The sequence below is a fragment of the Ovis aries genome, chromosome 22, assembly GCF_016772045.2.
Source record: "Ovis aries strain OAR_USU_Benz2616 breed Rambouillet chromosome 22, ARS-UI_Ramb_v3.0, whole genome shotgun sequence".
NCBI classification, from domain to species: Eukaryota; Metazoa; Chordata; class Mammalia; order Artiodactyla; family Bovidae; genus Ovis; species Ovis aries.
The window spans coordinates 40,308,892-40,453,070 of record NC_056075.1 but is presented as its reverse complement, the minus strand read 5'-3'; the positions used below and the strand labels follow the sequence as shown (position 1 = coordinate 40,453,070).

At 42.8% G+C, this 144,179-nt stretch overlaps 1 protein-coding gene, 1 long non-coding RNA gene and 1 other non-coding gene across 11 annotated transcripts; 2 read left to right on the top strand and 1 right to left on the bottom strand.

Annotated features, from left to right (window-relative positions):
• The first annotated feature begins 8,702 nt into the window (after nt 1–8,702).
• Nucleotides 8,703–12,686, top strand: LOC132658421 (uncharacterized). The gene is made up of 2 exons (XR_009598053.1): nt 8,703–11,225; nt 12,251–12,686. It is a non-coding gene; the product is annotated as an uncharacterized LOC132658421 (long non-coding RNA).
• Nucleotides 12,687–30,430: 17,744 nt separating this feature from the next.
• WDR11 (WD repeat domain 11) lies at nt 30,431–85,787 on the bottom strand. 9 transcript variants are annotated; one of them, XM_012103030.5, is made up of 29 exons: nt 85,644–85,787; nt 84,534–84,645; nt 78,783–78,936; nt 77,666–77,839; nt 75,098–75,284; nt 72,331–72,496; nt 71,814–71,928; nt 69,211–69,406; nt 68,816–68,919; nt 65,400–65,576; nt 62,376–62,460; nt 55,744–55,850; nt 53,724–53,799; nt 50,803–50,911; nt 48,662–48,786; nt 47,802–47,949; nt 43,463–43,569; nt 42,930–43,044; nt 42,388–42,559; nt 39,969–40,077; nt 38,619–38,681; nt 37,411–37,476; nt 36,481–36,658; nt 35,771–35,866; nt 34,997–35,162; nt 34,153–34,250; nt 33,560–33,705; nt 32,694–32,817; nt 30,431–32,353 (listed from the first exon to the last, which is right to left on the bottom strand). In XM_012103030.5, the coding sequence occupies exons 1-29, from the start codon at nt 85,727–85,729 to the stop codon at nt 32,141–32,143; spliced, it is 3,774 nt and encodes a 1,257-aa protein (XP_011958420.1). In that variant the 5' UTR covers nt 85,730–85,787; the 3' UTR covers nt 30,431–32,140. The 9 variants fall into 9 exon arrangements, with proteins under 9 accessions (XP_011958420.1, XP_004020287.1, XP_011958421.1 ...); XM_004020238.5 differs by having other exon boundaries at nt 30,431–31,367; nt 32,738–32,817; XM_012103031.5 differs by having other exon boundaries at nt 68,816–68,916.
• LOC114110373 (small nucleolar RNA SNORD5) lies at nt 45,790–45,860 on the top strand. Its single transcript, XR_003586648.1, has one exon. It is a non-coding gene; the product is annotated as a small nucleolar RNA SNORD5 (small nucleolar RNA).
• Nucleotides 85,788–144,179: the final 58,392 nt, after the last annotated feature.

Here is a 144,179-nt window from a genome sequence, read left to right as displayed (position 1 = left end):
TGAAGAATTCCATGGACCATGGAGCCTGGCGGGGTTACAGTCCATGGGGTCGGAAAGAGTCAGACATGACCGAGAGACATTTTCACATTCAAGAGTGATTACTCAAGCAGAGCCTGGGAACTAAAAGAGGACATTTGGTGGCCAGAGGAGAAATAAGCCAGTTTTCCCACTGGTGTCTGCCTCACAGACCATGAATACATCTGGGCCAGGACCTGGAGCCCCATCTATTCCTCCAACTTCTCTGATCCCCTCCTAAAAGGATGAGGGGAAATAGATACACAGATTTGTAGGCTTTGAAAAGAGATAAACTTAGGAGTATATATCTAGAGAAATATACATTTTTATTTACACCCCATGTCCTCCAGTCTAAACACATTAGATTTTATTTCAGTTCAGTTCAGTCACTCAGTTGTATCCAACTCTTTGCGACCCCATGGACTGCAGCACGCCAGGCTTCCCTGTCCATCACCAGCTCCCAGAGTTTACTCAAACTCATGTCCTTTGAGTCAGCGATGTCATCCAACCATCTAAATCTCTGTTATCCCCTTCTCCTCTCACCTTCAATCTTTCCCAGCATCAGGGTCTTTTCAAATGAGTCACTTCTTTGACATGAACAGTATGAAAAGATTGTATTTAAGAGGTTTCAAAAAGAAAGAGTTAGCTTCTCTTTTTTTTTGCAGTTAGCCAATTCCAAGGAGCGCTTAAGGACCTTGTGGAACCAGAAGCTGTCTCAGTTTTGCTCTGAAATGTAAATCAATCACTCAGGTATTTACTTTGTCCCTCTCATTTGCCTGGTGCAATGCTAAATACTTTGATGAAAAGAAAAGTACAGTGTGCTATATGGCAATGAGACTGGTTTTGTGTAAAACATGCCATTTTTGTAATATTTAACCTTAAAGAATGTGTCCTTTGAAGTAGTCCCTTTAAAAGGCTACTTAGCAGTAGAAGAGAAGCAACGCCCGGTGAATCCGTATCTAGAAAAATGTGCTGTAGCTGCTGAAGCCAAACTCCAGAATGCATTTTAAAACTTTGTGGCAGATTATATTTTCCAAAACCAGTATCTCTAATGATATTACTCATTCTATATATTTTTGAGAAACCTGACACCCACTCATTAAGACGTGGGCTCTAATTCCCCTCCCCTTGAAGCTAAGTGAGCTTCTGACTCACTTGTAACCAACAGAATGGGCGGAAGTGATGCTGTCTGACGTCAGGGTGAGGTCATAAAAAGCAGTTCAGCTCTGCCTTATGAGCCGAACACTCTCCCCGGAGCCGTGACCCACCCTGTAAACACTCTGATGGCTCCGAAGCCTCGATGCTCTGAAGAGGCCCGAACTCCCCTACATGGAGGCACCGCATGACTGTGAGGAGCGGGAGATTTCCAGCCAGCCACCAGCTGCTCTCTCCTCGCCCAGCTCCAGCCATCATCCAACTGCAAAATGCACAAGAGATCCAAAAACATCCAAACGAGTCCTTCATTTCCTGTCCCACAGAAACTGTGAGATAATAAAATCCTTGCTGTATTAAGCACAGCCAGTGATGTGTTGGTAGATTTTTTAAAAGATAATTCTAGGCTCTCCAAAAAAAAAAAAAAAATCCAGATTTGTGCTTACTGTCTCCATGGTGTAAATCCTCCCACAATAGCCAACCTTCAGCTGCCACTGTGGTGACTGTCAAGCTGGGAGGAGATGCCCGCAGCAGGCTCAGCCAACCGCATGAGCTGGCTCCAGTGTATCGAGCTGTATCCAGCGCCAAAGACAGACCCTCTGCAGGCCCAAATGGAGCCCCTGGACGTGTTTTAAAGTTCCTTTCCCAGTTTATGTGATTGAGCCCAGAGCCATGTGGTACTCGAATGTGTGATGCTCAACTGTGTTAAGGGGTTAAGGGGTCACATAAGGACCCCTCATTTGACAGCATCTTGTCCTGATACTGAAAAATGTAGTGGAGGAAAGGGTAGATATTTTAAGGGGTGGGCAAGTGAAGCCATAGCTCTTTGGGGTTCTGAAGACTCTGCTTCCACAACCAGGCTGGGAAAACCTGTCCCGAGGGACTGGACAAGTGCAGAACAAACTTGTACACGAGAAGCTTTGGGAGTGCGGGGCCTGCTTCCTGAGATGTGGCCACATTTCTAGGGAGACAATGTGTTTCCCTAGAGACACCACTCCCACCATCACCGAGGAAAAAATCTATCCCTGCTCATCACCATCCAAGTCTACTCGAGGGGTTTAGAACTAGAAAGTCATGCCATTTCAAGAACTTTTTTTTAATCATAAATTAATATACTCTACTCTGGGGGGGGCGGGGAACAAACCACACACACACACACACACACACACACACACACACGAAAGGAGAAAATAAGTCACACCCAAACCCACTATCCCAACAGAAGACTTTGAGGTTTTGTTTTTAGTCTTTTATATAAATAGTATACACAGGTTCTATCCAAAGTTGTTCTCTTAGAGTTACACCATGGTCATTTCTTAAAAAATAATGATTATAGGGACTTACCTGGCAGTCCAGTGGCTAAGACTCCAGGCTTCCACTGTAGGGAGTGCAGGTTTGACCCCTCATCAGGGAAGGAACACCCCACTTGTGGTGCAGTGTGGCCAAAATATAATAAAAATTATTACTAATTAATGTACCAACAGATCTTATGCCTGGTGAGATGCTGTAAAAAAAGATTCACTTTGAAAAAAAATGATGATAATGGCTATATAATATTCCATCATTTGGACGCTAACAATTCTAATTAACAGTAGAGGCCACCTCCCAAAACTTTTAAGCCTCTCCAAAAATAGAAAACCTTGTGATTAAGTCTTTGTGTTTTTATCTGACTATAGAGCATTTGTAGCAACAGGAAAATGTAATGAAAGAATATGACCACTTTTAAGACTCTTGATTAACGTTATTGTTTTAAGAAAGTTTCTATCAGTGTGAACACCCGTGAGGAATGTGAAAGAGAGTCTGTCCTACAGTAAATTAATGCACAAGATGAATTTTCATTACTGGTTTGATTTACATTTTTGATTAACGTATTTGAGTGTTTTACACATTTGTTAAACATTTATATTCCTATACTTTACTTGTGTTCTTGGTCCATTTTAATATAGTTACCTTAGCACTTTTCTCATTGTTTTGCAATAGCCTTTCACATAAAAATAAGATTCTTTGCAATACTCATCACAAACACCTTTCCAGGGTTACAGATGTCTAGAAGTTTTAAGGTTTCTGTGGTCAAACACAATAATCTTTTCCTTTTTAACCTATGTCTTAAGCTTTTATATCTATAAAATTCTCCTCTCAAGATCTGAAATTTCCCCATGTCTTCTATTTTTATGTTATTTTTGCATATAACTGCTAAGTGCATGTGGAATTTATTTTGCTATATGGGGAGAGCTAGGGATTATGTCTAATATTTTCCACATGGTTGGTCCTAACATCATTTGTTGACTAATCTCCCTTTCCTCACGGATCTTTACCACGTACTAATTTTTTATCTCTACTAGGGTCTGTCCTTGAGACATTCTGTTATACCCATCCATCTGTTGATGGTTTGATTTGACTATTGAAGTTTTACAATATCTTTGTGTTTCTTCTTTTCCCTCAATGGTATAATATTTTTAATAGACTTCATTCTCAAAATAATCTGGGCTGGATCAAGCTACCAAAATTTGTTGAGAAGGAGCGATCCAGGCTACTGCAAGTCTTGTCTAAATATAACCCTTGTTGATCTAAGTAGCCATTGTCTTCTTGTGATAATAATCAACTTTACAGCTTTCACCCAAGAACCTACTCTTTTGAATTTTTTCCCCCTGCTCATCCCAGTGTTTTGTTTTGGAATTGAAAAGCAAACAAGGGCAGAAAGAAGACAGAGCTTGGGCCTTGCTGGGCCACCGTGATAGAAAACTAATATATGTGGTCACTTTTTTTTTTTTTTGAGTGTCATGTGCCTATTGTTGCTAGAAAGCAACAGCTTCCATTTAGCTATGTTTTCATTGAGACTTAGCAGAGAGACACCCACAAAAGAAACTAGTAGCTGCTCATTAGAGAATACTCAGCTAGAGGGAGGGGCTCTATTTGTAATGCATGTGTGCTAAGCCATTTCAGTCATTTCCGACTCTTTGTGACCCCATGAAACTGTAGCCTGCCAGGTTCCTCTGTCCATAGGATTCTCCTTGGACATAAGAACATTGGAGTGGGTTGCCATTTCCTTCTCCAGGGGATCTTTCCTCCCCAGGGATTGAACCCATGTCTCACGCCTCCTGCATTAGTAGGCGGGTTCTTTTCCACTAGCGCCACCTGGGAAGCCCCTCTGCTTGTAACCTCACTAAATTATCCTGCGGGTGTTGCTGCTCCTGTCTGGTATGCCGTCACACCATCTATAAAATGAGTCTTCCAGACTGGACAGGCTCCAGCTCTAACACAGTGCCACTGGCTCTAACCAGCAGTGCCCAAATCTTACCATGAAATCCTCCAACTACCTTTATTTTCTGGAAACCAGCACAGGTCTGAACTTTTCAATAGCTCAAAGTGTAGCCATCTTCCTGTTTTTCCTGAGCCTTCTTGCTTTGTGAATGATCCTTTCAACATCCCAGGAATAAAGCTGTCCCCAAAGCATGAAGCAGATAAAAAGCAACAGCAGTACAAAAGAAGAAGAAATTTGTGGGCTTTTTCCCCTCCCTCTCATTAGTTTAACTTCTGACCGATTTAAACATTTGTTACACTTTTCCTGGAAACTTAAAAGTTGAATTTGGAATCCAGTCATGGAGAGAAAATTCTGCTGAGTATATAATGCAAAAATATGGTTGCTAATGAGTGGCACTGATTTAACAGGAAATACGGGAGAAAAATACAAATTTTGGAAGAAAATAAGGAGTTTCACAATGTTTCCATTTGCTCCATATCCAGCTTCATTGCTTCAGGGGGTAGTTTGGACATTTTTCTCCTGAAAGCGCAGTAAATATTCCTGTAGACTCTCTATTTTTTGACCTGGAAGAAATGGCTAGAGATGACAAATTTTCTAGAACAACTCTGGGAAATTTGTGTTGATGGTACCTCTGATTTTAAAATCTTAATTCTTTCTTTCAGTAAAAACACATCGAATCTTGCAACAAGGCAGAACAGAGCAAATTCCTGCTTCTTTAATTAAAAAAAAATCTTTTAAGCCTTGGTGATTGCTTTGTTTGCATGTAAATCTGGGGGGGGGGGGTGGTGGGGACAGGGGGCAATGTTTTAGATGCCTTTTAAGATAGTTTAGGGAGATAGCACAAAGCAGCCACCTCCCTCCCCATTAGAAATTCTGATTTTACACCATTAATTGGCATTTTCAAAACAACCCGCACCCAATTTGAAGTCTACAAATAAAATCCAAGCCCAGATGCTGTGTTCACACTTGCATGCATTTAACACTTCATAAGCAGTTCATTAAACTGATAACACTTTAAACGGTAACACTGCCTCTTTCAGACTCCCTCAGCCTGTAATTGTCCTGAGGCTCCGAATGAACCCTTCTCAGGCTGGAAACCGCAGGAATTTACATTCTTGACGTGTGTCTCTTAATTATGGACACCAGAGTCCCTGAGTCACAGAAGGCCAGGCTCGGGCCTGCACGCCCCAGTGACCATGCACATAGGGACAGGCCCCAGGGGCTGTCGCCAGGGCGGCGCAGGGACCTATCCCAACAGAGGGAAAACCAAGTCTCATAACTTTCCTGAAACTCCTCGGCTGGGTTTCAGCCAAGCCCCTTGCTTCTCCTAAACACCTTCCTTCTGACCTGAAGCCGGTTTCCCAGGCGTCAATCTTCCTGATCCAAAAGGATATGGGATGCGCCTTCACCACCTTCCTTCTAAGAGTCCTAACCCCACCGCCCAAGTTCTCTCCAGAACATCAGAGACTCCCACACTCCCTGCAAACACGCCCAGGATGTGGGGTGACTGTGGCTAGAGAGGCGACAGAATGTCTTGGTCTGCAGTACACCTCCTAGAACAGTGGAAAGGTTAATGGTCGTTGGCTATTCAGATTGTGCCCCCGGCATGTGAGCTCTGTATGCCTCTCATTCAAACTCACACCAAGCCAGAGTGGACACTGGCCCTCTTCCGTGGACGGCGACCCGAGGCCAGACTGGCCCGAGACAAGGGATGACCATGGTTGGTGAGTCTTCCGTGCGCTTGAGCGCAGGGGGCTGTGCTGGGTCTTTTCCTCCACCATCTCCTTCAATCCTACCAACCCATAGGGACTAATATTATCCCCACTTTGAAAAACAGAAAAGGGAGGTGGAAAGTCAGGGACAGTATTTGGAACTCAAGTCCTTTGGGCACTCCTAACAAGGCAATTGTGGAGAAGGAAATGGCAATCCACTCCAGTATTCTTGCCTGGAGAATTCCATGGACAGAGGAGCCTGGCAGGCTTCAGTCCATAGGGTCACAAGAGTCCCACACGACTTAGCGACTAAACCAGCACCACCACCACCAATAAGGCAATTGACTTCCAGGCCATGGCCCCTCGGTGGACACCGGGTGTGTACAGCGAATTAGAGGTTCTCAATGTCTGGCACCGGGGGTTTCACTTCCAGGGCGGCGAGAATCCTGTACCTCTTGCCTCTCCCCCACTCCCGCCCCCCTGCCCAGCTTGAGGCCGGGACCCCGGAGTTCCCACGCCTACCACCTGCCCTGGAGATAATTTCCAGTCCCCTGGAAATGATCGGTAACTGATGGGCAACTGATGGGTAACTGATTAACCTGAGTGGGGCTTCTAAGACGCTGGTAGCGACCCGCGAGCCCCCTTCCCAGGCCCGGAGCCCCGCGGTCTGTGGGAGCCAGGAGAGGAACCTCGATTTCCCTGCGCGGAGCCCGCCGTGAGCGCGTGCGCGTGGTTGGAGGAGCGGCAGCTCCGAGGCCGGGCCCACAGCGCCATCGTGTGGTCTGAGACGGCAGCACGGCTGGGGCCGTCGGCTCCCACCTTCTCCAGGACCGGAGTGGGTTAGGCGATCCCTGCGGATGGGGAAAGACCGCCGCGTCCTAGCGGAACATCACCTGGGCTCCAGCTCTGGGCGTGGGCGGACTGCGTGGCTGCAGCATCAAAGGGAATCGCCCGGTGGAGTCCTGCTGGGTGAGAACTCTTTGGTCAGACCTGGACTCTCGGTGGAGAACAAGCAAGCCACCCAGCCACTCCCCGTGGGGCACCAGGTTTGTTACAGAGAAAGGTGCACTGGTGACAAAGGCTGCTGGGAGCCTTCTGCCCCTTCGAGGATGCACCAGACTCTGGGCAGGAAGCCGGGCAAGGTTACATTAAGGCTTCTGCTAACATTCATCCATTTGTTGTATGGTTCATCCAGTAAATCCGTTCACAAAAATGTCATGAATTCCTACTATTGCCACCGGGACTCTATGTGGCTCTTGATACAGAAAAGACTAAAAGCGATAGCTTAGAGCGGAGTGGGTGCCTTCGCTGGTCACATGAAGCCCCTGGGATCCTTTTAATTGTGGAATGTGATAATATATGTGTTAATATATGATGTCACAAGAACTACAGATCTTTATGTTAACTACCAGTTTTTCAAAATAGCAATGAGCACAAATGGTATTTCAAGATAACTGCCAATTGCAAGGTGATATGAAAAGAGCTGAGATTTCTTGGTTAGGGAGCCACAGTCACTGCTAATACACTGTGACATAATGCACATAATTCATAATTGAAAAAAATGTTACATTTCTGTTCGAGCTTACTCAGACAAGTAATGTAAATGCTTCCCTAGGCAAGTTCAAGAACCTTCTGGATTCTATCCACAGAACACTTGGTTAAGAAGCCTGGTAGGTGAGCAGACAATAAGTAAGTAAACAGGGTGAGTATCGATGGTGCTGAAGGCCCTGAAGGAAATCAACAGGGTGATTTTGACAATAAAAACAGAAAAGAGAGCCTGACTCCAGTGGGATGTCACAAAAAGACTGGAAGACATGTGATGTTATAAAGCCTCCTACAGAGGCAAGAAATGGCCACCAGGGGCCCCATGTGGCCTAAACCCTGCACAGTGAAAAATCTGACTCTCCAGTGGAAGACCTGTTTTTACTTTCTGACCACTGTGCTCCCCCAGTTCCTAAAACCCAGACTCATTTACATCCTGTGGCTTAGTGGTAAAGAATCCGCCTGCCAATGCAGGAGACTCGAGTTCAATCCCTGGGTCAGGAAGATCCTCTGGAGGAGGAAATGACAACCCACTTCAGTATTCTTGCCTGGAGAATCCCCATGGACAGGGCAGCTTGGTGGGCTACAGTCCATGGGGTCCCAAAAGAGTTGGACACGACTCAGAGACTCAACAACAACTAGGCCCTAAAGGCATTTGATTTTGCAGCTTTACTTGTTTGCGGCGAACCAGTCAAACAGCAGCGATCTGCCCTGCAAAATTGAACCCCTCAGAGTTTAAAGAAAAAGCTCAGGATCTCTGAATAGTTCTAATTGGGAACCAGCCTCCTTAAGGCTTGGAGAACCCCTGAATCTTTGAGGTCTCTACCATTTCATTCAAACTGATGCCCCAGGGTCCCCTCCCCTCAAGCTAGTGGATGTGGGACCCCTGGGTTCTCATCCGAGGATTCCCAGTCCAGAAGCAGCATGTGGGCAGTGGGGGGCAGCATTTGGGGCGAGGGGAGAGTTGGTGAGCTCAGGGTGGGTTGGAAGCAGCCTCTGTGGCTGGGTAGCAACCACTGCAGCAGGTTTGTGGGGGTGATGTCAGGGTTGGCAGCGGTGAAGAACAACTTTGTTGACAAGAAGATTAATTAGACAAACATAGTGCCCATCAGCTATTACCGCCCCTCCTCGGGGTCAGCTCTACTCAAGCCTTTGCAAGAGACTTATTTTGTTCATCTTTTAAAATGAAAGCCTAATCTCCTCACAAGGCAGCCTGAAAACAATTCATGGTGTGCCAGAGAGCAAGTACCTACAAGCAAGGACTGGAGAGCAAGGGTTCCTGCAAACTGCCAGGCCTCAGGCTGGCCCCGCCTGGGAGCGACCCGGCCTCTTCCTTCTGCCTGTACAGACCCGGCCCCAGGAAGCATGTTGAGCCCTGAATCCCTCCTCACAAGGGAGGACTCCCCGCTGGTGAGCTCTCTTGATCTCGCTTCCTCTCTCCCTTTCATGGGAGAGAGTCCCTGGAGTGGGGCTGGCAGCCAGCCACACCAGGTCTGCAGAGCTTGGGGCCTTCCGCCACCTACACCTTCCCTCTTTTCAAACGCCCTCTTTCTCCCAACAGGAGCCTACCCCATTGTCCTATTATTGGAAGAGACAATGAATCAGTAAGTCGTCATGGCCTCATTCATCATCCGATAACTGTTCCTTGAGCCTCTTAAGTGCTAGCAACACCAGGGAGGAAGGGGCGATTGTGATATGTCCCCTTGCTTTGGGGGCAGAGGCTTATATTCTGGAACAAGAGACACAGCAGTGAGTAATATAAACGCACACAGGTACCTGTGGTAAAGGGCCAGATGGAGCAAAGTGAGGGGATGTGGTGGAGAGGGCCTGGAGGTGGCAGTCATTTTGGCAAGGGTGTCCCAAGGAGCTGAAATTGCAGGTGAGATCTGAGGAGGGAGGGAAGATGTGGGGGAGAGGTGGCATTCTCTCAGCTACAGGGGACAAGAGTCCGGTGGTGCCAAGGGAAGGGACTCTCTGTAAATACCTATTGACTGAATGAATTAAAAAATGTTTCTGAGTTAACATTTTAATGTGAATTAAAACCTTCTGGGGACTTGCAGCCCCGTCAGTCCTGTCAGGTCTCCCTGAGGTTCTGGAAAGCCCTCACCGTCAGGCTGTGCAGGGCTGGGCTTAATCGCTCAGTAATGTCTGACCCTCTGTGACCCCATGGACTGTAGCCTGCCAGGCTCCTCTGTCCATGGGGATTCTCCAGGCAAGAATCCTGGGGTGGGCTGCCATGCCCTCCTCCAGGGGATCTTCCTGACCCAGAGATCGAACCAGGGTCTCCTGAGCTGCAGGCGGATTCCTTACCAGCTGAGCCACCATGGAAGCCCCCAGAGTCAGGCTATGGACACCCAAAGCTCATGGACTTCAACAAGCCAGTCCTGGCAGCTTGTCAGAGCCCAGGCGGGCCTAGGGGGAGGCCCAGGCCCCAGGCTGTGCGTGGTGGGGACGGCTGAGCGCATGGAGGCTCCAAGGCCCAGAGGTCTCCTTGGTGAGGCAGATGAGTTGGCCTTCTCTTTCCCGGGCCTCTGAAAGCCTCCTAGGGCTGGGCACGGCTGATGGCACTTGATGGCTTTGTCAACCATTTTCTTATTAGACTCCCCAAAGCTCCACGGGTCCCCCAGCAGCCTCCTGAAGCCATATCTACTTCCTTTTGGACAAAACTGAGAATCCTGCCTGCAGGAATCAGCTGAAGGCCTACATTCTGCTTTGATAGCAGATGGGAGCCTGGGACTGATGGGCGTCTGCACCCAGGGCGATCCTGGGAGCCCAGAGGTGCGTCCCGCCCTTTGAGGAGCAAAGCACAGCGGTCATTGCACAGTCCTCCGTCTTCCACGGAAGGAGGAGCCGGTTTGCGGCCTTGAGGCTGTCCTGTTGGAGACCCAAGTAGGAAGGGGCATCTGCGCTGCCTCCTGGGGCCACGCCCCTCTGTGGGCGGAATCTCCGACCTGGGAGCGGGGCCTGCGTCCTGTCCTGTTAAGGTCACCCTGAGTCCGTGGAGCCCTGAATTGGCCCCAGGTCTGTGTGCCTGATCCCCCCATCTGTTTTCCTCTGGGTGACACAGCAGCTGGATGTGTGTGTGTGTGTGTGTGTCGGGGCAAGGGGGCAGACAGAACTTGGACACGTGAGGCTGATGGGCACACACTCATGTGCCCTCGCACACATGCACAAGACCCCTTCAGTGGGCCCACAAAGAGCTGGGGGTGGACCTCCAAGGCGTGGGCTACAGCCTGGCTCCCCGCACCACTGTGTCCTGACAGCCCACTCCTGTGCTTCGTAAATTCAAACCTGGCGGAAGATGTTTATCAAGGTAGAAAAATAACACATGTTATCTCACAACTTACTATCTTGATTAGGAATGGCAATCGACACATGGCAGGGGGCCTCCACATTTACTCTTCTCCTGGCCTCCAAAATGTCAGGAAGTCTTGGAGGAATTTACCAGAACCAAGGAATCCTCCTCCTGGGGACAGACAGCTGAGTCTGTGCCCCTTTTCTTGCATCTTCCCTGAATGAGCCTCTGCACCCTGATCCTCCAGGTGAGGGCCAGCCTGGGTTTAGCATGAGGTCCCAGGGCCGCCCCCAGATCTGATGAACAGGGCCTCGGGGGAGGGTCTTGGGAAGCTGTGTCTTTCGCCCCCGTTCCCCTTCCTCCATCAAGTGGCTCAGAAGTGTGAGCCCTTCGTGGGGAAGGGGACAGGAGTTCTCTGTTTAAAGCCCAGCAGGGGGCTTGCCTGCTGTCTCTGAATAGATGTTTGGGGGCCCTGGGGTCAGATCCTTGTAGGGAACCCCCTTTTCCAGCTGCACATGGAGGGGGCTCCAGACTCATGGGGCCTGACTTAAGAAACCACTCATGTCTGTCGTACACCCCGTCTGGAGGCCCGCAGAGCCCCACCTGGCCTGATTCTCCTTCAGGAGGGTGTGCAAAAGTTAGAACAGGAGGCAGTGAATGGCCTGTGTATTATTCTGACCTGCCACCGACGTGTGACCGTGGGCTTTTTTTCCCCCTCTGCAGGCCTCAGTTTCCCAGGGCTATATAAAGGTGATTTCCGAAAAAAAAAAAAACCTTCCACAAAAGGAATCAATTCACCTCTCCTAGTCACAAGAGAGGGCAAATGGATTAGAAAGTTTTTTGTCGTTTGGTCTAGTGGTTTTTGGAGCACTGAGTTGCCAGAGGAAATGAAGCCACTTAGTCTTGTCAGACTCTTTGCGACCCATTGGACTGTAACCTATCGGGCTCCTCTACCCATAGGATTTTCCAGGCAAGAGTACTGGAGTGGGTTGCCATTTCCTTCTCCAGGGGATCTTCCCAACCCAGGGATCAAACCTGTGTCTCCCATGTTGCGGGCAGATGCTTTATTGTCTGAGCCACCAGGGAACAGATGTTCAAACAGAAGACTCAGTGCCCACACACTGTTCAATGGGCTCATCCAGCTGCCCCACTCTTCTCGGTTTCCTGGTCTCTGCTGCCCTCTGCTGCCCAGAGCAGGCTGGGCCATGCCGATGCAGTCAGCAGGCGTGGATCCCAGGAGCCCTTTCTAAAGACTTCTCTTTTCACTTGCAGGAGACCTGAGGCTCAGAATGGACAGCGTCTTCCTTTAGGCCACACACCAGCTCAGCAGGGCAGAGGGTCCTCTGCCCCATGGCCCCTTCTGGAGCCTGGACCAGCCTCCAGAAGGGCAGCTTCTCAGGCCTCATTCCAGACCTGACTGAAACAGGTGGCTGCCGCTCAGCTTTCAGCATCTTTATAAACCCTCCACGTGATTCTCATGCATACTCCAGATGAGAACCTTTGCTATGGCTCTGGACCTGGAATTTCAGAGGAGGAATAGACTTTTAAAACAAAAATCATATTGTGCATCAGAGGAGCCTGGCGGGCTACAGTCCTTGGGGTAGCAAAGAGTCAGACACAATTGAGTGACTAAGCACACACACACACACACACACACACACACACACACACACACATCTTTAAAATTAAAATGATACATGAAAATGCAGAAGTTCAACTGCTTGGTTTTTATTTCATCCTTAAGTTCAGTGCTGTGAGAATGTGGATTCTCGTAGCACACAGGTGGGTTTCGTTCAGGCTTTTGCTGAGACTCCTTGGGGACACATAGAAAGTTTTCTCTGATCTGGGTGATGCGTGTGTCCCTCCAGTGAGTGACAGAGAGCTTCTGCTATCGAGCAGGATTTCTGAAGTCTGGAGGGAAGCATGTGATGATCGGCAGCATCAGGGGAAAGTCTTTGGACTTGCCAAGACAGTCCCGATTTGAATTCATTCGTCTATATATTCACCCCTTCACTTACACAACAACTGTTTATCAAGTGCCAGCTATGAATTCTGCAGACTGTGCTGGTTGTTCAGCCTTTGGTCTCTACCCTTACTGATACAGTCCAGTGGGAAAGACAGACGGGAGGCCAAAAATTACACAGAAAAATGAATTCCACTGAAATTAATTAGTCATAATGATAACGAGCTTCCTGAAGAGGACCTTCTGGGTGTCCTGATAGTCAGGAGGGCACAGCCTGGGGAGAGGATTATAAAACAGGGTGACGATATGTCTTATGAAGAAGGTGGTCCTGAGGGCTATGGGAGGGGAAGGGATGCCCTCTTCCTATGGGAGCTGCAAGGGGAACCCAGAGAAAAGACCTCACGGAGGTTGAGGGTTGGTGGGCTGAGTCTTTTTACTATGAGAATTTAAACTTGACTTTTATTATGAGACAACATTTTATTCTTAAAAATGTTTTTAAAATAGATAATACAGTAAATGTCTTAAACCACAGACAATCCCACTATGTAGACATGACCACTGACAAGAGTTTGCTCTAGAGACTTCTGAATATTTTATGTCAATCTGTGTGATACTGGGTTATACTATGTGAAAGTGTTAGTCACTCAGCCATGTCTGATTCTTTTGTGACCCCATGGGCTGTAGCCCACAAACTCCTCTGTCCGTGGGATTCTCCGGGCAAGAATACTGGAGTGGATTGTCATTTCCTTCTCCAGGGGGGGGTCTTCCTGACCCAGGGATCAAACCCTGGTTTCTTGCGTTGCAGGCAGATTCCTTATTGTCTGAGCCACCACTAGCCACCATACCATGTATTGTCTGGTGAGTTGCTTTTTAAATGAACAGTGTACATGGGCATTCTTTGTTCCTGCCTGCTCTTCATGTGTGAATACCTCTCTGCTAGTAGCTGGCTGTTTCAAGTACATCCAATGCTGCTTTCATTTTAATACCTGTCCAGTTGTCCTCCCTACCCTAAGTGTACCCTGAACACGTCAGGCCACTGGGAGGCGATTTTTCTTATGAAAAATGCGGTAGCTTTGGGACTTTCCTAGTGACCCAGTGGTTAAGATTCTGTGCTCCCAATGCAGGGGATCAGAGTCTGTTCCCTGGTCAGAGTAACTAGATCCTGCATGCTGCAACTAAGACCAGGCACAGCCGAAAAAAAAAAAAAAAAGGCAAAAACCTCAAAAATAAACATGTGGTAACTTTAAGATAGCAGTGGCGGTGTTCTGGGGCTTACTGTGGAAAAAATCGTTACACACTCACAGAGATAATAATCCCCCAAGGGCCAGAAGAGCATAAAATCGGACCAGAAGCTCCAAGCAAGAGGTGGAGGGGTTCCTCCCAGGCGCAGACTAGGAGGGAGGAGAAGGGAGACAGCGGCGTGGGTTTGGGGTGTTGGGGGTCACACTGGGAAAGGCAGAGCCCGCTTGGGAGCAGAGAGATCGGGGCTGAGGCGCTCACTGCCCACTTGCTTTTCTGGGTGGACACTGAAGGGACCAACATTGTAACAAGGATCAAAGTCTCCTCCCCACAGACTGCCAATCCACAGTGGAGCCGTGTGCCCTCACGGTGCCCTGGACCAGACGTGGCCCCGGGACTCAGCGCCTGAGAGTGAGAGCCTTCCGCAAGGTTCTGGTGACAAGAGGCAGGAGCCGGGGTGGAGGGCGGGGAGAGCTCCCAGCACGCGGGTCTGCTCGGGGCAGCGTGGGGGTGCTCATGCAGAGGGCAGGGTGAGAACTCAGGCACACAGAGAGACTAGGAGCAGGAGAAAGCTCAGAGACGGATGTATGCACGTGAGCTGTGTTCACAGCAACTGGCTGCTCAGAGCATTCTGTATCAGTGTCAGAATGATGACTGCGCTTAAACTGGGAAAAACCAGATCACATGGCAAAGCGCTCCAGCCAGCCAGCCAACGATGGAGGAAGCCCCTACCTGGGTCTTCACCCATCTCTGAAGGGTCCAGAGACTCAGCCAAGGGGAAGAGGTGGACACACCCCTGTGCTGAGAAGACAGTCCTCTGTAAGCCATCGGGGTCTTTTATGAAGGGGGTAGTCTGGCAGGCATTTCAACTCTTAGTTGCCTTCACTGTGATGGGAGGAGAACAGAGGCAAAAGCAAATAAACTCAATCCTGGCTGCATACTAAAGTCACTTGCGGGCAGTATGCAAACCTCAGATGTTCAGACCCCAACTCTTGAGACTCCAACTGAACGAGGCTGAGTGGTTATATGATTTTTTAAAAAGAAGTTTATACACACATATCTGATAGCCAGGAGTGAGGCAGAGGAGCCTGGAACGCTACTCTCAGAGCCCAAGTGTATCAGGGAGAGGCCTCGGTAGTTCAGAGAGACCAGGGTACACCAAACAGCTGCATATCTTTCAGCATTTTTTTTTTTTTTTTTGCCTTTTAACATAGTAAAGCTAAGAGATGAAGTGTGGTGCTGATTGTTTCTTATTTTTATGATTATGGAGTCACAAACTGTCGGCACAAAAGCTGATTTTGGCCCAGAGATGTATTTTGTTTGGCATGCACTGGATTTTTTTTTAAAAACTCAAGCCAACTTTAAAAATCTGGATATTTCATAGAGTTATTTGGACTTGCAGCTTCTTTTGAAAGATCAAAAGGTCTGACACTTGGTGCCCCAATGGCACTGTCTCTGTGCCAACAGATAGCAGGTACTGAGTAGTGGCTACTGCTTACTTCCCTGAGCCTGTTGCCCTGGGACCCTCTAATACAGGCTGGGCTTCGGCACTGCGGTTAGACTGCAGTAAGACTGCCAGTCTTACTGGCACTTATGGTTGACATTCTGATTTGTTCTGGAGCATGTGGATCCCAGAAAAATATTTGGTGCATCGGAACCTAATCTGTACTAAAATCAAGCAACAAAAATCGAGTTGCTCACAGTTCTTTGTGCAACACCGGAAGTGTATACACTTCGTTTTGCCCCAGGAACCAGCCAAACAACACTAGCCAACTAGTCACAATTACAGCAACACTGTAATTCACTGTGAAAAATTAAAACACTGTTTTCATTTTTAAAATATCATAACCACAAACATATCTAGAAAAAAAAAAAAGCTGCTGACTTTGATGTTGTTGGTCATTTCCAGTTCCCTGTTGTACCCTGTGTCTGCTCCTCTGCTCACTAATGCAAGCTAAGTGTTATCAAAGCCAACGGGAGATTCGACAGTGATGTGCTTTCTCTGGCTGCCTTTGGGGGAGGTTGCCTTATGTGGCATTTACACTGCGCAGTGAAGCCCGGAGACCATGCAGGTGAGGCACCAGGGCTGCTCAATCTCATCGTTTTCTTCAAGCAGCCAAAATGTTTTTTTTCTGGGTTTATACCTGGAAGGACTGATGTTAAAGCTGAAACTCCAATACTTTGGCCACCCGGTGCGAAGAGCTGACTCATTTGAAAATACCTTGATGCTGAGAAAGATTGAAGGCAAGAGAAGGGGACGCCAGAGGATGAGATGGTTGCATGGCATCACTGACTCAACGGACATGAGTTTGAGTAAACTCTGGGAGTTGGTGATGGACAGGGAGGCCTGGTGTGCTGCAGTCCATGGGGTTGCAAAGAGTCTGAGCGACTGAACTGAACTGATACCTGGTGACAGAGAGGCTGAGAACCAAAGTGAAGCTTTCAGCAGACGAAAGGGGATTGAGGGACCCTGAGAGGCTTGGGAACCTGATATAATGTGTGGGGCTCAGAGGTGGGGCACCTGATCTGGGTGGTGGGGGAATGGGAGGCGTGAGGTGGGAGAGGTTGCTCAGCCTTGAGGATGTGAGGATGGGTAGATGTTCTCCAGGCAGATGAGGCAGGAAAGGTGTCCCAGAGAGCAAGGACCAAGCTGTGACTATGTCACGTGATCAGGAATCACAAGTGTCTTGGGTTGGTCGCGTTGTAAGGTGCAGAGAACAGACGCTGAGTGAGAGACGTGGCCTGACCCTGGATGATGGAGGGTATTTCATGTCATTTAACCTGAGCCTAGGGGGTTCAGTGACATAGTTACACTGATTTATGGGGAAGACTGGAGGAGCAGTGGCTTCCTAAACTTGGAAGAGAGAGCTCTGGTAGCAGAGAAGGAAGGGAGGGACATCTTCATTGTTGAAATTCAACAAAGCACAACTGTCTAAAAGCAAGCAGAATGTAGAGAGAACCTGTGATCAAGCAGGTTTGGGAACTCTGAATACTGTGTCCTTTGCTTGAAGGGACTCAAAGTCCCAAGAAGTTCTGCAGTACGGTAATCTGCTTAACTATGTTTATTTTGGCAGTTCCCAAACTTATTTGACTATGATGTTTAAAACATATTTATTAATATTTTTGCAGGACATTACAGTTCTAAGGAACACGTACTGGGATAAATTGGCAAAATGGATTTTCAGTTCCAGAAGCCTGGAAAGCTAAAACCACAGAGAATCCTGGACTCTAGAATCTTCCCCGAGCCAGAATCATGGGTCTGGATGGCTTTGACTACCCAGGGCTTCCCTGAGCTGTGGGTGCTGGAACTGTTGCTGTCCATGGTTTTCCCTGATCCACAGTGGGCCTTGGAGAGAAACGCCAGCAAAGCATCACGAGGGCTTCTGGAAAGATGGAAACGGAAGGCTGGGAGTCTGGTTATGTCAACCTGGTTGACAGTGAAATTTCTAGTCCAGAAGAAAACTGAAAACCATTTCTCTGTTTCTGGAACCGTGGGCTCTTCCCTGACAAAGCAGATTCAGTAAAACAAACATAGGCAGAAAGCCTCCTCCAGCTTGGCCAGGAGACGAGGACGGGGAAACGGAGGCAGAATTCTTAACTGTTCCGGGTGATGAAGGGGAGCATTGGCCCTACAGCTTGAGGCCGCTGAGGAATTCCTGGTCCTCCTTTTTGCTCAGAGGAGGAGGTGTCTTATTTGGCCAGGATTGCCATTAAAAAAAAAAAAAATAAAGCACAAACTTAGTGGCTTGAAACAAGAGAAATTTGTTCTCCCAGGGTTCTGGAAGCCAGATGTCTGTAATCAAAGTTGGTAGGGCCATGCTTTCTCTGCAGGTTCCAGGGAAGAATCCTTCTTGCCACCTCCCGGCTTCTGTCCTTCCAGTGAGCCTCAGCGCCCGTGGCTGGCAGCTACATCACTCCGATCTCCATCTGTCTTCACAAAACCTTCATCCCTGTGTGTCCTCTCCTCCTCCTATAAAGACACCATCATTGTCTGATGATGTCATCTCAAGGTCTAATCACTTCTGCAAAGACCCTATTTTCAAATAAAGTCACATTCTGAGGTTCCAAGTGGAACGTCAGAATTTAATGGGAGGGGGATACCATTCAAGCCCCTACAGGGAGCCAGCAATTACCCAGCAGTCTCCAGCAGGCCTCCCCCTTGGCAGAGGCTAACATATGTGTCTGTGGTGCCCTCTCTTTCTATTTTGATTTGGACTCGATCATGGCCTGAAGGTCTGGGCGCTCGGAGGCAGGACTGCAGCCCTGAAATTGACCAAGCCTCTCTGTTACTCTGTGAAAAGGCAGAGCCCCCACCTCTCAGACACAGCAATACCATTCACATCCCCACCAGCCGGCTGAGCACGAATGACTGAAATCTCATGGGGAGTCAAGTTTGGCTCAAAAACTTGAGTGGGCAGGAACTTAGGGTAGTGATGGAGCTTAGAGGTTTTCCTTTGTCTTTTTGCTTTTTTATCCTGCCATCGTGTTCTTAAAGTTGTGAGCTGGCTCTGTTTCTAGAAGTGGTTGGAAACTCCATAATCACCTTGGGGATGGACTTTCTTTATTGCTGGACAAAGTGGCTCCAAGTGTCCTGGGGAGCCCTTTGGGGTATACTGTTCCTTCCCCAGGCCCTGAACTTGGAAGCTCAGGGGGAGAATTTAGGAGAGGCTTTGAAGCAGATTGGGGGAGAAGTTAGGAGAGGTTCCCCGCCATTGATAGCTACAAATGCACATAGGGTCCCAAGAGATGGGGAGGCTCATGTCCAATTCTGCAACCCCATGGACTGTAGCACGCCAGGCTTCCCTGCCCTTCACTATCTCCTGAAGTCTGCTCAAGTTCATGTCCTTTGAATCAGTAATGCTATATAACCATCTCATCCTCTGTCTCCCCCTTCTTATCCTGCCCTCAGTCTTTCCCAGCATTAGGGTCTTTTCCAATGAGTCGGCACTTTGCATCAGGTGGCCAATGTATGGGATCTTTAGCTTCAGCATCAGTCCTTGCTATGGATATTCAGAGTTGATTTCCTTTAGGACTGACTGTGGCTCAGACGGTAAAGTGTCCGTCTACAATGTGGGAGACCCGGGTTCGATCCCTGGGTCAGGAAGATCCCATGGAGAAGGAAATGGCAATCCATTCCAGTACTATTGCCTGGAAAATCCCATGGACAGAAGAGCTTGGTAGTCTATAGTCCATGGGGTCGCAAAGAGTCGGGCACTACTGATCGACTTCGCTAGTGGAGGGTCCTAGACTGCAAGGAGATCAAACCAGTCAACAGCCCTAGCGGGGGAAGTATAAGTCACCATCTCCATTTGGCAGGGGATTAGACTGAGGCTCAGAGAGACGTAGCTTGCGGCCCGTTGGCACACAGCTACGATGGAGCTGGGATTCTGACTAGCCTGTTTGATTCAGAGTTCAGGTTCTCACCTGCTACACTGCACTGCTGCTGCCACGAGGGGCCTCTGGAGTCATCCCGCTGCCACCTAATGCCCATTCTATTGGCAGAACTTATAATTAATCAGGGGACAGCCTGGGAGGCAGTGAGCACCCGTCCCTGGGGGCCTGTGAGCAGAGGCAGGATGGCCACTTGGAAGAGACCACGGCAAGGCTGGCTTCCCACCCCCGGGGAGCCTGGGAAACGAAGCGGAAAGCAAGCTGCGGTGGCATGAATTATTCAGAAACTCCAAGGGCTAAGCAATCTCATTAAGTGTGTTCTGTTCTCAGGGTTTGTTCTTTGGTTTGTTTTTTATTTGAAGTGTTTTTGTTTTCTTTCCTTCTCATGAAACTTCTGGACCTGGAGGAAATTGTTTGATGATCTCAATCCTCGCTTTGTGTGTTTAAAAGAGTTAGTCTCTCTCTGGGAAAAAGACATTAAATCCTTTTGCTTCAACTGAGGGCAAATCAGTTCAAGGGGAGCCCTGAGGCTTGTTCTGGGAAGGCTCCATCTGTGTGGCTCAAGGGCCAGCTTCCTGCAAGTCCTTGGGTCACCCTTGGTCCCTTCGCATTGAAAGTCCCAGAAATCCTGCTGAGAGTGTGGAGTCATTGCTCTGACCCCTGAGAATGACATCCCATAGCCTGTAGGTCTCCATGTATCTCAGGTGACCAAGTCCACACCAGTCCCTAGCACAGATTCCACGTGATGCTTGGAGACAGCAGAGGAGAAAGAGAGGACGAGCAAAGAGGGGAGACAGGCATTCCTGGTTAAGTGTGTTTAGCTATTGTTGGTTGAAACACAGTTATGCAGGATTCTTTACTACAGGACTTCTCAGAGCCTTTAGCTGTCTGTGTGCGTTGTGACAAGGAGACTTTAGACTATCTTGTTTTCCTGAATTATTTAATTCCTGCCTCCTTTTTAATAGACTTTATATTTGGTGCCCCCATCCCCTGCTGAGTTTTTTCCTGAAGGATGAATCATGGGACTATCTCTTGCACGTATTCCTTGGCATTGCCTTTTGGAGGAAATAACCTTAGACTGTCATCTCTGAATTAGGAGCTTTGCTCTCCACAAATGTTTTTCTCCACAAATATTTATGGAGTCCCTACGGTGAGCCAGCAAGGACGCCATTTGCTCTGGGAACATCTCAGGGGAGGATTCATCTCTCCTGTGGTTTTCTGAGTTCGGTTCAGAACTCAAGGCTAAGGCTTCTCATGGGCCTCTTTGCTCAAGGAGGGGGCATGGCACCCCTTCCCTCCTTCCACAGGGGCAAAATGTGGAGCTCCGGGCTAGACCCAGGGAAGGAGGGCCCTTTAAAGGTCCCCTCCCTCCTTTTTGGCCTCCTCCTTCTGTCTTCCCTCTCTTCCCCGACTCCACTTCATTCTCAAGCGTCCAGGCCTCCAACACCTCCCCAGGGCTGGGAAGCTTTTTCAGGGCTCAATGCCGTGGGGCGCTCCAAGCCAGACGGGGTGATGAGACTTGGCTCTGGCTGTGGAGGTGGCCCCGGCAGGCACCACCCCAGTGAAGCGGGGAGAGGGCTGCAGGGCTGCGGGGAGCGGAGACCCCCAAGGGCAGAACTGGGTCTGAAGGCAGGGGCTGTGTGGCTCTCACTGCAGACCAGTGCGTGTTATGGGGGAACGCTGACTCCCTGCCGGTTGTGCAGGGAGTGGAATGAGCATGTTGGTTCTCTCCCAGCTCCTTCCTGATGATTCGTGAGGCCACTGAGAACCTGAGATTCCTCAGGCTACACAGGCAGAGTTACCCCTGCTCACGAAACACAGGACACCTCCTTGGGCTCCGCTGACGGAGAGGAAGAGGAAGTTTTCCAGGGACACTTGGAGGCTCACTAATCAGAATGTTAGGGATGTTCTGATTCTCACTTGGCTCTTTGTGGGGAGAACGCAGAGGAGACGTGGTGAGTCTTCTCAGAATCCTCAGGTAAGCTAAGCATGCAGCTCCCCTCTGGAGCAGAGGGGCTCCAGACTCTTGCAAACAACTGTCTCCCCCGATAGGGCCAGAAATGAGAGCCAATATTCATCAGTATTCATCCTGCCAAGCTATGTCCCAAGAGCTTTTCAACTTAATGAGGGAAAGACTATCACTGAACCCATTGTACAGATGAGGAAACTGAGGCATAGGGATGCTAGATTCACTGGTCAGGGATAACAGAACTAGCAAAGGCAGAACCAGGAGTCAGACATGGGGTGGGGAGTTGGGGGACAGGGCCAAGAGTCCATGGTGGAGCAGCTCGGGACAGAGTGGGCAGAGCCAGCACACCAAGGTGGTAGGTGACAGCACTCAGGGGTCACTCCGCCTGCTCTGCCTGCACCCCCTCCCAGCTTCCCCCACTCCCCACAGTAGAGAGTGAAGTACTGGCTTTCCTGGACAGATTGCATCTTGGTTATCTACAGATTTCAGAGAAGAAAAAGCAATGAGCATCATTGTCCTCTCTCAAAAGTGCTTTTTTTCCTGGACTCATCAACCACAGTAGAGATACTGTTCAGTTAGTGACTACCCTTCAGTTGGTAAGTTTTCAGATAACCGCATTTAAATAAGATACCGTGTGCATTTGCTAGAGGAAATTAAATGTGAGACAAAGATGTGTGAGGAGGCTTGTCCTGCTGCAGGTGCCAGGGAAAAATGGAAATTTTTGGAACATGATTGCCCAACACCTGTCGGGAACATTTCTGGAACACTGGAGAATGTGGGGCCCACCCCAGGGCACAGTCAGATGGGAAGGCCTTTGGTGCCCTAGGGGTGAGGACCAGGCTGGTACCAGGCTGGTCTCAGAAAGCTGTCCGAGCCCTCTGGAAAGGCCCTCTGGGCAGCCGGTGTGGCTGAGCCCTCCCCAGTCCAGACCCTCTCTGGGGACTTTAGTGTGAGCCTGTCCCCATCTCGTGGGCCAAGGCTGTCTCAGTCCTGTACCAGCCTCCACTCAAATCCAGCCTCCTCCCTGACTTTTCCCAAAAGCCTAGTCGCATCAACCACAAGGTGAATTTCCTACTTTTATTAAAGATTTGTGGAGTCGCAGGAGAGAGCGCATTGCACACGGCATTTCTGAGAAAAATCCCCATTTCACGTGTCTTGATGACGTGAAATCCCCCAAAGCATCTTGATGACAGCACTGCAGATGGGGCTCCGGACAAGGCTGGGTGAGCCGGGCTGCTATCTCCAGCTTGTGCTCCTGGAAAAGCAGCGAGGCCGGCCTGGCTCTGCCTCCGGAAAGCAGCCCTCTTCATCGTCCCCACCCGCCTCTCCCCCTGCCCCAAGGCAGTTCAGTTCAGTTCAGTTGCTCAGTCATGTCTGACTCTTTGCGACCCCATGGACTCTGTCCATCACCAACACGTGGAGTTTAGTCAGACTCATGTCCAAGTCTATGATGCCATCCAACCATCTTATCCTCTGTCATCCCCTTCTCCCGCCTTCAATCTTTCCCAGCATCAGGGTCTTTTCCAATGAGCTGGTTCTTTGCATGAGGTGGCCAAAGTACTGGAGCTTCAGCTTCAGCATCAGTCCTTCAAATGAATATTCAGGACTGATTTCCTTTAGGATGGACTGGTTGGATCTCCTTGCAGTCCAAGGGACTCTCAAGAATCTTCTCCAACACCACAGTTCAAAAGCATCAATTCTTTGGTGCTCAGATTTCTTTACAGTCCAACTCTCACATCCATACATGACAACTGCCCCGAGGCAGGGACGGTGATAAATAAGCCGTCCAGGCTGGCTTCCTGCTGTGAAGGCAGGGGCTCCCAGGACCCTCCCCTCTGGTATCCTGACCTTTCTCCCTCAGTGGCCCACTCTGCCCTTGTGGCTGTCATTTCTCAGGCCCCTGGAAGACTGAGGCCGGGGCCTCCACATCCTTTCCTCCGGGATGACAACAACGATGAGATTTGGCACATGTTCATACTGAGCAAAGGCTCATTCACAGGAGAGGAGACTTTGATGGGCGTGGGTTTCCCGCAAGGGCACCGCGCCTCCACCTGCTTTTGTTGGAAGCCAGACAGGGCAGGCCAGCCCCTGCCTGGAAGGGGAGTCGTAGACCTGACACCGAGATGATTCTGCAGACCTCTCAAGGCCCTTCCTGGACACGGCTCAGGTGCCACTAAGAAGCACGGGCTCCTGGACAGGGGACCCAGGACAGAGACCCAGGGGGTATCTTAGATGATGGGGGGGTTGGGGGGAAGAGGACAGGAAGCAGGTCTCAGGGGCTGCCAGGCCCCCCAGAGGAGAGGTTCTCTGCCGGCTCTCACCAGGACAGCCCAACCCTCTGCTTCTCTTCCAGCTCCCCCAGCCCCCTTCTTCATGCATCCTTTCACTCAGCATTTATCCATCAAGGGCCTTCTGTGTGCTCAACCCTCTGCTGGGATCTGAGGGTTCAGGAAAGCACCAGACAGACCTAGCCCTGCCCTTGAGGAGCCTACATTCTCATGAGGAAGCCAGGACCCTGCTTGTAAGAGAGGAGCGTGGCCCAGCTGAGGTTGAGGTGACATCTGAGCAGAGGTCTTGGGGAGGGAAGAGTGAGCCCTGTGAGCAGCAGGGGACGAGAGATCTGGGCAAAGGGCACAGCGAGTGCAAAGGTGCTGAAGTGGAAGGGATTACATTCAAGGGTTGGGCTGTCCCGGTGAGAGCCGGCAGGGAGCTCTCCTCTGGGGGGCCTACATTCAAGGTCAGAGGTGAGTGGGCAGGGCTAGGCAACACATCTCCTGCCACTGCTTGGTCACTCAGCTATGTCTGACTCATCTGTGACCCGACGGGCTACGCCTCGCTGGGCTCCTCTGCCCATGGGACTCTCCAGGCAAGAATACTGGAGTGGGCTGCCGTGCCCTCTTCCAGGGCATCTTCCTGACCCAGGGATCGAGCGTGCGTCTCTTGTGTCTCCTACATTGGCAGGCGGATTCTTGGCCTCTGCAACACCTGGGAAGCCCTTAGATAAGGCAGGGCCTCCCTCACAGTGGCAGGGGCCACGGGAGGGATGTGGCCGGGGCGGCACTGACGAGACTCTTGTGCCTCAAGGATCACTCTGGCTGCTCTCGGGGCTTCCCAGGTGGCAGCAGTGGTGAAGAACCTTCCTGCCACTGCAGGAGACACAAGAGGCCCAGGCTCAATCCCTGGGTCGCGAAGATCCCCTGGAGGAGGGCATGGCAACCCACTCCAGTATTTTTGCCTGGAGAACTCCATGGACAGAGGAGCCTGGCAGGCTACAGTCACAAGGGCTATAGGGTCACAAAGGGTTGGACACAACTGAAGTGACTTAGCACGCACGCACACACGCTCTATGACTAGACCTCTGGACTAACATGGAAGCAGGGAGCTGGCTAAGCTGCTGTTCTCTCTACCAGTTCTGAACTCCCCTCTCAGGGGCAATAGGCTGGCCCCGCCACAGTGGTCAGACAGACCCGTGGCCTTACAGGCCAGCAGGCCAGGAGCTTCTGCGCTTTCCTCTTCACCCCTCTGTCAGAGAAGCAGATGTCAGCTGCCACCTGGAACAGCTGGTGGGAGCTGCTGCCCAGCTCTCTGGTGAGCCAGCCCCCAGCTGGGCCCTCATGGGCGTCCAAGCAGCTGGTCCACACATTCCTCCCACCCAGCCCTGGGGGACGTCCCACATTCCTGAAAAATGGAACCATTTGCTCGGTTGTAAGCCTGCTGTCCTGGCCACATCTTTCCTTGTGCTTTTTATCTGCCTGGAGGCCCTGGGCTTACCCTTGCTCATCTTTCAAGGCCATGATGACACCCCCCTCTTTGGGACCCCCCAGTGAGTCACCTACTCCCTGTCCTTTCTGAACCCCAGTGCAGCTGCTGTGGGCCTCCCCAGCTCTGGTGTCCACTGTTTGCTGTGTGTCCTTTCAAGGCCACTCCCAGTGGATTCTGTTCTGTCCTTCTCTGGGTGGGGGTGTTCTTCCCTCTTGGGCCTGGGGTTGCTCTTCACGTCCCTGCTCCATCCCAGCCTCCCCTAGTTTGAGGGAAGTGCCCCTGTCCCCTGACCAGTTGTGTTGAGTCGCTGGCAGAAGGTGGTGGCTCAGTTGGTACTTGGAATTTGGTGGTTCCCATAGTTAGGGATGTGGTGGGAGATGGGGAGGCATCAAAGGGCTGGGGTGCAGGAAGGGGAGGTGAGTGTCAGGCAGGAGCAGGCTTGCTGAGTGTCCAGGAGACAGAGAGGAACCGCTGGAAGTGGACAGAGCAGGTCTCTGGAGGTGCCTCACGGAGAGAAGGAGGTCTACCCTGGCTCCAGACCAAGTCCTTTCTGCCCAAAACAAGTTTTCCACGATGCCAGTGGGTGACGTTAGGGATGCCCAGAGTCACTTCCCTTCTTCCTTTTCTCTCTCCCTTCCTCCCCGTCCCATTCTGATCTCTGCTCCTGGTCTGCGTCACACAAGCAACAACTCTCAGTCCAACGACTCTCAGTCCTGAGTGCAAGCTGACAGTCTCATCCATCTTCTCACGAACAGTGACGCGGGCAGACCACACATGTCCCTGAAGAACTTATAAAGACCTGAGCAGCCTCTAGACTAGTGAGCCCTCGCATCTGTCACCTGTCATCTCCGCTCAACCATCTTTGGAGGCAGGCAGTATCATCCCCCTCTTACAAACGAGGCTCAGGTGACAGCTTGTCCAAGGTCAGTCCGTTAGATGGCAGGGACACACCATCCCCAGGCCACGCTTTCCTCTTTGTTCCACACTGTGGGCACTGGTGTTCAGAAGCACGGCTGAGCAAGTTTGCAGAGGCAAAAAGCAAAACTCAAGCTTGACTGACAGTTACTTTGCTGGCCAGAGCGTGGCTCCAGTCGGCCCTCTGCAACATGCCATGGCATTTCCAAGAACACAAATAGATCAGATTCTTAATATCCTGAATTAACTATCATTTACACTTTTGCTAGAATACTATCCTCCAGGACAGCTGTCAAGCTGCTTCATGGGACACAGTCTATTTTCCTTGTCCTATTCTTGCCAAACATTAGCACCTTTAGCAAGGGCCTATTGGTCAATTACATTCCTGGCTGATGTGAGCTCTAGACCACGGGGCAGTGAACTTAATCTGTAGAACTATATTTTGTCCTTGGACAGCTGGTTCTTTAAGAAAATAACCTGAGTGACTTCCCTCCAAATCAGGAGACCCGGCTTCGATTTCTGGGTCAGGAAGATCCTCTGGAGAAGGAAATGGCAACCCACTCCAGTATCCTTGTCTGGAGAATCCCATGACAGAGGAACCTGGAGGGCTACAGTCCATGGGGTCACAAAGAGTTGGACATGATTGAGTAACAGACACTTTCACTTTCACCCTGCCTGAAGCACTAAGGCTCTAGATGGTAGAACGTCAAAATATTGGAATAAAGCGAGCTCTTACTATAGCAGAACACATAAGGAGGTGCCTGGAGTAAAACAGATTTATTTTAAAATGCTGATAATGAAACCGCTCCTGGATTTAAAATTTTCTATCACCTGTTGATGTCAGCTATCATCACCTACCATCTGTTTGCTCAGAACTGTCAAAAATAAGACTAGGTCAGCCAGAGTGATGCATGTTCTAGGCAGTTTCCCAGACCCACTGCCATGGGAATTGGGGTCCGTGAGTCAGATGAAAATGAAAGTCACTCAGTCGTGTCTGGCTCTTTGCAACTCCAAGGACTACACAGTTAACGGAATTCTCCAGGCCAGAATACTGGAGTGGCTATCCTTTCCCTTCTCCAGGGGATTTTCCCAACCCAGGGACTGAACCCAGGTCTCCCACACTGCAGGCGGACTCTTCACCAGCTGAACCACAAGGGAAGCTCAAGAATACTGGATAGTATTCTATCCAGTATTCTGGCTAATAGGGGTAACCAGATAGGCTAATACTGGGTAGCCTATCCTTTCTCTGGGGGATCTTCCCAACCCAGGAATCAAACCAGGATCTCCTGCATTATAGGCGGATTCTTAACCAACCGAGCTATCAGGGAGGCCCTGGGATGATGCTAATAACACCCTTCTGAAAAGAGTGAAGTTACAGTGCATCAGGGCCTCCCTGGTGTCTATAAAGAATCTGCCTGCAGTGCGGGAGACCTGGGTTCAATCCCTGGGTTGGGAAGATCCCCTGGAGAAGGGCATAGCTACCCACTCCAGTATTCTTGCCTGGAGAATTCTGTGGACAGAGGGTACAGTCAGTGAGATCGCAAAGAGCTGGACACGACCGAGTGACTAACACTTTCACACCTAGTCAGAGGAGGACCACTGATCTGCACCCACAGGGACAACTGGGTGCCGCTGAAGTTTCATCTCAAGTTGGCATTATGGACCTAGAGTAGCAGTGAGTGAACTTTTTCCTATAAAAGGCCAGACAGTGAAATATTTTAGGCTTTTTAGGACATACAGTCTCTGTCCCAAGCACTCAAATCTGTCCAAGGAAAGCAGCCACGGGCAAGGAACAAATGGGCGTGGCTGTTCCAATAAAACTGTTATTACGAGTCAGGCAAGGAGTGGGGTCAGCTCTGCAGGTTGCAGTTTGCAGTCCTTCACCTTGAGGGTCTTGATGAGAGGTCTCTTCCTGTACAGCCCCCCACCGTCTGCCCACACCAGCCCACCCTACTTCAGTTTCAAAAAGGCCATAAACACAAGGGAAAACTGGTCCAAGCTACATTTTTAAGGCAGTGACTGGAGAATATCCTTTTATCTCATCTTAAATTCTTAACTATTTGTTCAGTCCTTCTGAAGCTGTACATCACAGGGTTTTTAACAGCCTTCTTGCCTAATTGCACTTGGCTTTGCTAAAAATAAACCCAAATCACCTATGGAACCTAGAATATCATTCCTTCTCTTGTACTTGGAACAGGTACTTTCACCTTGACTAAGTCGTAATTCTCAGTGTCCCGGAAAAAAATAAGGAGGGTCAGTAGTGTTAGTTGGCCTTTTTAGGTAAAAGAGCCAAATACTGAAGCAAGATGCCTGCAGAGACTCATCTGAAAGCCACAGTCACAGAAAATCTCAGTGGGAGAGAGGTGGGACTTTCACGGTGTCATTTTGTGTGGGTCTTAATGTGGCTGATGGAGCAAACACATGCAACCTTTAAGGACAGGAAAGACAGCGGGGCAATATGCTCATCCAAGTGCCCACTGGACCTGCCCATCTAATTGGATTCCAGCAGTTCTCAAGAGAACTGCATTCCTAAAGCCTAGCTCCTTAGCTTTTCTTCTTAAAAACACCAGCACATTCAAGTATTGATAGAGCTAATTTAATGGAGAAGGCAATGACAACCCACTCCAGTACTCTTGCCTGGAAAATCCCATGGACGGAGGAGCCTGGTAGGCTGCAGTCCATGGGGTTGCAAAGAGTCGGACACAACTGAGCAACTTCATTTTCACTTTTCACTTTCATGCGTTGGAGAAGGAAATGGCAACCCACTCCAGTGTTCTTGCCTGGAGAATCCCGGGGAGGGAGGAGTCCGGTGGGCTGCCGTCTCTGGGGTCGCACAGAGTTGGACACGACTGAAGTGACTTAGCGGCAGCAGCAGCAGAGCCAATTTAAAATGCCTTTACATTTTAATTGAGGGACTTCTTTCATTCACAAAATGAGAATGAGTCATTTTGAGTCAGTCAAATCAATTGTAAGCAAGATTCCAAAGAAATAAAGCCCTACTGGCTCAGAGAATATTTTCACTTGTCTGTCATTTATTTTTACCTTGCAGAATTCTTTTCTTCTAGTACAACTGCCAGTGTGTACCTGAATACGTTACTTCAATTGCAAAGTGCTGCTGAGGAGAATGAAATACTCTGGGTGATCACAAGCTCAGGAATCACAGATACCTAAGACTGTCCTCATGCAAGATGGAATCTCCAGGCAATCAAGAGCCGAGAGAGGCACCGTTCTATGGAGGTGAGGGCTACTCTGTGGAGAACTTCTGATCCGGTGCACATGGGAGGGACGTGAGGCTGGTATTGACACTGCTCCACTATTGGTTTTGGGAGAACAAAATGTCCTGCTCCCACTTTCAAAGTGATGGAAAAACCTAAAGCAAGAGTGCGGGGAGGCTCAGGGCTGGTCACCATCTGCGAGACAATCAGCATCAGAACAGGGAAAGGCAACAGTGAGCGACTCTCTGGTGAGCTGCTCTGCCTGGTCCTGCCCTCACTCCACAATCCAGCAAAGGACCACCGCCTATCTGTTGGCCTCCAGTCTCGAGCACACTGAGCTTTCAAACGTCCTCTGCTGGAATTTCTACTTCTTTCTCTGTGCTTACTAAGGCCAGCATTCTTTCCTCCCTTAGCTAGTTGATGGTTGAATTAATAAAGTCCATCCTGACAATCATTTTACTACTAAACAATATAAAGATAGATGGGTTTGCCTGTGGCCTTTAAAAATTTGGTGGAACCTACCCAGGCAAAGGGCAGGCAAGAAGGTGACCAGTTACAGGACCAATGAATGGATTCTGGGTTTCTTCTAGGACATTTAGCAAAAGCACTGGGCTGGGAACAAGCATTCCTGGGACAGGCCCTTCCTCTCCATGGACCTCAGTTCCTTGTTCGAGGGGGGTTGATATCTAAGGGCAGGGACTACAACTCTATCTAAAAACACCTCCCAGTGGGTGTTAGTACAGATGTCACCCTGGACATCCAGGGGAAAGACAGGAAGGCCATTTCCTCTCCTCTCAGAGCCACAAGCTGAGCCTTGCCCACCCAGGAACCCTGGCGGCAGGTGTTCCACCCTGCTTTGTGCCGCGGCCCTGAGTTCCTACAGCCCGGTTCTGGATTCAACAAAGCAGCGCTGGAGGGTGGGCAGCTGAACCAACTCCTGAGGTGCCAGCACAGCACCCAATGTGGTGCACAGCAGCTCAGAGGACACAAGGCCTGGCTGGGATTAATTCCCTTTTTATTTATCATTTTTGTAAATTACGCACATTTAAAGTTTTAGCAATAATTTACAAGTCACATCTCATATAGTTCAGTCATTGGAAGAACACCAAGACAGAAAATTATTAGAGCACTGAGCCTTCAAAGAGGAGGTTACTGTAACACATCACAGCAGGAGCTAAAATCTCAAATATCCAAGACTCCACAGATAAAACCTAAAGCTTAGAATTTCTCTAAGAGCCTATGCACTTGAAATTACAAAATTCAGCAACTGCCTAAACCAAGATATGAACAGCTCTGTTTCCAAGGTAAGAAAACAAGGAATGCTGTGGTAAGTCACCTTGACTGTTTAAATGTTTCTGCTCTGTTTATACCTGGAATGACTGTATATACACACAGGCACAGTACATATTTTGCTCTCACAAACTGTGTTTACTACATATTTAAATCTAGTCCATGAGAAAAGCAATTCAATTGCTTGGATCTTAAGTTTTAAAAAAATGAAAAGTATTTCTAGGGACTCTTAAAGCTGTCTCCAAAGTATAAAATGTTATACTTTAAATATCTGAAGTGTGCCTGTCTTCCTCTGAGATGGATGCAGGTCCTGGCTTCTTACAGCATAAACGCTCATATAGGGCTGTGCATACATGGTGAAACAGCCCACGAGGGCCCTGGAGAGGACGGCACCCTCGTGGGTCCGGGCTGTGACTGTCCACAGCCAGACCAACACCCTGGCTGCTGCTCTTGAGGCCGGGTGCCCTGGGGCGCGGAGACTGGCCCCTCTTCAGTCAGTCAGTTCTTGCTTGGGGGATTCCAGTTCGTTCAATAAATCTCTGCCAGCTGCTCCAGCCTTTGAAGCAAAAAGAACTGCTCCCTGTTTAAAACCGAGGTTCTTTAAACTTCGGGCATAATCTGCGTATATAGCAGAGATGAGCTTCTGTAAACTGCAGTTAAGGAAGAGAAGGGCAGAGAGGGCTCCAGCAGGTTCCCACAGGCCAGAAACAAGGTCCAGCTCTGGAGAGTGTCCAGGGGAGGGCAGCACAGGAGGAGCACTGGGGGCTCTTCTCAGGGAGGGCAGCTGCTGGGGTTGGGGGGCGGGAGCAGGAAGGCGAGCTTTCAATCTGCAATGTCCCTGCACTGGCACCAGCTGAGCCCAAAGCCCGACCTCCTACAAGACCCAACTAACATCCCCTCAGATGCTCCAAGGTCTAAATGCACTTAAGGAGTGGAGAGGGAAGGATGACAGAAGAGAAATACATGTGCAAACCCTTGGGCTATTTGCAAATCTGAGAGGTTGGCGTTTAAGGGGCAGATCCAACCTCACTGAGTGACTCAGACGGTAAAGAATCCGCCTGCCATGAGAAAGACCTGGGTTCGACCCCTGGGTTCGACCCCTGGGTTGGGAAGATCCCCTGGAGGAGGCCATAGCAACCCACTCCAGTATCTCGCCTGGAGAATTCCATGGACAGAGGAGCCTGGCAGGCTACAGTCCATGGGGTTGCAAAGAGTCAGACACGACCGAGTGACTTTCACTTTCGGGATGTTAGACAGCCCTGTTCCACTGTATTCTGATATCCAAAACAGAGCTACTGAATCAGAGCCAGCTTCACCAGTGCCGAGGTACATGACACTGAGTTCAATTTTATGTTAAAAAATATATACAGAAAAATTAAAAAACATGACATGTAGATATGAGGCCACAACGTAACAATTCAAGAAAAAGTGCAATGAGAACAACAAAGCCTCTGCAAACACAAGGACCTGAGAGGAGGATTCTCAAGCTCCTTCTTTTCCAAGGAAAACATGTGACTCAAGTGACGGGTGGCGGAGCTGAAACGCTCCTGGGCACACGGGGCCACCGTGACCTGCCTCCGTGACACGTCTCTCTGAAGCGCCGCTGCGTCTTGTTCCACGTTAGCCCGTCCCTGTGGGTGACAGCCAGTCTTTCTGTTTAATCTCTTCTGGTATGCATTTATTCCAGCAGAGCCTCCTATAGCTTTCCTATACTAGCTCCTCTACTTTCTAAGTTCGAAGAAAACATTACAAAGTCTGGGTTCCCTCCACTTCACAGCCCTTCCTGGCTCTCCATTTCTCTCACAGCTGATGCCAGTGGGGCAACAACCTTCGTTCTGATTTGTACCCCCCCCCCCCCCACCCCGTTTCTCCCTTTTTCCTGGCTCTGGGCAGTCAGAACACGGATCTTCCTCCATACAATAGTTTCCTCCCATGCAGCACAGCCAATGGGGATGCTTAAAACCCACTCACGGCATCTGGCTCCCCCTCAGCAAACACGTCCCAGTAAAGGATATCTGTGTCCTCGCTGACTTCGATGGCTCCGTACTTGAGACAAGCTTCCACAAACAAGGCCGCTCTGTCGAAGTACCTCATGCTGCTCAATAGAACACAAAGCACATCAGGAGCTGTGACTTTCATCATCTGGAGGTAGGACCATCCCAGGGAGTGTTTCTATACAAGGACGTGTACACACTCTCCACAGAAGCCCGAGGGCTGTGTGAGGCACACCAGCGCTGTTCTCTGCCCCAGCTTAGAGGAAGGGGGATTCTCATGCCCCAACCCTTTGCTCTTTTCTATTAACTCATAAAAATTTTTGTTAAATCACTGAAATAGAGACAGGACAAAAATCCACATACCCAGGTCCAGATTTCACAAGTAACTTTCTGTCATATCTGCCTCAACCTACTTCCCTTCGTTTTAAATAAATAAAATGTCCTGTGGTGAGTGATAAGCATTAATTACCCTTCAAGGTTCTCAGAGGGGACACCTCCAACTTGCCACACTTTCTTCCCCCTTCCTACTGCTTTTCTGCTTTTGTCTCAGTTGTTCTACTCAAAGCTAAATTGACCTCAATTCTTTTTAAATATTCTTTTTAAACAGGTAACTATTAGGTTTGACTAGCACATTGGCAGAGAAGTAGCAAAGTTCCTAGACCAAAAGAAGAATGAATAAGCATGGACTGTTCCACTCCCTTTAGGTTTTTTTCTAAAAACGAAACCTGAAGTATATGCTTCTCCCTTCACTCCCAACATCAAGGACTACCAGCCTCCTGGCAGAGCCTCCTGAGCAGTGGTAAATCCTGGGTGGTTCTGACCAGCCACTGACAGTGGGCGTACCTGTGAAGCGTTTCAGCCACGCTGGAAAAGCAGCCCAGGGAAAGGAGAACCAGGAGGGCCTTGGACTTCTGGTTCACTTGAGGGGAGCAAAGGTGGTCAACCCACCGTTTCAAAACATCAGCGCACTCTTCAGAATTTAAGCGGACCTGAGGAAGATGCCCATGTTAAAAAGGACACCCTGTACTACACAGAAGGAAAAAAGAATTCAGTTGAAATGGGATCTATTACCATGAAACAGAGCTCATCTCTGCTTTGCAACACAGCCCCTGCTGCTGCAACACCGTGACCAGAGGTGACGGGGATCCACACCTCGGGATCAATGGGCCCGGGACCACCTCTGGGCTGTATGTAGTCTGGACTCACACCCCAGCAGGGACAGGAGGCAGCTGCTTTCACTTAATTGCTAACCAATGCAACCTCCACTTTACAGTAAGAAGAAATGTAATTTATAGGCAAAGAAGAAGATGAAAGTTGCTAAGAAAATATTTGTAAAGCCGCTTTGCAGCCCCCCAAAATACCTCCAAATCATGAGTCAAAAATTCAAGATTGAACTTTCTCGCCCGAGGTTCCAGGCGCCTACTAGAATCACCTACTTTGGCAAGCCACGCTGCGCGGTTCCACTCGCCGTAGGTCTGCAGGTAGCGGCAGGCGTCCGCAGCTTTGTCTATCAGGCAGAGCAGCTGGACGCCCTCTGGAAGATAAGACAGCAGCCCCGTGAGTGACGCTGGAGCTGTCTCTCTGGCGAGTCACTGAAGGGTAAAACCACCATTTGACTTCACCTGGTCTTGGACATTTTATACCTACTGGAGACATGACTGACTTAAATTTTAAAATGAAGTATTAAAATAGGGTTTTACAATGTTATCACTCAAGTAACCTGGGTTGGCAGTACAAATACAGTCCAGAAAACAAACAATCTCACTCACTGGTTTTAACGTTTAGGGCACCCACGTTTGTCCAATCTATGTCTATTATTTCAGCCATTATTAACAACACCCCTTTTACTCTTTAAAAATGCACTGGTCTAGATGACTAAATTATATGGTCATCTTATAATATGAGGGCTTCCCTGGTGGCTCAGATGGTAAAGAATCTGCCTGCAATGCAGGAGACCCAGGTTCGATCCCTGGATCAGGAAGATCCCCTGGAGAAGGGAATGGTAACCCACTCCAGTATCCTTGCCTGGACAATTCCATGGACAGAGGAGCCTGGCAAGCTATAGTCCATGGGGTCACAAAGAATCGGACACAACTGAGTGACTAACACTTTCATAATATAAACTGCAAGCAATAATTTATTTTTCTCCAGGGTATATCAAAAAGAAATATTTCTAATAATCAAATAGTTTCCTAGGAATGGGTCTGATTTTTCAGAGTACTGACAAATATATGCAATTTTTCAGAGTACTGACAAATATACCCCCAAAGCATGCCTCACCTGCCAGTTTTCCATTGGCGATCATATTAGTTGCCACGAGCTTGATGGTGCTCTGGGAGGGGCCTGATGAGGTGACGGTGGTGACCAGACAGGCTTTCAGTGAATCACAGTAATAATGCTGGTTGTCTGCGCTGGTTTCCAAAAGCAACTGCACAGCTCTGTCTGTCTAATAAGGGAAACAGTTCTAGTTATGAGGCCATTTTCCTCCAACATAACCTTTCAAGATTCATAATTGGAACACTGAAGTTTTCAGTTTAAAGAAGATTTTCATTGTCAAAAATTATCCATAAACACATTGATTACATGTATACAAGCTGAACAAAAGTGCAACACTGCTTCTTTAGGACAAATGTAAAAGCACAGATACACCGCTTTACACAGGTACTTATTTAAGCTCTGTACTAGTCAGAGACAAAACCAAACCAAAACAAAACAAAACTAGGCAGGCCTCATGTGACCTTCAGTTCATTTCAGGTCAGTCCCTCAGTCGTGTCCGACTCTTTGTGACCCCATGAATTGTAGCACGCTAGGCCTCCCTGTCCATCATGTGACATTATGGAAGCCAAAATTACAAGTTGGTTTACCATGTATTTTTGCTTTCTCAGAACGTCTGTTGGTCTTATTTTGAGGGAAGGCATATATTTACACCTATGCTTTCAGGGAAATGCTATAGTGTGTGTGCACAGTGACTGTATGTGATATAAATGATGCTGAAAAATACTAATCAACTAGCAACTCCCTGAAACATGAGAAGAGTTATAAAAACTGACATACTTGACCCAAGAGAAGCAGCTGGTCTGTACATTTCCTTGTATGATCATAAGTTGACCGTTTTACTTCTTGGAGATTAACCCTTTCCAACTGAAATTTCTAGAGCAGAAAAAAAAAAAAGAGAGAGAAAACTGAGCCTGGATTTTAAAACTTTTGAATTATTTAACTATTAGTAAACATTACTTTGACTTCTGAGTCAGAGAAGAAGTCCAACAATTTAATAAGAATTTGAGAAGGAAAAAATGTTGAAATGTACTACAGTCTGTGCGTAAGTCTGCCTGTTTACAGAAACTGGAACTTTAGTAGAGCTGGAAGAAAAACCCCTATGTGTAATTCAGTACTCTACTGGAGGTTAAACAAATTATGAAACTACCTTTACATATATAGAACAGCAAATTCAAACCAAGTAAATTAAGTATTTGTTATTTATAGAAAATTAATAACATGAGAAAATTCAAACGAACCAAGTTAAAATTTTTTAAGAACCCCTCCCAAAATTAAAAGGCTGTTAATAATAAAATTTTAATGTCTACTAAAAACTCAGTAAGCGTTTATGAGCTTTTCAAGTCCTGAAACAGGCCTTTTTTATGTGACTGTGCCAAGGGACTCATTTCTGTTATGTGGACCTTTACTTAGTACAAAGTTTCCCAACTTTAAGATACTTACAAAGAAAGACATAGCTTTAAAGGTTTTTAATGTATGAAACATAATACCTGAAAATAGGCATTTTCACAGAGGACGTCGTAACATATATCTAGCGGGTTGTTCACTCTGTCCCGAGGAACAGCTTCTTTAACCACTGGTGTGCTCACGGCCTTTTCCTGGGACAGGCTGTGCAGATAGTGGGCGGCGACAGTCCAGAAGTGCAGCTCCGATTCATCACCGTAAAGCCTGGCCAGGGTGAGACCAGTCTCCACTGACCTCACGCAGCAGCATGGGGCCTGGACGGGGACTCCCCCAGGGCAGCCTGAAGTGCTGGGAGCATGGTGCTGGCCCATGAGAGACCAACGTGCCGGCTGGTGGAAGAGCTGAAGCTGGAAGAGTCTCCAGCCCTGTTGCTGGGTCTCAAACAGCACAGGGCCCTGACTGCATGGGGCCCCTTCCGACCCAAGCCTCCCTTTGTTCTATGTTAAGAGCCACACTGCGGTGCTGTAGCCTGCTATTATTTACCTGGTTTGCCATCAGCACATCTTTCAATCTGCACCAGTTAAGGAAGAAGTTCCTCTGGGATCACTGACTAGATAAGATGTGGAAATAATATGCTCTTTATTCTCTGGGGAGTGGAGGGAAATGTCTTTCTTATAAGGGATGGCTCTACTCTAAGTAAGAATACATAGGTTATTACTTCTAAATATAATCTAAATATAACTTATGGGTATACTTAGGATATGCCGCTTGTAGCTGACATTTTAAAAAGCTATCTGTAGAATGGAGTCTTTTCAATAGAGAAGGCCTAGATCTCATGCCTTTTTCTTTTTCCTGTTTGTAATACTACTTTCAAAACGATCTGTAAGCCAACTATAAAGGATGTACTGATATATTTTCTAAAATTCCAAAGAGTTTGGTTTTAACTAACAACTCTTGATGAAAGAGTTAGCCTGAAATTCCCTGTCTCTTACACAGAACACTTCAAATAGTGTTACCTTGAAACAAGCAGGCATCTCTGCAGGAGAGTAAACTCTGGATCGAGCAAGAGCTTCTTTATGTCACTGCAGGCAGGAATCCAGACAGAGGCAAGACAAAATTTTTGAATCCAACAATAAAGGAGATAAATCAATACACTCTTAAAATGGAAAATTCTACCCAAAAGATGTGATAAGAACCTACAAAAGAAGTCACTTTGCCACGGCCCTGAAACTGCAAGAGCTTACAGGGTTTAGACAGTATCTAGGCTTGGAGAAGTGGAACCCATCAACTACCACAGCTTAAGGTTCTAATTCTGATTTACCTTCTTGAAGCAGCTCAACTCCCATTCTAAAAAATATGAACAGCTACCTAACTACAGGAATAAGAAGGTCCTTGTTGATAAAATGATTTTACTAAATGATCATCAGGAACACTCTATACTTCAGAGAAGACACACTCAGAATTTATTCTTCAAAGTACTGAAAAATTAAAATACATAAGGAAGAAAGGATAGTGTTTCATAAATTGATATTTCTACAATAGCCCATTATAGACTATTTATAAATCAGGAAGAAGGGGAGATAGTCTTTAAATCTATTCTTTTCCATTTAAACATAAATGCTAACCTTGGGACAGAGAAGAGAAAAAAGTAATTATTTTGAATTCGACATCAATATAACATTCCTTTAGCATTAATTTATTAAGTATTAAAATATATGTGATGGATTTTAGATTGCCAAGATATACTTTCCCAAGAACTCCTTGTGGAATCAAATTCTCCTTCTTCCTTTCCAGTGTTATTCACAGTATCTATCTGTAAATGTTCTTGACTCTAGGGAGCATATTAATTTCTTAGAATTGTGCACACACAGAACCTGACACAGAGAACCTATCTTAGCAGAGAGAAGTTGACACACAAGAATTGCCCTGTGTACATCCATTCTCCAACGTGAGGCTTTGCAGGGCATTTGTGCTGGAGGCAGGCTGGCTACAAGGCGGCTTACCCCACTGCTTCTTCTCCTGCCCTGACATGAGGCCACAGCAATCTGAAACTTATTTCCACAAAACAAAGACTCTAAAGGGAAACAAACCGAGGTAAAGAGAAGGGTCTCTCCGTGGGCCACTAATATTTTCCAAAACAAAGCTTAATTTTTAAAAGTCTAAATAATTATGTTTTTCTTTTTCATAGTGTTATTCTCTAATAAAACACAGTCAGAGTGCTTACTTAGACAATGAGTTCAACTGCTCTTGAAGGAGATTCTTTATTTCTTCATTTTCTGGATAATCACTGTACCAAGAAAAGATTTTTAATGAGTTAATTTTCTCTTTATTTACCACCATTTATTTCTTCACCAGGAAAAAAGTTGTGTTAATACAGAAATAACTTCTTTGTAGTCCTTGGTTAAAGCAACAGACCACTCAGGAACCGACCAATCATCTTTAATGTCTGCTTTTATCTCATTTAGGCAAAACTGAGAAATGAGCACCGAAAGTTTCTCTGGCTTTCAAGAAACCAGGAAATTTATTAGTGAGCTGTTACTAAGGAACTTAGCAACGACTATAGGACTCTGCTAGTTCTGCTCTGCAAACTTAACGTTCATTTCTCTGAGTAGATACTTCTTGGAGAAAGAACATCTCATCACATTTATTTTTTTAATTCTCCTAACCCAGGGCTTCACTGGTGGCTCAGTGGTAAAGAATCCATTCGCCAGTGCAGGAGATGTGGGTTTGATCCCTGGGTCGGGAAGATCCTCTGGAGAAGGAAATGGCAACCCACTTCAGTATGCTTGCCTAGAAAATTCCCAGACAGAGGACCCTGGGGGGCTACAGTCCATGGGGTCACAAAGGGTCAGACACGACTAAGTGACTGAGCACACACACCACCCATGCCTATCTGTGCATTCCACAAGCAAAGGTCCCATAACACTTTTGGGAGTTTAACTAACAACCACCAATAATGGTTTCTGTGACTATTTTTTGCAAGGAGGCAGGCTATAAAACATAAAACACTTCTGAAGTAGATTCCTTTACACTGCTTTTAAAAAGATTTAATCTTGTCCCCTGACCCTGATGCTGGGAAAGCTTGAAGGCGGGAGGAGAAGGGGATGACAGAGGATGAGATGGTTGGATGGCATCACCAACTCAACGGACATGAGTTTGATTAAGCTCCGGGAGTTGGTGATGGACAGGGAGGCCTGGTGTGCTGCAATTCATGGGGTCACAAAGAGTCAGACATGGCTGGAGTGACTGAACTGAATTGAATCTTGTCCCCAAATTCCTCTTGGCCTCAACTGGCCCTCTTCACACTCAGTACACCATGCCCAGGTTCAGACCATAAGAGGACCACAAAGTCACCTGAGAGACCCATGTGTACTCACAGCTGTGCCCAGGTCTCCAGAGTGGGAATGACAAGAGGCAGATCAGTGGCTCTTTCAGGGTCTCTGCCATCACTGCTTTAACTCAGTGTTAAGGTTCCAATCCCTGTAAGCCCTGGAGACCAGCTACTAATTTTTATGGAGTGTCCTTCAATCTTAAATCAATTAAGAAAGGAAAACAACAATGCAAAAAAACTTACACATGAGAAATGTCCAAAGAATACTGTCCATTCCAAGGCTGATGTAATAAGAAAGCTTTCAAGGCGAGAGCAGCCCTGGGAACAAGGAGATATGGGCACCACACAGGCTCTAGACAAAAACACAGATTTTGCTTTTAACAAGTAGAACTGTATACAACTATAAAGTTTCCGCTGTAGACAGTTCACAGAGAAGTCAGCAGAAAATGATGTATAAGTCTGGTGGTGGCAACTCAGAGAGCGTATTAGTGTAATCACTGCTTAAGACACAGGGGCTAAGTGTCAGGCAGAAAGTTAGACTGAAGAGTTTCTGACCCCACAGAGACAGTACTGAAAGTTCTTGGAAACAGCATCATATGAAATGTTATTAAACAAGTCTCATAGTTCTGGATTCCTTTTAGACACTGCTAAAAAGAATATTATTTCATGCCATTTTATGCCCCTGATCTAGGCAGCAGGTAAGAAGGATTCTCCAACTTAAAAACAGGGATTCCAATTTTCTACATTTGTCTGACTTCCCCTTTTACTGGGAGAAGAGGCAGTGTCAGAAAAATGTAAATAAGGGGCGGGGGTGGAAGAAGACCAAGCTATCCTAAGAAAACAGATTTGAATCAACATATTATGATCTTCTCTACTTTTCATAAAGGAGAAATGAAGCAAATATACTAAATATTGTATCAATGCATATGACCTCAAATGATTTTATTATCCTACATCAGTAAGGTCCAAAATACATTTCTAATTCCTCAGAATAGAAATATATTACATCAAACATATTTTTCCAAGCTCAAATCAGCACATATCTGGCAGCAAACACACAGAAATCTTTATTCTAACTCCATGTTTACACTCTCACCAGTCTTTATTCTTTAACATTTACTGAGTGTTGTTCTGAGTTTAAAGTTCAATTTGGGGGAATATACGCACAATTTCATTGACTTTCCCCATTATTATTTTAAAACTTGCCCTTTTTAGCTGAGGTTGTACCACTAGAGAGTCGATAGGATTTTTTTTTTTTTAAGGAAAATTTTAAAAGAAAAATGTAATCTAAAATCTGGTTGAGAGTCACCTGTTCATTCATGGTATTAAACAGTCATGGTACTAAACATGGTAGCCCATTAAGCTAACAATGGGTTCTCATTAATTATATAAATAGTTTAACTTAAAACAAGTACCTTGGCTTTGGAGACTTTTAGACTCAAATTTTAAGATCAAGGTCAAAGAACAGCTTCTCAAACATCTAGATTATATCTGCATACTTCTTTACCTAGAACTAATAACTAAATTAAAATAAAAAATCATTCTTGAAATTCCCTTAATTTCCTCAATAACTTTACGTTTCAAGTTAGTATCTATGCTTGTCCTTCCCTAGAGGGAGGTTCTGCTACTTCTGCAGAGCTGGCAGGGATCTTGAGGACAGATGTGGCGATGCAGTGCTCAACTGCAGCTCACCAGACAGCACTCACAATTCCAGAGTAAGAAGTGATGGTTCCCAAATACAGTGGCAGGGGTGGGGCAGTGGCACAAACAAAAGCACATTCAATCTAAGTTAAAGGCAGCCCAGTCAACACACACAGCGACTCGGTAGTGCCTCAAGCACAAACGCAACAATGAAGGCTCATGTTTTTAAAACCCTACTGTCTCTGAATGTGCCAAGGACTGACTCTGGGAAGGTACAGACAATTCCCAGAGCCGACAGTTTCTATGATGAAACTCTGTAAATGACTAAACAATTCTCTTATGACATTTTTTTACAGATCAGATAGCCCAGTGTATATGACAAAGGTATGCCTGGAAAAAATTTAATGTAGGGACATCTCATTTTCAAATAGATTGATGAGTGCACTCACAAACTTCTGATTCATAGCTACTTTTTACTAAAACAGCTTTCATTCAGAAAGCTCAGAAAAAAAAATCTCAAAACCACCATACAAAAAAGGGCAGGGTAGTGCAATCATCTAATTCTGTTTTGACTGGCCCTTTAACAAGTCATAAGACAGGCATCACAATTCATGATACTTTCCAAAGTTATTTTTCCATGATATATGGTTGCAAAAGACACAAGACTCACTATTAAAAAACCAGCAGCACTTTACCACTAGATCCGTGTCCTCTGATGACCTCTCCTGAAGTCTGAGGAAGTCATTTTTATTCATGTAAACATCTTTGATCTTTTGACAGAGCACTCAGACAGGGGTCAAGGAAAGGGCACTGAGTAAATCAGCCTTGGGGAATGACTGACATCTAATTACAGAGTCTAGCATCTCAATAGTATCAACATTCAAGCTTTAAGTTAATATACATTCTTAAACATAGATTCCTAGAAAGAATGAAATGAAACAGAAGCAGCTCTCTCCCATGAAAAGAACAGCTGATGCAAAATAAAGACACTTCCAAGCATCCTTCCCTTAGAACTCCATACCGGTCAACTCCTGCTCGTCCATCCTAAAGCACGTGGACTTCATGGACATCTCCAGGACCCTGATACACCCGTCATCGGAAGCCAGGATCACTTTATCTGACGTGCACCAGTCCACGTCCAATATCCGAAAGGTTACATTTCTTCCACTTCTTAAACTGCTCACCATCTGAACCTTCAAGAGTGAATTTGGTTGTCACTTTCAGAAAGAAAAGGAAGATGTTTATCATTCCAGACTAAACGAGCAAGAAAGATAGTGCCTGTGGCGAAGGTCCAGTTCATGTTTAAAACTGAGCAGTCGTGGGCAATCTATCTTCCACATGCAGACTGCATTTTGAAGGTCCCAGAGATGGTGATAACATTAACAATCTGTTGAGCTGTCACCTTTAGAACAGAAATACTATGAAAGAAAAATTTTTAAAGGAAGAAAACTGCTCTAAGAAGCTTGACAAACCCATTTATAAATCAGAAGGAAGGAAAACAAGTACATAGTTCCTGTGACCAGCAGTTTCATTTGCAGTGAACCCATGTGGAGCTGGGCTTACCTCTTTAGAATCCCACACTTCAGCTCCATCATTGTACATTGCTATTAATTTTTGGTTTCCTTTACCAGGGGCGAAACGAATCTTCTTCACCCAACTTCGGTGTGTAGGTATTCCTCTGAGGACCAACAGAAGCCAAAACACCAATATGAAGTAGAGTAATATCTCGTCATTGAGAGATATGTCCAATGTCTCTTTCTATTTTTGCTTTTGACAAGGTCTAGTGACATGACAGGACAACCACTCTGCTTTCTGGGACAGGGGTCACATACGACAGACATGGTCTGCTCTTTAACAGCAGATGGAATAGTGCCCCAGCACTTCTGTGTGAGCCCCCTGCAGGTAAGGGTCATCTATGAATATTCCAGAGTTTAGCTCAAGGCCGTTCCTCCCAAGTTCTATAACAAGAGACCCAAGGATCCAACCTGCACATGACTATATTTAATGACACTATTGCCAAGTGGCAAGCCTCTAATGGAACTATATCAAGACTTTTTGTTTCAGCCAAATAGTACACTTGAATTCTTGACACATACCTGGATACTCTGCCTTTCAAATCCCAAAAATTTAAATTTCCATCCATATCTCCAAGAACTAACGTATCACCTTTCCAAGCAATGCAAGTAATGCTACCCATACTCCCCTAGAAAAGAACAGCAACAAACACACATCAATTTTACCACTTATAAGCAGTCACAACAGAGGAATACTTTTATTTAACAACTGTGCTGAAATAATAAAGATATCTGGCTGGTGGTTTAGTCACTAAGTTGTGTCTGACTCTCCGACCCCACAGACTGTAGCCCACCAGGCTCCTCTGTCCATTGGATCTCCCAAGCAAGAATATTGCAGTGGGTGTTATCTCCTTCTCCAGGGGATCTTCCCAACCCAGGGATTGAACTTGGGTCTCCTGCATTGCAGGCGGATTCTCTATAGACTGAGCCACCAGGGAAGCCCCAAAGATATCTTAATAAAACCTAATTATAGTATGAACATCATCAAACACTAACAGAGTGTAGTCACTGAGGGCTACCTAGCATTTCAATTTCAACTAAGAAGAAACAGAAGATTTCAATTCAATAGACGTTATTATCTGAACTAGATTAATAGAGAAGGGATGTCTTTTGAGGAAGAACTACTTCAGAGAAAAGAAAATTAAAAGAAGAAAAAAGAGAAGGAAAGGAAGTTCTTTCAGGAGCTCTTGTCTCCGAGTTATCCCGCACTGCTAAAGGATGAACACACTTATTCTGGGGGAACTCAGAGCTGTCTCACAACTAACTGTTCTCACAACTATCCTCTACTGAGGATCCATCACTACGCAGTACACCTGAAACTAACATAATACTGTATACCGACTATATTTCAATTAAAAAAGAAAAAAGATTCATAGCTTCGCTGATACCTTCATGAATAATGAAGGAGAAGAGATACTATGCACTGAAGGCAGCTATAAAATCTGAATTCACAGAAGGTTCTGCAGAGAAGTTACACAGGGAAACACAAATACAAGAATGAGACACGTCTGTAATAAATCACAGTGGGTTGGAAGGAGCATGCAGCTCTAACACACGCACAGAGGTACCGTGATGAAGAGACATGGAGTTGGGGCTCTCAGAAAAGCTGTGCGGGCCTGAATCCCAGCTGCATCACTGAATCTGTTGTGTGATGTGCAGCATGCTTCCTTAATCTTTATATGTCTGGATTTATAGTCGATAAAGTAAGGCAAACTCATAAAATTTGAGGAGTTGCTATTAGTGTTAATAAATTTTTACAGGTAAAGGCCTTATGTCAATGTTTGCCACAGAGTCAATATAATGCTAGCTATTCAATAATATTTCTCAATTACTTTTCTACTTACATTCTTATATTCAAAGAAATCTTATTTCCTCATTTATAAAACAATATTAAAAATTCACGTTTGGTTCTCACAATATTGCTAGTAAGGAGTAGGAATACTCCAGAGTTTTGCTAAATTGGCTGTTAAACGACTTGCACATACACCAAATACTGCATAAATCCTAGTGGTAGTCAAGAAACAAGAGATAAAATTGGATTTAAAATAATTATTTTAATGATTCAATTAGTAAAAAACTTAGAAAGCTATGTTAAATAAATAGAATTCAGTACAGTATAAAGCAATAGTCCAAGATCTTATTTTTATTCTTCTGACCATATTAACAGAATAGAATGTTTAAGAGTTTGCCTTTAAATGTAACTTTTTTAGTCCTGAGAGCTTTTTTTTTTTTTTTTAACATTTTTACATCACTTTCTAACTTCTAAAAATTAGAATATTAAAAGTTCAGTCCAGAAATCTGTCACCAGCTTAGAATTACAAGTGATGTATTAGAACTTTCTACCTAAGAGTTTGTTGATGGGATATAAGCCATATGAAGATTCTAAGGTGCTTTCGGAGAAATGTGGGACAAACTCGCTTTCTGACTCCAAATAATCCCGAGAACAAATGAAAGATTTAAAACTCAGTAGAGTATTATTAGTTGGCACTGATACGTTGCTTACATGTAAAACACGATGTTCAAAGGATCGAAGTAAAGCTGGCAGCAAACAGATAATCATTCTCTCCCACAGTTTTCTGAATAAAGGCAGTCAGTCAACTATAAACTCTCCATGGGAATTAATTTAAAATATATCAGGCTTCTTCTTTTTACCATTTTTATATGCTCTATTGTTGGGGGCCAAAATTTAAAGGTAAAGTTCCAACTCAAAATAAATGGCTTAGTGGCTTAGTACTTTATATTTGGAAGGAAGGTAAAGAAAAACATTAGATTAAAATAAACAAAACCTCTGCCTCAATTCTACACACTGGTCATTGAAAAATATTTTGATTGCTAAAAATAAACATAATGTTCAGATGATGAATTTAATGTTCAACTGCTGAATGATACAGATATGAACTAACACTCAATTCTGATAGAGCTGAGTATAACAAAACATTTAAATAAGCATATATTTTAGGTTTTTGTTTTTTAATCATGAGTAAGTAACCCATAGTCTTTTATTTGGTATCTGCAGGAATTAATATGATTTGAACTTGGTAAGTTTTTAGAGAAACTAGACAGATCCCATCTCCTGACCCTAAACAGGATCCTATAGTAAACTGCTTGAGGAAATTGGATCTGGAAGATTACAAGTGGCAAACTTTGAAGTGAACTCCACTGAAGATCTAAGAGGCCCAACTAAAACAACTGTGGCATCACAGCTGTGGATTGAGCAGAACTTTTTGAAAGGGCTGTCTTGAAGATGGCAACTATGGAGGAGCTATGGTGACTGGAAGTGCAAAGAATCAGGAAGTGTGAAAATTGTTAAAAAAGTTTATTGACTTAAATAACTTGGCCTATGTTATGAATAAAAAGAAACCTTTGTGCAGAAAAAATAAAAAAATAAAAAAATAAAAATAAACATAATGAACCCACATCAATCATTCATGTTTTATACAGTAGATACATAACTCTCTTCCTAAAATAATCTGCTCTAAAATATGCACTAATTTCACTGGAGGCTGGATCCTTATTAGGCTGGTCATTCTTTGAAGAAACTGCTTCCAGCTGTGGAATAAAAGGATCTGGCAGGCAGAATTAAGACTTGCTATATCCTGACCAGACCTCCATAAGAGGAGGCAGAATCTTAAAAGCTGTGTTGTGCAAAAATCCTGAAAGCAGCAGGACTTTTCCTTCTCCCTTTCTTCCTTACAAGAAGGAAAATTCATGTGTCTAGTGTTCAAAAGTTTTAAACTTTTTTTAGAGTGGAGGAATCTAGAATCTCAGAAATTATTGGATTATTTCTATTCTAATCTCAAAGGTGATGTAATCAGAAAACAAAGAGAATGAGCTATTTGCAAGTGGCACTAGAGGAGCTAAGGTGGGGCCTTCTCTGAGGTCTAGAGGAGGAGCTCTGCAAGCAAACTGATTTTCCAGAGTAGAGCTCTTTACACTGCAACTCTTATGGCCACGTTCTTGAACTGCAGTTTTTCTTTCTACGCACTTAAAACTAGGTTACTGCTCCTATTATAATGCCAAGTATCAATCTTTCACATTTGCATTATTTTTATCCTTTCAAACTAGTGAAAACTTTTGGCATTATTAAGAGTTTAAAATAGACATTACTAAATCTCAGATATGACTCATTCTATATGACAGTAAAACTGGAATTACAGCTTGAAAAGCACTTTCACATGCTAGTTATATATAATAAGATATATATATATATATATATATATATATATATATATAGTCTCATTCTCTACTTAACAGTTATAGTAATATTAGCAAAAACATTTTCTTCATCCACTCAGTAAAAAAACCCCATGAGGTATACGCTGACACAAATAATTAACTATAAATCCTTAGAGAATTCCACAAGGCCATGAGGGATATATATGTTAGTAAAGATTAATAAATACCTTTACACCTACAACCTGATTACTGTTACCTAAAAATAATACTAGATTTTAAATAAAATCTTTCAGGGTAATACTTGAAATGGAAAGAGGAGAGACTATGAGTCCAACACATAGACCTGGGTTTAAACGCTGCTCTGGCATGTCACGAGGCTGGGCAACCTGGGGAAAGTTACTCATTCTCCCTCAATCCTATTACAGATAAAATGGAAATAGTTCCTCATGAATTATTATAATGACAAAAATGAGCAGCACATGATATGTCATCAAAATAGTTATAATGCTATTCTCCAAAAGTATGAGACAAATTTAATCGATGGTAATATCTCCTTAATAAAGTTTATTTAGATTAAACTTTTCTGAAATAGTTTTCCACCTTAACTGTGGCTTCAGTGGATATAGAACTAATGAGGTCTATGGTAAGAAATCTTCATGCAGGTTTAACCACAGTTTGGACTCACGTCTGGTGGGATCCGAGCACTGTCTTTCACTGAGTTTCCTTCAACAGTGAGATGATAGACTTGGCCGTCATTATCAGTGAACACAAAATGCTCCCGGGCAGAGATGTTCTGACTGAGTTCAGATTTACTTTCAGCCTCCTGCAACAAGCTTTGGGATAGAGGAAAAGAAGATGAAGATTTTTTTCCCCTAGAGTGACATAATTAATTAACTCACTCAAAATACAGATGGATTAACAGGAGGTCAAATCATTTAAAAAAAAAAAGGCTGAAACTAATCTTTGCCCGGCAATAATAGGAAAACACAAATTATTCTTTATACCACGACTGAATGTTTACCCTGTACAGAAGAATGTAGTGATCTAGACTTCACATGGGAAAGAAGCCTCTTTGCTGTTTCTGCTGCAAAACAGAGGCCTTACCTTGGCCCATCATTCTCTCAAGTTTTTTATTTGTAAATCTGGTGGGGATGGGGCAGTACAAAAGTTAGAATTCCTAATACATTTTCTGCAGTGAACATAGATGACAATAGGGTCCACCTGGGTGTTCATGCTATGTTCATTTGAACTTCAGAAGCTGAAGTCCATGCAGCCAAAGGGCACTGAGAATCTATCATGCTCACTAACAGGCACTGACATATAAACTGCACGCTGCTCCCAATGCAATTACTAACTAACTCTTTAGTTATCTGAGCGTGTACGGAACCATCAAAGTCTGCTCCAAAGCGGACTAGAGATGCCTAAGGATGCCACCCACCAAATTCCCAACCAGGACTTAGCAAATTTCCCAACCAGGAAATAATAAATTCCTGGTTCTCTGTAATAACCAGGTTATTACAAATGACAGTGGCGGAAGCAGGGCACCTGATCACAGATGACTCGACAACGCTCAGCTCTGTATCTGAGACCACGGTCTGGCGGGCCATGGCCTCTCGGGTGGCCAGCTGTTTCTTCCGCAAGCTCTTCAAGTTGTGAGAAGGTGACCATTCCTGTGAATCAAAGGCAGACACACCCACAGGTGCTCAGTCCCTCTTTCTTCCAGAAGAGCGGGTCATACTCACCACTGCCCAGCATCACTTCTTGTTACTACACATGAACTCACAACTTGTTCTTAGGTTTTACTTTAATTTTTAGAAAGGCTGAAGGCATGCATTTTTATTAAAGCTTATGACAGAAGGTTTCAATAATCCATCTCTTATTTCCTTCCCCCTCGAATCTTCAATTAGAGCTTAAGGGAAAAGAGCTTGATGACAAACTCCTAAAGACTTAAACTTTTGATGCTTTCCATTTTTCAAAATCAAAATAATACATTTAGTTATGGTACCTCCCACTCCTTACCTCCCCACCTCCCCCTTAGATGAGCTGATCACACACTCCTCCAGTCATCGCCCATTATCACCTATAGGCCCACCCCAAAACTCTCCTTTTATTTATTTACTCCTGTTTATTCTAAAGCATTTAATCTAATACCCTCTCATATGTATAAATTCTTAAACATGTAGTTATTTTACATGAAGGTATCTGTGGTCTGCATGAACAGCAGTGGATAATGTATCTCATCCCATTGCTCCTTTTACTGGGCACAACGTATTCAAGTCCCACCTCTGTTGTTTCTGTATGTTACAAAGTACTTCGTGGGTACATCTGCCAATTTTTAGTCTAGTTTTTAGTTTAGTTTTCCTAGGAAAGGACACTCAGATTGTCTCTATACTCTCATCATGGGAAATTACACTGCACTAAAATTTCAATGTCCACACAGAAGTTCCTGTATGACCAGAAGCTGACCAACTGGGGCAAAGAGGATGTCTGTGTTTGATTAAGCCAGCTTGCTCTGCAGAATGGCTTCAGTGGTCTACATCCCTACCAGCAGTGCCTAAGAATTCTTACAGTCGATATCTCACCCACATAGGATGCTATTGGCATTCCAATTTTTGTTTGTCTAAAAGGTTTATCATGGCCATTTTACTTTGTACATCTCAAACCCAGGATTCTGAATATTTTTCACATGCTTGTTGGCCTTTTAGGTCTCTCTGACATTCATTAACTGGTCACATCTTTCATTTTGTCCATCTTTCCACTGGGGCTACTACTCCTTCATTGCAGGAGTTCCCGTAATACTAACCCCTTAGAGAATTAGTTAGCCCTCTGTCCATCTTAAGACACTGGAAAATTTCTTTTTTTAAAGTTGTCTTCCATATTTAACTTTGACAGTGGTATGATTCATTGAATAGAAAGCACCAATCTTGATGTAATCAAATTCATTAATTACCTTTCTGCCTTTTGGTTTGAGCTTCCGATATTCTCTTTTGCCCCCAGAACAGAAAAATATTCTTCTGTATTTGATTATATTAATTTTATAGCTGTAGTTATTTTCACATTTAGGTCATTAATCCTGTGGAGCCCACCTCTGAATATGGTATTATGCATAAATCCAGTATTTCTCTCTATTAAGTGAGAGGTTCCCCAATACTTTCTACTAAACAGGCTGTTCTTCCCCTTAGGTTTGTAAGTTCTTTGCTGTACTATAAGTTACTTTGCTGTACATTAAATTACCAAATACTTATGGGCCTATTAATGAGCTCTTTATTATACTGATCCATTTCTCTTACTTGGGCCAGTATGACATTACTTTATTTCTATGGTTTTATATCTACTGTATGGAGTGGGAAGGGGCCTACCTCCCCCATACCGCCTACATTACTCTCTTTTTTCCAAGGTTAACTTAGCTACTAGGACTTTTATTTTTCCATAAATATTTTATAATATGTTTATCATGCTCCTCAAAATATCTAAATTAAATTTTAATTGGACTTTAACATAATATTAGCTTAACCCATCCAAGAAAATTAGAATTATCTCCATTTGTTTAGATCATCTTCTCTGAATATACATTTTTTGCAATAAAACATATAGCAGTAATGATTTTAATTTGAGCTAAAGAAAAATATTCACCATGTATATACATACCCAAATAAACTGTTTACTTCTTTAAAACTGTAACTTACCAAAGCAGTTATTGCAGGGAAGTTTTTGGACATTTCTCTAAGAATGGTGCAAGTCCTAACATCCCATAACTCCAGGGGTTTATCTTTGAATACAACTGCCAAATACTGCCTAAAATAAACAAAATTACTAAATGAAGCTCTTTTTGCAGTGTTTTCACCATAAGTAGTACAAATAAAAAGTTCATAAAGCTCAGATGACACATTCTAAATGAAGAGAATTTAAACTAACTTTTAGCCCTCTTGATTAGTAGTTCTAAGAAGGTAAAGCTCTAAGATGACTTGTGAGAGTCACACACACCATCAGGGCAAGGAGTCTAGCTCAGAACGAAGAATGAGAAAAGGCATGAATTCACATCCAAATTTTAAAATAACCCTCCTGAGGCTCAATTTTCTCATTGAGACATGAAAATACCACTACTTGCATCAATGGGCTGATTGGTATGCAGGTTACGGGAAAAACTAAATGAAAAAGTGAGGAAAGTTTCTATCATGCCGCCTGTGAGGAACTGTGACAGAGTGGGAAATGTGACTTGTAGCTCAGTGTATCTCAGGACTTAAGATTCTCCCACGTGAGAGTTATATGACCTCAGACAAACCATGTGACCTTTTGAGTTTTAGTCTACTTACCTTTAAAATGGTGTTAATAATACCTGCCTCATCAACCTCACTAAATACTACAAGGATAAAGAAAAAGGGACAGCACACATGAAAGGATTTTATAAATCACAAGGGATTATGTAAATGAAATATGTCACACTTTTATTATATCTAATATAAAAACAAGTAGAGACATGCATGTAAATAACTAATATAAACAAAAGAGAACCTGGTAAATGCTATAAAGATTCACTATGAAAGCTGATATTAACTTTGACAATAGGGAAATGGCATTCTAGGCAGAGGTACAAGTGTGATAAGTGGCAAAAGACAGAAAAGGAGACAGGGTGTGTGGGGGAAATGTGCTACTTGAAATGCAGAGTGTGTGAGATGAGAACAATCATCGTTGAGAAAGAAGATTAACATGCGAATTTTGGATTCACATTAAAAGCCCTAAGACATCCTAAATGCAGTGCTATCGTGAATACAGATTCATTCTGTAGAGAACAGGGGATCCTTGAGTTTTGAGGCAGTGGTGATAATGGGACCAGACGTTTAAGACGTATTAATTTAGCAGGCTTGTGTAGAGTCAAGACTGACGAGAAATAGAAAAATCTGGCATCCAAATATTTTGAACAATTATCAGACTTTTTCATGGCAGGACTCCCTTACATTTGAAAAAATTATTGATTATCTCCCCCAAAGAACTTTTGTTTATGTGGGGTTTACTGATATTTTGCCTATGAAAAATTAAACCTGACATAATTATAAACTATATTCATTTGCTTAAAATGAGAAAAGAGAAAACAACTACCAAAATGGCAGATGAAAACATAAGCCATGTTGATAACTGCATTAAATATGAATAACTTAAACACTGCAATTAGAAGCAGAGATTATCAGATCAAATAGTAAAATAAGTCCCGTTATATGTTCTCTTTCAGAAATCAACTTTATATACAAAGACAGAGGTAAGTTACAAATAGGAGGAAGGAAAAAGATATACCATGCAAATACTAATCAAAAGAAAGCTAGAGTGTCTATACTAATCAGACAAATCAGACTTAAGCTTCTGAGAAAAGACAAACAGGTTATTTCAGTAATAAAGCAGCCAGTAACAACAAGATATAAGCATGGCAGTCAGTGGAACAGAAAACAGAAAACCACAAAGAAAATGAAAGAAGCCCAAAGGATTTTCTTTGAAACAGTTAACAAAATTGATTGACATAATTTGCTGATATACAGAGAACAAAGTAGTGATTACAATAGGGAAAGACACAGGGGAGAGGGTAAAATGGGTAAAGGAGATCAACTGTATGGAGACAGAAAATAAAATTTGGATGGTGAGCATATTGTAAAGCATAGATAATAGAAGTAGAAATATAGTGCTGTACACATGAAGCTTATATAATGTTATAAATAAATATGTCAAACTATTTTAGTGTATGAATAATTGAAAACTGAAATTAACAGAAGAAAATATATAATTTATAATAGCATCAAAGAAAAAGCAAAAAATAACTCACAAATGATGCACAGGACCTGTATACTGGAAACTACACAATATTATTGAAAGAAATTAAAGAAGAACTAAATAAGTAGAGAGATACACCATACTCATGAATCACTAAACTTGCTAAGATGTCAGTTCTTCCCCATGTTGATCCACAGATTCAATGCAATCACAATCAAAATCCCAGTAAGCTTTTATGATAAAACTGGTTGATTCTAAAATTTATATGGAAATGCAGAGATCCTCAAAAAGCTAAAGCAATGTTAAAAACAATTTCATTGTGCTTACTAATTCTTTCTTTGTTCTTCTGATTAGTTTTCAGTCAATCTCTGTTGTCAATGATTCTGCTTTACATATATTTTTCCTTGGAACAAAAATCTTCTAGAATTAGAGCTAAGTTATAAATAAGGAAAATGAGTTCTTTCACTCAATAAGCACATACTGCGGTAGAGGCTGAACAAAGAACTTCACCAAATAACTAACATTTCTTAGTGAGTAACAGGTACTTCCATCAATATAGCTATAGTTGAACAAAATGGGGTTACTCATTTTACCAATCTGATGAAATGTTAAGATTCAGATAAGTCATCTTGTCTTATGGTGACTTATCTGAATGGAGAATTAAAAGCAACAGCAACTTAATTTTGCAATTAAAATATTTTCTGTGATATAGCTGCACATCACAATTTGCTGCCACTAAGAAATTCTATGCACATGCATGCATATTCTCATTTCCTTAAAGATAAAAAAAAAAGAAAATGCTTGAGATTCCTTTGTGATAACACCAGATTTTTTTTAAGTTGACACTTACTTCAAATGAGATACTTTAATCATTTCGATGGGCGACTCATCATTACCTCGTTCACCACGGAAAGCAATGCTCCTGCCTTTAATTGTAAATATTAAACAAAATGTAAAAACAACACATGAAACACGTAAGAAACTAAAAGCTATACCAATGTAATTTGATCAGTGGTAACTTCTCGTCTCCTCCTCACTCCTCCATTTGCTTTAAGCTGTTTCTAATGATCTAAATTCAAAACTAAATCAAAAGTATTAAAAGACCAACACTGTATCACTTGCATTCAAATATCTACTTTATAAAAGGATATTTTCATTTTTTATAGAATTTCTTAACGCCCTTCTGTGGTACCTTTCAAATAATTTAATTTTAGAAATTTAGAAACATCAATTTCTAAAGTTCTAAGGCATTTATGGTAAAGCAATTATCTACTATAAAAACTACATTCAAAGTATTATAAACATTTTCCATGTTTACAAATATTAACTAATGGGGAAAACACTCTTTGAATAGATATTTAAGATTTCTTATCCCACGGGCAAAATACTCAACTACAATATTTTGACATGTTCCTCCAAAGGTCTCTATAAACTGAAATTGGGGAATATTAAGAATGAGTTAACAGCCAAAGAAGTTAAACAGTTTTCTACAACTAAAAAAAAATAAACAAGTTCTACCTTATGTTTGAAAAAATATTTTAATAGCATCTCCTAGATTTGCATTTACATTAAACAAAAGAGAGAAGAGACTCAATTCAAAGACAAATGGATGCCTACATGTCTCCCTGCTCTTCAAGGCCATCACACTGAATCTCACTAATATTATTCGCCAAACACACTGCACCCTTTCCTGGCTCTGCTAGTCTACTGGTCTCCTTAGAAGACAAGGCTGTAAAAATCTGTAATTTATGAACTTAAATGTCCTACCTAAAAAAAGTCCGTATCTTTTACTTAGAAATCTGTTCTTCATAAAGAAATCTGTGAAAGACAGATTTTGAGTTATCTAAGAGTTCTGAACCTGAGCTGATGGGAAAAATGCACAGGCATGTTTTTAGTGGATGATACTATAGGACAGCATTTATCCCTGGGCTACCACGTGACTGCAGTGACCAGTGTCAGTTTACCGACAAATCAGGAATGCAGGGGTACGGGTCACCAGGCAGGTCATTTCCAATTAGACTGGAGCAACACTGGACTAACAGGAGCTAAGTCTCTGAGGCTTAGTAACATACTCTGATACGTAAGAACTATAAATTGGAAACATGTATTGACAATACAAGGAAGCAACCATAAACATGATTTACTACACACACGTATAACTTTTGGTTGAAGCTACATACATTCATATTGCTAAGCCATTAAAAAAACTCCCCATAATTTTGTGGAAAAAAAAAATACTTGAAATCATTCCATGTGCTGTATAAAAAATAATATAAAACCTTCACCTTACTCTGCTTTTAAGTTCTTATTTTGAAACTCACTGGGTTGCAGGTTTTTAACAATTGTGAACAAGTTACTTTATTGGAATATTCCCTATTGTAATGCCTTTAAACTTCTAAATTAAGTTTTCCTACTAGTCAGCCAGAGAATATCAAAAGTTTCATAGCTGAGCATTTTACAACAATCCTTGTAAGATTTTTAAGGGTTTCCTGAAAAGGCCAAAATTTTTTTAAAAGATTCGAAAGAAGTGTAACTACAAAGATTTATTTTAAAACCGTACTTCTGGTTATCTGGAACAATGTACTTGGAAGTAGAACTGATATCCCATTTATGAATCTGTCCATTTGGGCTAATGGTACTCCATGGACTTGTGTTAGCACAATTTGCATACGAACAATGATGAATCTCTTCTAAGGCAATTATTATAGAGCAACCAAAAAATGAGTACATAAACATAAAATATATAAAAATGAATACATAAGAAAAAAATTCCAAGGTGAAAGAACTTGGAACACGTCTTCTAAATAGTAGCCTCTCTGATCAACATGATGGTACCATTTTAAATATTTTAATAGTCTAAATACACAAACCTGTTGGAAGATCAACCAGTTGAAGTTCATTTCTCACTAATCCCATGTTGTTTGGTGTTGAGGTAGCAAAAGAAAGAAAACCAGTTAAACTCGTCCATTCAATACCCCTATATAGAGAAATTAAACAAAGATTAAAATTCTTTGTTTGAAAATTTTATTTGAAAATTAAGTTTTTTCTATGTCCTAAATTTTATTATATAAGTTAATCAAAGAACAATATTAATATAATATCTGAGAATTATATATTTCCAACATGTAAAAAATTATTTCTAATTAAAACTTTATCTCCAAAAATAGCTCAGCTATCAGAAGTCATGGCATTAAAATGACTATTAAAATCTGGCAAAGAAGAGCACCAGATCATTGCCAAGAACTCCACTGTTTAAAACAAGTGGTATAGAAATATTCTGAGCAGACTGCTTAAAGTTAAGGACATGAAGGAACTTTATCAAATTTTATCAAAATTCCTAGCTGGTTAGGAAGCCAAAATTCCTGAAGAAATACAGACTGAACTGTTAGATTGGAAGTGGGTGAAAGCTCCAAACAGTTTATCAATTAAAGAATAGCACAAAATAAAAAAAATAAACATGTATTACAAGGCACTAACCTATCAACCTAATGCCCTGTGAGTCCCATTTCCTTGGGACTGGCAGTGTGAGTCCATGTTTTTTTTCACTGACATAACTGGCTTAACCATCAGTGGAAAATGAGGAGACTCAGGACATGTGAATTCGTCACAGTAGTCACAAAAAGAAGGGAGAAACACTATTATTACTCTATACTACTTACAAGGTAATGGGGTTTCCCTGGTGGCTCAGCAGTAAAGAACCCGCCTGCTGATACAGGAGACACAGGTTTGATCCCTGCCTTGGGAAGACGCCCCGTAGAAGGAAATGACAACTCATTCTAATACTCTTACCTGGGAAATTCCATGGACAGAGGGGCCTGGTGGGCTACAGTTCATGGGGTCACAAAGAGTCTCTACTACACAAGGTAGCAGAGCTGGCTGGGAGACAAGTCTAAACCTCTGTTCTATATGCAATTGCTCATCAGCACTTACAAGACAATATAATATCAATGGCTGCTTTCACAGTACAACGGCAGGGCTGAGGAACTGTGCCAGAAATTTTATGGCCTACAAAGCTTAAAATATTTGCCTTCTGTCCTTTATGGGAAATGCCTGCTGACTGATCTAATTTTTCCATGTCTACTCTAATTTGGAGGCTACTGCTCGAGTGAGCATGATTGCTCTGGCAACCTCTCACCTGCCCAAGAAAAGGTGTGATGGCTCCTGCGTCACATCCACGCTGCTCTCTCTGATTTTCAAAGCTACCCAGCAACACAGGTACCTCTCAGTCATCTGAACCTGTCTGCTATTTCAATAAGAGTAACTTTTTCTCACTGACCCCTCTGTATCTTATCTGTCTACTTGTCTTTTCTCAGAGGAGCAAAGATAATCCCAAGAGAACTGAAAATAACATTTGCAAGAGCTGGGAATTCCTGTTGTTATCAATTTATACCTCTTTAGATGTAAACCTGTGTTGAAACAATCAAATTAGAGTGCTGAAAACTGAGTACTCTTCAGGATTTTCATGCCTGGAGTGGCCCCTTCTCCTCCTCTCCTCGATCACTACCTAGTTCAAGTCCCAGCTCCAGCACTTACTGGCTCTCTGCTCCTCTACACCTCAGCTCCCTCCTCTGCTGTGCAGGGGTCCCAACACTGGGTGCATAAAGAAGGCCTAGCACAGAGTCTGTGCTGTACGGACTCATCATCACCATCAATTACTCTTTATTTTGAGATCTCTAACTCAAGCCGTGTTTTTTTTTTTTTTTTCATTAAGCCTCTCCATGAACTACACTCAAGCCACAGCCATAGTGCCTACAATCTAAGTTGGCTAATTGTTCATTGGAAGAGTCCCTTTGTCTCTTGTTTCTCTTTCTTTCCCCTAATGTGGAGTACTCATTAATTTTTCTATTTAGAGTGAGCACAATGAGAGAAGCAGCATTTTGGACTTCTGCTCTCTACATAAATCTGGTAGGTAATCAGATCTGTTTACCCACAGAAGCCTTAAGATATACTTTTCAAGTCTTGTTGATGGAAATCTGATACTCTGGTATAGTGATGCCACTATCTCTAGACAGGAAAAATTTCAGTCCTCTCACTTTTCAATTATTATGTTAAGGATACATCTGTTAAGTATCCCATAAATGCTGTTGCCATTGCTATTAAGTACCCAGGACATGTGACCAACTTGCCAGGCTAGGGAATACAGCTGCAAATGAGGCAGACTTAACTGCTGTCCTTCAAGAGCCCTGCGATCTAGCAGGAAAGAGAGATTATACAAGTGCATCTGGAGTTATCTATCACAAAAGGGAGCACTGACAAGTTTAATAGGAGCTTGCAGGAGTCACACAGAAATCTGGTCTCACGGGCGACACAGGGCTTCCTGGAGAAACATTAAAGCTGAGACTCAAAGGGCAAATAGGGTTTTGCCCGAGAGCCTGAAAAGCTGAGGAAACAGTGCAACTGACGGAGAAGCACTGCCCTAGACTGCGCTCTCTCAGGAGGGAGGAACCTGCCCTGGCAATCCAAGCACATGACAGCTACTCAGCAAATTCTGTCAGATTAAAAGAATGATGTCCAAAAAAGCCTACCACGCCTCCTTATGTTTCTAAGTGCCGTTCATACCCAGAGAAGGGCTTTCCCCACTGTTTACAGGCTGCCCCAGTGCTGAGGAGATAACAGAACATGGGGGGCTGCTTATTTATAATTGAGCACCACAAGTATATTGCTTGTGAACAGATTCCAGCAGCAGCTTGTATATCTGACTCCTATTGATCGACTAAAAAAAATAAAAATCACGTTGGACTTCAAAGTGTACGAGATAAGGAGGAGATTATTTCTCAAAAGAAAAGAATGAAAACTCTTGTTAAACTGCTGAGCACAACACTGCTCCCAGGATTAGAAAACCACTGTCCATCTAGGTTTAATCATACACTGAGCTCTATTAAAAATAACTTGTAAGAACTGTAGCTCATGTTCTGACTCAGATAATCTAAGTTGGTTTTGTAGCATTCCTCACTATTGAACAACTATAACCTTAAAATCTACCAACAGATGTTCAGGCTCTGGCTCTTACAGAGTCCCAAGTTCTACCTGCACTGGGGATGCTACACTGGCTACCTCCCAACACCAGGTAGTCTGAGGGGAGCACACACTTTCTGAAAAGCTTTGAAGTTCTATAATGATATGAAACTAACGTCTGCAAATTTACAGATGAACAAAATGGAGATCATTTTACTTTCCACAAATAACTCAATGTACTCAAAGCAATACTGAGTCCATCAGTGTTCTGATACCCATATACATTTTAACAGTTTTTGACAGTGAACATAGTATTGGGCTATATTATTGTAATTTTAGTCTACAGGACAAAGATACCAACTAATAATGTAAAAACTCTAATAATCTAAGAAAACCTATATGTACTACTCCACATTGTTTACTTCTAGGTATCTTCCACTGGATTATAAGCCTCCAAGATTTTGTCTGTTTACAGGCATAGAGAAGAGATTCAATATAGATTTCATATTTATAAAGTGTAACTGGTTAAAGCACCATGGTTTTGACAAACACACAGATATAAACTATCTATAGTTAGGTAGTCCCAGGCCATGTGTATGTGTAAGACTGAAGTACTTAAGATTAGGTGGTTTTAAAAAACACATTTAGTACAGGGTAGAAAAACCACCTTTTAAAAGTTGGCCTTTAATTTGCATATGAGTATCTAGAATGTTTTGGGTTTATTGCTAGTAAGTTGAACAATTTTTATAACACATCTGTGAAATTTTCATAATGGTTTTAATTATAATACTATAATTGCATTAATTGAAACACAAAGACACCAGTATTTTAGCATCCTCTTGAGCACCATCTCTGAATGTAAAATGTGAATTATCTTTAAAATAGCAATTAAGAGGAAAATTTATATTTAAAAAATGAGCATATTTACGAGATCATTCACAACACTAGCCTGACTGAGTAGCATACCCTTGAGAGTTATTTGGTACTCCAAGCAACACTTTATAAATAGTTTTTGTGTCAATAACAAATACTACCATAATGTGTTAAATCATGTTCTTAGTGACATCTACAACCTGAGCAATCCAGAATAACCATCTTACTTATAGCAAACAGCTCACTGATTAACTAGCTATTATGTCTTTATTAAAGGCTTCATATTGTGGTGATCATTTCACCACACATATAAGTATTATTACACTGTACATCTGAAACTAATATATCTTACTGTACCTCAATGTAAATAAATAAATAAGATTTCAGTGTTCAGAAAAAGATGAAAATGTGCTTGATTTCCCAGAAGCATGTACCAAATTCTTGGTATTAATCTTGGCTTAGTCAACACTTTTATCTTACTGCCAAACTGTTTACAATTAATCTATGTGAATTTTTTTATCTGAAGACCCAGCACAAGGATGCTACAAGCTCAGTTCTGAAGCCTAAAAGGCCTAGACTGAATTGCATATACCTTTTTCACAGATGACTCTATAATACTGTTCTTCTGTAAATTGGGAATAACAATAGTGCCTACTGCATAGAGCTGTAGTGAGCAATCAATAAAACAATGAAAGCAACGTATTAACATTTAACATAATCCTCAGAACAAGTATTGATTAAATGATGAGTTTTAACTCATTGCTGTTTGCCATAAAAGGGAACAATGCACTCAAATTCCAAGAGTGAGAGGAAATGTCAATACACATGGGAAAGAAAGGGAGAGAGAAGGAATCAGTGGCAGCAGAGACTACTGAAAGGAGAGAAGAAGATGACCAACAGTCTGAAAGGATCCCAACAGACACCTGATGCTTCTGAAGACATTATCCCCCATGTAGGTGTATTTAGGGAGATACTGGGGGGCGGGGGGAATAGCATAAAGTGGCGATAAACAGTCACTTAGGCTGTACTGAAAGATCATGCATTTGAAAGATTAAATCAACATTAACTCTCAGAAAGTGAAGAGGAACTAAAAAGCCTCTTGATGAAAGTGAAAGAGGAGAGTGAAAAAGTTGGCTTAAAGCTCAACATTCAGAAAACGAAGATCATGGCATCTGGTCCCATCACTTCATGGGAAATAGTTGGGGAAATAGAGGAAACAGTGTCAGACTTAATTTTGGGGGGCTCCAAAATCACTGCAGATGGTGACTGCAGCCATGAAATTAAAAGATGTTTACTCCTCGGAAGGAAAGTTATGACCAACCTAGATAGCATATAAAAGGAGAGATATTACTCTGCCAACAAAGGTCCGTCTAGTCAAGGCTATGGTTTTTCCAGTGGTCATGTATGGATGTGAGAGTTGGACTGTGAAGAGCGCTGAGAGCCAAAGAATTGATGCTTTTGAACTGTGGTGCTGGGGAAGACTCTTGCAAGTCCCTTGGACTGCAAGGAGATCCAACCAGTTCATCCTAAAGGAGACCAGTCTTGGGTGTTCATTGAAAGGACTGATGTTGAGACTGAAACTCCAATACTTAGGCCACCTCATGTGAAGAGTTGACTCACTGGAAAAGACTCTGATGCTGGGAGGGATTGGGAGCAGGAGGAGAAGGGGACGACAGAGGATGAGATGGCTGGATGGCATCACCAACTTGATGAACATGAGTTTGGGTGAACTCTGGGAGTTGGTGATGGACAGGGAGGCCTGGCGTGCTGCAATTCATGGGTTCGCAAAGCGTCAGACACGACTGAGCGACTGAACTGAACTGAATTCAGAAACTTCCATCACAATCAGAAATTGTGATACTTCAAGCACTGACCCTTCCCATTTAGAAAATGCATTTATTCAGAATAATGTGTACGCTAAGGGTTCACTAAGAATTTTAATATATACATGAGGCCTATAATTTATATAATGCACAGAAGTAAGAAAATAGCCTGATACATCTGTTCCAAAATCATCCAAAAATAACCGAAAATTAATAAATTTATATTTTACATGTGTAACTTTATAATCCATCATTACCAGGGCAAAGAAAATAATATAGTCATGTGATCAGAAAAATAATGCTATGGAGCAGGTAGGTATGTACTTTTTTATTTTTATTGGAGTGGTATATAATACTTTAAAACATGAAGCAAGAGGCTTCCTTCTGTCCTGTTAGCCTTCCCTCAGATACCTCTGCATTCAAAGAGCTCATGAAACAGCTCATATATCAAATGAAAGAATAAATGAGATTAATTAAAAATTAAAGTGACTTTACTCAAATTTTTCATCAGAAGTCCTACTATAAGATCTTTACAGAAATGGAAAAAAACTATATAAACTGGAACAAGGGAAGAGAATTATATCCAGTAAGAAAATAGCCTAGACCTTAGGAGAAATAAATACGATGCAGAAATAAAGTGAGAAAAAATTCTTCACTGAATTAAGGTCCTCTATGACGTAAACAATTAGTACTCATCCTTGATGAACACAGCCATTAGTTGGACAAGAATATCTATTATTCAAAGCTTTCAGTCAAATAATCACTGCAGAGTATTCCGTGTAGAAAATTCCATAAGAACTTTTTTGATATTACATATGTTTATGAGCTCAATATCCCAATGACAGACTCACTTGACTTCACATGAATGGATGCTTAACTCCTTGTGCAGCAGCCCACTGGTGAGATGGTACACCAGGATGGAACCATTGCTTGTACCTATCAAAATGACATGATAGAGGAGATTTAATCTAGTGGAAGTTTCATATCTAACAAAAGTCTTCTCTCAAGATTTCAATCATTTTAAAACATCTATCTTTTATAAAAGGAACCTAAGGTAGGTGTGAAGGAAGAGTATATTTCTCTGTCTTCCCTCTTTTCAAAAATGGGTCTAATCTCACAGACTCTGTGCTGTGTTGTAATTAGTCACTCAGTCGTGTCCACCTCTTTGCGACTCCATGGACTGGAGCTCTCTAGGCTCTCTTGTCCATAGGATTTGCCAGGCAAGAATACTGGAGTGAGTTGCCATGCCCTCCTCCAGACAGGCTTCTCATCCTATGGATCAAACCCAGGTCTCCCACATTGCAGGCAGATTCTTTACCATCTGAGCCACCAGGGAAGCCCAAGAATACTGAAATAAGTAGCCTATCTCTTCTCTAGGGTATCTTCCGAACCCAGGAATCGAACCAGGGCCTCCTGTATTGCAGGCAGATTCTTTACCAGCTGAGCTACTAGGGAAGTTCCATGGACTCTGTAATCTTACCTAAACCCAGAAACAGCAAAATCTAATTCAATACACATAAAATTTGATGCACTCTCTTAAGCTTTTTGAATGTTTATTATAACTGGTCCTCAAAAACACAACCGTGCAGAACTCTTCTTTACAAAGATTGTTTGCTCTGTCTTTAACATTAAATACATCATAAAGCGATGATAAAGTACAGTGGCTAACTGTGGATTTTACAGTTAAAGAAGCCAAAGTTTAAGCCCTGGCTCTGCCCTACACTCTTGCAGTTTTCTTGCCTGCACTGCAAATCTATTTATTCATTGGAGATTAAATGAGAAACGTATGTGTAAAACACTTAGTACAACATTCAGCACCATGTAAGGATATGATTATTATTATTACTGTAATCACTGTATTATGATTTGTAGTGATCATTATACCTAAAGCTTTTCACAGTCTCATGTAATCGGTCTAAAATTTAATTAGAAGGGACACGGCCACTTGAGAAAGTAATATTTTCTTCAGAAATTAATGTTTCAGCCCTTAATATGTTTTCATAAGTGAAGCAAGAAAAGTGAACAATGTTAGTGGTTGCACAATCACTTTCTCATTACATATGACTGAAAGAATTAATGGATTTATACAAAGCAACAGATTGTAGAAATAATAATATAATAATGTGAAAGTGAAAGAAAAAGTCACTCAGTTGTGTCTGACTCTTTGCGACCCCATGGACTATATAGTCCATGGAATTCTCCAGGCCAGAATACTGGAGTGGGTCGCCTTTCCCTTCTCCAGGGGATCTTCCCAACCCAGCATTTTTAAAAATGCTAGGCAAATTCCAATCTTGGCTAACTTGCTGGATAAAGCTTCAGAAATTTCTTGTAAAACTATTTGAGAGAAATATGGTATTATAACTTTATATTTATTACCTATGCCACAATATCTTCTAGTTCTAGTCCTGAGAAAATATCTAAATTACTCAAACTTTTCAATTAGCAAATGTTCAAAATAATTATATGATTTCTATATTCTGCACATTTTGATGTTGAAACTATGATTTACAGGCCCTAGAAGGAGAAGTAAATCCAGCTGAGCTCTGTTTGTGTTTCCTAATAACTCTGCAAGACTTCAGGCACATATATTTTTCGCTTTTACTTTGCTATTATACTAAATTCAATAAATGCTTGCTATTCACTATATACCACTATAATATAGCTTATTCTACAATGGAAATCTCAGATTCTGATCAACTCTTATTACCTCACTATCTCAAGACATAATTTTCACCAAGAAATTAATAAAATCCTAATTGACAAATTAGGTATTCTGACATTCAGAGACATACATTCTATATACATTGACAAATTCCAACTGAAATTTCAATAAGAGGTTTAATATGAATCAATAGTTTCTAGAGCAAAAATTAAACATCTATCTGTATTTATATAAATCTGGATACCTATAAGCACAGATCACCGAATCTTAAATTCAAATCACTTTCAAAAAATGATAATGGAAAAAAATGTGGAAATAACAGTACCACCAAACAGTAATACTCAAATGAGCCATTAGGTCTCACAAGCCAGCCACTGAGCTAAGACAGAAGGGCTGCAAGATACATGTGATCAGATTTTCATTTTAGGAAAAAAAACAAAAGAATCACATATCACTTGTTTAGAGAACTGGGAAAAAACAGAAGTCAAACCAATAGCTTCTTAAGAAAAGTAATGACAATTTCAAACAAATATTCTATTTTTCAAAATTTCAGAGAAATGAATTTTTAACCTTATATACTTAAAAGCAAATTAAAATTGGGTTTTCTCTGTAAAAGAAACCAGGTTAATCATATTACCATGAAATTACTGTGACAGTAAGCTGAAACCCAGACCAATTTTTAAAAAATCTAAAACATAAAAATTGCAATTTCAACCCAGAAGGCAAATTTTTAGTTTACAAACACAAGAGCCACTTTGAACAAAATAAAACCAGATTTAACCTGGTTAATTTGCTACCAATTCGTAGCAAATATAGATTCTTGCTGTTACTAAATATTAACTTTGACCACATTATTAGTTAACAAAAACTCAAAACAAAATGACGTGTACAGGAGAGCTTGAGATGGTCCAAGAAAAGACAAGCAGTCTGGTTTCAGCATCACACAGGAACTACCCTCCTGACCTTTCAGAAACACATCCATGGTGTCAGAATCTCTGTCATCTGCCACCAGTGAATGAGTAACTGTTGTGATTTAAAAAGATTAACAGGAGAGGGGAAAAAAGCATTTCAAGATGAGTATTTACACAATTTCATGGAGCTTCTTCCTCCATTTAAAGCATTCTAAAGGAGAATACAGGCTTTTCTAATAATCAGGAAACTTTAATGTATTAAAAATGTAAAATAGACATTAAGAGTTAAAACAAGAACTCACCAACAGCAAGCAACGGCTGATACATCTTGATGTTTTTTGTGGTCAATGGGGGGCACATCCGGATAGCGAACTGTGGGGAGGGCAGTCCTGAGAGCAGACCTGTTAGCAGGAACTTGAGCTGCACTTCCTGCAGAACGGAGCCTTTGGGATGTTCTTCCCCAGCAACTGCACTCTGCCCTGGTTTGTGATAAAACAAACAACAAAAAAATACATTAACTGCAACATATGCCGATCTTAAAATCTAAAGGAACTTCACAGTGGAAGTACTCTTCAGATGTCAAGTAACACTCTGGGGGTGTAGCTATACACTGGGTCTTATTTAGCTACGGGACTTAATTTGCATCATCTAATATCTCAAAGGTTAAATTACTCCAGAGTATTGCTATCCATAATGCAGGGGCCTTGGTCTTCTAAGAAACACTGTTTTAGCCAAAGTTGCTGGCTTCAGGGCATCAAAGGCAAATCGAGAAGGACTAGGGTTAGAGAACAGTTTCTGTACATGACAGATTATAGCATATTCCTGTCTCACTGCCTTCCTTAAGGGTTATGTTTTGATTTGATGCTCTTTAAAGTGCACATAAAATTGGTAATCACAAATAGGTTCAAAGAGCTCAAACCAGTCAAACCTAAAGGAAATCAACTCTGAATATTCACTGCAAAGACTGATGCTGAAGCTGAAGCTCCAATACCTTGGCGACCCGATGCGAAGAGTTGACTCACTGGAAAAGACCCTGATGCTGGGAAAGATTGAGGGCAGGAGGAGAAGGGGATGACAGAGGATGAGAAGCCTAGGTGGAATCACCAACTCAATGGACATGAGTTTGAGTAAACTCAGGGAGATAGTGAAGGACAGGGAAGCCTGGCTTTTTGCAGTCCATGGGGTCACAGTCAGACGTGACTTTGCAACTGAACGACAACAAAATGTGACAACAAAGAGTGCGGCAAAATTGAAACTTTAACTCACTGATAAGGGTTTAAAATATTTCTTCCTTTGTATGTGTTAAGTTGCTTCAGTCCTGTCCAACTCTCTCTGACGCTATGGACTACAGCCCACCAGGCTCCTCTGTCCATGGCATTCTCCAGGCAAGAACACTACAGTGGGTTGCCATGTCCTTCTCCAGGGGATCTTCCCACCCAGGGATCGAACCTGTGTCCCTTTTGTCTCCTGCACTGGCAGACAGGCTCTTTACCACTAGCACCACCAAAAGCCTGGGATAAAGTTTTCACACAAGAATACGTGTGAGTGTATGTGCATGTGTGTTTATCACAGGTGGTGCTACTGGTAAACAATCCACCTGTCCATGCAGAAGACACGAGAGATGCAGGTTCAACCCCCTGGGTCGGAAAGATTCCCTGGAGTAGCAAATGGCATCCCACTCCAGTATTCTTGCCTGGAAAATTCCATGGGCAGAAAAGCCTGGCTGGCTACAGTCTACAGGGTGACAAAGAGTTGGACAAGACTGAGCACAAGCACAAATTAGTGCATGTGTGTGTACATATATATATGTACACACACATATACACATATTGTGAAAAGGAAAAACGTAAATAATTATTTAGAGTGGGTGATGGGATTCTAAACAAACCTCTTAAACCCGTCAAGTTGTTTTAGTAAAATGCTATTATAAAATCAGTAAGATATACACAAAAAAAGGATCAATCTGAATAAATGATCCCTTAGGATAAGCCATACAACTGATACTCATTTTTAGTAACAAAGATGGGGTCTAAAGCAATGGCAACAAGTAGGTGCCATGTTTACCAACTTTTGGCAGCTTAGAGCTGATTCCAGGAAACTGCATATTTCTCATCCAGCATTTTCTACGTGAAGTGATTCACAAAGTAGGGCAGATTAGGCCTTAATAAGCAACAGCCTTTATTCAATGAATATAAATCAGACCTCTGTACTTAACTGAATTGCTTTCAATTATCACTAAGTACATAGTGAATTTCAAATTAAAAGTTTAATTTAAAGTTTTAATTAAAATGTTTTCAAGTAACAAAGATTTAATTATTTAATACTTTCAAATCAACAACATTGTCAAGAACTGCTATACAATCTGTACCATTCTGTCCCCCCAAAAATGTAATTTATATCACTTAGATACCTAAACAGCATAAAATTTCAAACTCCTATGGGCTTCATATTACTGATTAGTTCTGTGCATGTGTGTTCATAATTCTTTTCACTTTAATAGTTTATATTAAGTGAAGACAGGGTCAATTAACTCAGAAAATTATGTTACTGATAAAATAAATTTTGCAAAACAATTATGTGTCTGAACTTCTTCATAGGGATTTATGTTTGAAAGGCGAAAAGAAAAAATTTTAAGTATGTAAGTTAGCATCAGTGAGCACAAAGAGTCCAAAACTGGCAGGAATTATGAGAATACCAGGGTATGGAGAGGTCAGACCTTGCTTTGCTCACAGTGAAGCAGCCAGGATTAAAGGCCATGGCCAAGAAGCAGACTCCAGACTGGGATGATTATGACCACATTTCCACTGACTGGCTGTGTACTTTGGGGCAAGTTTTTTAATCTCTCCTGGTCTTAGTTCCCACATATATAAAATGGAAATAATAATAATAGTACCTAGTCCGCAGGGTTGTTGAGGTATTAAGTAGAGAATTTGGCACAGCATTTAATATAGTACTAAGCCCCCAATAAGTGTCATCTCTGATTAAGATCAATAAGCTAACGCTCTTCTTTCTAGTATATCATTTATCTTCATAGCATTTAAACAAACAAAAAGAAACCTAGTAAATAATGTCCATGTTTAATTACATTATGGAATAACAAATAATGGTAAAGAAAATCCTTTATAAACCACTGGCCACAATTTTAAGTGAATTACATGTCAACTCTGTTTGTCATATTTATAATTCCTAGTTGTCTAATATTTGAAATCACCAACCCTCATTCTTCCTTGACTATATTCTGGCTCTATAATAACTAGATAAGTCTGAAATAATATTTTATTTGCAAATAAATATTTGGTGAAAGTAAGAATTCCCAACATAAATATAAGAAAATATAAGTCAAGAAGATGATTTTTTTCTAATATTGCTCAGTTAATTATTTCTTCAATAACTATTTATTGTACATCTAGAATGGGCTACACCCTGTGCTGAGTGCTGGGGATGCAAGGCTGAGTTAAGCTCTGTCCCACCCTTGTGGTGCGTATAACCTACGGGAAGAAACAGACAAGTAAAATCACGATGACAATCGGCAGATAACTATTAGGGACCACATAAATTTTATTTTATACCCCTCTGGTTTATTCAGAAAAGAACGAAGCTACATTTTAGTTTTCTGAAGTACTAACTTTAATAGTAACAACAATTACTGACTATTAATTTTGTCCTTCAAAAAGTATACCTAACATGGAAATCAGAAGGGGAAAAAAAAGTGGCTTACCAATCATGTTATCTAAGGAGAGGTCTGGGAGTTTATTCTGTAGGATTCCTCCAGGAATTCCACAGAAAGACACTGGTGAATATAGAGGTGACAGGCCAGAACTGCTGCAAAGATATAATAATTAGACAGTTCTTACATGTTTACAGTCTGCATCATATGTTAGTAACTCAAACTACTAACTTTCGATCATAGTATTCTATCCATTTGTTACACTAATCATTAATCTAAACCACAAGTGAAATATCTCTAGCAGGTTTACATAATCCACTTATAATCTAATGTCTAAATATTTTTTACAGAAAAAGGCCTTGCTATTTTTATATGATTCTGGCAATCTTAAAAAGGCAGGGGGGAAGCAAAGCAAAACAAAAAAGAGATCCTATTGGTTCATTTACCTGCTCCGTGAATTCCGATTACAAACAGCCGACTTCAGTTCCCATATCATGACCCTCCCATCGCTCACTATGAGGGCAGCTGCATTCTCATTAACCGGACAACACACCATACTGAAGGGACGGACAGTTTTTGTCACCCTGATTGCATCACACTGGCTTCGTAGGTCATAGGTAAGCTCCTGGACAGGATCTGGATCTTAACAAGAGTATTGTTTTCTTTAAATATTAGAAAGCAACCATATTCATGTCACTGCTACTTGTTTCAAAGTAAATAATACCACAATCAAAAAGAACATCATCCCTTCAACTAAAGCAAAGTTTGTCAAAAATGGCTTCCCTTGTTTACAATTACTAATTTCTTCAGGATATAAGACAATTAACTTAGTGACTGTCCACACCAAGTTTAATGTCCAAAACAGCAATTATCAAAATAGATTATTTAATATTTTTTAAATGAAGAAAATCTTTCAAAAAAAGACCAACAGATATATGATTAAATAATGAACAGCCCACTTGTAGCCTATCATAATTTCCTGTGCTCTGCATCACAATGGTGTGATCACTCACCTAGAGCCAGACATCCTAGAATGCAAAGTCAAGTGGGCCTTAGAAGGATCACTATGAACAAATCTAGTGGAGGTGACAGAATTCCAGCTGAGCTATTTCAAATTCTAAAAGATGATGCTGTGAAAGTGCTGCACTTAATATGCCAGCAAATTTGGAAAAAGCAGTGGCCACAGGACTGGAAAAGATCAGTTTTCATTCCAATCCCAAAGAAAGGCAATGCCAAAGAATGCTCAAACTACCACACAATTGTACTCATCTCACACACTAGCAAAGTAATGCTCAAAATTCCCAGGCCAGGCTTCAATAGTACATGAACCGAGAACTTCCAGATATTTAAGCTGGATTTAGAAAGGGCAGAGGAACCAGAGATCAAATTGCCGACATCCACTGAATCATAGAAAAAGCAAGAGAATTCCAGAAAAACATCTACTTCTGTTTCATTGACTATGTGAAAGCCTTTGACTGTGTGGATCACAACAAACTGCGGAAAATTCTTAGAGATGGGAATACCAGACCACCATACGTGCCTCCTGAGAAATCTGTATGCAGGCCAAGAAGCAACAGTTAGAACCAGACATGAAACAAGAAACTGGTCCCAAATTGGGAAAGGAGTACATCAAGGCTGTATATTGTCACCCTGCTTATTTAACTTATATGCAGAGTACATCATGTGAAATGTTGGGCTGGATGAAGCCTAAGCTGTAATCAAGACTGGCGGGAGAAGAATCAATAACCTCAGATATGCAAATGACACCATCCTTATGGCAGAAAGCGAAGAGGAATTAAAGAGCCTCTTGATGAAAGTGAAAGAAGAGAGTGAAAAAGATGGCTTAAAACTCAACATCTAAAAAATGAAGATCATGGCACCCAGTCCCATCGCTTCATGGCAAATAGATGGGGAAACAATGGAAACAGTGTCAGACTTTATTTTCTTGGGCTCCACAATCACTGCAGATGGTGACTGCAGCCATGAAACTAAAAGAAGCTTACTCCTTGGAAGGAAAGTTATGACCAACCTAGATAGCGTATTAAAAAGCAGAGACATTACTTTACTGAAAAGGTCCATCTAGTCAAAGCTATGGTTTTTCCAGTAGTCACGTTATGGATGTGAGAGTTGGACCATAAAGAAGGCTTAGCACTGAAGAATTGATGTTTTTGAACTATAGTGCTGGAGAAGACTCTTGAGAGTCCCTTGGACAGAAGGGAGATCAAACCAGTCAATGATAAGGGAAATCAGTACTGAATATTCATTGGAAGGACTGATGCTGACACCAAAGCTCCAATACTTTGGCCACCTGATGCAAAGAACTGACTCACTAGAAAAGACCCTGATGCTGTGAAAGATTGAAGGTGGGAGGAGAAGGGGAGAACAGAGGATGAGATGGCTGGATGGCATCACCGACTCTATGGACATGAGTTTGAGCAAGCTCCGGCAGTTGGTGATGGACAGGGAAGCCTAGCATGCTGCAGTCCATGGGGCTGCAAAGAGTCGAACATGACTGAGCGACCAAACTGAAGAGTAAGCCTAAAAAAATTGTATTTTACAAAAGATGTGAAAGTCACTTTCACCTTTACATAGCACATCATTCCATAAAGACATCAGTTTTATTCTCCAGGATAAGATTGGAAAAGACAGCTGAATGCCCTGAGGACTTATTACCCTCTGTCACTTTACCATAAAGTGACACAGGTTTAAGACATTCCTTGCTAAAGCAGAAGAAAAGTCAAAGGGGTGTAATAATAAAGGTATATACAAGGTTGGACTTGTGTAAAAGAAATAGTCACAAAAGATAACATGTGCTTGGCTCATGGATACAGTCAAAAAGGGATTACAAAATCCTACTATTTTTGCTGCATACAGGAGGTGCACTGTTATAATACCCAGAGATTATCTTGGGTTTGTGCTTTCTTATGTCTCATACTATAACTGGGATTATCATTAACTCCATGCTTTGGCTAGTATTTGCCACATAAAGCTTTAAAAAAATAATTCTGAAAAAAAAATAAGTGAACATTATTGTGAGATACAAACTTACCTGGTTCCTCATTTGAAGTGGTGAAAATACTACTGTAAGATCTTCGAACACGTAAGGTTATACAACCATTTTCATGTAGGCAAAATAAACCATCACGTTGAAAGCAGGGAATTACCTTTAAATAGACGATGTATTTATTTTTTAAAACCATAGATTTTAAAATTATATATACAGTGAGACTCATAAACTCATATTTACAGAATATGGGCAAAAAAACAAAAACACAAAAGCACACATATAATCCCCTAATCCATCAATCCTGAAAAATTTGTCTTTATTCGTGTAACTTAAATAGTTCAGTATCTATCTCCAGATCTGTCAGAAGAATTTCTAGGGTTAAATCAAACCAATCAGAAGTCCAGAAAAATAAGGAATGTAAAATAACATTGTCAATCTTTAAATAAAAAGAAAAGAAGTGAAACTAAGGACTTTTGCAAGACTATGCAAAAGTATAGATTATTTTCTCTATATAATTCATAATCAACTTTTGGTGATGTAATTTGTAAGCTGTAGATACCTGCAGAAAAGGAACTCCTGTTCGCTCTATTGCAATCACACCCACTGTCTGATTCACCTCAAGATCAAGGATTAAAATCTCACGAGGATAGAGCAGCAACATGTGATTCCTTTTGGAAGGCAGGTATGCCAACTGAAGGCAATCATTGAGAGTTATGAATTCTGCACTGGAAAAAGTAAACATTTACTTCAGGCATCAAGAAATGAGTCAGACTCACACATGAACATATGTACAAAACAGATGTAGACCCACAGACACAAAAACAAACTTATGGTTACCAAAGGTGGGGTGGCTGTGAGGGAGGGATAAATTAAGAGTTTGGGATTAGCAGATACAAACTACTCTATATAACATAAACAAGGTCCTACTATATGGCTCAAGGAACTAGATTCAATATCCTATAATAAACCACAATGGAAAAGAATATGAAAAAGAACAGTAACATGTATAACTGAATCACTTTGCTGAGTGTGTGTGCATGTGTGCACGCACGCGCTGAGTCACTCACTCAGTCGTGTCTGACTCTTTGCAATCCCATGAACAGAGGAGCCTGGCAGGCTATAGTTCCTGGGGTTCTCCAGGCAAGAATACTAGAGTGGGTTGCCATTCCCTTCTCAGGGGATCTTCCCAACCCAGGGATAGAACCCATGTCTCTTGCATTGCAGGCAGATTCTTTACTGTCTGAGTCACTAGGGAGGCTCCATATAATATAATATGTATAAGTGAATCACTTTGCTGTATATCAGGAACTAACACAGCATTGTAAATCAACTACACTTCAATTTTTAAAAATGAATCAGATTTTATTCATATCAGAAAAAGCTAAAAAAGGATTGAATTTTGTACTTTTCATATAATAACCATCAACGATAATGTACAACTGTCTCCTGAAATAACCAACATGAGCTAGCATCTAAATATTAGATCTCTCCTTTGTGCCAAAATCCAAATTATGACAATAACACTAGATAGATAGGCTGGAGAGATATGTTTCTAAATCACTGAAAGTTTAAAGTAAACTAGTAAGTCTATGATATGAGATGGTAAGTGACAATACTAAACAGCACTCATAAGGTAGTACTGTCATTCTTATTTTGTAATCGGAAGAACTAGATGGACTGCTGAAAAGAAGCCTTGGGATTAAAACAAAAGCATTGAGAGTAATCAGGGCCAGAGAACTGGATCAGGAGTCAACGGACCATCTGTCTGGCCTTGAGCAAGTCACTCCCTCTACTCTGCCTTCCTTCACTCTTCAGCTGTCTTAAAGATTTTTTGGAACGAAGTTGGGTATTTTATTCACTTACCACAGAATTTTCTTCTGTGTAAATAAAAGAGATGAAACAATATGAGGATTGTAAAGACTGTTGAAGAGTCTCAAAACTCATTTCAGTAATTTGTGATTGTTGTATATACTTAATCACAACTTTGTATTTATAATAAATTTACATATTTATTTCAATAGGAATGGGCATATAATTATGTACCATCTTCTTTTTACATAACAATTTTATTAAGGTTTTGAAATTTAAAGTAAAGTTAGATCAGAGGACCATGGAGAGGGATGTGGACTGCATTAAAATTCTGGCTCTGCACTTCCCAGTTGGGCAAGCTTAAGTAACAAATTTAAAACAATGTAAGACTCAATTTCCTCACACAGATGAACATATGATTCATGAGAGAAAATACAGTATGTAGGTCATAAGTTATAAAACTATGCAGCTTAAAAACAATTATTTATGATACAGAATTACTGAAAAAGAAATAAGTTCTCAAGATACTTAAGGAGTAATCTTCAATCGTTTCGGCATAGGGTGGGGGATAAATTAGGGATAAATTTAACCAGCCTATGGTTTAATATATAAAACTGATATTTACATATCAACTCAGAATTTATAAGCAATTTGTATTTTACTACATTTGTCAGGTAATTACCCACAAAGTCTAGATAGAATAATCTTAGTATATTAAAAATAAAAGCATTTTTAAAATGAATTCCAAAAAACTACCAAAGCAATAAAAATATAAGAACCATAGCACTGGGAAAAAAATAGAAATCTATTTTTAATGCATAAAATTAGTCCTTCAAAATAAAATTTTATTCAGTTGAAATTTCTGAAATAAACAAAAATATAGCATTTACCAAAAGAATGCTTAGTAAGTATCAGATACTATGATAAGGACTTAAGTTTCTGAATCTATTAATCTTTATAACAGCCCTATGAAACCCTTTAACACACTATCTTGGCTGTTGGAAGAGTGAAATCTGAGAAAGATTAAAATATACTCCAAGTCACAGAGCTACAGTTCCCCTAAAATCTTGGCCCTTAACCACTATGGGAAACCATCTTTACATGCAGAAGAAAAACATTTATATTTTACTGGCTAATGACATTACACAGCATTTAAGTCAGGAAAATGTATTTAAAATCATAATCCAGCTTTTGCCCCCCAATTTTTAATGTGTTCAGTGGCCCCCACCTTAGAATCGTTCTCTCTCACTTTCAGGAGTCAAAGATGTTCACTAGAAAACTAGTGGGGTTGTTTACTGCATTACTGGTAACAAAGGAACCATGCTAAGTGCTAAATCTCTTCTTAGAGGAGGAAACAAAAAATAGTTTTCCTTTTTACAAATTCAAAATTAGAAACAAGAAAGGGTAACATGAAGAAGAAAATAAATCTTAATACATCTCCAAAAATGATATTTTCAATGAATAGATGAACACTGAATTACACAAATGTTGCTGCTAGTTTTATACTTGCAACTTACCTAGGTTTCTCTTGAGTGATTAAGATTTTCACTTTATTAAGAGCCTTCTTGGCCCCTGTGGCTGCAGCCAGCTTGTTGTGAGCTGGGCTGGAGTGCGGACTGGATATGTAAACTTTTTTCCCAGGGCCTGAGGGAGGCTTGGATGGAGAGAAATCTGAGATGAATACAATGCCCTCGCTGGTGAGTACTGTACTGAGAGAAGTGAAACTCTGATTAAAGTTTAATCAAGTTTAGCATAGAGTTTTATTCCAATACATTTTTGAGAGCAAGATAATGATAATTTTAATAATAAGGAACTGGCAGTGTTATGCAGACATAACATAACGGGAATGTTCTCCAAGTTAAATGGAAACAGGTGGTCCATTACAATTCATCAGAGGCCTCCAAGCTCAGCACTCAAAATTAATGTTTTATATTAAAAAGATATCAGAAGGTTACTGGCAGAAAGAACAAATGTTTGTTCTTCCAAATAAATTCAGTGTACAGACTTTCATTAGAAACCTTTCCTCATTATATCTCATAACTTCAAAATCCAAAGACTTTCAGAACATAAAATTCACAGAAGAGAGAAAAAAACCCATATACGAGGTTCTTCATATCACACTTGGCAAATTCAAATATTTAACTTGTTGATACTAATTTTTTCTCATTATCATGAGTTGCTCTGTCTAAATTTACTTCCTTTTTCTTCTTGAGTGTCAAACTGAAGCTTGGGATGTGCGAAGAGTGTTTTCACTTAATATCTAGAGTAAAAGTGCCAACAGTGGCTTACTAAGTGTACAGGAAACAGAAATATTTTATGCCTTTTTATGACTGAAAAAATAATCCCCCTCACAACTGGGGCCAACTAACATCTGCTGCTGCTGCTGCTAAGTCGCTTCAGTCGTGTCCGACTCTGTGCAATCCCATAGATGGCAGCCCACCAGGCTCCCCCGTCCCTGGGATTCTCCAGGCAAAAACACTGGAGTGGGTTGCCATTTCCTTCTCCAATACACGAAAGTGAAAGTGAAGTGCTCAGTCGTGTCTGACTCCTCGAAACCCCATGGACTGCAGCCCACCAGGCTCCTCCATCCATGGGATTTTCCAGGCAAGAGTACTGGAGTGGGTGCCATTGACTTCTATCTGATCATAAAAATCTTATCTACCCTGGCTCTTGGCAATGAGTGAGGCTGCTTTAAAGACAGGGGACAAACCATTCAAGAATTATGACAACCCCAGCACATTCAATGAGCAAATCAAAGATGTTAGGTCAACTGATGCTTTGAAATTTCGTGCTTTCATCAACTAAATTACAGAGATGCAGTAAATTAACCTGAAGCTTTGTCTCCATTTCAGATTATAGAAGGCATCCTTCAAGGTCGAAGTCTGTCCCCTCCTTTTGTGATGTCCTCACTCCCTGACTCTGTCAGCTAAGCCTGCTCTCCTCAAAGCACATAATGCCTTCACAGCACTGCCTTCCATAGCAACCTAGTGAGTGCACACATATGTTCACATATACACATTTACACATACAAAGCCTAAACACACCCTAGCGCAGTTATTTATACAGCCGTGTTTCCCATTTTAATTTCTACTTGTCTGACCTTCTGTCCCTCCATCAACTCACATACCCCTCAATAAATATTGGAGGATACAAGTTGGAATTTTGAGTCATTCAAATCCAGGGAAAACATTCTTTACCATAGTAGATTCCCTCATCTCTTTGAAGTTGTTTATCAAATATCAAAATGAAGCCTACCTTGACCACTTTATCTAATACAACAAGCCCACTCCCACTCCCTTTATCTTGGTTTATTTTTTATACCATTCATAATACATTGCAGTGTACTAATTCATTATGCTTATAGGTTATCACCTAATTCGTGCTCACTAGAATGCAAACTTTATGAAGGCAAGAATCCTTGTCTTGGTTTACTGATATATTCCAGGCTCCCAGAACACTCCTGGCATACAGTAAGTAAAAGCTCAAGAAATATTTGTTGGATAACTGAATAAAAAATATTTTCTAAATAATTTGGTCACAAAAATATCTGGCTAGAATCTAATTTTTAGATCAGTGGCTCAGTAAAACATTAAAGTATATTGGCAAAAACAATCTCTGCAAGAAAAAACTCCCTTGGGCTTAGTCTATTCCTGACATGCATCTGTTTATGGCACTCAAAAGGCTTGGAATGAATTAGAACAATATTTTGAAAAGGAAGAAATGAATTTGGCCACAGACTAAATGAAACCCTTGACTCAGATTCTTTTCATGTTCCTGGAAAAAAATTTAATTAAGTCTGACTTAGAATAACACAGCAACTCTCTCATTCTCTGACTAATCTAATTCTGATCACAAATTCCATACACTGAAGGTCTAGCTTGCTGATTTAAATTTCTAATCATCAGAATACTTGCAAAATATATGGGTTATGATTTAGTAACTGTCCTAGGAGCTGAAAAGATATGAACTAGATGTGCATCTCATTTTAAGATGTATGATGGGTGTGTGTGTATCTTATGTATATAGCATTAACCATATATATTACAAATACCTCAATCCATTTTCCATAAGAAACTAGTACTCACAGGTTAAATGTGAGGGATCAAAAGGATCAAAAGAAAAGGAAAGAATGTTATCAGCATAGCTCTTCTTCCAGAGTTTGGTGCCAGTATCTGCATTCCAGAGCACAATGTAATTTGGCGGATGGATAGCAAGCAATAAATCCCGGGAAGCATCTTGATTCCATAACCACTGAACATCTGCAAAGACCAGATAAATAAAGACAAAATTCAGAAATCACCCACTTTAAAACACTTGGTTAATGTATCCTTTATATCTAGTTGTGTATGTGTTTTCATAATCCTTAAAATCTTAACTTCCCCCCTTGTCTTCAATGTTGCATCCAAGTTTATGTGTCAAGATTGACAGGGAAAACTAACTTTACATAAAAATGAGCTGCTTGAACATTAGAATCTAGAGGTCAACATTTCCAAGTACTCTGAAATATTACCTCAAAGAAAACACAGGGCAATTTACACTATTCATTAGTTAAAACTTTATGTCAAAGACTTGTCCTAGCCATGATCAATGTCAGATTCTCCTAATGTTTTTGTGGAGTTACTTACTGGGACTTTACAGAATTGCACGTTTTTTCACAACAAAAGAGAAGATAAAGATCTAGTTCAATAGGTACAGTAAGTACTCAATAAATATCTTTTAAACAGTCATTTAAAAGATTCACCCAGTCAAGAGAGCCACTCAGTCAAAGCCAGGAATACTGTATTGATTAGGTCAGTAACATAAGCAAGCAAACAAATGATCTACTGATATATGAAAATGATAATAACATTTTATCTCTATTAGCAGAAAGTAAGCATTGCAGGCTAATTCAAAGGAGCAGTTCAGGGGAGTTTACTGGTAGCTTAGATCTACAAGACCCTTTATAAGGAGCTTAATTTTTCTCATCATGCTCAACTGAAATGAATGCATTTTACCAAAGCACAAATCAATTGAGATCTGAGGAAATAAGCCCAGGAGCATATTGATAGGGAAAAGAAAGCTAGATTCAGATCCACAGAACTGGCTACACACAATCAAGAGTTAACTGAGAAGTGATGAAAGTAAATGAAAGGGACAAAAACCAACCGCTCTAACAGTGAGTGTATTTACACAGACGCTCGGTGGAGCGCTGACTTTCCTCACCCTGAATAGGCTTGGCATGCTCTTGGATCTCACACTGCGCTACTCCTGCAGCTACATCCCAAACGATGATCTTTCCATTGACATCAGCAGAAGCTAGGCGCAAGGAATATGGCGAGCCAATGTTATGATGATAATTTTCCCTGGCCCATTTAACCTAGTATCAAGAAGAAACCAAATCAAGTAAATACTTACACTGGATGTAAACCATACGTAATTTTCATAAAACACTGACCAGAACTCAAGCTACATTCTACACTTATATTACAAAAATAGGAAATTAGCTTCCTCAAAAGTCAGACATTTTTATTATGATTTTTTAAAGTCGCAACTAAAATAGTTTTGAAAACATCACAACTTTCTTGCCTTTAAAATATCAGAAATGAGACACAGCCTTAATAATCTGGAGAAGTCAGGTAAAAATTCCAGAATACCATCTCTTAAAGTGGTATGATCACTGGTATATCATCTAATCACAGTAAAGACCATAAAATCTAATTCTGATATAACACATAAAATCCTAAATTGTTAAGAAGAATCTTCTCTTGCACTCTATTCTTCTAATTAAAAGGAGACAACTTTGAGCTACCAAAATCTTGCAAAAGGAAAACACAAAAGCAAACAAAAAATCTGGGTATCCCTCTCATAAAATCGGAAAAAAATTGCAGCAGTTTTTTCTCTAAAAAAAATAAATTTATGCATCATGCATTTATAATAACATTAATAGTTTTTAAAATAAAAAATACGAGAATCCCAGCACAAATCAGGTTAACTCCTGAGCACTGACAAAATAAGGAATGAAACAGAGTCCTTCCTCTGAGCCAAGGTCTTCCCTGGCCACAACCTCCCTTTTTTAGCTCCTACTTGATTACTTTGGATCATTTCCCACGTAATACTCTGTAATTATTTTATTTACTTCGTTTTGACCTATCACCAGTCCTGCTCCATATGGTAGGATCATGGGGGCCTTGCTCACATTTCTATTCCCAGACCCTAACACAGTGCCTGCAGCTGACATTCAAGTATGTGTTTAGTTAACAAACTTAACACCACAGACTCTTCAAACATATTCCTATATTTGAATATATAGGCATATACCTATGTACACAGACACACACATGTATGTACACATAAAAGTAAACACATTCAGAGAAAATGCTGAGGTAGGGAAGCATGCTAATCAATTCTAATAGCATTCATGAAAAAGATGGCTAAAAAGTGTTCCGAACTTCAGTGTTAACGAGACACATCTTTTCCTCAGGCAAGAGTTTTTTTAAAATGAAAATGTGTGTCTGCACATATGCATGTATATATATTTGAATGTATATATATGTATATGTTTACTTTATACATGAGTGAAGGTATGTATACTCTCCCTCCTCGTTATTTACAGAATCTGTATTTGTGAATTTGCCTACTTGCTAAAATGTATTTGCAATTTTATTTGTAGAATCAGTATTTGCAGTACTTTTATAGTCATTAATGGACACATGCAGAGCAGTGAAAAATCTGAGTCACTCAACATACCAGAGCATCCCAGCTGCGGCTGAACAAGGTGCTCTTGTGTCAGTTCTCATAATGTAAACAAATGTCTTTTCGGAGGCCTACTTACTACTGTGTTTTTGCATTTCTGGGCTTCCAGTTGCGACTTCACTGTTTAAAACGGTCCCCGGCACAGTGCTCAAGTGCTGTCTAGTGCTCCTAAGCACAAGAAGCTGTGCCATGCATTACAGAAAAAACACATGAAAAAAGCTTTGTCCAGGCATGAGTTATGGTGCTGTCGGCCGTGAGTTCAATGATAATAAATCAACAGTATAAAATAAACAAGATGTCTTTTAACAGAAACACATATAAAACAAGGTTATATATCAATCAGTTGATGAAAATATTGCAACTAGAGGCTCACTAGGAACCAACTGCATTATTTCCCCTAGGAGCAATCAATCAGTGTTTCAGTATTTGCTAATTCAGTGTTTCCAACAACTTTACAGAATAAAACTACCACAGATAAGAATTATTGTAGGGTGTGTGTGTGTGTATGTATGTGTAGTACTTGAATTCCATCTCTGAATATATATATTTTTAAAAATCACCTAAACACATCATAATCAAACTGCTGAAAATCAAGATAAGGAGATGAGAAAAGATACAATGCATACATATTATGCATAATTTTCCCAACAAAAATTACTTTGGGAGATAATGGAGTGATCTTTAAAGCACTACAAGAAAAAAAAAAAAAAAGGAATGGTGAAACAGTTTCTCAGACAAATAAAATCAGAAAGGATCAACCAATACCAGATACATGCCTCAAAGACTTGAAGGAAATTCTTTAGCCAAAAGGAATATGACACCAGACTGAAACACAGATCTATACTAAGAAATGAAAACTCCAGAAATGCAAAAAAGACAGAAATGGGAGGAGAGATAATATTTCTTCCCAAAACACAAAAAAATTAAAAAACAAAACCTATACCTAACATTAGACTTGATGATGAAAGACTGAATGCTTTTTTCCTAGGCTCAGGGTAAGACAAAGGCATTCTCCCTCAGTCCTAAGCACTGTAGTAGAGGTCCCAATCAACATAAGGGGACAAGGAAAAGAAAGAAAAGATATCAGATTATTAGTGAAAAATCCAAGCTGTTATCTTCAGATAACATTACTGTCTATGTAAGAAAAACAAAACAATAACACTCAAGTTACTAAATCTAATGAGTTTAGCAAGATCATAGGATACATGTAGATATTTAAAAAAAATCCCCTGTATTTTTCCCTATTGCACATTAAATACGAAAATTAACTCAAAATGGATCTGAAACACAAATACAAGAGCTAAAATCATAATATCCTTAGACAAAAACAAAGGTATAAATCTTCTTGACACTGGGAAAAGCAATGGTTCCTGGTTACAGCCTACATCAAAATTTAAAACTTTTGTGCTTCAGAGGGCACTATCACAGAATGAGAGAAAATATTTGCCAAGCATATATCTGATAAGGGACTTGCATCTAGAACCATAAAGAATTCTTTCAACTCCAAAATTTTTAAAAATACAATTTTAAAATGGGCAAAGGAATGAGTAGACATTTTTCAAAGAATATCTACAAATGGCCACTAAGCACATGAAAAGATGCTACACACTATTAGCCATTAAGGAAACACAAACCAAAACCACAATGAGAACCACTTCATTCCCCCTGCTGCTGCTGCTGCTGCTAAGTCGCTTCAGTCGTGTCCGACTCTGTGCGACCCCAGAGACAGCAGCCCACCAGGTTCCCCCGCCCGTGGGATTCTCCAGGCAAGAACATTGGAGTGGGTTGCCATTTCCTTCTCCAATGCATGAAAGTGAAAAGTGAAAGTGAAGTCGCTCAGTTGCTCAGACTCTTTGCGACCCCATGGACTACAGCCCACCAGGCTCCTCCATCCATGGGATTTTCCAGGCAAGAGTACTGGAGTGGGGTGCCACTGCCTTCTCCTAGGAGGGCTCTAATCAAAAGGACAAGTAATAACAGATGTTGAGTTTGAGGAGAAATTAGAGCCCTCATACACTGCTATGGGCATGTAAAATATTGAAGCCTCTTTGAGAAAAAACAGTCTGGCAGTTTCTCAAAAGTTAAATATAGTTACCATGTGAGTCAGCTATTTTACTTTGAGGCATATACTCAAGAGAAATGAAAACCTAGGTTCACACAGACAAACTGTGCACAAATGTTCATGGCAGCATTGTTCGTAATACCTAAAAAGTGAGATATGCCAAATATTCATCAATAAATGTTGTATCAGTGGAATATTATTCAGTGATAAAAAGGAAGAGTACTGACACAAGCTGTGTGACATGGATGAATCTTGAAAAACATTATGCTGGGCGAAAGACGCCGGGCACACGCTGCACCATCTCACTCATCTCAAATGTCTAGAACAGACAAATCTACAGAACAGAAAGCAGATTAGTGACTGCCCAGGGATGAAGTGAAAGGGGCTAGGTGGCAACTTCTAAGGCGTACAAGGTTTCTTTGGGGGGTTATGAAATTGATTGTGGTGATGGCTACACAACTCTGGATATAATGAAAGCCATGGAACTGTATGATGCTTTATATGGGTGAATTTTATGGTATGAGTATCTCAGTAAAACAGTTCACAACCAATAAAAGACCCCAGATCTCCATCTCCAATAGTAATGTCTTTCCTAAAATTTCAGATCAGTATAATTCAATTGCCCCAGGTGTCTCAGACTTTGCACCTTAAACACTGACTTCACACACTTATGTCATCAAAACAATACTACCATTCAGTTACTCATACAGAAACCTCGAGTCATTCTGATTCTCCCTTAAGACTATTCACTGTAAAGTTCACCTCTAAAGTGAAAGTTGCTCAGTCACGTCCAACTCTGCGAACCTATGAACTATTGTCTGCCAGGGTTCTCTGTCCATGGAATTCACCAGACCAGAATACTGGAATAGGTAGCTGTTCCCCTTCTCCAGGGGATCTTCCCAACCCAGGGATGAACCCAGGTCTCCCATACTACAGGAGGATTCTTTACCTTCTGAGGCACCAGGGAAGCCCAAAAATACTGGAGTGGGTAGCCTATCCCTTCTCCAGCAGATCTTCCTGACCCAGGCATCAAACCAGGGGCTCCTGCATTGGAGTCATTCTGCCGATTAAGACTGTTTACTATAAATGCTATCAAGTTCACCTCTTAGAGAGCTCCTAAATCTGACTCCTTTATGTCTCTTTATTTTAGGCCCTAAGGATTTCCTGCCCAAATTACTACAACTGTCCTACATGATCCCATTGCATTGTCTTGCCCTTTTCCAAGAGATCCTCCACTACTGCCAGACTGTTTTTCTAAAATGCAAATATGATCAAATCAATCTCCTACTTAAAAATCCAAAGTCCATCTTAACCTTATAAACCTTTCAGGGTAGGTGACTTTCTCTGGCTGCCTTCTTTCATCACTTCTACTGATTACATGTGTATTCCATCTTTTACACACACCGCTTCCTTTCGAGTCTATTCTCCTTTTCTCCTGCAGTGCACTTCCTAATTTTTCACCTAGCCAGCTACTGTCTACTAGTCCCTAAAATGAAGAGAATTCTGAGCCCTCCTCTGATCCCTACAACCAGGTGACCTGTAGTTCCTTTGTCTTCCCATAGCGTATGAAAGAGGTCTCACTTACCACACTGTATTTGTGAGTTTTCTTCTCACTCTTCCTCACTAGACAATGAATTGCTTGAGGGCTTTCATCTCTATACTCTCAGCACATACTAGATGCTCAAAACTAATGAGTGAAATGAGTGGTGCAGTACAGGACAAAATTGGTGTTTTCCACTAGCATTAAAATGACCTAAGAACTAGCAGTTAATAGTTCAATACTGATGTAACATTAAGTATATATGGAGACACTGCATATGCATGCGTGCTTAGTCTTGTCCAACTCTTTGTGACCCCATAGCCTGCGGCGGGACAGGCTCCGCTGTCCATGGATTTCTTCAGGCAAGAATACTGGAGTGGGTTCCATTTCCTCTTTCAGGGCATCTTCCTGACCCAGGGATCAAACCGGAGACTCCTGCATTGGCAGGTGGGTTTACCACTGAGCCATTCGGAAAACCCGATATGGAAATATTAGGCTACCCCAATTAAGAGAATCGCATGCAAAATCTACTCAACATTTCTACATATGACTTTAATGAGATTCCAGCGATATTTAGAACAGACAATTTATGATAGGGTGCAAGTAGGATCTGACTTACCTTGACAACATCCGCTTTATGCTTTTCTAAAACTTGAAGCGTTTGAGCAGTATTGGAATCAATCACTACCACAAGCGAATGACATCCATAAGCAATTAAACCTTGCCAGCCCCTAACAAAAAGTGTTAACATTTAAAAGCAAAGCAAAACAACTTCTTTCTTGCCAAAAGGCATCCTAAAGAACAGATAAATCTAACCACTTGGCACCACCATTAATAAAATTATTATGTAAGCCCAAAGGCCAGCCCTTTACATTTTACCATTTAAATAGAAAAGGTCTAGCTAAGCTTTAAAAAACAAAACTTGTTGAAATTCTTTTTTCCTTTTTCGGATTAAAAAAATTAAGTTCTGACAGATATGCCTGTAGAGGTGTAAAGACATACAAAGCGACTCCGGTCGTCTGTTTGTCTTCGAGAGCTTATCCCTCGTCTTACTCAACCCTGAATCCCGAGCATCCACAGAGTGCGTGGGATCACACTCCACGCTCTGTGATAAGCACTGGTCCCGCCAACCAGATAAAAAGATGAACACTCAACAGGAAGTTTCTGTACTCTTGCCAACCTTCCCAGGAGCCACAGCTACAAGTAGTCTGCTTTATATTTGCCTGGGTTATTAATTATCGGTGTCATTTTCTAGTAAAAAGATAAAGGTGAAATGAAGAGCTGGCGAGAGTCCAGGGTCCTGGCACAGCGTCCAGCACATTGTTGAATGGATACAGGTTAAGAAACGGGGATGAGAGAAAAAGAAGACAGAACTGGGGATGAACGGAACTGACATGGGGGCGAGAAGCCCGGAGACTTGGGAGGAGAGGGTAAGAGTGGGGAACGGGGACGGTGAGGAAGGTGAGGGGAAACAGCGAAGACAAACAAGAGATGAGAGAACGAGAGCAAATATATCCACCCAGGGCAAGTTCCCACATGGGGGGTTTTTACAGCTTTTATAGTAACAACAGAAAGCCAGCATTTAAAAATGAAAATCTCTAAAGTGTGAAGGCAGCGTCCAGTCTTGAAGAGAACAAATTAAGCAGGGGAATGAAACCTCTTGTTCTTTCCCCCTTCCCCTCACAGACTCCTGGCCGAGCCTGGCGGCCTCGGAGCCCGGCGCCCTCACCAGTCCACCGCCGCTTTGTTGTGGGCATTGAGGGCCCCGGTGAGGGTGCGCGCCGACACCTTAAAATTCACGGTGTAGGGCAACATCGCCACGGCTAAACTGGGCCCTTAGAGCCGCCGCGCAACCAGGAAGCCGGCGGCCACTGGGCTTCCGTTCCAAACAGAGTCCGGGTAGCTCCTTGGGCGCCGCACTTTGGTTCCGCTAAATCCGAGGTTCCACCTTTCCCTATTCCGTTGCCTTCAGGTTCCGGCACTCCTGTGTTCCGCCTGCTTTAGGGTTCCGCCACCTTGGGGTTCCGAGGCTCTGTATAGGATCTGGTTGTGCCTTGAAGGAAAAGGTGTTGCCTGGGGTCACATCTGTTTTCTTAAGACTGAGACTGCGTAAGCCTATGTGTCCTGATGAAAATGGTGAAAAGCAAGAGCTAAAAGTCCCGATTAGCCTTCTGCCTTCTATCAGTTAACTTAGGAAAACTACCAATGTCTAGTCAAGGCTATGGTTTTTCCAGTGGTCATGTACGGATGAGAGAGTTGGACTGTAAAGAAAGCTGAGCACCGAAAAATTGATCCTTTTGAACTGTGGTGTTGGAGAAAGCTCTTGAGAGTCCCTTGGACTGCAAGGAGATCCAACCAGTCCATCCTAAAGGAAATCAATCCTGAATGTTCATCGGAAGGACTGATGTTGAAGCTGAAACTTCAATACTTTGGCCACTTGATGCGAAGAGCTGACTCATCTGAAAAGACCGTGATGCTGGGAAAGACTGAAGGCAGGAGGAAAAGGGGACGACAGAGGATGAGTTGGTTGGATGGTATCACGGACACAACGGACATGAGTTTGAGTAAGCTCTGGAAGTTGGTGATGGACAGGGAGGACTGGCGTGCTGCAGTCCATGGGGTCACAAAGAGTCAGACACGATTGAGCGCAGTGTCGGACACGATTGAATGACTGAACTGAACTGAATTGGACTGAACCAATATCAGGCACTGTTGTAGGTGTTGGGGATATAGTGAGGAAGAGGACACAAAGTCTCCGCCCTTATGGAGTTTATAGAATAAATGAGATTGTGGATTTAAGAATAAGTTTCCATGATCTGGAAAAAAAGAGTAAGTGAGTGTATAGGATTCACTGGATGAATGGAGAGAGTGAATGAGATGAATAGCCAGAATCTGAAAAATTTTCAGTGGCAACCATGCACTCTGTGATTCGTTAATGGTTCCTGTAATGAACTATTACTAATACCAGATATCATTTGTTGGGAATTACCGCATGCTACGGAGAAGGCAATGGTACCCCACTCCAGTACTCTTGCCTGGAAAATACCACGGACGGGGGAGCCTGGTGGGCTGCCATCTATGGGGTCGCACAGAGTCGGACATGACTGAGCACTTTCACTTTCACTTTTCACTTTCATAGGGTTTCCCTGGTGGCTCAGAGGTTAAAGCGTCTGCCTGCAATGCAGGAGACCTGGGTTCGATCCCTGGGTCGGGAAGATCCCCTGGAGAAGGAAATGGCAACCCACTCCAGTATTCTTGCCTGGAGAATCCCATGGACGGAGGAGCCTGGTGAGCTGCGGTCCACGGGGTCGCAAAGAGTCGTACACGACTGAGCGACTTCACTTTCACTTTTCACTTTCATGCATTGGAGAAGGAAATGGCAACCCACTCCAGTGTTCTTGCCTGGAGAATCCCAGGGACGGGGGATCCTGGTGGGCTGTCGTCTTTGGGGTCGCACAGAGTCCAACACGACTGAGGCGACTTAGCAGCAGTAGCAGCAGCAGGCAGTAAACTAAGGACTTTCCTTGTTAGCTAAGCCTTTTCTTTGATCCGCACACAGTATTTCCTTCTTTTGGTCCTACGTGTCTTGAAAGGTTAGTATCAGTAGTAGAAGGGCGTTTATTGTGACTTTGGGCAGATCACTTGAGTTCATTAAGCCTCCTTTTCTTCTATTATATATAGAGGGAGGGGTTAATTATCCTTAGATCATTAAAAGCATTACATTAGATAATATATTAAAGAACCTAACACAGCACTTAGATTCCTAAGTGCCTTATAATTTACTGACAGAGCTGGAATATAAATATAGGTCTTTTGGGGGAGTAGGGGGTGGGATAGCACTGGCCCTCTAAGCTGTGCTGGGCTTAGTCACTCAGTCGTGTCCAATGCTTTTCCACCCTGAGGACTGTATAGCCTGCTGGGCTCCTGGCTCCTCTGTCCATGGGGATTCTCCAGGCAAGAATACTGGAGGGGGTTGCCATGCCCCTCTCCAGGGGATCCAACCCAAGAATCGAACAGGAGTCTCCTGCATTGCAGGTGGATTCTTTACCAGCTAAGCTACCAAGGAAGCTTACCTACCCCCACCCCCAACTAAGCTCAGTCAGTTCACTCAGTCGTGTCCAACCCTTTGTGACCCCATGGACTGCAGCATGCCAGGCTTCCCTGTCCATCACCAACTCCTGAAGCTTTCTCAAACTCATGTCCATGGAGTCCATGATGCCATCCAACCATCTCATCATCTGTTGTCCTCTTCTCCTCCTGCCTTCAATCTTTCCCAGCATCAGGGTCTTTTCCAGTGAGTGCTGTTTCACATCAGGTGGCCAAAGTAGTGGAGTTTTAGTTTCAGCTTCAGTCCTTCCAATGAATATTGAGGACTGATTTCCTTTAGGATAGACTGGTTTGATCTCCTTGCAGTCCCAGGGGCCCTCAAGAGTCTTCTTGGGCACTCATGGGGTGCCCAAGTCCCTCTGCTGCTGCTGCTAAGTCGCTTCAGTTGTGTCTGACCCAGAGACCCCATAGACGGCAGCCCACCAGGCTCCCCTGTCCCTGGGATTCTCCAGGAAAGAACACTGGACTGGGTTGCCATTTCCTTCTCCAATGCATGAAAGTGAAAAGTGAAAGTGAAGTTGCTCAGTTGTGTCCGACTCTTAGCGACCTCATGGACTGCAGCCTACCAGGCTCCTCCATCCATGGGATTTTCCAGGCAAGAGTACTGGAGTGAGTTGCCATTACCTTCTCCACGAAGTCCCTCTAAGCTACCTTAAATTTGAAGAAAGATCTTCCCTCTCTAAGTTGTATCCTGCAAGAGAAGAAGTAATGAGAATTTGGTTAAAAGTGGAGTTGGATTTACTGAGTCACTCACGGGTATATCAAAACCACAGTGATTTGCTTTAAGACCAGGGCTTTAAGGGATCCCAACAGTGAACATATCAGACAGGGTTTGGGGAATTGCAGTTCTGGATGGACCATGATGACCTTGGCCCTGAGGGGGCTAACTCAGCTCTTTCTAAAAAGCCAGTCTGTCTGTACTCATAGCCAAAGACATAGGCTGTTTGAGCTGCCAGGCAAGCCCTAACCAGTGCTCCTCTGACCATCCTGCAGTCATATTATGCTTACAATGCAGTCTGGAGCTCAAGTCTGTAGACTCAGGAGTTAGCTTTAAAAGACTGCGACTTGTGTATCTTTCAGAATAACGATGTCGCCTTCTTTTCCAGACTTGGGTCTCCTGAGCTTCCCTTCTCAGGCTGTGTCCTTACTCAAGCCCTTCTCCTGACACTTGGTCACTTAGCCTCCCACTACCTCTAGCATCAGTATGGGCCATGACGTTGACTACATTAGTTAGATTATTTTTCTTATAACACTGCTATTTTAAATTGGTCAATCCTGTCTTATTTTAAATGAAAGCATTTGAACTGCAAACCAACCCTGTTTCATCAGTGGTAGGTATTGCCAACTCCAAGTTCTAGATGAAGAAACTCAGCCTCAGAAAGGGGAAGTGACTTACCCAAGATCACTTCTGGCCAGTGAAAGAAGTGAACTTCCACCCACTCAGGGCTCAGTCCAGGATACAGAACTGCTCTCATGTGAGGCTTAGGTATGGCTATGCATTGTCGCCGGGGATGAAATTGGGACCACGTGTGCACACTTTGTGCAGTCAATGCATTTTAAATGAAAGGAACCCAGTAACAGTAACACCCAGGCACCCAGTAACACCCAGTAACCAGTAACAGGCACCCAGGCACAGTCAGCAGCTGAGTGGGGGACTGGATGAACAGAAGGGAGTGCTAGACTGACAGCCTAGACTTGGCATTTATTTATCTTTCCTGGGTTTTTCCTTAAATACCTTCCACCCACCCTTTACTTCCTTGTGGATGATCATCAGTCCAATTTATTGTCTGACTACTCTTGTTATTGATCTCTTTTTGTGTCTGCACATATTATGGGTAATTATTACAGTACAATGGATCAGTCACTGCACTCTATGACTTGGGGTTTATTAGACTGAAGGAGGTTTCTGAGAAAAGCAGTCATGGTGAAATGGATTTCTCTGGAGGAAGCCGTGTGAGGAATGTGTTTTTCTTACATCCTGAGCACAAGGAGAGGCAGTCAGGTGTTGCTGGAAATGGCAAGAGCTTTGGTCAGACAGACAGACAGACAGACAGGTGGGAGTCCTGCTCTGGTCCAGCCACCTCCTAGCTCTGTGACTTTGGGCAAATTTAGGGTTTTAAATATTGTATGTAAGATTCTCCAATGTGATGGTTGTCTTGGGTATTAAGGACAAGGAGCCAAGTGTGTACCCATTCGGGCCCCTTCTCTCTTTCCAGCTGATCCACATAACTGACCTGCAGGCAAAACTAATTCCTGGGGTCACTGGGGCTCTGTCAGTGTGTGTTTATCCAGTTACTGGCTGTTTTTAATGGAAGAATAAGCTAGAGGACATCCTTATTTGATTCATTCATCAGAATTTTATTAGTCCAAATAAATAATGTCTTAATACTGAGCTCATGGAATAGCATTTCATAAATTAGATTAGCTTTACAAACTTGTGGCTGGTGCACAGCATGCTTTCTTGAGAAGAAGTAATTCTATTGATTACATATTCTTAACGAGCTTGGATTTTGGTAGACATAGACTGTGAGCAGCTCTAACAGGCTTAAGGGTTTCTGGTCTTTCACAGAATCTTCCAGTTGTTGCAGTTAAAAACAAATGCCAATTTGACACGTCTAAGTGTCATATTTGTGTCATGTTTGTGTTCCTACTCAGGGTATATGGCTGGCTTGTAATTCAAAGTCTGCCCTAGAATAAGTCTTGAGTGTAGACAGACTAAATCCAGAGTCCTAGAAGCCAGCATAAGATAAAAAAGTGAACTTGTAAGCCCCCTGGTGTATCCTGAAAGTGTTTATCTAAGAGCATCTCATTTTACTCTCTTGAAATATTAAGAACAATATCAGTTTTTAAAAAGAAAAATGTGTCCATAATCTTTACTTGCTAATGTGAATTTTATATTTAGTTAAGTTCAGTCATTCAGGCGTGTCCAACTCTTTGCAACCCCATGGACTGCAGCACGCCAGGCCTCCCTGTCCATCACCAACTCCTGGAGTTTACTCAAACTAAAGTCCATTGAGTCAGTGATTCCATCCAACCATCTCATCCTCTGTCATCCCCTTCTCCTCCTGCCTTCAATCTTTCCCAGCATGAGGGTCTTTTCCAGTGAGTCAGTTCTTTGTATCAGGTGACCAAAGTATTGAAGTTTCAGCTTCAGCATCAGTCCTTCCATGAATATTCAGGACTGATTTCCTTTATGATGGACTTGCTGGATCTCCTTGCAGTCCAAAGGACTCTCAAGAGTCTTCTCCAACACCACAGTTCAAAAACATCAATTCTTTGGCACTCAGCTTTCTTTATGGTCCACATCTCACATCCATACATGACTACTGGAAAAACCATAGCTTTGACAAGACAGACCTTTGTTGGCAAAGTATTATCTCTGCTTTTTAATATGATGTCTAGGTTGGTCATAGCTTTTCTTCCAAGGAGCAAGAGACTTTTAATTTCATGGCTGCAGTCACCATCTGCAGTGATTTTGGAGTCCAAGAAAATAAAGTCTGTCACCATTTCCATAGTTTTCCTATCTATTTGCCATCAAGTGATGGGACCAGATGCCATGATCTTCATTTTTTGAATGTTGTTTCAAGCCAACTTTTTCACTCTCCTCTTTCACTTTCAGCAAGATGCCCTTCAGTTCCTCTTCACTTTCTGCCGTAAGGGTGGTGTCATCTGCCTATCTGAGGTTATTGATATTTCTCCCTGCAATCTTGATTCCAGCTTGTGCTTCCTCCAGCCCAGCATTTCTCATGATGTACTCTGCATATAAGTTAAATAAGCAGGGTGACAATATACAGCCTTGACATACTCCTTTCCCGATTTGGAACCAGTCTGCTGTTTCATGTCCGGTTCTAGTTGTTTCTTCTTGGCCTGCATACAGATTTCTCAGGAGGGAGGTCAGGTGGTCTGGTATTCCTATCTCTTTCAGAATTTTCCACAGTTTGTTGTGATCCACACAGTCAAAGATATTGAAATAGTCAATGAAGCAGAAGTAGATGTTTTTCTGGAATTCTCTTGCTTTTTCTGTGATCCAATGGATGTGGGCAATTTGATCTCTAGTTCCTCTGCCTTTTCTAAAACCAGCTCGAACATCTGGAAGTTCTCGGTTCACATACTGTTGAAGCCTCACTTGGAGAATTTCGAGCTTTACTTTGCTAGCGTGTGAGATGAGTGCAATTGTACAGTAGTTTGAACATTATTTGGCATTGCCTTTCCTTGAGACTGGAATGAAAACTGACCTTTTCCAGTCCTATGGCCACTGCTGAGTTTTCCAAATTTGCTGGCATATTGGGTGCAGCACTTTCACAGTATCATATTTTAGGACTTGAAATGACTCAGCTGGAATTCCATCACCTCCTCTAGCTTTGTTCATAGTGATGCTTCCTAAGGCCCATTTGACTTTGCATTCCAGGATGTCTGGCTCTAGGTTAGTGATCACACCATCGTGGTTATCTGGGTCACGAAGATCTTTTTTGTATAGTTCTTCTGTGTATTCTTGCCACTTCTTCTTAATCTCTTCAGCTTCTATTAGGTCCATACCTTTTCTGTCCTTTATTGCACCCATCTCTGCATGAAATGTTCCCTTGGTATCTCTAATTTTCTTGAAGAGATCTCTAGTCTTTCCCATTCTATTATTTTCCTCTATTTCTTTGCATTGATCACTGAGGAAGGCTTTCTTATCTCTCCTTGCTATTCTTTGGAACTCTGCATTCAAATGGGTATATCTTTCCTTTTCTCCTTTGCCCTTAGCTTCTCTCCTTTTCTCATCTATTTGAAAGGACTCTTCAGACAACCATTTTGCCTTTTTGCATTTATTTTACATTTTTCTTGCAATCCCATTCAAATAAAGATATATTTCATACTTTCATAATGCACATACGTTTTATTAATCTTTTTTTGACCCTTCTGTATTAAGTATGGGGTTCCCTAGTGGCTCAGACTGTAAAGAATGTGCCTGCAATGTGGAAGACCTGGGTTCAGAAATATCTCCTAGAGAAGGAAATGGCAACCCACTCCAGTACAGTTGCCTGGAGAATTCAATGGACAGAGGAGCCTGTTGCGCTACAACCCGTTGGGTCGCAAAGAATCAGATGTGACTGAGCGACTAACGCTTTCACATCATTAGTATACTAATAATACTTATATAGTCATCATAATTATCATTCAAATTAATTCACAGTATTTCATAGAATAGATAAACAATTATTTATTTAGCTATTTCACTATCTGCTGATATTTATTTCCATTTTAGTAAAAACAATACAGCTACAGTAAAGATCTTCATGCTTAGAGTTGGTTTTAATTCTGTTATTTCCCTAAAATAATCCACAGGAGTGACTATAATTGTCTTTTATTTTAGTATTAAATTTTTTCTAAATTACAAAATAAATAAGTGCTTATTGTAGAAAATATGTGACTTCCAGAAGAGCATAAATACAAAAAAATATTATTATATGATTACTGGTAATATTGGCTTCTTTTAAGTGACTAAATATTTCTCCCTTTAAAAAATGCATATTTTTTTTATAAAATTGAGGTCCTCATCTAAGAACTAATTTTACTCTCTTTTCCACTCAGTAATGAGATGTAATCATTTGCAAATATTTCCCTAATTTAATATGCCCTTTATTTGGTGAATTTGGGGAAATACAGAAATTTAACATCTTCTACGGGAATCAAGTGCATCGCCCATTGTATGCCCTATTCATACAACAAAAGCAGGTCTTCCATTGCTTAACTACGAGACTACCATCTGGCAGTTCTGTGTTTGTCATGACACACCCAACTCTAGGCCTGGTGTCAATCAAGGAAGCTGAAGAAAAGGAGCCCTTTCTGAAGTCCCCAGGTGCTTCCCAGTCTGGAGCTGAGCCAGGCGCCAGGACTGGGGGTGTTGTTCCTCCTTCCCGCTTATCCTGCTCCCCTCACTGGCCTGCTCTTTTTCCCCAGGGAATGCTGGTGCAGCAGGAGCTGTCTCCCAGAATCTGCACTCACTATCTACATGGTCCCCATGGGGAGCCTGGGATTCCCTGTCTTTCCTGGTCCCTTGGGTGTCACTGAGCTCAACACCTGGGAGTCTGGTCCAGATGGCAGGAGGCAGCTGTCAGACCCATGAGTCTGCCTCAAGACAGACCTAGCAGGTGGTCACCAAACAAGCTGATTATTGAGAATTCAGCTCCTGCCTTTGAAGGATGCTGTTTTGAGGGTGAAGTTAATGCCTAGGGTTCCAGCCAAATTCATTAGGAAAGTGACACCTGACTATTTTTTGGGCCATGTCTCTCATATCTGTCTCATTTGCACAAAGGGTTTCAATAAAGAGAAGGGAAAGTCAGAAATCTTCGTACAGTTAGTGGTCATGAAAGTTAATTCTCTGTAGGACAGAGGTTTAAACTTCACTGAAGGTATTTTAAAGGGAAAACCACTAGGATTCTTGCATAATTGTACAAAGCGACATTTTATAAATCTTGATGAACTGAGTAACAATGCTGTTTATTGAGAAGCAGTACACTAAAAATTGTATTTCTGACTATGTACATGTACATAGTTACAAATACAAATACTCTCTCAAAGTTACTCAGTAATGTCCAACTCTTTGTGACCCCATGGGCTATAGGTCACCTGGCTTGTCTACCCATAGAGTTCTCCTGGCAAGAATATTGGAGTGGGTTGTCATTCCCTTCTCTGAGGAACTTTCCTGACCCAGGATTGAGCCCTGGTCTCTGGCATTGCAGGCAGATTTTTTACAGTTTGAGCCACCAGAGGGTAAGTGTTAGTTGCTCAGTCGTGTCTGACTCTTTGTGACCCCATGGACTGTAGCCCACCGGGCTTCTCTGTCCATGGAATTCTACAGGCAAGAATACTGGAGTGGGTTGTCTTTCCTTTCTCCAGGGGATCTTCCTGACCCAAAGATCGAACCCAGGTCTCCCACATTGCAGGCAGGTTCTGTACCATCTGAGCTACCAGGAAAGAATGTAGTAAAGTGGCAGTGATATTAAAATGTTCTCCTACTGAGTCTTGCCTGTCCTGGCTGAGCTCTCTCTGTGGGCTTGGGAAGCAGAAGATGTGAGTTACTCCTGAAGCCAAAACAGGAAGGGCCAATAGAGCAGCCATTATTGAAGACATTTGTGGTGTCTGTGATTGAGGAATCCATTAACTCTCTGCTTTATTCAGCTCATAAGAAGAGTCTTTCTATGGTAATATATTCACATCAGGGCTTTATTGGTATTGCAGGATTTGTATTAAGGCTCATTAATCTACAACAGGAGGTAGGAAGTACCTTAATATAAACTTAAGTGATTCAAGGAAGTGATAATAACACATCAGCTTTTAAATTAAGGGGAAATTGTCCATCCCTGAACAGTACCTATTCCTCTAAAATGGAGTGTGTCAAGTGCAGTAAAAATTTCCTTTATGTTCTGAAAACTGCACAAGCCTTCCCAGTGGCCCCCATGAATCAGATCTATCCTCCTGGGAAATCATGCTCTCCCCTAACTGCTGCCCTTCCCCTCCTGCTCCTATATGAGGCCCAACCTGGGCAGCCAAAATGACTAGGGGTTCCTTCCACAGGCCCCATCACATTGGGAGTGAGGATTCCCACATATGAACTTCGAGTGGATACAAGCATTCCATCCAAAACAGAGAAGTGGAAGTAAGAATTAAACTAGAAAGAGTATTTGTGTTGACAGTGCAGCCTGGAAAGGAAAGGGGGCTGTTCAAACTTTTAGCTAGTTAGCACTAGCTAGATATACAGCTGCCTGTCATGTAATTCCCTTGAGTCTCATCTAATAGGACTCAGACCTGATTCAGCTGTGTAAGCGTAAGTAAGTGTTAGTCGCCCAGTCGTGCCCAACTCTTTGCGACCCCATGGACTGCAGCCCACCAGACTCTTCTGTCCATGAGATTTCCCAAGCAAGAGTACAGGACTGGGTTGCCATTTCCTTCTCCAGAGGATCTTCCCAACCCAGGGATTGAACCCAGGATTCCTGCACTGCAGGCATATTCTTCACTGACCGAACTACAAGGGAAGCCTGTGTACCCCTTCCCAAATGATCCATAAACCTCAGGAGACACTGACTTCACTACCCTTGGCTGTAAGCTTGGGCCTGATCGGTTCAAGTGAGTCCTCTTCCTCTTTATCAGTGGTTGTTTCAGGAATTGACATGAACTATGCTTCTGCCTGGGCTTCCCAGGTGACTCAGTGGTAAAGAACGCACTTGTCAATGCAGGAGACACAAGATATGCAGGTTTGATCCCTGGGTCAGGAAGATCCCCTAGAGGAGGAAATGGTAAGCCACTCTAGTATTCTTGCCTGGAAAATTCCGTAGACAGAGGAGCCTGGCAGGCTACGGTCTATGTGATCACAAAGAGTCGAATATAACTGAACAACTGAACACACACACACACACACACACACACACACACACACGTACACTTCTGGAAAGTAAAATATGAGAAGTGTTTTGCTGGAGATTCCTGAGAACATTTTTCCTTGGTCCTCTGAGAGACTTTGAGGAACAACTCTCCGTTTCTCCTTTTGGATATGAACAAGGGAGAATTAGTCCTAGTTACTTCTAAAGCCACCCTATGAGCAGGAGGAAACCCCAATTTAGGATGCAAATGACTCTGGACATCAGAGGAGAGTCATGGAAAGAGTCTGGGGTCCAGTTATATCCTGAACCTGATGTCAGCTACCCTAAGGCTCACCCTATCTTCAGACTTTCTCTTGTGCAAGTGGATTTTCAGTTTAATCCAGAGTCAGTTGGTTTTCTGTTACTGAAGCCTAAAACACCTAAAGGCTGACATATTCTGACACTGGAAATAATACATACTCCAAAAGTTAAGTCATAGCAATAGAATATTGGTGCAAGTGGTGTCTGAAAGCATTCTTTGATAAGAGCCAATGAGCAGTCCACACTCCCCGTCAGGGATGTCATTAAATGCAGAAGGCACACACTGCCTCCTATCAGGAAACATCAAGTTCCTATGAAAGCAATTCCTGCTCTGTGGCATCTGAGTCTGGAAGACCCTGTCTTGACCAACATTTCAACCACTCAGCTATCATCTGGACACTTATCCTTGAGTTGTGCCATTGATTTTCTTAAGACTGCTTTCAGCTCTCCATTTCTCCACTACTAACCTAGCAGGCCCAGGAGGGCAGCAATCACTTACCCTGAGAAGCATTTTCATTTATATTCATGATTAATTTGTGGGGAGCCAGCCAAGAGTCAGCAATAGAAATGCTGTTGCCTGGGAAACAAGATTCTTCTTGGAATTTTTTGAGAAACGTGCGGTCCTTGACGCTTCATGAAACACTCAACTTCCTCTAAGAGCTGAGCCACCAAGGTAACCCTGCCGATCCAGTTTAGAATGCAGAACTCCAGAGCCTGAAGTCATGGTTGACTTTTTACTCTGCCTAAATGTGGCATCACTGACTCAATGAACATGAGTTTGAGCAAACCCAGGGAGATAGTGAAGGACAGGAAAGCCTGGCATGCTGCAGTTCATGTGGTTTCAAAGAGTCACACATGATTTAGCAACTGAAAACAAGAACAAAAAAATAGGTCCAAATCTCCTGGAGGAGCACTTTGTACTTCCTACTCAGAAAGTTAAATCTACTCTGTAATAAACTCTACATCCTATAGGCATAACTGAAGATAACACATTCAGAGCCACTCCGGACTGATCTGTATTCTACCTGCCAGGCTGGTGGCGATGAGTTCTTTGTCAGACACTCATGGTGAAGATAGCTTTTGGCCCTGGAGATGGAGTATTATACACCTCCAAGTTTTCCCTGGACGTAATAGCATGTTGCAACAGAAGCTGAAATTCAAGAGTAGCATGCTAGCAGATTTAATAAAATATTAAAAACCATGCCATCCCACCAAGGTGTACTAAGGTTCCAATTTCTCCACATTCTTGCCAACATTTGCTGTCTTTTTTTTTTTTTAAACAATAGCCATCCTAGTAAGAGCTGTGAGATATGAGAGTTGGACCATAAAGAAAGCTGAGTGCTGAAAAATTGATGCTTTTGAGCTGTGGTGTTGGAGAAGACTCTTGAGAGTCCCTTGGACTGTAAGGAGATCAAACCAGTGAATCCTAAAGCAAATCAGTCCTGGATATTCATTGGAAAGACTGATGCTGAAACTGAAACTCCAGTACTTTGGCAACCCTTGCAAAGAACTGATTGATTGGAAAAGACCCTGTTGCTGGGAAAGACTGAAGGCAGGAGGAGAAGGGGATGACAGAGAATGAGATGGTTGGATGGCATTACCGACTCGATGGACATGAGTTTGAGTAAGTTCCAGGAGTTGGTAATGGACAGGGAAGCCTGGCGTGCTGCAATCCATGGGGACACAAAGAGTCAGACATGATTGAGTGACTGAACTGAACTGAACTGATCCTAGTAAGTGTGAGATGATATCTCACTGTGGTTTTGATATGCAGCTCCCTGAAGATAAATATCAGTGACCTTAAGCATTTTTTCATGTACTTGGCTATCTTAAAATTTTACTTATTTTTTTATAAATAAAGACCTGCATCAGGTCTTAGTTGCCGCAGGATCTTCATTACGTCATGCAGATCATTCATTTCAGCGCCAGCCTCCCAGTGTGGCTCATGGGCTTAACTGCTCCACGGCAAGTGAGGTCTCAGTTTCAAAACCAGGGATCAAACACCCATCCCCTGCATTGCAAGGCAGAGTCAACCCCTGGACCACTGGGGAATTCCCCATATACTTAGCTATTTGTATGTCTCTTTTTGGAGAAATGTCTATTCAAGTCTTTTGTCCATTTTTAAAATCAATTTATTAGGATTTTTTTGTTGTTTTTTTCTTGAGTTATAGGAGTTCCTTATACATTTAGAAATGAAGTCCTTGTCAGATCTATGGTTTGCAACTATTTTATTCCATTCCAAAGGTGACCTTTTCCACTCTATTGACTGTTCCCTTTGCTGTGTAGAATCTTTCTAGTTTGATATAGTTACACTACATTTTTGCTTTTATTATCTGTGTTTTTGATGTCGTATCCAAGAAATCAGTGTCCAAATCAATGTCAAGAAGGTTTTCCCCTGTTTTCTTCTAAGAGTTTTACAATTTCAGGCCTTATCTTTAAGTCTTTATTCATTTTGAATTCTATTTTTTTGATGGAATAAGATATAAGGCTCAATTTCATTGTTTTGCAAAGGGATATACAGTTTTCCCAAAATTGTTTATTGAAGAGACTATCCTTTCTCCATTATGTATTCTTGACACCCCTTTCGAAGATCAGTTGATAATACATTGTGAAAGTGAAATTGTTAGTCACTTCAGTTCAGTTCAGTTCAGTCACTCAGTCGTGTCTGACTCTCCGCAACCCATGAATCACAGCATGCCAGGCCTCCCTGTCCATCACCAACTCCTGGAGTTTACTCAAACCCATGTCCATCAAGTTGGTGATGCCATCCAGCTATCTCATCCTCTGTCGTCCCCTTCTCCTCCTGCCCCAAATCCTTCCAAGCATCAAGATCTTTTCCAATGAATCAACTCTTCACATGAGGTGGCCAAAGTATTAGAGTTTCAGCTTCAGCATCAGTCCTTCCAGTGAACACCCAGGACTGGTCTCCTTTAGGATGGGCTGGTTGGATCTCCTTGCAGTCCAAGGGACTCTCAAGAGTCTTCTCCAACACCACAGTTCGAAAGCATCAATTCTTCAGTGCTCAGCCTTCTTCACAGTCCAACTCTCACATCCATACATGACTACTGGAAAACCATAGCCTTGACTAGATAGACCTTAGTCGGCAAAGTAATATCTCTGCTTTAGAATATGCTATCTAGGTTGGTCATAACTTTCCTTCCAAGGAGTAAGCTTCTTTTAATTTCATGGCTGCAATCACCATCTGCAGTGATTTTGGAGCCCTAAAAAATAAAGTTGGACACTGTTTCCACTGTTTCCCCATCTATTTTCCATGAAGTGACGGGACCAGATTCCATGATCTTAGTTTTCTGAATGTTGAGTTTTAAGCCAACTTTTTCACTCTCCTCTTTCACTTTCATCAAGAGGCTTTTTAGTTCCTCTTCATTTTCTGCCATAAGGGTGGTGTCATCTGCATATCTGAGGTTACTGATATTTCTCCCGGCAATCTTTATTCCAGCTTGTGCTTCCTCCAACCCAGCGTTTCTCATGATGTACTCTGCATAGAAGTTAAATAAGCAGGGTGACAATATACAGCCTTGACGTACTCCTTTTCCTATTTGGAACCAACCTGTTGTTCCATGTTCAGTTCTAACTGTTGCTTCCTGACCTTCATATAGGTTTCTCAAGAGGCAGGTCAGGTGGTCTGGTATTTCCATCTCTTGAAGAATTTTCCAGTTTCTTGTGATCCACACAGTCAAAGGCTTTGGCATAGTCAATAAAGCAGAAATAGATGTTTTTCTGGAACTCTCTTGCTTTTTCCATGATCCAGTGGATGTTGGCAATTTGATCTCTGGTTCCTCTGCCTTTTCTAAAACCAGCTTGAACATCTGGAAGTTCATGGTTCACGTATTGCTGAAGCCTGGCTTGGAGAATTTTGAGCATTACTAGTATGTGAGATGAGTGCAATTGTGCGGTAGTTTGAGCATTCTTTGGCATTGCCTTTCTTTGGAATTGGAATGAAAATGGACCTTTTCTAGTCCTGTGGCCACTGCTGAGTTTTCCAAATTTGCTGGCATATTGAGTGCAGCACTTTCATAGCATCATCTTTCAGGATTTGAAATAGCTCCACTGGAATTCCATCACCTCCACTAGCTTTGTTCGTAGTGATACTTTCTAAGGCCCACTTGACTTCACATTCCAGAATGTCTGGCTCTAGGTGAGTGATCACACCATCGTGATTATCTGGGTAGTGAAGCTATTTTTTGTACAGTTCTTCTGTGTATTCTTGCCACCTCTTCTTAATATCTTCTGCTTCTGTTAGGTCCATACCATTTCTGTCCTTCATCGAGTCCATCTTTGCATGAAATATTCCCTTGGTATCTCTAATTTTCTTGAAGAGATCTCTAGTCTTTCTCATTGTGTCATTTTCCTCTAGTTCTTTGCATTGATTGCTAACTCTTTGCCACCCCAGGTACAGGCTCCTCTGTCCATGGAATTCTCCAGAGAAGAATACTGGAGCAGGTTGCCATTTCCTCCTCCAGGGCATCTTCCTGACCCAGGGATCAAACTCTCATCTCCTACATTGATAGGCGATTTTTTTTTTTTTTTTTTTTTTTACCACTTAGCCACCAGGGAAACCCATGTTGTATACTTAGACATTTGTTGAGTTAGATATTATTTTAAATGTCCTTATCATAATAAAATAAAATGTAAACACAAAAACCTATACAAAGAAACAACCCCATGTCATCCCAAATAAACACGAGGGATGTTTAGATCAAATAAAAATGGTGCTCCGAATCAGGAATTTTGGTTGCAAGGGACAGAAATTCAACTCAAACTAACTTTGGCCAAAAGAAAATTCTTTGGCTCATAAAACCCAAAGGAAGGAAATACCCAAACTATAAGGAGGAAAGTGATGCAGGCAGGCATCTGGTGGAACTGAATTAGAAAGTCAAGTATTGGCTAGACTCAGCACCCTCCCTGCATCTTTGCTCTCTGTTTCCCTCTCTGCTGGCTTTTTTCTTTCTCTCGTTGTAGCCCTTTTCCTACCAGATTGCTGGCAAGATGGCTGTCAGCAGGTTTGAGCTAAGTTTCATTGCTTCCTGAGGCTCTTTTTCAATTCCAAAATAACTGATGGAAATGAACTTTGTTTTGCTTTTTCTTTTGTTTTGATTTGAGCTGGACTTTGATTCACCTGTTTGGGTCAGGTACTAGGAAGAATCCCCACTGGCCAGGGTAAGCCAGGCTGTGTAATAATGTAAGGGACTCCATATAGTTGTGTGCATGGGGGAGATGTTTCTGGAAAAAAGGAGAAGTTTCATGCAAACGATCCCTGGAAGTTTCACGCTACAGAGCCTTGGCTATGAAGGCAGCAAATGACAGAGCTGGGAGGCAGTGTGGGGACCAGCTGGTCCGAGTAACCAGGAACCAGATTCCCCGGGGGGCTTATCAAGGATTACACAGAAAATAAGAAGTAAGAAAAAAAAATTGAGTCTAATTCTCCTGGGAAGATCATACTTCTCAGCTTCTTAGAACCCTACAACAAACAGGAATGTGTAACCCGTGACAGTCTGTTATTGCTATTTAAAGAGGAATTAAGAATACTTTCCTTCCTCTGTATTAGAAAGAAGGAAAGGGGTGGGGACAACCTGCGGGAGCCAGAGGCTGCGTTGCTGTGTTCAGTGCTCCAGGTTCCTCATTTCATTCAGTCCTCGGAGCACATCCTGGGGAAGCATCCGCATTTTACAGACGAGAAAATTGAGGCTCAGTGGAACAAGAGAACTTGCCTAAGATCTCCTAGTAAGAAAGGGATGGAATTTGCTAGCAGGAAGCAGGTTAGAGACCCTCTCCATGGATCACCCTGGGGAGAAGGGGTGAGGATGGTGGTAGCTGGCTTAGAATCTGCTCAGCCCTGATATGGTGAAAATATACTTCTTTCATCCATCCTCATAAAGGATTCTTCTTCTTCTTTTTTTAATAATAGTTGTCTGCTGTGGCTGAGACTATCACAACCTTGTTGATTGGCTATACCCCAATACAAAATGTTTTTGGTGTTAAAAAAAATAAAAACATTAAAAAAATTTTTTTAATAACTTGTATACATTCCATAAAATTTTTTATTTAGTTAGGTAGTTATTAGGATTTTTTTATTTTGACTGTGCTGGGTCTTCATTGCTGCTCGAGCTTTTGTTTAGTTGCAGTGAGCAGGGAGTAAGTACTCTTCGTTGCAGAGCATGCGGGGGCTTCAGTGGTTGTAGCTCCCGGGTTTGAGAGCTCAGGTTCAGTATTTGTGGTACATGGACTTAGCTCCTCCACAGTATGTGGGATCTTCCTGGACCAGGGATTGAACCTGTGTCTTCTGCACTGGCAGGCGAATTCTTTACCACTGAGCTCTCAAGGAAGCCCTGCAAAGGATTTTCAATGAATTTCTGAGGGATTTTTAGAGCTTAGGGATTACTTGCCCCCTATCTTCCCTGGCCCACTGGGTCAGGTCTGGATGGAGCATAAATACCCCTGCTTCCCACTTTGTTGTCCGGGTAACTAGAAGCCACCTCCAACACCAGGGCCCAGAATCTGCCTGAGAGGGCTCTAATCCAGCCCCGCACACTGCCTGGGCTTTGAGGTCAGCTGCATCTGTATAAATCCTTGTTTGGAAATTGTCATGTATATTTTCTCCCTTAAAATGAGTAGGACTATTTCATTGATTTTTCAGAGATTTGAATTTCAACCATAAGCACATCATAATGAAAGGAGCGGATTATCCAGGCTGGACCTTATTGCAGTGTCTTCCAAATTATATTAAAATATTTATTTATACCCTGAATAGTCCACGGAGCTGCTAATTCCTTTCATAATGTCACCTCATGCCAAGGCTGACAAAGCTGATGAAATAATCTTCTCCAGTGCCCCCCTCCCACAAAGCAATCATTTCTTATCATCGAATCTCAGAAACTGTGCACACAAAACCCTTTGAAGTAGTTTTGGGGACTGTATTATAGAGATGGATTTCTGCTATGAGAGTGAAATTCAATTTAAATATTTTCAGCTGGCTGTCCAGGTATGGGAAGGCTTTCCCAGTGTTTAATGGAGCCATTTGTCTCTAGAAATAAGCACTAATGCAATGTGACATGTATAGACCCAGAGTTCTGCCTGTTTATTTTTTTCCCCCTCTGGCTTGAGCCGCCAGTGGGGGAAAGAAAGACCCTAGTATCAGTGAGAATCACAAAAAGCTGCTTTTTCCTTGGAGAAACAGTGAACCTCCAGTGGCCTCCAAGAATAGCTTAGAAAAGTGGGGCCTTATTTCCCCCATCAGGAATCAAACCCTGCATCTTGCAAGGCAGCTTCTTAACCCCTGAACCACCAGGTGGTAAAGTCCCAAGAATGCCTGGAATTTAGACCTAGGAGAAAGGCTGGCCCAGAATATAGCTCCATCCGAGTACTCTTACAGCAATTATTGAGGCTGCCGTGGTCACTTCAGTCTCATGTAGAAATTGGCAACATGCTTTGTAGTCATTTTATGCCAAAAATCAAGAGCTGACGGGCTCTTGCTAAAAAACATTCAAAAGTTGCTGACAACTAAGGAAAGATCCACTCTGGTGAGGAAGTAAGTAGCTGGCACTCATTATAGAAATTTAAGAACAGATGATATGTGCAGATGATAATAACACTGTGCTTGCTGCTGCTGCTGCTGCTGCTGCTGCTGCTGCTGTTAAGTCGCTTCAGTCATGTCCGACTCTGTGCGACCCCATAGATGGCAGCCCACCAGGCTCCTCTGTCCCTGTGCTATGCTCTATCATTTAACTCGTGTGATCCTTATCACTTCCTGTGGGGACAGGTATGGGGAAACTAAGGCATAGAGACTAATTCAAGGTCACTCAGCTGCTTATTCAATCTCTTGTTTTTTGCCTAGTTGATCTCCATTGCTGCTTTTGGTAAGAATACTCCATTTACCCTTGGGGAGCCACCCACCCATCCCCTACTCTCACTGCCTGTGGTTTGCTTGAGGTTGTCAACTCCCTCTGCCGGCTCCCAGTCTCCCCCTCCCCTCCCCACCCCCCAGTGAGTAGGATGGGTGTGTGTGTGACTCAGGCTTAAGGCAATCAGCAAATTCTACTTCCGACCACAATGTCTCATTCAGGGAAAAGGGCCACGGGAACAGTCGAGCCCTGAAAACTTCTCTGCAATGTTAAGAGAACCCGTCTTTGGGCTTGAGGCAGAGCACAGAGCAGGGAGGATGTGTAAGCCTGGGGCTGCAGGAATCATACTGCACCCCTCCCCATCCCGACCCTCCACCCAGTGAGAGGTGGTCTTTCTAAGTGTGGAACCACCCGCCTAAAGCAGAGCAGAGCTACAGAAGGAAAGTGATGGGGCTTATGGATACTGTGGAGACTCCATGCATCCTGCCATTTCTAAAGTCTGCACTGGGCTTGTCCCACCTTCACTTTTTTTTTTTTAGTTCAGACGGTTTTTTTGTTTTGTTTTGTTTTTTAATATTTGCAAGATTGTGCAACTATCATCACTATCTAACTCCAAAAGTTTCATCAGTCCCAGAAGAAACTCATTAGCGGTCACTGTCCACCCGCCCTTCCAGCAGACTTTTGCAGTCATGAATCAGTGCTCCAGTGCTCATGCAGTTTACAGGTTAGAACCATTGCTCACTTGGGCTTCAGGGCTTCCTCTCTCTGGCTTCCATCCCAGCCCAAGGAGAGCATTGGTCTTCATGAGGATCATTGAGGATGTCTACTGGGGATAATGCGCACCAGGGATGCCTTCTCTGTTATACATAAATACATTAGGAAGTAGAGACTCCACTGTGAAAGTGACAAGCAGAGAAGAAGGGGGATAAGGTGTTTGCGACATGTGACTCTGATGCTGGGTAAGACCACGCCACCCCTTGTTGTTTGAATAAGATAGTCACTGAATCCCCAAATTTAGAGCCTTTCCAACCATTACCTTGAGTCACTGATGGTGCAGGGTCTCTAGGCTGCCACCCTGGTGCTGGATCCTCCTTTTAGACTGTGTTTCTGACTTGGCATCACTTGTGTCAAGCTGAAACTTGGCTCTTGTTCAGCTTCTTTTTCACTTAAACTCCACTTGCACAAAATTTACTAGTAGAATCTACTTCAGGATAAGTTGAGAGAGAAATAAGGAAAGTGATTTTGGGGCCCCACAAATAACTCCCAAATAAACATCAAGCCCTCAAGCCAATCATAAGGTCTTCCTGAGACCAACTGAATGCTGAGCTGTGAGGCAGGAACAGATGACTTCAATGTGCCCTCAGCACTTTTACTTTCATGGGCCACCTCATTCATTTATCCATCTTTATATATATTTGTATTTATGTATATTTATATATATGTAATTATCTTTACGACTGGGATTTTCCTGATGGTCCAGAGGTAAAGAATCTGCCTGCAGTGCAAGAGACACAGGAGATGCAAGTTCACTCCCTGGGTCAGAAAGATCCCCTGGAGAAAGAAACAGCAGCTCACTCCAGTATTCTTGCCTGGAGAATTCTGTGGACAGAGGAGCCTCGCAGGCTACAGTCCAAACAAAGGGTTGCAAGGAGCATGACACGACTGAGCACAGAGATTTATGACTACATTGGTATAAGAAAAATGTAATTTTAGTTGTATTGTTTTGTTTTGTTTTGACTTTAAGAGAAATTAAAACTTGCTGAGGAGAACTTCCCTTGTGGCTCAGACAGTAAAGAATCTGCCTGCAATGCAGGAGACCTGGGTTTGATTACTAGGTTGGAAAGATCCCCTGGAGAAGGGGATGGCAACCCCCTCCAGTATTCTTGCCTGGAGAATTCCATGGACAGAGGAGCCTGGCGGGCTACAGTCCACGGGGTTGCAAAGAGTTGGACACAACTGAGTGATTAACGCACACACAGGTCCTTAAAAGTTCCACTGGCCCTGGGCACCATTCCTATTGGCTAAGTTGGCCCTGCCGTTAAGATAATACCTTCTCCTTCCTGCTTTATATATGAGTGAGGTGGGATCTTCAATCAGTGGAGAGGGGTCTCCCACCTGCAAGGCCTCTCTCACAAATTGGCCTTCTTGGTGCTCAGGCTGGAACCGTGGTGAACTTCGCCCCACTGCGCCTTTTCTCTCTGCTCCTCCACTCACCTGGGAAAGGACGAGGAAGCTCAATCTAGGCACCCCAGGGTCCCCAGCAAAAGCCGCACTGAGGGTGTTACACGAGTAAGGACCGAGGGGTGAGGGAAGGGGTGGGAGGGGCACAGTGGGCACTGGTCAGCGCTGCTTCATTTCACATCCATGAGCATCTGAGAGGCAGACAGACGACAAGTACGTGTAAGGCTTTACTATGCCTAGGTGCCATGCTGATGAGCTTATTTAATATTCATGGTCACCTGAGAAGTAGGCAGTATCTGGCAGGTGAAGATGTCAATGTTCAGAGAGGGTTAAGTAAACATTTATAAGCACAGCCACGTATAAAGGCAAAGTACAGGATTGGTCATGACAAGTTGAGTTTCAGGGACGCTCCTGGGACCACAAATGGCTGATGCCCTCTTGGCATTTCCCAGTCTGGTGTAGACTTTGATACAGAAGGACTATCACCTGGAGAATGAGACATTGTGTGTGACAAAGGGTTGACAGTTTAGTCCTGGCCTCAGGGTCTCAGTGACTGTCTCCCTGGTTGAGACTTAGGCTAGATTTTGGGAGAGGTAGGGTTGTGCCACAGGGGCCAGGCTAAACTGAGGCTTATTCACCATGAGTCTCAAGAATCCTTTAAAACAATAAACATGTACCCACTTGTTGACCGAATCAGATACCTGGAAAGCAGGTCTCCAGTAGACCTTTATGACAGGTCCAACTATTTAATGTATAATTATTTTTCTTTCAATGGGCCTATTCCTAAGAAAAATTGCCTTGTCCACAGTGCCTTCCAGAATATATCAGCCCATTCAGCCACCCTATGACTGTCCAACGTCTAATAGAGCTTCCCAGGTGCCACTAGTGGTAAAGAACCTGCCTGTCAATGCAGGAGGAGATGCAAGAGACGTGGGTTTGATCCTTGGGTTGGGAAGGTCCCCTGGAGCAGGGCATGGCAACCCAGCCCAGTATTTTTGCCTGTAGAATCCCAGGGACAGAGGAGCCTGGCAGGCTACAGTCCATGGGGTTGCAAAGACTCGGACATGACTGAAGCAACTTAACAGCCACACAATGTCTAATAACAATAACAGTTAACAGCAACCATCATCATGGTTACAATATTATTGGGTTAAAATGCTTTGTATGTCATGTCTCTTTTAATCCTCCTAAGTACCTTGGGAGATAGAGTTTTTTTTTTTCTTTTTTAATCTATTTACAGATGAGAAAACTGAGGCTGAGAAGGGTTGAGTAATTTACACAAGGCTACATAGGAAGTAGTAGAGTCACGTCAAATCCAATTCTGTCTGATTCTGAATCTTGAGTTCAAGATTCTTCTAAACCCTAAAGGTAAGTGTGTCTCATCCTCTGTTTGTGTGCTAGGTTGTGTCCAACCCTTTGTGGCCCCATGGACTGTAGCCTGCCAGGCTCCTCTGTCCATGAGATTTCCCAGGCAAGAATACTAGAGTGGGTTGCCATTTCCTTCTGCAAGGGATCTTCCTGACCCAAGGATCAAACCTGAGTTTCTTGCATCTCCTGCAGTGGCAGGTAGATTCTTTACCGCTAGCACCACCTGGAAAGCCCCTCTGAAGTCAGTCCCTTCATCCTCTAAAGTCAGGTGCTATTTCAGCTAGTCATGACTATCTAAGGCTTGAATCTACTCAGATTTGTGCATGAAATCCTACTGTAAGAATCTTCACATCAGTGGTTTTCAAACGGGGGTGACTTTACCTCCCCAATGGCTTTGACAATGTCTGGAGATATTCTTGGCTGTCACAAACGGAGCAGGGGAGGAGGGTGCTGCTGATATCTAACAAGAAGAGGCCAGGGATGCAGCTTAATATCTTACAGTGCACAAGACAGACCCCACAGCAAAGAATTTTTATCCAGCTCCAATGTCAACAGTGCTGAGGCTGAGAACTCCTGCACTTCTACATAAAGTAGCACTTGACTCTAAAATACACAAATCATCCTACTTTGTCCCTCTGAATACAGTGTGTCATTTGCCAAGAGTACAAAGTACAGTCTTCGAAGCATCCATCGGATATGACTCTTAAATGAATGGTTTTTGAAGGGTCCCATTGGGTAGGATGACCAGATACGTTATCCTGCTAATCAGGACACTGACTATGAAAGACGATCCTATTTACAGTTACTCCATGATATCAGGTGTACACCTGGACAAATGGCCCCCTTCGTATTGAGTTCACTATTAAAACGTGCTTGTGGCAGAAGTCAGGGCAGCAGTAAAGATGAAATGCTGCCTCCTATGTCTTGGCAATAACTTCAGACCTTTGCCTCCCAACTTAAAGGTGCATTTTCCTCCAAGATCTCCAGAACCCTTTGGACACCCAGAAGCCATTCTGGGTCCCTCTGTCACCCACACAAGTGGCATTCAGCACCATCCATTGTTTTTTCAGACACCACTCAAAAGCGTTTGCTCTGCAGCCAGTTTTCTTGCTAGTTTGGAAAGCCCATCACTTGAAACTTGGCAATTGTGTATCTTCTACAGGTCATTTTCTCTTGGCGAGCACCCTGTGAGGGAGGTCATGTGATATGGTCACCTTTAAGAAGTGTAAAGTGAGACACAGAGGTTGGTGGCTCTGGGGAGCAAAGCAAGGCCCAGTCCAGTAATTCTGTCATAAGACAGGAGACAGATGGGTTTACCTGAACTCCAAGAAAAACCTAAACAGCTTTTTTTCTGATAACCTTATCTAACTACCATCTTTGTTGACAGGTGTCAGTAAAGGCATGTCCTGAGCCAAGGAAGAGCAGAGATGATGGAAGGGCCCTTGACTCTTTTCCCTTCCACTCAAGAGCACATATCAGAAATGCAAGTGAAAGCAATTTCTTTGGATGGATAACTTGACTGCATTCTGTTTGTTAGAAAAAAGATTTAGTCACAAGCTTTAATTTGTCACAGGAATTGCCTGTGACCCATCTTACGTTCGGCCATGCCTCACCGACACACTGGGCTCCGTGCTCTGGCTTGGGGCTCTCTTCCACTGGGCTCCATCTCTGGGGAAGTGAACTTAAGAAGCAAGCAACAAAAGAAAACACTGTCACTAGTTGAGTTCTTATCTTAGAACCATTTCATCTCGATTTCTCTTTTGAATCCAAGATCAAATCCCCTGGTTAAAGCTTGTGGGTTTAGGGGGAAGATAACAGTAGATAATTCAGTAGATAATTTGAGGCATAAAGTGTCTGTGTTAAGACTCTTAATGGATAGAACACAGCTATGAAAGGTAAAGAAGCTACAATTCGAGGTGAGATCTTATGAAAAGAAGTGGACTCCCCCACCCCAATGGGGAGGATGTGATATTGATGAGGTAAAAAAATTAGGTTGTGAGATTCATGCAGGGCTTTATCACACATCCTTTTAATTCTGCAATTAAAAGAGGGAAATATGTGTGCTGTGTTTCTTTCTCCTTCAGAGACAGGATGGAAGCTGGGGGCAGAGATGCCCACTGACATCCAGAAGAGGAAGATGGATCATCCCAGCTCCTTGGAGAGGTTGTAGTGGAGTTTTCTCCTCCACTGCATTCCATTTTTCCTTGCCACACATCCTGAGTTCTCCCTGTCCCCAGCTGAAATACAGTCCCTTCTGTTTGCAGATGGCAAATGTGACAGTGCAGTGAGCTGTGGGCCATCATCCAGTCTGACAGGCACCCAGGTCTGTGACGGGAAGCCAGAAACAGGGCGGTTGCTAGAGAGGCCCCGGAGAGTGCTGGAGGGTGGCTTGGCAAATCAGCTTTCTTCTTCTTGTCTTCCATTTTGTGGGGGTGGGGGGCGGTTCTTTTTCATCTCCCATCTGCCTTCCCCAGGCTATTCTGTCCCAGTGATTCGGAGCAGATCTGTAGCACTTCAAGAATCACCTAAATTAACTTCTGTTTGGTGTTTATGGGAAGAAGTATGTCTTTCCATAGAATCCGCAGGGTCACAGGAGGCAAGGTAGTTGGGAGAAGAATGGGCCTGGGAACTTCAGCCTGTTGGACCTCCGTGTGCAGGAGCTGAAAGCACAACTTGTTTGCATCGGTGGTGCAGTGGGTTTGAATGTTACCCTATATCCCTGCACATAAGAAATGTTACAGTGTGTTCTCCTAAATCAACTTTAATTGGCTCTGAGCTCCCACCAACCAGACTGGCAGCAAATTCAGTCTTGCTCATGGGACAGGGGCCCTCATTTCCTTCCTGTGGGTTGTATCCAGGCTCAGAAGACATGGCAGAGTCCAGAACATTCATCGGAGGTGTCTTTTGACTTTGAATTATATTCCTTATTTAAGGGGTGCACTGAGGTGCCCTTGAGGACAGAGCTTCCTTGTGGAGCTTAGTGCAGAGAACATTGCTGGGACCAGGAGGCTCACTTCTTTTTTTCATTCCCATGGGAAGTCCTGCCTAAGCCCCACCCACAACCCCAATACCAGTGTGCTACATGGGAACAGGACTCAGGCTCCAACTGCTCATTCAGTCCTCCAAAGCCCCACCTCCTCTCAGAGCCTAAGGAAGCTCTAAGTGATCTTGTTCCCTCTCTGTGTCTTCACCATTCTGACTCCTCAAATTCTACCCCATCCCTTCCTTTGTCTCCAACCATCCACCATGACTGCAACATGAGCCCAGACTTTTGCCAAAGACCAAGCTGTCATCAGGTTTGATTTCTTCTGAGGGCTGGAATAGAGAATCTGCTCCAGGCCCCTCTCCCAGCTTTCAAGGGGTAACTAGCTAGCTTTGGTTGTCTTGACACCCGCTGATGCCAGCCTTCTCAGCCTTCATCTTCACATGGTTCTCTGTGTGCTTCCTTGTCTCCAAATTTCCCCCTTTTATAACAACACTAGCCATATTGGATTAGGGGCACTACTCAGGGATGAACTTTTCTAATTACTATTAACTGCGTGCTGCAATTCATGGGGTTGCAAACAGTCGGACACAACTGAGCAACTGAACTGAACTGAACTGCAATGACCCTATTTCTTAAAAGGTCACCTTCTGAGATATAGGGAATTAGTGTTTCAACATATGAATTTTGGGGGTACAGAACTGAACCCATAAGAGCGACTAGTTTGCCTCAGTTTTCCTGAGATTGTCCTGCTTTTGAAGTTCCAGGCTGGACTTCTCTGGTGGTACAGTGAATAAGAACCTGCCCACCAGTGCAGGGCACACGGGTCCAATCCCTGGTCTGGGAATATCACATGCCATGGGGCAACTAAGCCTGTGCATTACAACTCATGAGCCCGGGTATCCTAGAGCCTGTGCTCCACAACAAGAGAAGCCACAGCGTGAGAAACCCACACACAGCAACTAGAGAGTAGCCCCCAGTCTCCTCAACTAGAGAAAGCCTGTGCGCAGCAATGAAGACCCAGTGAGACCAAAAATAAGAAACAAAACAAATTATAAACAAAGAATACAGTTCCCAGTCCTGGAAACTTCCTCAGTCCCAGGCAAATCAGAAGATCTGGTCCCCTTATTTAGAGACAATGCCAAATTAGTATCAAAAAGTGTCCCACCTCCCAGAATATTGGAAATAAAAGCAAAAATAAACAAATGGGACCTAATTAAACTCAAAAGCTTCTGCACAACAAAGGAAACTATAAGCAAGGTGAAAAGACAGCCTTCTGAATGGGAGAAAATAATAGCAAATGAAGCAACTGACAAACAACTAATCTCAAAAATATACAAGCAACTCCTGCAGCTTAATTCCAGAAAAATAAACGACCCAATCAAAAAATGGGCCAAAGAACTAAATAGACATTTCTCCAAAGAAGACATACAGATGGCTAACACGTGAAAAGATGCTCAACATCACTCGTTATCAGAGAAATGCAAATCAAAACCACAATAAGGTACCATTTCACACCAGCCAAAATGGCTGCGATCCAAAAGTCTACAAGCAATAAATGCTGGAGAGGGTGTGGAGAAAAGGGAACCCTCTTACACTGTTGGTGGGAATGCAAACTAGTACAGCCACTATGGAGAACAGTGTGGAGATTCCTTAAAAAACTGGAAATAGAATTGCCTTATGACCCAGCAATCCCACTTCTGGGCATACACACTAAGGAAACCAGAATTGAAAGAGACACATGTACCCCAATGTTCACTGCAGCACTGTTTATAATAGCCAGGACATGGAAGCAACCTAGATGTCCATCAGCAGATGAATGGATAAGAAAGCTGTGGTACATATACACAATGGAGTATTATTCAGCCATTAAAGAGAATTCATTTGAATCAGTTCTAATGAGGTGGATTAAACTGGATCCTGTTATACAGACAGAAGTAAGCCAGAAAGAAAAACACCAATACAGTATACTAACGCATATATATGGAATTTAGAAAGATGGTAACAATAACCCTGTATGCGAGACAGCAAAAGAGACACAGATGTATAGAACAGGCTTTTGAACTCTGTGGAAGAGAAAGAGGGTGGGATGATTTGGGAGAATGGCATTGAAACATGTATAATATCATATATGAAATGAATCACCAGTCCAGGTTCGATGCATGATACTGGATGCTTGGGGCTGGTGCACTGGGACGACCCAGAGGGATGGTACGAGGAAGGAGGAGGGAGGGGGGTTCAGGATGGGGAACACGTGTATACCTGCGGCAGATTCATGTTGATGTATGGCAAACCAAGACAATATTGTAAAGTAATTAACCTCCAATTAAAATAAATAAATTTTTAAAAAGTGTCCAACATTTGGTCATTTCCTGGAATCTGTTTCTTGGGAACCGCAAAGACCAGCTAGTAGCAGATAAATTTGGATAGTTCTAGATTCCTTGGATGACTGTCACTTCTTTAACTGTTGACATATAGCAGATATTGACTAAATGTTGATGAAACATGAAGGAGAGGTGCAGAGAGAGCTGGGCCAATGGCCAAATGAGTGTGAACAAGGAGGGGGTGGAAGCTGAAGAATGGCGGAGAGATTACTCTTGTAGAAGAGTCTGGATAGTTGAGGTGTCTGTTTGAGATGCTAGGGTGCGGAGAGGAGGGCCTGTGGGGTGTGTACACCTGAGCCCGCCCCCTCACCTTCTTGAGAGTGAGCCATCGCGCCAAGGAAGCCCAGTTTCCAGTGGCTCTAATCTCCATGTTATCTAGTTGCTGCAGAGGAGTGGGAGCAACTCTTTAATTTTCCCATAAATTGAAGGTGATGAGGGTCACCTCTTAGAAGGTTCTGGTCACGCTTAGAACACATATATGGTTTGCAAGTAACCATCCAGGACTGATTACAGAGAAGAAGAAGAATTCAACTTTGAGGAGGAAATCCATTTTATTTTTAAATTTTTATTTATCTATTTAGGCTGCATCGGGTCTACATGGCATTGCCCAGGCCTTCTCTAGCTGTGGTGTGTGGGCTTCGCTTGTGGCATCGTGCAGGCTTAGTTGCCCCATGGCAGGTGGGATCTTTGTTCTCTGACCAGGGACCACATCTGCATCCCCTACACTGACAGGCAGATTCTTAACCACTGGATCACCAGGGAAGTCCCCCAGGAAACCCAGTTTAGAAGAGCAGAAACTGCATTGTGGTAAGAGGAGGGTCCCCCGCCCCCAGCCTGCTCCCACTGTTGCTGCTGTTTACAAGTTAGGTTTTAGGAAGCTTCTGCAAATGCCTCCCAAAGGATCTGTGTGTTAATTTGGTGTGATATTGAAATAATCCCCACAAAATAAGTTTTCTGATTACTGATCCAGCTTATAGAGAAATCAAAATAAACTCTCTTTTGTAAAAACCACTATCATGGATATGCAAAGGTGTCCTGAGCACATAATTTCAGAAAAAGGTATGATTTTGACAAATCAGCAACTGCTCTTGACAGATAATCATTCTCCTTTCATAAGATCAAAATTAAGTCACAGCTCAAGAGAGGCACAGTTGATTAGAGAAGGATATGTTCTTATTTATAGCCAGTCAATAATACTATAATCAAGCAACTATTAGGTACAGAGCAAACATTTTAAGGATTTCAAATATTTGGCCTGGAATAGAGTTTCCCTACATTATCAGATATTTATGCCATGGTCCACATTATTAATGACTCAGTGCTAGAAGACAGTCTCCCTGGTTTAATGAAAATATCTTCAAAATTGCTCTGGGGGCAACCCAGAAACCTATTTTACAGATGGAAACACTGAGGTACATTGTGCCTTATACAAGTATGACTAGAGAATCAACAGAAACAGAGTCATCTCTAAACTGAGCCTCAGAGTTCTGGGGACTCTATACCCCACTGATGTTGGGAGGGGTGTCTGGCTGGACAGTGTCTGTGGGCCTTGGTTTTAGAGGGGTTCACCACATGCCATCTGTTCACTACTTTTTGGGGTCAGTGCAGCACGCTCCCCTTTCTGATTAGCAACCACCACCTGCTGTTGGAAGTCAACCCAGCAGCTCTGGCTGCTGTTCTGTGACAATCTGTCACCTGGCCTGACAGAAACACCTCCAGCATGGTAAGAGTTCTCCAGGCGACAATCTCACCCTGTCTTCCCTTCCCTTGTCTCTTCTCCATGCAGGAAAGGATCACAGGGGGAACCCCGAGAAAGGTGAGGAACAGGGACGACCAAGAGCTGCCCTGTGGGAAGGCACACGTGCAACTTAGAAGCATCAGATTTCTCTTGGCTTTTGCTGCATCAAATGAAGGGTGCTTGGCCATTGGGTTTTATATATGTATCCCAGGAGAGGGGAAAGATGAAGACAAAGCATAGTGTTTCCTCCAAGAAGGTCTGATCCAGCGATAGCTCTGATGACTGAGGAAAGGACTCTGGAAAGGCAGGGTCTCTGGAAGAGCCCCCCATTCAGGGGAGGGGCGTGGTGGAAAGGTGGTAACAGGGTACCTCTGTGATGCTTTTGATGGTCTCTTCTCTCCTCTCATCAAACTGCTTGTATTTTAGGCCAGGCCTGGGGTGCAGGACATGGGGCAAGGAGAGAATTCGGGTAATAGCAGGAAGTCAGGCAGAGCTAGGGGACCTGTGGCCATTTTAGAAGTGGTGGCTGAGACCCGCTGCCCGAGCAGGGCAACTCTTTGCCCTATTTAACCATGTTTCCAAAGGCAGATCAAGGAAGCAACTGGAAGAAAATTAAGAAAATACTACACAGTGTTTTCTTCTCTGCTTCCACTAAATCAGAATAACTAAAATATGAAGAGGGACATCCTCCCAAAACTTTCAGCATTTAGCATGATATTTTTGTGCAGATTCTTGCATGATGCAGCCATCCGAACTGAGGCACACGCAGTTGAAAAAGTTGCTTAGGAAACCAAAGCTTGTCATCAGATCCCAGGCTTGGGTACATGTAGGTCAATTTAACAGACTTTTTTTGTTGCTGTTATTTTCCATTTTTCTTTAAATAAAATGAATTATTTTGCTGTTTACAGCAAAAATAATAATATACTGTGTAGCTTATAACATTTGTGTGTGTGTGTGTGTGTGTTAGTTGCTCAGTTGTGTCCAACTCTTTGTAATCCCATGAACTGTAGCCCACCAGGCTCCTCTGTCCGTGGGATTTCCCAGGCAAGAATACTGGAGTGGGTAGCCATTCCCTTCTCCAGGGGATTTTCCTGACCCAGGGATCGAACACAGGTCTGCTGCATTGCAGGCAGATTCTTTACCATCTGAGCCACCAGGAAAGCCCAGTTTATAACATACGTTGAAGTAAAATGTATGACTACAATAGCACATAGGCTGGGAGATGCCGCAGGCAAGGCTCTACAGGAGACATGCAGAGCCGTAATAGTCCTTGAAAATAGACTGGGATAAGTTTAATAATTACAGTATATACACCTATTCATCTTGGTTTTATTTTGGAGACTATGTTGTTTTTAACAAAAAATTATATTACTTAACATGAATCAGGCTTATTACTGTTGTTTTAAAATACAGAGGAACCTGGAAGGCTACTGTCTGTGGGGCTGCAAGAAGTTGGACATGACTGACCGACTAACACTTTCACTTTCACTTGGGCTTGTTGTTTTAACATGAATCAGGGAAGATTTTTAAAACTGCTTAGTTTTAATTTCTAAGATGATAAGTATTGATAGATAACCCACAAAAACAAAAAGTTCTTTGCAGTCTTCAAGCTTTTTAAGAGTGCAAAGAGGGGCTTCCCTCACGGCTCAGTGATAAGGAATCTGCCTGCCAATGAAGGAGACATAGGTTTGATCCCTGATCCGGGAAGATCCCACACGCCACAGAGCGACTAAGCATGTGCACCCCAGCTGCTGAGCTTGTGCTCTAGAGGCTGTGAGTCCCAACTATAAGCTCATGCGTTGCAACTACTGAAAACCTCATGCCCTAGAACCCGTGCTCTGCAACAAGAGAAGCTACTGCAGTGAGAAGTCTGTGCACCCAATGAAGAGTCACCCCAACTCTCCACAACTAGAGAAAAACCCGTGTAACAACAAGGTCCTAGCATAGCCAAAAATAAATAAATATTTTTTTTAAAAAAGAGTGCAAAGAGATGCTGACACCAGCAAGACTGAGAACCATGTAACCTTGAAAAGAACTTGTCACCCAATGTTTATTATATTTGATACTGACTCTAGGGTCTGTTCTCTAATATGTGACTGCCCTGCTTCTCAAATGCAAAAAAAAAAAATCGAAATTTGTAAAAAATAAAATTTCAGAGTAAGAGGGAACATTATTACTTGATGAAGAGTTTACCTGAAATATGTAAAGATATACCTAAAGAGGAGAACATGATACATATTCCCTCTAAACCCAAACCTGCATCGTTTCAACTACTGTTTTGCTTTAAGTCAGTATAATAAAATAAGAAAAACAAAATGTGTAAGAATTACGAAGGCAGAAACTAAATTGCCATTATTTGCATTATTATTAGCTTCTCTGGAGCTGCAGAGGTATGAGCCTAGTTACCATTTATAAATCTTAGGAATGCACTTCCTGTTTCCAAGCCCCTACTACCATAGCCAAGGATAATGGTAAAATTATCTCAATGACTCCTCAGTAGTTCAGAGTGCAGCTGTTAATGATTCCAAACAGCCAACTACAATACATCAGTGAAAGTTTTCATCATTGTTTGGGGACTAACAGAGCATAAAGGCAACCTGGTCCCAATGATTATTAAACAGTATCTATTAACTACAAAGCCTTGATGACAGAGAAGTGATTTAATTCACAGTAAAGTCTTGGGTAGGGTCAATTGAAGGATAAGAGAAACTCTAATGGCCCAAGATGGTGTTGGTTATGCTGAGAGCCATACATAGTGATTCTGGAATAATACGAAGTCTTTATTTTGGAAGAAGATAGTAACAACATTGAGCTTCCATCATAGTTAAGTTAATAAAGAATCTGCCTGCAATGCAGAAGACCTGGGTTTGATCTCTGGGTCGAGAAGATCCTCTAGAGAAAGAAACGGTAACCCACTCCAGTATTCTTGCCTGGATAATCCCATGGACAGAGGAGTGTGGCAGGCTACAGCCTATGGGGTCACAAGAGTTGGACACGACTTAGCGACTAAACCACAACCAATAATAACATTAATTCATTATTTCTTACCATATTAAAGTTAAATTCCATCGTGTAAAAGATATTCAAGTCAAAAACAAAACTATAAACTTTTGGGAGAAAGTGAAAGTTGCTTAGAGTCCATGGAATTCTCCAGGCCAGAACATTAGAGTGGGTAGCCTTTCCCTTCTCCAGGGGATCTTCCCAACCCAGGGATTGAACCAAAGTTTCCTGTTGCAGGCGGATTCTTTAGCAGCTGAACCACAAGGGAAATCCAAGAATACTGGAGTGGGTAGCCTATTCCTTCTCCAGGGGATCTTCCCGACCCAGGAAACAAACCAAGGTTTCCTACATTGCAGGCAGATTCTTTACCATTCTTCATCAGGGAAGAAAGCACAGGCAAATATCTCTATGACAGTGAAGAAGGGACTGATTTTTTTTAGTGATAGAAAAAGCAAAAGTCACAAAGAGAAAGTTTGATCAAATTGTCTAATTAAAAAAATTAACTCTCATGCCAAGAGGCAGGAAAAATCATGTAAAAATAAGAATGAATTTTGCAATCCAAGTAATGACAAAATGTCAGTTTTGAATACATAAGGAATTTTTGTTTAAAAAGACAAACCCAGTAGGAATATGGGAAAAATAACACGAAAAGACAAGTTTTCCCAAAGGAGGAAAACCTCATAGTTAATAAATATACAAAAATATATTCTCACTCTCTCACATGAGTGATCAAATTTACACATGAAACAGCAAGGAGACACATATCAGTTTAGGATAATTAGTAAGCCTGTTCCAACCAAGTGTTGGCAAATGCATACAGAAATGGGGGCTCTGTCCCAAAGCTAGTGGGCATGCTGACTGGTGAAGTGACCGCTCCAGAGAACAATACGGCACCTCTCGTACATTCTCTTCAAGAGAAACTCACATTTGCACACTGCTGATGTGTGCATGGTGGTCACCGCAGCTCTGTTATTTTATAGGATATAAGTGGAAGCCACCCAACAGTAGAAGAACTGATAAAGAAGGTGTTGGTTAAATGGAAGCTTGAGCTAGATCTGTTAAGACATGGAATCAAAGTGGGCGCATTTCTGACATGATGTTGAATGAAAAAAAAGCAAATAGCAAATGGAAGGAACAGTGTTATACTAAATATTTGTCTAAATGCTTAAAAACATGAAAAATAGATGTGTATATGCTACTGAAGGAATGGTAAAATTTGTTAATTTCAATGCTTTGCATCAGCTTTAGAATGGTGGCTATCTTTAAGGAATCATGGCAGGGGGCTGTTGTGGAATGAGCAGTGCAGCTGAGTTTTAGCTGCGTCTGCCATGTTTTGTTTCTGAGAGAGTTTGGAGGCCAAACATACACGGTAAAGTTCTTTGTTTAGCTTTGGCAGAAGACGCTGCATGGCAGCATATGGGTGGCCCAGAGCCTGGGATCCCTGTGAGTGAGTTCATGTCTGAGAGGGGACTCAGGTGGGTTGGTGGCTGGGGCAGTTGGCTGTAGTCCAGCCTGGGGTTCAGCCAGTGGTTTCAACAAGTGGTGTTTTGCGATGCTTACAGCAACAGGCCTTGCTGGGCATGTAGAGGAAAGATACACGGCAGCCATCAAGAGGGAGAAAACCACAGGACCACAGCAAGCATAGTTCAGTGAAGGAGTTTTGTGTAAGAGCAGCTCTAGAGCATAGGAAAACAGGTGGTGAGTGGAGTTAGGCTGGGATGGGCAAGGGATGAACTTTTGCTTTGAGGGGAGCCTGTGCTGGCTTTTGAGTTTGTTGTAATGCAGGAAGTGAGTAAATCTGATTTATGCTTTGAGATTACTTTGGTGTCATTTCCCCCTGAATTTCAATTTATTCAATATAAAAAAAATCAACCTTGAACAAGCACTGTATTCAATTCTTCAAGTGCATCTCCTTACAAATTCAAAGAGGTCCTTTGCTCTTAAAACATACACACATACACACACATAATTTTTTTAACATAGTTTTACAGAGGGATGTAAAATTCTAGGTGATCTTGTTTCCATACAATTAAAAAAATCAAATTATTTATCAAAGGTATTCTTTAGGACATCGTGCTTGTCTTTTATTTTTTAAGTGTCCATCTGTGTCTACTCTAATTATTCAATACAGGCTTCAATCTAGTAGTAAAGGCATGTTGCTGTCCCTTTGAAACATAAAAAGGTCTAATGTCGGGAAACTATAAAGAAAGAGTACTCTCTACCCTAGATTTTGACCTATATGATTCTTTTCTTCTGTTTGGCTTTACTTAATTGAAAGACTGTTTCATTTATTTTTCTAGTCCCCTCATGACTGTATTCATTCTTTCTAGTCTCATTTCAGAACTCATTCAACCATTTCTGCTTCTCAAAGCAATGCTATTCTGTTGGTAATAGAGAAAGCTCCAGGTGCAATGCTGAACCTAGTTTTAGGATATTATTAAAAGCATTTAATTCACATAACTGTGTTTGATTTGAGAAAAATGACTAAATCTTGGACTGAATTGACTGGGGCATAACTATTTGGGGGCTTGTTATTAAGAATTTAAACATTATTGGGTAATTTCTTTCAACTGTTTGAAGTGTCTGTTTTCACTTATAATAATAAATCTCCTTGTAAAACCTTCCACAGATAGCATTTTATACTTATCGGGGACTGGCCTGTTTTATTTGATATAATCACTTTAATGTCTTATTTCCAATGTTCTTTCATTATTTTCATTTTCAGGCTGGGGAACAGAAGCCTGAGGCTTAAATGACCTGCCAAAGTGCATCGGTAGTGGGCAGCTCCTTCACTTGTCTTCAGGTTTAAAAGTCAAGGTTCTTTTCATTGTCGTCAAGTGAATTCCAAGACTCCATCTTATCCCTAAACTTGTTTTTCCATTTATCTTCATGACATCTGAGGATTAAGCTGTCTGCCTACCAGAAATATGGTGTGATTGGTTGCTCAACAATTTCTAAAATTGAAAAAGGAGGGCAAGAAATGGTTGTATTGGATATTGATAACTCTGTTCAAGTTGCGATCTTTAAATCATGATGCATTATCATTCATTTCAATGGGCTCTTGATATTATGCTGTGCACCAAGGTTAAGTTATGGGCTTTCCAGGCAGCACAGTGGTAAAGAACGCACCTGCCAATGCAGCAGATGCTGGAGACTGGGGTTTGATCCCTGGGTCGGGAAGATCCCCTGGAGGAGGACATAGCAACCCCCTCCAGTGTTCTTGCCTGGAGAATTCCATGGACAGAGGAGTCTGCTGGGCTTGAGTCCATGGGGTTTGCAAAAAGTTGGACATGACTGAGCACACACACACACACACACACACAATGTTAAGTTACAATTCCAAGTTATTTTCTCTACTGTGGAATCAGCAGCCATTTCCCCTTTATTATTTGAATTCCTTGGGTGTTTTTGTAGATTGGGGTTTCTATGTAGAGGTAAATCTTCCTCTGTGGGGGACAGGGGGAGGCTGTCCTGAGCGCTGTAGGATGTTTAACAGCATCCCTGGTCTATACCCACTAGATACCAATAGCACCGCCCCCCACCACCGTTGTGACAAACAAAAATGTCTCTGTGGTGTGTGTGCTCAGCTGCTGTAGTCTTGTCTGATTCTTTGCGACCCTATGGTCTGTAGCCCACCAGACTCCTCTGTCCTTGGGGATTCTCCAGGCAAGAATATTGGAGTGGGCTGCCATGCCCTCCTCTGATTTTCCACACCCAGGGGTCAAAGCCACATCTCCTGCGTCTCATGCATTGCAGGCATATTTGTTATTCACTGGGCCACTTGGGAAGCCCCCAAAATGTTTCTAGGCGTTGCCAAATATTCTCTGGGACAAAGTCATCCTTAGTTGAGGACCACTGCTGTCAATGATACTGGCAGTGAAATGCCTTATTCTCTTAAATTATTGAATCCTCTAACCTAAAGAAGCATTATTAATTACTTATAGATGCACATTTATCTATTGATCCTTGTAAAATCAATAGAAATCAGTTGAGAGAGTATCTCAGAGGAGAGAAAACCCCAAATCTAGTTAATTCAAGCATAACCCTTGGGACCAGGTAATTAAAGATGTAATTAACTGGTTGTCTTACCAAAATCAATACAAATTGCAGTTTCATCCATCTTAGCTATACACCATGCTTTCTTCTAGTGATGTTCCTGTTAGAGATCTTAGGACTAGGAACTGAGAAAACCAGCTAGGGATGGCATCTTTGGTTGCATAATAAATGTGTTTGACTCACATCAATAGGATTGCTCTGCAACTTTGATCATTCTACTGATTCTCCTTTATAATTTGAAATGGAACAGTCGCTTACAATTAGGAAAAATGAAAGGGAAGTCTCTCAGTAAAAAGGCATAAATAGGAAAGGGAGAATAAAGCAGTTCATTTCAACACAAAGTGCTTCTTATTTGTCTGTTTTGTTCAGCACATGGGCTACATTGCAGGCAAGGCAGCGAGTTCCCCATCACTGGAGGTGTGCAAACTGAGCTGTAGCTCGGGAAAAGATTAGGTCAGGCCAACCTTGATTTGAACGTTCAGCACCTTGTATGTAACTTGACTGAGCCTCAGTTTCCTATCTGTAAAATGAGAATAGCAGATGCCATTTACAGAAGTTCTGACTTAGGCTAGATAGTCAATAAAGGGCAGCTTGGTTTCTAATTTCTGTGTAGGCTCATGCTTCTGTTGGAGAGTTGGGTGGCTTCACCACTTCTAGGCTGTACCCGGGAAGACACCCAGGAATCATGGTTATGCAGGAATTGTTCCAAAATGGCTTTATCCATCACCAGAAAGCAAACATTTTGCAAAACCCATTAGATGCACATTGTTATTAACTTCCCTGAAAGCATCCTTGACTGTTTCATGGTTTGAGAAAAAGAACGAGCAAGAAGAATAACAGTTAAGCACTCCATCCACTGAATCCTGGTTTATGGCGGCAATAAAAGCAGTGTGTTATCCAACCATAGAGTGTCTATTTTTAAGTAAGCTAAGCCTAGCTTACATTATGCAGAGCTGCGTGGAAATGTGGACTTGAGTGTCTGGAAGCATCTCTGGGTGGGTTATGCCGGCTCGGCTTCCTCGCATGAGAGGGGGTTGAAGAACCACAGGCAAGGAGACAGTGTCCTTCTACTGCTGGGGAACTTTGCCTCTGCACAACCCTCCAGAGCTGAGAACCGATGCCAGACCAGGAACACAAGAAACCAACCCAAAAGTGTTGACCACAACCTGGGTCTTAACTTTGTCATTCATCAAACTGTTTGCTATTTCAAAGTATGTTGGTCCCAAAGAGACTATTTCATCAGCAAGACTCTCTAGCATGCTGGAGCAGGCTTAAGGCTACTGGTTTTCAATTACTTTCAAAGATAGGTAGTCTTCTCCATGTAGAGCATCTCCAAGAGGAGAGGGACCCATAAGACAAATGAAAGGAGACCCCTCTGATTGAGGCGGGAGTTTGAACTGGTACTTTGCAGTATCTCTGCCTCCGGAACCACCCTGCACAGCTCCCTCAAGTGGCCTAAAGGCATCCCTTTGAGCCTCTGAAGTGAAAGTCTAAGTGACTGAGTGGCAACTGGCTCTTTAGGACCCTGTGGACTGTAGCCCTCCAGGCTCCTCTGTCCATGGAATTCTCCAGGCAAGGATGCTTGAGTGGGTAGCCATTCTCTTCTCCAGGGGAGTTTCCTGACTCAGGTATCGAACCCATGTCTCTTGCATTACAGGTCGATTCTTTACCATCTGAGCCACCAGGGAAAACCAGATCGACTCAGCCATTTCAGATCCCTTTCTTGTTTAAAAGCCATCGACTGCATTCTTCTGTACACAGTGGGCTTATAAGCCTTTACAACATCAGCAGTTGGCAAAAAAAAAAAAGAGAAAAATCCAAGGCACTTCAGTGCCAACTTGGTCTTCAGAGCCACCTAACCCAGTCTGTTCTTATCCCAGAGAGTTTTTTGTAATGATGTTTAGTAAGAGCACTGCTTTGTTTATGTTGCTTCTGATGCTTTTCCCTGACTTGCCATTATTTTCAAAACAGAAAGAAGGTGGTGGAGTAAATGGTTGCTCACTTGATGTTGCCATGATTTTAACTGTCTGGGAAAAGTCAGCAGAAGTACAGAATCTTGAATGTGACTAGTGGTTCTTCCATCTCTGGGAAGTTGGGAACTGCTCTTATGGACACTCTACTGACCCTGCTTAGATTTCGAAGTGTCTAGAACAGAGTCTGGTGCATGGTAGGTGCTCAACATGCACTGGCTGAATAAAAAGGAAGCCAGGGCATTAGAAGCATCCCAGCTTGATAATGCTCTCCACCACACCGCTAAAATCTAATTCTGGTGTGGGCATTGCTGGATTTTGCTGACTAATGATTCCCCCCTCTCTCTTCTGGCACTCATCTCCAGAGAAAATGAGGAGACAATATGAAATAAGATACATTTGCATTTTTAATTTTCTTTTAGCAGAATAGCTTTTTAATTTTTTAAAAACACGATCATGGTGGCAATTGGCACAAGTAGATGTTGGAACCAATTAGTGGGATGACATGAAGTAAGACCAAAAAAAAATGTAGATTTAATTGAAGAAAGTTGCAATATAAAATCCAGCTGCCAGGCTTTAAAATTGTAATTAATTCTAGGAGGAAGAGAAAGCTCATCAAATCATTCTGGCTGCATCCTCAATAGAGTGTTTGCACAACCATTTTTCTTTAAGGTCCTTTCAGGCATCTTCTGATATGTGATAAACATTCTTCTCTGGCTAATGACTGGACAACTCAGTAACTACAGGGAAGCTCTTTCCTCTGGAGATGTTTTGGGTACTTCCTATGTGAACAAAGCCACATTCTAAGTTCTTCTGGCTACTTCCAGAAGACATGGAAGGTGGCAGCCAACACCATCATGCTAGTAACTAGCATTCCAGGTCTGTCTGAGGTCAGAAACAAGGGTTTTGTTAGAAATGATGCAAAAAAAAAAAAAAATACCCAGTTAATCAGAGAGCCAATGATATCAAATTTCCAGTCAGGGCTGGCATTCAGTTCAGTTCAGTTCAGTTCAGTCGCTCAGTTGTGTCCGACTCTTTGCGACCCCATGAATTGCAGTACACCAGGCCTCCCTGTCCATCACCATCTCCCGGAGTTCACTCAGACTCACGTCCATCGAGTCCGTGATGCCATCCAGCCATCTCATCCTCAGTCATCCCCTTCTCCTCCTGCCCCCAGTCCCTCCCAGCATCGGAGTCTTTTCCAATGAATCAACACTTCACATGAGGTGGCCAAAGTACTGGAGCTTCAGCTTTAGCATCATTCCTTCCAAAGAACACCCAGGGTTGATCTCCTTCAGAATGGACTGGTTGGATCTCCTTGCAGTCCAAGGGACTCTCAAGAGTCTTCTCCAACACCACAGTTCAAAAGCATCAATTCTTCGGCACTCAGCCTTCTTCACAGTCCAACTCTCACATCCATACATGACCACAAGAAAAACCATAGCCTTGACTAGACGGACCTTAGTCGGCAAAGTAATGTCTCTGCTTTTGAATATACTATCTAGGTTGGTCATAACTTTTCTTCCAAGGAGTAAGCATCTTTTAATTTCATGGCCGCAGTCACCATCTGCAGTGATTTGGAGCCCAAAAAAACCTGGCCTATGAAAGAGTTTGGAGAAGGCAATGGCACCCCACTCCACTACTCTTGCCTGGAATATCCCATGGACAAAGGAGCCTGGTGGGCTGCAGTGCATGGGGTCGCTAAGAGTCAGACATGACTGGGTAACTTCTCTTTCACTTTTCCCTTTCATGCATTGGAGAAGGAAATAGCAACCCACTCCAGTGTTCTTGCCTGGAGAATCCCAGGGAGAGGGGAGCCTGGTGGGCTGCCGTCTATGGGGTTGCACAGAGTCGGACGCGACTGAAGCGACTTAGCAGCAGCAGCAGCAGCAGCAGCAGCATGAAAGAGTTGACACTCAAGAGACTCACTAAACGGTGAAGGAAGTCTGGAGGGAAGCAGTAAGGATTCAAGTCTGAAAATTCTCCCCACAGTCCCCAAATCTCTCCCAACCCAGCCTCCCCAGTGCTTGAAATCTTTCCATCCCAAACTGGTACCACAGTTGATTTTTCCAGGTAATTTTTGAAAAAGGTAAAGACTCTGAGAAGGCACCTCCATATCCCAGCATGAACTAATTGATCAGATACATTTCCAGTCTGGCTGTAGAGATAGAGGCAAACGGGAGTTTTGAGTGGCAGGTCATTGACCAAGTGTTGGTTACCCTTCTCGTTATGACCTTCCAGCACATGCTAAGTTGTACAACAAATAATATTCTAAAGATGACCCACTGTATTTCTGGGAAAGCTGTTCTCTGTAGCCTTTGTACTCTCAGGATGCGCAGAGAAAGCAGAAACTTAAATCATGGGCTTCTTTCTCATGAGTACTGTTCACAAAAAGGTCTGCATTGTGAAAAATGTTAAGTAATGTATTCCTGACTAGGAAAGGAAAACAACTTGTATTATAAGGAAACAGAGAAGCTGGGGCATGTAGAGATGATCATTTGGGGCAGTAAATGGATCCTAAGTTTGTATGCAGACTTCTCTGGGTGGCCCGGTGGTAAAGAAGCCACCTACCAATCCAGGAAACGTGGATTTAATCCTTAGGTTGGGAAGAGTCTCTGGAAAAGGGAATGGCAACACACTCCAGTATTCTTGCTTGGGAAATCCCATGGACAGAGCAGCCTGGTGGGCTAGAGTCCATGGGGTCGCAATAAAGCTGGACATAACTTAGTGACTAAACCACAACAAAGGTTGCATGCAATTCTTGGAAGTATTAAGGACACATCAGTTTTCATTTCAGAAATGCTATCTACATTCTCACAGATCTTTAATACGCAGTGGTTAATGCTTTAACTTTCATTGTTCTTGTCCCTGAGCTTGTCAATGAAACAATGATCTTCCACAAAACAGGTCCATAATCTGCCCCCTGAAGAATTCTTATGCAAAATAAATCCTGATCCTCTAATTCACCTGTTGTATACGTTTTTGCTTTAACGTATTGAAATGTTTTAGTCACCAAGAAAATGAATAGGATAATTTGATGTGGTTTTCTTTTTTAATGTAAACCTTTCTCCAGGGAGCACACACAACTAGGAAACTCTGGGGGTAAACAACAAATAAGGCTGAGCTTTTTCTTATAAATGTCTATAAAATCTACGTGTCCCCTCTCTCAGTGTTGATATTGGCAATTTGTATTTTCTCTCTTTGTTTTCTCAGTCAGTGAGGGTATGGACTGTGTCAGGCTGTTTAGGCAAAATGATGTTTCCCAGTTTTTTCCTGGGTCATGGCTGTGCCCAAGAGAAATTCATATATTTGGAAGGCACAAGGAAACAGCACCCAGTTCGTGGGCAGGCAGGCACCGGTCAGCTCCTGCTCCTTGTTGCTTCTTGGCCAGCCCATCAGATGAGTAAGGACAGCAGCCCACTGGTCCTTCGGTTCCTGCTGGATCTCCAGTTCAGCGTCAGTGAATCCCGGTCCAAGTACTTAGGCAGCTCCAAGGCAAGCGCAGCAGTGGCTGGTCACTTGAGACACTGATGCTTAGCAACAGTGAAGACGAGCGCAGGTGGGGCTCCTGCGTTCCAGACGAGCCTCCCTGTTAGTCCTGGGTTCTCTCACTTCATGTCCTCTTTTCATTCCTGATGGAAGTGCCTGTAGGCTTCAGTCACTGAAACATTGCTCCTCAAGGATGGTTTAACTAGTTCTTCCAGTTGCATAAGGTCAAATTCCTACATCCCATGTTCTATATGGCTTCCCTGGTGGCTCAGACGGTAAAGTGTCTGGCTGCAATGCGGGAGACCCGGGGTTCGATTCCTGGGTCGGGAAGGTCCCCTGGAGAAGGAAATGGCAATCAACTCCAGCACTCTTGCCTGGAAAATCCAATGGACGGAGGAGCCTGATAGACTAACAGTCCATGGGGTCGCAAAGAGTCGGACACAACTGAGCAACTCCACTTCACTTTGCTTCACATATCCTTTGTGATTAAAGATTGGCTCAGATTCTCTGATTAACCCTCAACTGATAAGACCGGTGTTGCTAAGTGATAATGTTACCAACGTTTTCCAAAGAATTGACTATTTACCTTGTTAACTTGTGTATCATTTGTCTATTTTTAAAAAAATGTCTTCAATTTCTGCTCTTTATTTCTTTCCTCCTTTCTATGTACCTGGGTTTAATTCACCCACATTTTTCTAGAAACTTAAGTTCAGAAATAAGAAAGATTTCAAATCAATGATCTGAGATTAAAAGTTATGTGTTTAAAGTTAACACGTTGTTGAATTGTTGAGTTTTTGATATGTTGCATTTTTAAAAATTAACTTTCAGTGCAAATGTTTTCTTATCGCGTATGCTTCTTCTTTGACCTATATGTCATTTAGAGGTGTGTGGTTTAATCTCCAAGTATTTGGAGACTTTTTAGGTATCTAGATATTTCTAGATATTTATAATTTAATTCTGTTGGGATTTTAAAATGTGGTTTTTTAATATTTCAATATTTTGAAGTTTATTGAGACATACATTATGACTGAGGATATGGTCTCTCTTAGTATGTGTTTCATGGGTTCTTGAAAAATGAGTGTGTATTCTTCTATAGGTCAGTAAATGCCAACTAAGTCAAGTTTCTTGATAGTGTTAGTCAAATCTTCCATATCCTCACTGAATTTTCTGGACTACTTTGTCAGCTACTGCAAGAGAGATGTTAAAATCTCCAACTATATCTATTTCTCTCTTTAACACTGTTACTTTTTGACCCTCATAAATTTTGAAGTCCGTATATATTTGTACTGATTTTGAAGGCCATATGCATTTTATACTGTTATGTATCTTGATGAATTGACCTTTTTATTACTATAAAATGCTCTCTGTATCTCTGCTCACAGTCTTTGCCTTGAAATTTATCTTGACTCATCTTAAGATTGCTGGGAGAAATATCAACAGCCACAGATATGTAGATGATATCACTATAATAGCAGAAAGTAAAGAGGAGCTAATTAGCCTCTTGATGAAGGTGAAGGAGGAGAGTGGAAGAGCTGGCTTAAAACTCAACATTCAAACAATGAAGATCATGGTATCCAGTCCCATCAGTTCATGGCAAATAGAAGGGAAAAAAGTGGAAACAGTGACAGATTTTATTTTCTTGGGTTCCAAAATCACTGCAGGTGGTGACTGAAGACATGAAATTAAAAGATGCTTGCTATGACAAACCTAGACAGTGTATTGAAAAGCAGAGATATTACTTCACCAACAAAGATCTGTATAGTCAAAGCTATGGTTTTCCTAGTAGTCATGTATGGATGTGATACTTGGACCATAAAAAAAGCTGAGAGCCGAAGAATTGATGCCTTTGCACTGTGGTGCTGGAGAAGACTCTTGAGAGTCCCTTGGACAGCAAGGAAACCAAACCAGTCAATCCTAAAGAAAATCAGAACTGAATATTCATTGGAAGGACTGATGCTGAAGCTGAAACCCCAATACTTTGGCCACATGATGCACACATTGGTGAACCATTTCAATGAACCAGTCCATTGGAAAAAAACCCTGATGTTGGGAGAGATTGAAGGCAAGTGAAGAAGAGGGCAGCAGAGGATGAGATGGTTAGATAGAATCACCAACTCAATGGACATGAGTTTGAGTATACTCTGGGAGACAGTGGAGTAGCCCACCAGGCTCCTCTGTCCATGGAATTCTCCAGGCAAGAATACTGGGGTGGGTGGCCATTCCCTTCTCCAGAGGATCTTCCCAACCCAGGGATCGAACCCAGGTCTCCTGCATTGCAGGCCATCTGAGCCACCAGGGAAGCTGAAGAATACTGGAATGTTTGGTACCTATCCCTTCTCCAGGGGATCTTCCCGACCCAGGAATTGAACCGGGAGAGCTCTCCTGCATTGCAGGCAGATTCTTTACCAGCTGAACTGCCAGGGAAGCCCTGGTATTATGTCTGGATAATGATAAACCAAATATTAGCTTTCATGAATTTAGGCAAGTGATTGATTAAAAATATAATTTCCCCCTAATTTGGCAGTTGCTCAGTTCCCCCATATCCCTTTGACAGCTGTTTCTTAAACAGTAGAAATATGAGACTGTCAGAGACAGTGTGGGTTGCTGGTGCTACATCTTGCAATAATGGCATAATTTGAATGAAATGAGAGGATCATAACTGTTTGCTGCTCTCTCTGAACAAACACCGTCATCTTGTAACATCCCAGAGGCTCTGCTGACAGAGTTTGATGATGCTCATGGAAGTACTTGTCATGAGAATTGAGATGAAAAGACAAACAATGGAGAACAAAGCAATTATTCCACACAACAATAAGTGCCTTGAAATTAAACAATCGTTAACAGTTAAATGACCTTATGGACCCGCACCCATTCCAGCTGTCACCGATGTGTGCTGTCTAATCTTTCAAATTGCTACACTGAATTAAAATTTTTCTCTATACAGAATTAGAAAAATACAAAAATTAATATATCAATTGTATATAAATATTCTGCTATGATGATAATTATACTTTGTATTTATTCTTTTCTATTCTGCTTGAGCTTTATTATTGTGGAAAACTGTTTTCTGTTCTCCCTCACAACTAGACTCTCCCATTAAACGGGACAGGAGACATCACTGAAGGCTGGTGGGAAATGAGAGAGAAACGCAGCACAGAGAATGACCAGTCAGCCAGCCTGCTACTGCAGGGCATTTCCTGGCCCCCTGACCACGTGGACACACACTCCAGAAGCTCCCTGAATTGACAGAGAGGAAAAGCTGGTTTTCATATTCCTTTTTCAGTAGTATCTATGTCTCCTCTCCTGAGTGTTCATTTCCTGGACTAACTTCTTCATAAAGTGAATGACAGTGGGAACCTCGATCCCACCTGCAGGGCTGTGCAAGAATTCTCTGGCCTGCACAAGGAACCCTTGAAATTTTCCTATACCAGGGACATTCTAAGTTGTGAAGCCTCACGTGATCTCATTGATGGGATACCTCATAACCCAGGTGAGGCAAGACTGTGGTAAGTTCAGTACAGTTTCTTTTTAGACCCTTCACTAGAGTTTAAAAATCTTGGGCTTCATCTTCATGAAGGTACTGTCATGACCATTTTACAGATAAGAAAACTGAGAAGCTAAGGACTTGAACAGGGCCACATCTCAGGAAGTGCTAGAGATTTCCACCATTCCTACAAATTTGGAAATCCTAAAGTAAAAATCATCCTGACCTACGCCTCCAACCAAACAGGAATAACCAGACTTGACCCTCACTCCATTTCAGCACACAACTCACCCTTCAGTGTCATCAAAATGAACTGACTCTTCAAATTCCAGAAGGAAGCTTCAAGCAAATTTCCAACCATCCTATCAGGACAGAGAAACATACATAAATTATTTTTAATAGCCTTAACCTACTTTATAATGACTCTCCAGAGCAGGGAACATATCCATGGAGACTAACTCCATTGGAATTGAGCTTTAGAAAACACTACCCTTAGATAACGTAACAGGATCCAGTTTAGACAATACAGGAGAAAAAAAAAGAAAGAATAAACTATGTCCTAATGAAAGAGGCTGAGGATGGAGAAATGGAGAAGACACAAAGATTGGAAATGTTTACTGTGCAAAATGCTGGTTTTACACTTGGACAGGATCACTGATATAACTGGGTCTCAAAACATCTCCTCCCCCAAACAAATGAGCAAACAAACAACCCAGCCATGTTGACACAGTTGTGTCACGATGTTCTGCTTTGGATCAGGGACTGATTAGAAAGCAGGAGGTGGGATGGATCGAGGGGCTGATTTGGGACAGGAAGGATGAAGAGGGTGAGCGCTGGGGGCTTGTTTGGATTCAGTGCTAATACATCCTTTTTTTCTGGGGCTTCTGACCAGACGTTTGGCCGGCAGGACAAGAGAACTTCCTCTCTCTGATCCAGGTCTTTTCCAGCACCGAGTCAGGGCACACAGCAGGTGCACAATGAATGCTTGTCAAGTGATTGCATTTCAAGCTTGGTAAAAGGGTGCCTATTTCACCTACCAATTGCAACTAATATTTCTTACCCCCTCCATCATGGTATAAGATATAATCAATAAGAGTATTAACAGCAAGGGGTGAGTCCAGAGAGTAAATAAGCATGAACATAGTGAGGATACATTAGATTTAATTTTCTTTCTTTAATTTTATGTGTCTCCCATCACTTCATGGGAAATAGATGGGGAAACAGTGGAAACAGTGTCAGACTTTACTTTTTGGGGCTCCAAAATCACTGCAGATGGTGATTGCAGCCATGAAATTAAAAGACGCTTACTCCTTGGAAGGAAAGTTATGACCAACCTAGATAGCATATTCAAAAGCAGAGACATTACTTTGCCAACAAAGGTCCATCTAGTCAACGCTATGGTTTTTCCAGTGGTCATGTATGGATGTGAGAGTTGGACTGTGAAGAAGGCTGAGCACCGAAAAATTGATGCTTTGGAACTGTGGTGTTGGAGAAGACTCTTGAGCATCTCTTGGACTGTAAGGAGATCCAACCAGTCCATCCCAAAGGAGATCATTCCCTGGTGTTCATTGGAGGGACTGATGCTGAAGCTGAAACTCCAATACTTTGGCCACCTCATGCGAAGAGTTGACTCATTGGAAAAGACCCTGATGCTGGGAGGGATTAGGGGCAAAAGGAGAAGGGGATGACAGAGGATGAGATGGCTGGATGGCATCACTGACTCGATGGACATGAGTTTGGGTGAACTCCGGGAGTTGGTGATGGATAGGGAGGCCTGGCGTGCTGCAATTCATGGGTCGCAAAGAGTTGGACACGTCTGAGCAACTGAACTGAACTGATGGACATATATGGGGTTTCCCTGATGGCTCAGATGTTAAAATGTCTGCCTGCAATGTGGGAGACCTGGGTTCGATCCCTGGGTTGGAAAGGTCCCCTGGAGAAAGAATTTGCAACCCACTGCGCTATTCTTGCCTAGAGAATCCCATGGACGGAGGAGCGTGGTACACTACAGTCCATGGGGTTGCAAAGAGTCGGACACTACTGAGTGACTTCACTTTCACATGGACATATAATTCATTCTTTAGAGGGAGAAAAGGGGGGAGAGAGAAAATACAAGTGAGAAAGAAAGTGAATTGCTAGGAGTGGCCAGCTTTGCAATTCCCCAGGGTGCTTTGAGGGGGAGTGCTGCAGAGAATCAAGAGTGAGGGTGTAAGTGGGGTGATACTCTCTACACTTAGGAAGGTCTCACACTGGCTCCCCAACTCCAAAGAGGATAAAACTGCCAGCCTTGTGGGTGGGATGCCTCCACCCACCTGGGATGGCAAGCAGGTCCAGGACACGGAGGTGGTACCCACTCAAGAACAAGCACGATCACTGGTCCACCCCATCACTTCCCCAAGGGTGAGGTCCCAATATTACTCATCCATCTGCTTTCCAATCCTGCACCCAGTTTGGTGCAATGCAGAAGCCCATGAGCCTTTGCTGAATGAACAGATGAACAAGCAAGTGATTAAATGAACACACTCTGTTCTTACACTTGTGGTTTGTATAAACTGCTTTTTTGACTTTAGGAACCACTCTCCTTTGTTCTTTGAGTCATTTCCTCTGTGTTTTGTGACATTGCAACACACAACCGCCCTCACACCCCACATTCAAACCCCTCCTAAAATCCTTGTGCTGGGGACAAGTGCAAAAACATTCTTAAAAACACGGCAACCCTAGACCAACTGAATCCATCCATCATGGCATGGCTTGACGGTCTGTGGGAGGGAATTGACGTTTATTTATGTGTCTATGATGTGAGAGGTTTATAACTTGCTTTATCCTCATTAGAAAAGACCCTGATGTTGGGAAAGATAGAAGGTGGGAGGAAAAGGGGATGACAGAGGATGAGATGGTTGGATGGCATCACCGACTCAATGGACATGAGTTTGAGTAAGCTCTGGGACTTGGTGATTGACAGGGAGGCCTGGCATGCCACAGTCCATGGGTTTGCAAAGAGTCAGACATGACTGAGCGACGGAACTGAACTGAACTTATCCTCAGGAGTTTGTGACTAGAAGTCTATCTTTCATGATATTCTCATCCTCTGAAATTCCCTCGTTATACACAGCCATTTTGAATGCCTGCCTTGACCAGCTTTATGGATTTGATATCCTTATATCCATAGACAGCACTTCTAAAGGACAACAGGAAGAACACAGTGGGTCTTGACCACCTGGTATGCAGAGAAGGCTTCAGTAAAGTCAGTCTGAGGGTGTGCTGGGGCTGAGAAATGGTCTCTGGGGCCAGAAGCCCATTTCCACCCTCTCTTGATAATGACATTGGGTGAGTGATGATAGAGGACACCAGCTGAGTTTATCCACTATTGAGGCAGTATAAAAGGCCAGCCAGCCAGCCTGAACCTATTACATAAGCTAACCTATGTCACCCAGCATTGATTATGTACTCAGGCTGTTCTAAATGATTTGTACATTACCTCATTTAATTCTGAGGATCTGATGGGCTTGTCCACATCATCATGCTCATGTCACCTGGAAGACGCTGGACCAGGAGCACTTAGTCCATCTTTCTGTTCTATGGCTTATAGGCAATGGGGCCAGGATGGTGCTCGAGTTAGGTCATGGCAAGGTTGCAGTTCAGTTCAGTTCAGTCATGCAGTCGTGTCCGACCCTCTTGTCAAAGGTTGTATTATCTTTCCAGCTACAACCTCCTGGCATGAGACTTCACCTCTGACATCCATTGCTTCTGTTACATGGGGAAGTAATTTGACAATAATATCTATTTCATGAGGTTGTGCTGAAGATGAAAATGAATCACATCTACTGATGCTTGGCCCATAGTTTCTATTTGAAACAGGCAGCCATTTTATTAAGCTAAGAGTTAGGGATGGGAGAACCATGAATTTCAATGTTAATTTCCTTTGTATATAAATACAGGTTGGACTGACTAAAAATGCAAACCTGCTTATGTCCATTTTCCTTTAAAAATCACTTTTATAAAATTAATATCTTAGGGCTATTTCTTAAGACACAGTACCCAGGACGACTTTGGGTTTCCATAACTATTAGTCCAATGTATCAATGCATTCATCCACTGGCAGGAAAGTTTAGTACTAAACTTGGTAGTCAGGTCTCTCTGGGGGGCTCTTTTTTAAGATTTCTTTTTGTACACTGAAAAATAAATTAAATATCCTTCCTCCTTCCCCATCAGAGACTCATCTATTTGTTGACTGCCTAACATATCCCAGGCAAGCTCCTTATCCCTAGTATTGGGTATGCTCCCCGTCACAGCCTTGTGAGGAAAGCATTATTAGCCCCACTTCGTAGAGGAGAAACCTGAGTCTCCACGTGTTTCTATGATCTGTTCAAGGTCACGCAGCTAGTGAAGGGTGGTGTCGGGGTCCCAGCTCCCTGCCCGATGGCTTGTTCCCTCAAATATATCCTGTGCGGTATGCCAGGCTTTCCATATCTTTGGATTTTGAAAATGGTAAGATCTTTGATGTTTAAGCCCATTTTTGAACAGAAGATTTGAAAAGTTAAAAATCACACACTTTCCTATCCTGCAATAGTAAGTAGGGCAAACATGAACCATTTCTTCATGATCCCAGTTTACCATCATTAATCATCACCTTATCTCACAGGGGGCCAATTCTTCTATACACAATGCCCCAGGTGCTATGATTTGGAATACTTTTGCCTATGTATTTTCTTTATCAATTTTTGCTGAATTATTGTGAAATGCACTACAGACAATATGATGCATTACCCTTAAACACTTCAGTATATACCTCTAAAAATAAGGACATTTTCCTATCTAACCATACCACCATAATCAAAGCTAACAAAGTGAATGTCATCTTATAGTCTGTCTACATATTCAAATTTCCAAAGTTATCCCAGCTATGTCCTTCTATAGCTGGTCAACTTCTCTTCTGAAATTCTTGCCCGTGGGAGAAAATAGCTGATCTTGTCTGAAAACTGGCATTTAGAGGCATGCCCCCATGCAGGGGGAGGTCAGAAGAGGCTTGGGTGACCCCAATAAAAGCAGCTCGTTGAAACACAGCAAAACCAGACCTCAGGGCCAGATAGGAGATGCACCTGTAATTGGGCAGTGTCATGTATACAAGTTAAATTTAGTATTCAGAACTCAGTGGGGTTTTCCCTGGGCTTGTTACCTAATGTGGCTGGTGCTGAAACATGTAACCACTCTGGCTGCTGGAAGCATGAGGCATCTTCCCCTCTGGTGGACACTCAAGGTCACAGTGAGGTGTCAGCTAGAAAGGGAACAGCCCCCTCCCAGCTCTGACTGCCTGCAGGGAGAAGTTCAAGGGCTGCCAAAGTTGAATCTCAGTGCTCAAGGTAGGCAGGTATAGATTCTGCAAAACCTCATCTGTCCACCATACCAGCAGAGTGACCAGCATCTGGTTTCCCTAAGGTTGAATGGACATGGGACTTTTAAAACCAAGCAGGCCCCTTTGGGACTCCTGGGCACAAAAGCCTTTCTGTGTCCCCCCACTTCTTAGTTACAGGAAATAGGCTTAATTCAGCCTCCATGACCTTCCCTGAGATCCAAAGGCAGGTTCAAACAGTTGCTAATTCTGGAAGGGAAGGGATGCTAGAAAAGGCACTGATGCTAGGAAAGACCCTGATGTTGGGAAAGATGGAAGGCAGGAGGAGATGTGGACGACAGAGGACGCGATGGCTGGGTGGCATCACTGACTCAATGGGCATGAGTTTGAGCAAGCTCTGGGAGGTGGCAAACGACAGGGAAGGCTGGCATGCTGCAGTCCATGGAGTTGCAAAGAGTCAGACATGACTGAGCGACTGAATAACAACAAGAACAAAGGGAGCTAAGACGAGGAAGGAGCAGTCAAGAAACAATAGTGCAGCCTCAGAGCAGGGTCCTCGTTGCCCCTCAAGGGACACACATAACAATATCTTTGAGCTGATTTACAGATACTAAAACCCCCAACAGGTGGCAGAAGTTAACTGTGAGCTGCCCACAAGCAATGCCTCTTTCTCCAGACCAGTTGGAACCAGAAGGTTGATGATGCTCTTACCTCTCTCATCCCCAATGAGAAGAATGTCACTGAGCTGATCACACCCTCTTTAAAACTCTTCACTACCCACTCTAGGTTGGGACACACGGTTTTGGGGGCAATAGTCCACTGTGGCCCCCTCTGCGTGGCAAAGCAATAAAGCTATTCCCTTCTACTACACCCAAGATTTAATTTGGTATCAGGGTACAGAGGTCAGATTCGGTTTCAGTTTTAAAACTAGGACAAGCTGGCCAGTCTACTCCAGGGGACCCTCTGTTGGTGCCTGGTGGTGGAGTTCTCACCTTTCACTTGGGCTGACATATCCCAAGCACCATGTAATGATTTTCTGAGCCCCCTTTCAAGTCTAGTAGAGCATTGAGGGGGGTGTTGAAAGAAGGGGGATGGGAACTGACGTTGCTGACAAACACTCTAAGGCCCAGGGATTCACAGAATCAACGGACCCACCCAGGTGTTACCCCCATGGGGAGGGGCATGGGTGTGCTCCTCTCCTGTTCTTCAGCTCATCTCCTGCCCATATGTTAGTGTCACTGGGAAGCTTTTAAAACAACAACTCCAGCATCTCATCCCCCAAGAGTTATTTTTCAATCAATTTGGAATGAAGGCCTAAAAAGTGCTTCCATATGATTCTGGATACTTTTTATCCACAGATTCCAGATTAGGCTTGTAAGTTTCTCGGTGCAAAACTCTATGCAGCCAACCTAACTGGCATACACAAGATAAGTGATTTGCCCAACTGACATGCAAGGTGGCTGCCCTCAAATAGAACCAAATGAGAGCAGCCTTGCCAGTGAAGGACAAGCTCATGGGTGAGGACCAGGCACCCTGTTTTGAAATACCAGCTCTTTGTAGGCTGCCCAGAATCCTTCCCCCAGAAAAGTGGGGAGGAAGCTCTGGGTCCAGTTGGCTTTTAATCTGTTGCTGCTGCTGCTAAGTCACTTCAGTCGTGTCCAACTCTGTGTGACCCCATAGACAGTAGCCCACCAGGTTCCCCTGTCCCTGGGATTCTCCAGGCAAGAACACTGGAGTGGGTTGCCATTTTCTTCTTCAGCGCATGAAAGTGAAGTCACTCAGTCGTGTCCGACTCTCAGTGACCCCATGGACTGCAGCCTACCAGGCTCCTCTGTCCATGGGACTTTCCAGGCAAGAGTACTGGAGTGGGGTGCCATCGCCTTCTCCAGCTCTTTATCTAGCCAACTCCAAGTGAGCTACTCTGGTCATTCTCAGACGAATGAGCTTGTCACTCCACACTGTCTTGTAGGAAGAACTAAAGGTCACTGTGGGTGCCTGTTACCTAATAGCCACGCACATGTCTTGAATAAAAGTCAGTAAAATATGACAAGTGCTCATGAAAATATAACCAATATAGTCAGGTAGACAATAAACAACATAGAAATGAAGCACATGGATTCCTTAGGGCTGGGGTGGGCTTAGAAGTCTTCCTGGAGGAGATGGTATGGACAGGAGAAGTCAGGTCCTGCTCAGAAGAGAATGGATTTCCCCATCATTACAGAAACTCATTTGGAGGAAAAAATATGGGTGTCACTTCATTTTCAGACTCTTATATTTTAAGGTCACTGATATTACCAGCGACTATAACTTAGAAATTAAGAACATAAACTCCTGAGATCAACTACCTAGGTCTAAGTCTGGGTTTCTGGTTGTGGAACCATGGGTCAGACAGGGTCTTTGTCTATAAAACTGGAATAACAATAACAATAAAATCTGCTTAATGTGATCGTGTCTGACTCTGTGACCCCATGGGGTGTAGCCTGCCAGGCTTCTCTGTCTGTGGAATTCTTCAGGCAAGAATACTGAAGTGGGTTGACATGCCCTTCTCCAGGGGATCTTTCCAACCCAGGAAATGAACCCGGGTCTTCTGCACTGCAGGTGGTTTCTTTACCATCTGCGCCACCAGGGAAGCCCTAATATGATTGTGGTGATGGTGATGAGATAATGCATATGGGGCGTGCAGTGCAGAGGGTGGGCCATGGTAAACTCCCAATAAGGGCTAGTGATGACTACTGCCATCATTATTCATCAAGTGCTTAGTAAGTTACATACGGGTCCCATATCATCTCTCAAAAACATTAAGGAATATTCTTGGTGGAATCATTACTCACAGAAGATGGCTCTCCATTAGGGGGATGGGGACTTAGCTGACACTGACATTTTTGCCATGTTTTGAGGGTCATCAGCTTAACTCTAGATCTCTTTGATGTTTTAGTTGGCCAAGAGGAAGACTAAAATACCACAGACTGGGTGACCTAAACCACAGAAATGTATTTTCTCACAGTTCTGGAGGCTGGAAATGCAAGATCGAGATGTTGGCAAGTTTAGTTTCTCCTGAGGTCTCTCCGACTTGTGGATGGCTGCCTTCTCACCGTGATCTTTCTTGTGTACGCGTGTGTCCGTGTCCTAATCTTTTCTCATAAAAACATCAGTAGGATTGGACCAGAGCCCATGGTAATGGCCTCATTTTAGTTTAATAACCTCTTTAAGGACCCTATCTCCCAATATAGGGCTGAGGTCCTGGAAGTTAGGGCTTCAGCAAATGAATTGGAGGATGGGTGGGTATATACAGTCAGCTCATAATTACTGAGTTCTGTTTTCCATTCTGCTTCTATTGATACAGAGCAAAAGGAAGTTCCAGTGACTTTTTAAAATTTATTGCCTGATTGGCAGGAAAACCTGGACTCCTTTAAGCACACATAACCCATGGTTCAATATGCCTGCTCAGCCTGGTGAGTCTGTCTGAAGCATTTGTAGAAACAAACCAGCAACTATTTCTAGGATTAACAAACCACTCAGTACTAAAGTGCTTCTGAGAAGTGAAAATGAGTTTTTAAATATGAATCATTTGTTGAACACAGCTGCTATTATCTGCAGCCAATATATCTCATTAATGGATGGGCTAAAAAATGAATTTATAGCCAATCTTGCATAATGAAATATTTGTACTCTTTATAATTACTAATGATTTAAAGCAAATCATTCCCTTGCTTAGTACATGGAATCTCCAAGTCTTTTATATTAAATTAAATAAAAGAAAATCATGCTGATGATATTCAGCCAAAAAGAAAGGCAGAATAAAGTTACCTTTTAAAAAAAAGGTTTGGGGTGCATATGTGTGTTATGAACATGTTTTTTTCAACTTTTACCTTGTTGACAACCTGGGAAATTGTATAATGAATCATTCACTTGTGGTGTTCAAATGCAGAAGAGCTGTGCAAAATTATTGAGTTACTAAAATTTAGCCTTCCCTGGTGGTTCAGACAGTAAAGGATCTATTTGCAATGTGGGAGACCAGGGTTCGATCCCTGGATCAGGAAGATCCCCTGGAGAAGAGAATGTCAACCCACTCTAGTATTCTTGCCTGGAGAATTCCATCGACAGAGGAGCCCTGGTGGAGATCCTAGTCCATGGGGTCGCAAAGAGTTGTACACAACTGAGCAACTAACACACACAAAATTTAGTCTTGCAGGATCTTTTAGAGGTTTTTTTTCTTTTTCTTTTGTTTTTGCTTTGTTTTGTTTTTAAGGTACTTGGGTTTTCAAAATGTTTAATTTACACGACTATTTTCTTCAAGGCAGCACAAGAATGAAAATTAAATTCATTAAAAATAATTTTCTGCCATAATAGCCTATTCACTTTATCTTCACCGACACACATGTACACACAGACACACACACATATACACTCTTAAGAGCTTAGAAAAACCAGAAAATGAGATTTGATTCCAGGATTATTTTGGAGATGCTGTCAGGTTCTTTGGTAGCTTGAAAAGGTTGCCCCAATGAGGACCAAATGGTGCACCTTAGAACTTTGGATATTTTGGTTTACCTATGAAAAGTAGGGGACCCAGAGATCAAATTGCCAACATCTGTTGGATCATCAAAAAAGCAAGAGAGTTCCAGAAAAACATCTATTTCTGCTTTATTGACTATGCCAAAGCCTTTGACTGTGTGGATCACAAGAAACTGTGGAAATTTTTGAAAGAGATGGGAATACAGACCACCTGACCTGCCTCTTGAGAAACCTATATGCAGGTCAGGAAGCAACAGTTAGAACTGGACATGGAACAACAGACTGGTTCCAAATAGGAAAAGGTGTACGTCAAGGCTGTATATTGTCACCCTGCTTATTTAACTTTTATGCAGAGTACATCATGGGAAACGCTGGGCTGGAAGAAGCACAAGCTGGGATCAAGATTGCCGGGAGAAATATCAACAACCTCAGATATGCAGATGACACCACCTTTATGACAGAAAGTGAAGAGGAACTAAAAAGCCTCTTGATGAAAGTGAAAGAGGAGAGTGAAAAAGTTGGCTTAAAGCTCAACATTCAGAAAACAAAGATCATGGCATCTGGTCCCATCACTTCATGGGAAATAGATGGGGAAACAGTGGAAACAGTGTCAGACTTTACTTTTTTGGGGCTTCAAAATCACTGCAGATGATGATTGCAGCCATGAAATTAAAAGACAGTTACTCCTTGGAAGGAAAGTTATGACCAACCTAAGATAGCATATTAAAACGCAGAGACATTACTTTGCCAACAAAGGTCCGTCTAGTTAAGGCTATGGTTTTTCTTGTGGTCATGTATGGATGTGAGAGTTGGGCTGTGAAGAAAGCTGAGCACTGAAGAATTGATGCTTTCGAACTGTGGTGTTGGAGAAGACTCTTGAGAGTCCCTTGGACTGCAAGGAGATCCAACCAGTCCATTCTAAAGATCAGTCCTGGGTGTTCTTTGGAAGGACTGATGCTAAAGCTGAAACTCCAATACTTTGGCCACCTCACACGAAGATTTGATTCATTGGAAAAGACTCTGATGCTGGGAGGGATTGGGGGCAAGAGAGGAGAAGGGGATGACAGTGGATGAGATGGTTGGATGGCATCACCAACTCGACGGACATGAGTTTGGGTGAACTCCGGGAGTTGGTGATGGACAGGGAGGCCTGGCGTGCTGCGATTCATGAGGTCACAAAGAGTCGGACATGACTGAGCAACTGAACTGAACTGATGAAAAGTGTTCACCATTGATTATTTTATTCTTCTATCAATTTTCCTTTCTGGGAATGTCTCTGACATAGATTTCAAGCGTCCCATTAACTAGAATCTAATTTATGGCCAGCCATGAGAATTGGTATCAGCAAAAACATCTTTGTGATATAGGCTTAATTTATGTGACTTTATTGAGTTATAAAGTATAGATTAGACCTCAAAGCATGAATCTTCCCAGTAATAGGATAGCCATAAAGAATTGCTGTGTTCATAAAAGTAATTATATTCCCTTTCTTCTCATTTATATTATATAAATTATTTTATGCCATAGCATCACTGAATACACACACACTAAAATGTTGGGATGTTTAATCAGGAACTCCCTTTCTTGGCAAACATAATTCAGTCTGACTTGCAGTAGAGAGGCTAGGGGAGTGGTGGGAACAACAGTGGGTGTTGGGCCCTGGGGCTGAGCTAGGCGGATGCTTTGATATTGCATCCTTGCTGGTGACCTTTCAGGAGCTCCAGCTTCCATGAACTTCCTGACTTTTAACCTGTTTGCACTTGCCCTCTCAAGTCCCCAGGAAAAGAATGAGTTTATCAATCAGCCAGCTCCATAAAGGTTACGTGTTTTGGGAGGGGTTGTGTAGGGATGGGCAGGTGAAAGATAGGGTTTCTCAAGGCAGGTTCAAGGGTAACAGAACAGAATGGTGATCTCAAACCCAAGCCTCTGGACTAGGACCACTTTGGAGGGATTAAGAAACCCATCCAAAGCCACACAGATAATAAATACCTGCTGCATGAAGTAATGAGGGTTAAATGCCACCATATTAGTGTCTGGTACACTCAGTGATGTGGCTTTAATACTGTGCTCTTTCGAAGGGCACAGCTCTGTGGAAACTTGGCCATCATTTGATGTTAGCAACATCGATAGACAAGGCAGTGAAACCAACCAGTTTGTGATCAACATGATTATCTCTTGCCAAATTTCCACTTCATTCCGTGCCAGGTAGATACACTTAAGCACAAAGAATTAGAGATGCTATAATTCGCTAATGTCTGCAAGCTGTTCCAAGCCTTTCAGAAAACTTAATGATTTCCAGTATTCACAAATTAAGTATCCTGCTCTGATGCCCATGATCTGAAGAGTTTTACTTCTGGGCAATAGAAGCCAGTTGGTGATTTGCAGGACAAATGTCCACCCGCTGATCAATGCAGGGGAAACAGCTTAGCCCGGGCAGCCTGAGTTGCTCGCCAATCTGAAGGCTGGATGGGAATCGTGGTCCTTTACATTTGGACCGGCTCTAGATTTTTAGGGCTTCACTCTCTCCTGGTACCCCAGTGAGAGAAAGCTATTTTGCTTCCGCAGTAAGGGGTGAATAAAGCAGAGAAACACATTCCTTTTCTTATGCACAGATGTCGATGTCGGTACGAATCATGAAAGGGGAGTGCCGAGAGCTGGGGACATTAAAGCCATGGGGTTCTCCAGCTGGCAACTCAGCAGTTCTTCTTTGCTGGGTCCTGCGTGGAGCCTGTGCAGTGTTACAGCGGGGCCCCACAGGGCATCATTCATCAAAGCAAAGACTGCAGACCTCCTTCTCCCTGCTGCGAGGCTCGCTCCCTACAGTGGCCCCCACCATCCCAAGAAGACCTCTGTGAACAGCAGTTGGCACTTCTCTCTGCTACCAAGTCTCAGGGTTCAGACAACTCAGCCATACTCCACAGAGGCCACCTCTGTGGCTGGAGGGGCTGCAGTTCCCAGCTCACGACACAGGTCTTGCTGAGGGTCCAGAGGCAGCTCTGGAGCCTTACAGCTCCTTCAAGGGACCAGGTGCAGCCTCCTAGGCAGCAATGTAGGGTCATCAACACACCTCTTCCTGCCATTCCGCTCTGCCCTGAAGCCTCACTGATGTGGTTAAGAC

Coding starts and splice junctions, on each gene's coding strand:
- WDR11 (XM_012103030.5), bottom strand. CDS start 85,729: ATGTTGCCCTACACCGTGAATTTTAAGGTGTCGGCGCGCACCCTCACC. Junction 69,407..71,813: donor CACTTCAAATGAGGAACCAG/GTAAGTTTGTAT, acceptor ACTCTTGTTAAG/ATCCAGATCCTGTCCAGGAG. Junction 33,706..34,152: donor GCGCAGCGTGGCTTGCCAAA/GTAGGTGATTCT, acceptor CATCTTCCTCAG/GTCCGCTTAAATTCTGAAGA.